General features: G+C 31.5%; 6 protein-coding genes and 1 pseudogene across 14 annotated transcripts; 4 read left to right on the forward strand and 3 right to left on the reverse strand.

Annotated features, from left to right (window-relative positions):
• Positions 1 to 6,300: 6,300 nt before the first annotated feature.
• LOC114371743 lies at positions 6,301 to 7,261 on the reverse strand. Its single transcript, XM_028329092.1, has 3 exons — positions 7,235 to 7,261; positions 6,558 to 7,154; positions 6,301 to 6,483 (listed from the first exon to the last, which is right to left on the reverse strand). Exons 1-3 carry the CDS (start codon positions 7,259 to 7,261, stop codon positions 6,301 to 6,303), a joined length of 807 nt encoding a protein of 268 aa, XP_028184893.1.
• A 10,196-nt stretch (positions 7,262 to 17,457) lies between these two features.
• Positions 17,458 to 22,163, forward strand: LOC114371210 (probable receptor-like protein kinase At5g18500). The gene is made up of 8 exons (XM_028328656.1): positions 17,458 to 17,942; positions 18,267 to 18,950; positions 19,065 to 19,169; positions 19,405 to 19,527; positions 19,620 to 19,790; positions 19,917 to 20,046; positions 21,348 to 21,560; positions 21,893 to 22,163. The coding sequence occupies exons 2-8, from the start codon at positions 18,286 to 18,288 to the stop codon at positions 22,004 to 22,006; spliced, it is 1,521 nt and encodes a 506-aa protein (XP_028184457.1). The 5' UTR covers positions 17,458 to 17,942; positions 18,267 to 18,285; the 3' UTR covers positions 22,007 to 22,163.
• A 599-nt stretch (positions 22,164 to 22,762) lies between these two features.
• LOC114371211 (S-adenosylmethionine synthase 1-like) lies at positions 22,763 to 25,342 on the reverse strand. The gene is made up of 2 exons (XM_028328658.1): positions 25,107 to 25,342; positions 22,763 to 24,167 (listed from the first exon to the last, which is right to left on the reverse strand). Exon 2 carries the CDS (start codon positions 24,148 to 24,150, stop codon positions 22,981 to 22,983), a length of 1,170 nt encoding a protein of 389 aa, XP_028184459.1. The 5' UTR covers positions 24,151 to 24,167; positions 25,107 to 25,342; the 3' UTR covers positions 22,763 to 22,980.
• Positions 25,343 to 35,317: 9,975 nt separating this feature from the next.
• Positions 35,318 to 44,948, forward strand: LOC114372078 (annotated as a pseudogene).
• Positions 44,949 to 53,594: 8,646 nt separating this feature from the next.
• On the forward strand, positions 53,595 to 58,008 carry LOC114371263 (glycogen synthase kinase-3 homolog MsK-1). 5 transcript variants are annotated; one of them, XM_028328732.1, is made up of 13 exons: positions 53,595 to 53,711; positions 54,388 to 54,559; positions 54,667 to 54,759; positions 55,482 to 55,541; positions 55,641 to 55,913; positions 55,988 to 56,062; positions 56,231 to 56,287; positions 56,413 to 56,553; positions 56,638 to 56,688; positions 56,892 to 56,987; positions 57,111 to 57,194; positions 57,391 to 57,493; positions 57,603 to 58,008. In XM_028328732.1, the coding sequence occupies exons 2-13, from the start codon at positions 54,443 to 54,445 to the stop codon at positions 57,683 to 57,685; spliced, it is 1,233 nt and encodes a 410-aa protein (XP_028184533.1). In that variant the 5' UTR covers positions 53,595 to 53,711; positions 54,388 to 54,442; the 3' UTR covers positions 57,686 to 58,008. The 5 variants fall into 5 exon arrangements, with proteins under 5 accessions (XP_028184533.1, XP_028184532.1, XP_028184535.1 ...); XM_028328731.1 differs by having other exon boundaries at positions 53,618 to 53,717; positions 54,377 to 54,559; XM_028328734.1 differs by having other exon boundaries at positions 53,626 to 53,717.
• A 984-nt stretch (positions 58,009 to 58,992) lies between these two features.
• LOC114369803 (zinc finger CCCH domain-containing protein 3) lies at positions 58,993 to 67,201 on the forward strand. Of its 2 annotated transcripts, none has more exons than XM_028327060.1 (3): positions 58,993 to 59,237; positions 59,325 to 59,424; positions 61,850 to 67,201. In XM_028327060.1, the coding sequence occupies exons 1-3, from the start codon at positions 59,052 to 59,054 to the stop codon at positions 61,999 to 62,001; spliced, it is 438 nt and encodes a 145-aa protein (XP_028182861.1). In that variant the 5' UTR covers positions 58,993 to 59,051; the 3' UTR covers positions 62,002 to 67,201. The 2 variants fall into 2 exon arrangements, with proteins under 2 accessions (XP_028182861.1, XP_028182862.1); XM_028327061.1 differs by lacking the exon at positions 61,850 to 67,201 and adding an exon at positions 59,519 to 59,894 and having other exon boundaries at positions 58,999 to 59,237.
• Positions 67,202 to 67,632: 431 nt separating this feature from the next.
• On the reverse strand, positions 67,633 to 72,702 carry LOC114369802 (pyrrolidone-carboxylate peptidase-like). 4 transcript variants are annotated; one of them, XR_003657720.1, is made up of 6 exons: positions 72,482 to 72,702; positions 71,525 to 71,855; positions 70,595 to 70,699; positions 70,443 to 70,490; positions 69,502 to 69,983; positions 67,633 to 67,893 (listed from the first exon to the last, which is right to left on the reverse strand). XR_003657720.1 is itself a non-coding variant. In XM_028327057.1 (5 exons), exons 2-5 carry the CDS (start codon positions 71,798 to 71,800, stop codon positions 69,738 to 69,740), a joined length of 675 nt encoding a protein of 224 aa, XP_028182858.1. In that variant the 5' UTR covers positions 71,801 to 71,855; positions 72,482 to 72,702; the 3' UTR covers positions 69,376 to 69,737. The 4 variants fall into 4 exon arrangements, 3 of the variants coding, with proteins under 3 accessions (XP_028182858.1, XP_028182860.1, XP_028182859.1); XM_028327057.1 differs by lacking the exon at positions 67,633 to 67,893 and having other exon boundaries at positions 69,376 to 69,983; XM_028327059.1 differs by lacking the exons at positions 67,633 to 67,893; positions 72,482 to 72,702 and adding an exon at positions 72,227 to 72,402 and having other exon boundaries at positions 69,376 to 69,983.
• Between the last annotated feature and the right edge of the window lie 28,412 nt (positions 72,703 to 101,114).

Below are 101,114 nucleotides of genomic sequence, written 5' to 3' on the forward strand. Positions count from 1 at the left end.
TACAATATATTTAGACAACATGGGTGGGACAACCCATGTGGCATAGGCTTAATCTTAATCTGCCTTCTCTCCTTTCAAGTTTCAAAATTAATCAAAAGCATTGTCTGACTAGGTCTCCAGCCAAAAGCAAAGCAGATTAGAGAGTGGTTGCACAGTCTCCGTTGATAAGGCTGATGCATTGTATACGCAAAAAGCGTCCCTTCTAAATCTCTAAACCAAAAAAAATATAAAATGGAAGAATACAAATGTTTGCTGAGCTTTGAACACTATTTGGGGAATGCATGTTCTATTTTTATTTTAACATATTACTGAGAATGTATGGAATATTTATTTGGGGAATGCATGAAATATTCATTTATTTTGTGAAATTTTTTCTTTGAGTTAGATTTCATTTATTCATAAAATTTGAATTGAGAACTTACTTAAAAGAATGAAGTCTAATTTCACTTGGACTAATATGTTATTCGTATGCATTTTCAATTGAACCCTTAATTGTTATATTTGAATAATTTAAATTGGTTTTGATGATTGTTAGATGATTTCGTTGTTTGCTTTGTAAAATAATTAAGAAATCTTAGGTGGGCGTGGGAGAGCTTTTTTGTGGTTCATGAATTAAGACGGTTGAGAAGTGAGAAGCTGCCTCCGGGGTGAAAGAAAGGTGAAGAAACAAAGAGTAGTGCTTTCTGTTTTTGTAAATAATGCAATAAAAAGTGTTGTCTGCTATTTACATGATTACGGAATCAAGGGAGTTTCGGGATCAGTTGTAACTTGTAAGTATACAAACGTCACCACACTGAAATTAACATATATGTACCTAATGAGATTTTTTCCTTTCCTAGTATGAGTCGTGGGAGAGAGGAGGTTACTAATTTTAATGCTACACACATGCAAAAGGATTTCCAAATTCCAATGGTACTTATAATGGCCTACACTTATCAAAATAATTACTGTAATAGGTAACTATTTTTGTGAATATTGTTCATTGTCGTAAATGTTTTAAGGAGATAAAAATGAAAAAATTGACTCTGTATTGCAAATTCTTTGATATTATCTAAGAGAATGAGTAAAATAAGATAATTTTTTTGGAGCTGAATAAAAATATAATATATTTTTTTATAGTAATTTTTTGCAATCCATTTTTTTATGACATTAAATATTTTATGAGATACTTCTCTTTCTTCTCTTCTTATCAATGTCCTACTTGCAGAAGATATTATAAAAAGAAAAAAAAACATGAACAAGAATAAAATTTCTCTTAAAAATTTGTAATACAAGTAACCTTTGTTGCTCATGGATGGAGGAGGGATAAAAGAGGTCAGGGTTGTGGGGGGTTTTAGGAGAGCAGATTGCAACCCTATCCATGATTTTTTTTTGTCAAATTCTTATGTATGAATATTATGTTTCAACCCATAAGACTTGGTTTGAATTATACTAGGTTTGATTTTCTCAAGAAAGGTCTTGAGTTTAGATTTTGTGAATAGAAAAATATGGTTAGAAAAACTAAAGATAATTAATTAGGTTTCTTGATGAATATTAATCATAAAAAATATTGGTGATATTATGCACCAATGTCACATTGACAAAAATATTATGTTTCAATAATTGTCACAACTAACTATCTAGACAAGGACATCAACACAAGGAGTGAAACTTTCCTGCACCTCCATGTGTTTGTGTTTGCTTCTTGTATCCATTGCATTACAAAAAACTCAATAGATAATGTAATTTTACATTGCAGATTGACCTTTCGTAATGTAATGAGGTGCAGGAAGCAAAATATAGAGACACGGGAAGCAACAATCCTATGCAAGTTAATGCCATAACACTTGGTATATAAATGGCCCAAAAATCTGAACTTGAATGTCCATAGAAGAGTGGGAGGATTTGCTAGGGACACCCAACAGCATTGCTGGTGCACCCAGCAAATTTCCAAAATGGCAAAAATGCCCTTCAGCCTTTTGCGAACTTTCTTCCGTTGACACTCGCGGAAGAAATGTTCCGCGAGCATCTGCGAAAGAACCTTCTTCCGCAGTTGACGGAAGAAGGTTCTTCCGTGGATGCCCGTGGAACATTTCTTCCGCGAGTGTCAATGGAAGAAGAACTGCGGAAGAACCATCTTCCGTAGAACTACGCGGAAGAACTTCTTCTGCCAGAGTCAACGGAAGAAGGTTCTTCCGTGAGTTACCACGAAAGAAGGTTCTTCCGTGGGCTAATTAGTTAAATTATTTTGTTAATTTTAAGATTATTTGGTATTAGTTAAATGATTTTTTCCTCTCACAAGTTGACCAATGGCCGATTCTTGTATGCACCGCATGATATGTATTGGTCACTTTTTTCCTCAAATTATTTACAGTAAAATTCATTTTGGACTCGTCGTTCTTCACAGTTACACACACTCTAGTCACGCACTTCTTCCTCTCTCCATTTCTCTAACTCTGACCATGCAATTGGCGTTGGTCTCATTGCATTCTCTGTAGAAATGACGAACAAGGCCAAAGGAAAAGACAAGGAGGTCGCCGGAAAAGGTTCTACCGGCAAGCCGCAAGGGCGCCTTCGACGATGACAAGACCGGTGGCGGCCAAAAGAGAAACAAGCGAGGTGTCCTTCCGTTATTTCTAACGACGAATTAAATGCCGTGCCAAGAAGGATGGACATGCCATATAAGGGCCAGAGTAGCAGGTCACGTGTCGTCCCTCAAGAGGAAATGTTGGCCCGAAACTAACTTTTTTGAGTTTTGGGCCTTCCGTTGCAGGCCTTGTTTGAATCAACCGGTGTCTTCTGTTATTTTTTTTGGATTCGTTGACGTGCAAACATGAGATAGGCCACCTTTGGAGAGTCTCATGGCTTTCCCAGATAATTTTTAAAAAACCCCGAACAGGGGTACTTAGGCAAGTTTACATGGCCCGAAACTAACTTTTTTGAGTTTTGGGCCATCCGTTGCAGGCCCTGTTTGAATGAACCGGTGTTTCCTGTTATTATTTTTGGATTCGTTGACGTGCAAACATGAGACATGCCACCTTTGGAGAGTCTCACGGCTATAATTTTAAAAAAAAAACCCGAACAGGAGTACTTAGGCAAGTTTACATGGCCCGAAACTAACTTTTTTGAGTTTTGGGCCTTCCGTTGCAGACCCTGTTTGAATGAACCGGTGTCTCCTATTATTTTTTTTGGATTCGTTGACGTGCAAACATGAGACAGGCCACCTTTGGAGAGTCTCACGGCTTTCCCAGATAATTTTAAAAAAATCCCGAACAAGGATACTTAGGCAAGTTTGCATGGCCCGAAACTAACTTTTTTGAGTTTTAGGCCTTCCGTTGCAGGCCCTGTTCGAATGAACCGGTGTCTCCTGTTATTTTTTTTGGATTCGTTGACATGCAAACATGAGGCAGGCCACCTTTGGAGAGTCTCACGGATTTCCCAGATAATTTAAAAAAAAAAAACCCGAACAGGGGTACTTAGGCAAGTTTACATGGCCCAAAACCAACCTTTTTTCTCAAACGACAATGACTGATGTGACCCGACAATGAACGATGTGACAGGAGGTTGCTTTAGTTTTACGCTTCACAATGTAAAATAGTCACGGGTCTGGTAAAAGGGAAGCCATGTGCCTGGCTGGGCCATTTATATAAATGATAGATGGGGATGTCCATGGTACTCAACAGCAACTAGTATTCAGAGTTTGTCAAATTAATTTTCAATAAACAATGACATTCTTAGGAGAGACTTCGTCCTAGACGATCGTGAACTCGAGGTTGACATTCATTTTTCGAAATGGAACCGTCATTCACAACGAGTGTGGGGTTTATTTTCAAAGTTCTGGTCCAGTGCCCATGCGAGTACCAAACCTATGCGATTTTTCAACTCTCAAAAGCAGAATACACAATAGTCTTCGGCTAAACAACAATGAAGTTGTGGATGAAATTCATTACCGGCGACCAGTGGAAGATACAGGTAACAACATTTACTTTGAAAGTATGTAATTGAAAAATGACATGGATGTGAACACCATGTTAATGTATAATGATCAATTTTCATTTGTTGGATCGATTGAGTTGTTATGTACCGTTGGTAGAACAACAGATGCAATTTTAAACTTACTTGAACGCCCCAGCATCCCTACACATGATGCGGTTCTGTATTACAACAGAAGGTGGAACATGCCACGCCAAAACAACTTTGTGGGTTACGCGTTCACCGGAATAAATCCAAAAAAAAATTGATATTCCAAAAAGATGTAGCATAGATCAACTGAAGGATTTGATCAAGCAAGTAGCACCTAAAGGAAATCCTCCTCATGGGATTCACAAATCCCAAGTTGTAAGGCGTTTGCTTTATCGATAACCTAGTCATTTGGAGTATTCTGAGAAAGTTTTAGAATTTAAAATTGTTGAGCTGAAATGTGACGACGATGTGCTGAAGGTGCTGGTAGAGTCTAATTATTGAAAACAATTTGTGCCAATAGAAATTTTGGTTTTCTTTAGTAAAGTGGTTATGGAAAATGAGGACGATGTGGTTACGTCCTTGCGTGATTGAATGCTAGTTAAATGTTAGGCTGTTTCGTGCAAATTAAATTTGTGTCCATGATGTTCTAGTCGATGTAATATGTCTTAGTGTGTCAATTTGTTATGTTTGTGATTCGTTTGTAATGTGTAGTATGTATGAAAAAGGAATAAAAATTTTATTATCAACTTTTACCAAAAAAATTTATAAGTAATAAATGTTTGTGACCCGTTCGTGCAAATTAAAATTTATAACTTATTTTGTCCAATCAATTACATTTAATTAAAATTTGTAACTTATTTGTTTCAATCAATTTAAATTTGTAACATATTTGTTTCAATCAATTAAAATTTGTAAATTATTTGTTTCAAAGACTAACTTATTTTTTTAAAAATTTCTAGCTTCTTTTTTAAAATTTCTAACTCATTTTTTTAAAAATTTCTAACTTATTTTTTTAAATGACTAACTTATTTTTTAAAAAATTTATGGCTTATTTTTTTAAATGTCTAACTTATTTTTTTAAATTTCTAACTTATTTTTTTGAAATTTGTAACTTGTTTTTGATTAAATTATATAATAATTTTAAGTAAAAATTAAAATTTGTAACTTATTTGTTTCAATGACTAACTTATTTTTTTAAAGTTTCTAGCTTAGTTTTTTTTTTAAAATTTCTAACTCATTTTTTTTTAAAATTTCTAACTTATTTTTTAAAATTTCTAAATTATTTTTTAAATGTCGAACTTATTTTTTTAAATTTCTAACTTATTTTTTTGAAATTTGTAACTTGTTTTTGATTAAATTATATAATAATTTCAAGTAAAAATTAAAATTTTTAACTTATTTGTTTCAATGACTAACTTATTTTTTTTAAAGTTTCTAGCTTTTTTTTTTAATTTCTAACTCATTTTTTTAAAAATTTCTAACTTATTTTTTTAAAATTTCTAACTTATTTTTTTAAAATTTATAACTTATTTTTTTAAATGTCTAACTTATTTTTCTAAATTTCTAACTTATATTTTTGAAATTTCTAACTTATTTTGTCCAATTAATTACATTCAATTAAAATTTCTAAGTTATTTGTTTCAGTCAATTAAAATTTGGAACTTATTTGTTTCAATCAATTAAAATTTGTAAGTTATTTGTTTCAATAAATTTCTAACTTATTATTTTAAATTTCTAATTTATTTATTTTAAATTTGTAACTTCTTTATTTGAAATTTCTAACTTATTGTTGTTTAAATTATATAATAATTTTGAGTATAACTTAAAATTTCTAACTTATTTTGTCCAATTAATTACATTCAATTAAAATTTCTATGTTATTTGTTTCAATCAATTAAAATTTGGAACTTATTTGTTTCAATCAATTAAAATTTGTAAGTAATTTGTTTCAATCAATTTCTAACTTATTATTTTAAATTTCTAACTTATTTATTTTAAATTTGTAACTTCTTTATTTGAAATTTCTAACTTATTGTTGTTTAAATTATATAATAATTTTCAGTATAACTTAAAATTTCTAACTTATTTTGTCCAATTAATTACATTCTAAAATTTCTAAGTTATTTGTTTCAATCAATTAAAATTTGTAACTTATTTTTTTAAAATTTCTAACTTATTTTTTAATATGTTCATAAAGAAATAGAGACATTATATTTAAGTAAAAACATACATAAAGACATAATTTAAGTAAAAACATAATTTAAATACATAAAGAAATATAGACATTATCTAAGTCAATGTGTTTTAACAAATACTAAAATTTAAATACATAAACAAATACAATAAAAAAGATAAATCTTAATCTATGCGGGGTCTCTGTCGCGGCTTAAGACTGTCATCTGGGTCGTCATCTCTAGCTATCCTCATGCAAAGATCCATGATATCATATAAGTCAGTCCCTGCAGTCACCATCCTGAGGTTGATGACGCGCTCCAAATGCTCAGCAATCCTTCCCATCCTGACACATGCTGTGCAATCAACCTGTCTCAGTGAAAATAACAAGTGAGCATGAATTTTTAAAAAATAATAAAGTTAAGAAAAAGTACACAGTTTACCACAAAATGCGCAGGGGGATCTGACGTGACTGGAACCTGGGCGACAGGTGGCTCCACGAAGTCATCATCATGAGTGGGAAGAGGAGGCGCAGGTTTGGGCTCAGCAGTGTCCTCCGTCGACGTCACAAAGGGGTGTGAAATCTGAAAAAACCACTCCATGTAGTTTGGGGCCACCTGCCCAGGAACTACACAGAGCTCCCCTGTAGGCACTACATGATCTAAAAACTGTACCCACCGGTCGTCTATATCAGTATCTGTCAATGAATCACGAACCGGTGGCGGAGGAACTGTCTGAATGTACCCCATCTGCCGAACCACCCTCTCTGGTCGAAGGTAGACGATGATCAGACCCCATCTGACTTGCCCCATGTACGAGGAGATCAAGTCATAGTCCCGAACTCCCCGATGCTCAGCATATGGCATGCAACAGACGTCAGTGACTGTCAGGGCATCAATACGTGCTCTGTAAGGGGCTCCCTTAATGCCGGTCATCTGGGCCTTACCCGTAAGCCATCTACAGGCACGTGGGCTAGCCTCAGCATAACCATCGTCAACAACAAACCTGTGGACTGATGGAAACTGCTCGTAAATCCAACACTGCAAACAGAAAGTCAACATCAGCAATCAAACATGGATTGAATTTTACTTTAATTTAAATTACAAGCAGCGATAGTCACCTGAAGTAGTGAAATGTAACCAGCCATCTGCCGTGTAGGGGCCTGCGACGCCTCGTTAAGCTGATCGTACAAGTGTACCAAAGTGGTCGCTCCCCAAGAGAATGTCCCTGCCTATGCCAGGTCTCTGAATGCCTGCAGGTGCACAACATGGACATGGGTTGCACTCTTGTTAGCAAAAAGAGTGCAACCAACCAAATGAAGTAGGTACGCCCGAGCTGCAGCAACCCACTGCCTGGCCCGACACCTACTCTGGTACATGTCCCGAAGCCAGGACAACCGAACATGAGGCCCACCTGCCTGGCGTGTCTCAACTGTAGCCTCGTCTGGGGTGACCTCAAGTAGCTCCGTCAATAGCGCAACTGCGTCAGATGTAGCCAGTGGCCCGAATGAATGCAGCGCGCCAGTAATCGGGATATGCAGGAGCGACGAAACGTCGTCTAGAGTGATCGTCACCTCCCCTACTGGGAGGTGGAAGCTGCTCGTCTCCCTATGCCACCTCTCAACAAAGGCGAATATGAGTCCAGGATCAGTGGTGATCACAGAACACCTGATCAATGGATCCAATCCGATGGCCGCAATCATACCTTCGATCTCAGCAGCCGGTCTCCCAAATTTATCTACTTTCCTACCATGGGAGACCAACTTGAGATCGGGTCGCTCCTAAATTGAATAACAATTTATAAATTTATGTATTTCAAAATAAAAGAAACTACTTTCTAATTACTAGAATAAAATATGTACGTACTTGTCCACGCCATATGCTGTGTGCCACATGATTAGCAAATCCTATCAAAACAGATGGATCGCGTAGCCCACCGGGGAACCCTCATCATCAACAGCTGTCTCATCACTAGCCACTCGATCAGACTCAGCACCATTGGCGGCTCCTGTCCTCTCTGGGCTACCATCAGACGCATTAGGCACATCCTCAGCCAACTGAGGAACATCCTCAGCTATCTGGGTAACCCGTTGCCTACGTGCTGAGGCAGTGGGCCTACGACGGCGAGGAACATCCTCAGCCACATCCTGACTAAGGTCTCTGCCTCTACCTGTGCCTACCGCATGACGTAGACCTCGTGTTCTAACCATGATCTGAAATCATGAAGAACACTCAAATAATTTGTGTAACAAAGCTTTGGAATTCTAACTAATCCACATAATTTATCCAAACCCACAAATTATATATTTAGTTCAACATAATTTATCCAAATAATTGACATACAAATGCATATATAACAAATGCATATATAAATCACACCAAATATAATTCAATTAATTAGTAGAACTCAAATCCTGTCATTGTGATTCTCTCAAGACACAATTCTAGTTATTAAACCAGAAGGTTTATTTTTCTTTCCTTTATACATTGCTATTACAATTAATTACTGTGGTATAAATTCCTTTAATTCATCTCTAAGTTCAAGTTAAATCAAAGAAATTATATGAACTGTCTAACTTAACATCATCACACGAATTTCATTAACTAAGCAATTTCTCACAGTGCAAATGGTTCTGACAAGCCTTGAACAGTGGTAACCCTGTGTCTCTTGAATAGGAGAGCCACTGCTATTCAAGTAGGCATGATGACGGGGTTTTTCCATCCCCGCCCTGAAACTCAAATTACTTAGGAGTGGATTTTTTGAATTACATTTATGTGGAGTGAAACACTTTGATTGATTGTGAATTGAGAATTTATAAAAATAGAGAGTATGGTCAAATATTCAAAAAGGGCACAAGGCTTGCGGATCCATGTGGGTGCTTGGATTTGTAATCACCAACTGCACATGAATCTTAGTTACAATGAAAGTGAACCATTACAATATTCTAGTTCATATGGTAAGGTATGGAGAAAAGAGTAAGCACCCGAACAAAGCATTTATTCTTACTAGGAAGGGCTAGATACATAGCTCACATGTGTCATTTAATTTGTCTTAGTTGTCTATTATTCTTTCAATTAGAGCTTTTCATCCTTGTCAAGGAAGGGATTCAATGGTCAGAAATAGACAGCTAAGCTTTATCACCAAATAAGGATATTTGGTTTGTATTGAGTATTAGTAATACTAATTACCCATATTATTCTAGCCTTATTTTTATTTTTTAAATTTTAATTAAGCTAATTATGTCAATGTATATGCTTTGTAAAGAAATTCCTACTAAACTTTTTCATACCATTTAGAGTGCATTTGGTTTGGAATGGCTTGGATTTGTAACGAATACAAATACATGTAACTAATACAAATGTGGGTGCTTGGATTTGTAATCACCAAGTGCATAATTTTGTATTCAAAATTCTCAACACATCATTTTGTATTCAAAATTCTTAATACATCAAATTAGAGGAATCAAGGTGCTCCATCATTTCGTGTTCAATTTGTTAACTAGCTATTTATGTTGTATTTTACAATATTATCTTCTACTAACACATGATGCTACTAGCTAGACTCGTCTCATGCTCGATCTTTGTCCCGTAACAGGCATAGCACAACATGTTCTTTTAAATTGTAGCTGAGGTTCCTCACCATAGTGTCATATTTCCTGTGAAAAGGAATTGGATAACCAATTTAATTTTGCTCTTTCATGTTGTGTTCCACATAACAATTCAATTTATGCAGTGTATACAGTCATTTACACATCCTAACCAAATGACAACAAATAACAGTTCAATTTAGACATCCTAATGCATAAGTCAATCACAGCAAATAACAATTCAATTTAGACATCCCAATAGCAACTAAAAAACACAAAATTAGGGAGTTTGTGTAACTTAAATACCATATACACTCTGTAACACCTAATAAATAAAAAAAACTAACTAATAATATCAATAAATTGCTGGTTCAGACATAATTTTCAAGAAAAATAACCAATATACAACAAAATGCATCCTGCGGAAGAAGTTTGGCAGGTTATTCCACGAGCAGAAAATGCACTCTGCGGAAGAAGGTGTTCTTCCGCGAGTGTGAAAGGACGAAAATGGAGCCAGCGGAAGAAGGTGTTCTTCCGCAGGCTCCTGCGGAAGAAACTAAAAAGGTTCTTCCGCGAATGCCAGCGGAAGAAGGTCAAGAAGGTTCTTCCGCTGGATCAAGCGGAAGAACCTTCTTGACATTCTTCCGCTGACACTCGCGGAAGAACCTTTCACCTTTCTTCCGCAGGAGCTCGCGGAAGAACACCTTCTTTCGCTGACTCCATTTTTGTCCCCTAACACACGCGCGGAAGAAGCTTCTTCTCGCAGAAGAACTTCGTCTTCAACCTCCAGCACCAAACAACAACAATGTCATCTATCCTAAGGCCATTAACGCGATTCTAACAGATATCCAAAGCCAATGGAGTTAGAACACTAACCTCGATGGCGGAAGAAATGCTCACAGAAAGCCAATGAAGAAGACAAAGGGAGGGAACCAAAATGGAGAACCAAAGCTTGTGCCGGCCAACGAGAAGACTGTTGGGAAGAAGACCAACAAAGAACACGAACTGCGGGAGGGAGAAGACTGCTGGGAAGAACAACAATGAAGAAGAAGGAGCGCGGAAGGGAGGGAGAAGACTGTTGGGTGCACAGAAGAAGAAGGAGCGCGGAAGAAGAAACGTTTTTTTTAAAAAATTTATTAACTTTTGATTTTTAAACGAAGGGAATTTTTGGAAGTTCATTGAATTGCTGGGTGCACCTAGCAACACCCAAGAGTGGGTATTAAAATGTTAGTCCATATAATGATCAACAGACCTTTAAATGTGAATAATAATAGAATGCGAATATAGCCTTTAAATGTGAATAATAATAGAATGCGAATATAGCTTTTTGATGATGGTTCATACATTAATATCCTGGTTACGCTAAGTTTTTCCAAGATGATTGGTATAAACTATAAAGAGGATGATGGAGTATTCTTCTATAAAAAAAAGGACGAGGGAGTATTTTCTAACACATTCTTTTTCAAAGTTAAAACATATTAAAAAAAGATAAATATGATTTTTATTACTCTAAAATTTCTGAATTCGGTTTTAATCTCTTTAAATTGTTTTAGCTAGTTTTAGTCTCTCTAATTTTAAAATAAATCACTTTGATCTTCAAGGTAACATTTAATAATTTAATAATCCTTATAAAACACTATCTAACTTTGAGGAATTAATCCATTAAAAAAACTTTGAGGAGTTAAGAGCAAATACTTTTAGATTTTGAGATACTAAAACAATTATTTTCTTTCCCGTGAATTTCTTAAATAACTAATATTCTTAATTCAATTAATTTTCATCTCAAAATATTTTAAATAAAAATAATCATGCATATTAGCTTTCATAATTTTAAAAGTATAGCCATTCACGGTTCACCAAAAATTTTGCCACTATTAAGGCCAACAAGTGTTGATGACTTGAGCGTCTAATGATTAGAGTTTCTGTTGTGAAGTATGGAATGCGGGTGGCAGGTTTATCCCGGCACATGACAATTGACGTCGATGGATCATTAATTATTTATTGACATAACTATGACCCATTGACCCCCTACCATATTTAGGTCATTTGTATAAGGCTGCTTTAATCCCCAAAACATTTGCTTAATATAAAGCAAATAAATTTGGTTTTGTTTTCTTGTAGAATAATTTTTGCAGTTTTTTGGTTTATGATTTTGGAATGAATTTGCTTAGTCTGGTCTAAATTTGCTAATAAACGGCCAAAATAGGGTGGTATCATATCAATCCAACCCATGCAATTTTGTAAGTGGAAATATTTAGATCATTCAAGTCGCATCGTTTTTGGCGTAGAGGACTCGAGATTTGATTATTCACAAGATAAAGTGTAGAATTAATACAGGTCAATTTACACAAAAATTAAATATAATCAATTGAGTAGTTTGTATTAGTTATCGACAACGATACTAGGGAAAGCGATGTGCAACTAACGTTCGAAAGCAAAAGCTATTAGGATCTCCTTAATTCATATGATTTCTTGTTTTCTGATGCGAACTTAGTTAGGATCTTAAGTTTTCAGAAATATGTTTCCATTGAGATTTAGTCATATTTAAAGTTTTTTCATCTCTTCTGAAGAATGTATTTTATGAAGATTAAACTTATATTTTTTCATAAACTTAATGTATGTTGTTAATTGAATTATATTTATTAGACACCTTAATTTATATGGTAAGATATATTATTGTTGCTCATGATTAGTTGATTTAATAATTTGCATGAGTTGTTGGTCATTGTATATTTCAATTAAAGTTTGTTAGGGTTTCTACTGCAATATAATTTTTAAATTACTATCTAGGTTATTGGCCATTATATTTTTTTCATAATTTTGTTTATATTAAATAGTTGAATTTTAAATATATAACGAGGATGTGATTTTTAAACGTGCATATAAGGAAGGTTTCATTAAAAAAGAGAAAATTTAGTTCAATTTCAATGTTTTCTATATCTCAAAAAATTAAATATTTATTTAGTGTGGGAATATCTTTGATTTAACCTAAAATAATATTTCACAGCTTTTTTAATTAGTTGTTATTTTTTGTTAGTTATAACAATTATAATGACATTTGAATCTAAAATTTCATGTAAACTAACCAAATATTTTATTGATAGATGTATTTAATTCTCTACCAAAAAAATAATAGATACATTTTATTGAATTCATTTTTCAATTTTCTTGCACAGTTGCGCGGTTGTTTCTAGTTATACTCCCCAAAAAATGTACAGTTTCACTTCTCTATCAATTTTTTTTGTTACTTATGTTCATTGACTTCATCTCTCTTAAAAGAATAATCCTATATCTTTTTATAAAATATTTTTTATTGAAAGTATTTTTTTTTTAGGGGATGATTGAAAGTATTAAATATATAGAAAATATTACTAACTCTTAACCTTATTTGGCGTATTTATATATTTCATCTATGTTGAATTCATTTAAACCTGCATAGTACTTGGTTTGCACCAATACATCAAATACCAGGCCCATTGATTTTATTTAACTAACATTAATTAATGTATTTGTAAAACATTTTAAAATAATCATTTAACTTAAAAGCACCAACTAGTTAAATATTCGGAGGAAATTTTTTTCCGATTATAGTAATTCAAACCAGCTCTGTTGTGCAAAAAAATAAAGTATTGTATGAGAATACATGCAATTTAGATTAAAAAAAACATTGTAATTTTAATTAAAAGCAGTGCCCTCCCCTCGTGTTGAATAGAATTTATGGGGATCTAATTACATCAAATCACTAAGCTTCACGAAATTGATTGAATATTAACCCTAGAAGATAGGCCTCACGAGCTCAATTTATAATGGCCATTTCATCACCGTTACAAAGGCATGCATTTGAAAACAAAGGATGTGTACTCACGTCCAAAAATGTGGGTCCAGAGAACATTATATATGGAACTGATATGATATGTAGGAGATGAGATCGACCAATAATTCCAAAATGCCAGCAAGCACTTATTTTTCTCCTGCTCATGTATCTCATTTACGAGAATACCATATAATCATACTTTATTGTAAAATACTCTAGTCTCACATTAATTGTCTCAATTCTTGAAGTGTAACTTATATATCTGTTTTCCAATTTCACTTAATGTCAATTAATTTTAAGATGAAATCTAATATATTTTTCCTTTATTTTGTATTTTTATTTCCATTTGTTGAAAATGATTGTAGCTCTTGGTTTGTCAAATATTGCATTGTTAGGGAAGTGTTATTATCATAGAGTATTTTTTATACTCTTTTTCACGTAATTTTCGCTCCAAATGCAACTAATTATTAAAAGTTTGGCATTATTGAATTGAAAAGAATGGCATAATCACGAGAATGACTTGTGAAAGAGACGAGCTTTGAGGGAAAGGATAAGTAGTGGCCTGTGTGTGAGTGAATTAATGACCAACTAATTTACGCAAGGAAGTATTGAATTCTTTACGATCCTTTTGTATCTACTAATATGGATCGATATTGATATTGATTATCCAAATTAACAAATGTAACATTAATTTCATATTTTATGGAACTGAAACAATGTCTCAACAAATTTCAGAAGGATTTGGCGAGGATTGATTAGGTACCGGAAATTGTCACATTTTGTTCTTATTTCTCCATCCCGCTCAACAATTTCGATATTGAAATATAAAAAAAAAAACATTATATCTGTCTTTTTTTAATCTTTTTTATATTTGAATAAATTGTATTTGTATTTAAAAAATATATTTCAAAATAAAAAATATTTTATTATGTATTTTTATTGTCTTAAAAACATTTCCCTTCCATAACAACAGGGCTAGACCTGATAATATATTGAACTGTAATTTTTTAAAATAGTCAAATAAAATAGTAACAATTACTCTTACCAAAAAAATAAAATACAAACTATTTTAACAGCACTTGGGATTCTAACTAGTAAATTATCGTGGGTTAGGCATCTGAAAATCTTTTGGTTTCGGAGTGTTACCGCAATTATGACTCCATGAGTAGTTATGCTCTTCCAACCAATATTAATTAGCATTAAATTAACGGAGTAATTACTTTATTAAAAGGGAGAAAAGCAACAAGAAGAATTACAGTATAATGAAAGAAAGAAAAGATAAAACTGACGACTTTAGTTAATATAATAAGTTAAAAATAACTTATGGTTACTAAACTTTTTTCAAACTTAATATAATTTATCAAAGTAATTTTTTCTTAACTTATTTTAATAATTTTTAGTCAAATTTATGATTTTATTCATCATGTAATAAATTTTTATTAAATAAATAAATATTCAATTATGTTATTAGTTATATAACCAAGTGCACTTTAAGTTTGATTTTTTTTAAAAAAAAGTGCACTTTAAGTTCATATTCAATCAGACAAGGCAATGTAAGAATATTGGTGGTAAAATTTGTGTCACGACCAAAGTTTTGAATGGGGTAATCAAGATGAGTTTTGCAAACCAGTCTTATTAGGATATTGGTTAGAGAATTAAAAATTTATTTATTAATTAAAGTGTAAAAAAATCATCAAAAATATAATTTTTTTATTTCTTAATAAAAAAAATTCTTTAGAACATTCATTAACATTTTTTAATCAAAAAATTAATTAAATTCTTCATATAAACTGGACCATAATGACATGCACTCATTTCATATATTGTTTTATAAAATTACGCGTACAAATGTACAATTATTACATACTTAACTCATTTTTAATTAAGTTTCTAAAGGGATAGATTTTTTTTTTACCGGAGAGATAGCTGTTAAAATTAATTAAATTAAATTATTTTTTATCCTTTATAAGTCTAACATATTTTTCTTAAAATTAATATTGTTATTGGTTTTTCCATAAATCAATAGATTTAAACCTTCTCTAAAAAATATTTAAACCTCTAAATATATATAATACTGAGATTGAGATGTTATACTAAAAATGCGATTAATAATAATAATAATAATAATTACATAACTTTAATGCATTTTGATCTAACTTATTTAATAATTAAGCTTAGATCAAAACAGATATATGCTGAGTCAATTTATAAGTTTTTTTAATAAGTTGTTTGATTTATTATTATACCTAATCATAATCATAATTATAAGAATCATATAAAATACGCGATAAAGATATTCATAAATAAAAATCAATCCAATAATTAATTAAGGATAAAATTCATATTCTTATATTATTTTTATATGAAATTTTAAATAAATGTATGATTGATTTTTAAAGTAAATTGATCCCGTGAAATTATATTAAATATTTTTAAAAAAAACTTTATGTGACATATACTTGTAATATTTAATTATTTAAATAAAATTTACCCACATGAAGTTGTGTTAAATATAAGATTGACTTTTAAAGTTAATTGATCCACATGAGGTTATATTAAATATTTTTAAAAAAAAAATTATTATCTCTAATTACAAGTATCTGTCACATAAATTTAAATTTTATGTAAAAGATACTTATAATCTCTAATTATTAAATATTTAGAAGAAAAAAATTATTTCACAGATTTTTAAAGTAAATTGACCCACATGAAATTGCATTAAATTTTGAAAGGCCTGTTTGATTTAAATAAAACTACATTATATCACAGATATTGTAATCTCTAATTAAGAAAATTTGTATAATGAAGCATTTTACAAAAATATGAATTTATAGATTTATGTATATAGAATAATATTATAATCATAAAAATATAGAATAATGTTTTCTTGAAGAGATTAATTTTTTTTAGTAAATCTTAATATTTTTAAGAGATTTTTTTTACTGTGCCTAAAAGTCCCCTAAATTCATCAAAATAAAAAACAAAGGAATAAATATATTACACAAATTCAACAATAATATTGTTAATAGTTTATAATATTATTTTTTACGGAAATAATTTATACTATTATAAAGGATTTACTTTAGTATCCAGTGTTTTATTCAATTTTTCAATTCTTTTAATGATTAAATAATCATAAAAATAAAATGATATATTATTAAATATTTAACAACTTTAAATAAGATAAACAAACATAATTGAAAATAAGAAGATAAATATTTTATTGTTGTTAGTTCTGAATGCTTCCATTTTATTATATTATATATTGTTATGATTATTTCACACTAAATTATTATTATTATTATTATTATTATTATTATTATAATATTGATATAAAGTATTTATTGGAGTAAGTAGTGACTAATTTTTATTGAAAATTATAAATACATAGTGTGAATATTTATTTTTTAATATAATTTATTTCTTGTGGTGACATGGTTTTTGGACAATTTCGTGTTAATATAATTATTAGAAAAAAATATAATAATAAGATAATAATCATTATAGGCCTAATAAGGAAGAATTTGGATGATTTATAGTTTATACCGGTCTTAATTCAAATTATTTATTTTTTGTCAAAAAAAATTATTTATTGTTTTCGTCCTATGTTAAAAAAAAGGCAAATGTTAATGAATTTGTTAAGGATACTATCCGGTATAAATTATTTTTAATGCAGGATTACATCAATAATGCTTATTATTATTATTTCACAGTAAATGGCCATTATTATGACGGTTTATTTTAAATTAAAAATGTCCATAAATGACATTTAAAGACAAGGTTTGTTAATATATAAAATATAATATAAATGATGCAACATTTATTTAGACAATAAAAATGTTTGAACAGTTGTCAAAGAGTAACGAGTATCTGTTACGCAGAAGAGTTGAAAGGAGAGGGAGAGTAAATAAACAGCTAAGCTAACTATGAAGTCAAATGAAAAAGTATGGAAGCGGTGAAATCAATTTCTGATATTTGTTAGTAGTAATGTTCATAACCGATTCGGAAAGAATATCCATTTCACAAGAGGACTAACTTTACAGATACATCACAATCACAATTGCATTGCATGCTTCTCTTCTCTTCACTTCTCTTTTACTGCACTGGAAATTTCGAATTGGATGTATTCTTTATTGCCTTGTAAAACATCTATTCCCTTCCACCCACACTCTTAACTCCACCCTTTCTTCTTATCATACTCCCATTCCCAACCCAACTTAGATTTACGCTCGCATTTCCCAAACCCACTAAGGATTTTCAACTTTCATCCATTTTTGACAACTGGGTTCTTAGTCTTCCATGTTCTTTCGGTTCCCTTCAGTCAAAGATCTAGCCTTTTTGGGTTTGGTGACCCTTTTTTGAGATGTGGCGATCTGGGATTTGTGCTGTTTAGTTGTTGTTGTTGTGAATCTCGCTTAGCATAGATAGGTAAATACTATGAAGTCTGTGCCTTTGATTTTAGGGTTCCTTTCATGTTGTCCTCTTTTTACTTCGTTTTGTATGTGTTGTGAATGCTTGGGTGCTGAAAGCCTGAAATGCTCATACTTTATGGTGTGTTGTTGAATATTCTATTTGTGCCTTTTGCTTCATAGTCTAGTTGTAACAGACTGTCTTCTGATGCTTGTTCATATTCCATAGTGTCAATTACACAATGAATAGTTGGACAATTTGAATGTTAATGTGATTTTATTTTTTTTTGTAATGCAGCTTATCTTTTTTTTTTTTCTTCTTTCTATTACATATATACTGTAGGCAACAAGGGTTCTACGAGATGGGTGCTGATCTTAAAGCTGAATTGTCCGGGAAAACTTTTGTTTTTGGTCTTAAGGTTTGGCAAATAATTGGAATTGCAGTTGGATTGTTTATTGTTGTCATCCTCTGTGTGCTCCCATTTTGCCTTAATTCAAGGAAGAAAACTAGAAGAGCCAGGAACAGGGTTCCTGCTACTCATATTCCTCCTGTCTCGAAGGAAATCACGGAAGTGCGGGTTGAGCAAGTGCCCGCGAATGGATTCGTTCCTCGCGAAGGAATACTTCTTACCATTCATGATAAGTCCAGTGACAAGGAATCAGACAAGGTTATGCTTCATTTAGGTGTTGGGAAGAAGAAGCATGGGGATAGTGGCAGTCATCACTCGGATTCGTTTCATTACTTGGATGGAGGTGGGTCACAATCAGGAGAAGAAATTAGCTCTGGCACGGTTGGAATTTACATGCCCTCTTCGTCACACCCTATAACAGCTCCTTCACCACTCTCAGGCCTTCCAGAATTCTCTCACTTGGGTTGGGGTCACTGGTTTACACTGAGGGATCTTGAACTTGCCACGAACCGTTTTTCAAAAGAAAATGTGATTGGTGAGGGTGGGTATGGAGTTGTTTACCGGGGACAGTTGATTAATGGGACTCCAGTGGCAGTTAAAAAGATACTCAATAACATGTGAGTTCCAGTATAATGCCTAAGGCTTTGAATTTGCTTTATTGTTTTGTTTTTATTTCTCTTACTTCTGCCAAACTTTGACTGGTTTTTATTTCCACCCCTCCTTTTCTGCAGTGGTCAAGCTGAGAAAGAATTTAGAGTGGAAGTTGAAGCTATTGGCCATGTCCGACATAAAAACTTGGTTCGACTTTTGGGTTACTGCATTGAGGGGACTCACAGGTATCCCCCTTGTCAATTACATTACAGTCTCAAGTCTCAACATGTATAATCTGAATAACTTTCTTAGAGGATTTGAATTATAATTGCCAGAATTATGAAAATCATAAAAATACCTTTATGAGTTGCATATTCATGAACCTACTACCTGGTGGTGAGGTCAGTTTCAAGTTCAACAGACAACAGTTTAAGTATGCTGCCTTAATTACATTTTCTCCTATGTGGGATAAATTTTCAGGATGTTGGTCTATGAGTATGTCAATAATGGAAACTTAGAGCAATGGCTTCATGGAGCTATGCGACATCATGGATATCTTACCTGGGAAGCACGTATCAAGATTCTCCTTGGCACAGCTAAGGGGTGAGTTGCTTTGTCTGTGCTCCTTCGGGCTTTTGTAGTCCTCATTCTTAGGGTTATCTTAGTGCTAATTTAAAGCAATATACTTGTTTCAGGCTTGCATATTTGCATGAAGCGATCGAGCCAAAGGTGGTACACCGAGATATCAAGTCAAGCAACATATTAATTGATGATGACTTCAATGCCAAGGTTTCTGATTTTGGCCTGGCCAAGTTACTGGGTTCTGGGAAGAGTCATGTTGCAACACGAGTTATGGGAACCTTTGGGTCCGTATTTTTGTGCTCTTCCCTATAGAGCTATGCTCTTTTTCTGCACTCAATATTGTTAAGAGGAACTTTGATGAGTTGGATCCTTACATTTATTCTTTCTTTCTTGCTCCATAAAATTGACAGATATGTGGCTCCTGAATATGCAAATACTGGTCTTCTAAATGAAAAAAGTGATGTTTATAGCTTTGGTGTTGTGCTATTGGAAGCAATAACTGGAAGAGATCCAGTTGACTATGGTCGTCCAGCACAGGAAGTGAGTAAACTTACTTATATGTTGGAAGAAAATCCATTTTGAAGAATGTGTTCTTGTTAACAATTCATTAAATTCACCGAATAATCATAAACCATTAGCTTTTGAGTATTCAACCAAAAACAAATTTAATGTGCTTGTCTTGAACATTGGTTGTTAATTGCAAGTTTTGCAACACATGATTCTTTTTTTTAGGCCTATTATCTTAACATATGATTTTAGACATGTAACATTACTACCTTATTGAAAAATGTTTGCAACCTACTCTTTTACTCATTTCTTAACAATATCTTTATTATTGGTCAAATTCTCATATATACCTCACCCAATAATAGATTGTCAAAGAGTATATTTCTAGCATTTTTCCTACCCTACTATAGCCAACTTAAGGATAAATTGTTCCAATTCCTAAATGCTTCCAGTTAGACACATTTAAAAATTGACCTATTTTCATCCACTCGGTTCTAAATTGTCCATATAATAATATAGCTTGTACTGTAAGAAAAGCATATCATGGGCCATTATGGTGAAAAATTCAGTGACTAGTTAAAATTTAAAACAGCTATAGGAGTTAATCATCACTTTGTAAGCTATCCCCTTGATCAATGAAAAATTCGAACATTCTCAAGAATGCCGCTAATGTTGTCTATTGCAACTATGGACCCATTCAGTCCTCTCTAGCAAACTTATTACCCTGCCCTTTATAACTCATTCTTAGCCTTGGAATGCTCTAAACATCATACTCAGTTGTCTAAAATTTAGAATATAAATTTGTTCTGTTCAGCTGTTCTCATTACTTGTTTCTCACTTGGAACTTGCAATCTTGGACCTAACTTTTGTAATATTGATGAATCAGTTCTTATTCATTCTTCTTTCTGTTTACATTTCTAGTAATTTTACAATCACAGTTGCTGCTGTACAGCTGTAGTATAGATTTCAACTATTATGCAGAATTTAGATGACTTGTTTATTTTGGGCTTCCATTTGTGAAATAGAGATTTAAAGTTAGTTAGGGATTTAATTAGGGGTTTTAGCAATATCATCTAGTGATTTATCGTTTGTTCAGATTGGGATCTCCTATCCCAGTTTTTTCTTGCTTAGTTATTACCTTTTTTTCAGTGATTTGTTTATGCAGAGGGAAGTGGATATCCCTCTTGAGGATCTTGTGCTTGATTTTTTTTTAAAATAATTCTGATATTCTGTGTTCTCCTCAGTTCTCAGTTGCTTACTTCTACATCACTGTTTGTTATGACAGCTTCTGATGATTTTTGACTAACATTTACAATGAACTACAATGCCCTCAGGTTAATATGGTTGATTGGCTGAAGACAATGGTTGGAAACAGGCGATCAGAAGAAGTGGTGGACCCAAACATTGAGGTGAAGCCATCTACCAGAGTTTTGAAAAGGACGCTCTTAACGGCTTTAAGATGTGTAGATCCAGATTCCGAGAAAAGACCCAAGATGGGCCAAGTTGTGCGTATACTTGAGTCAGAGGAGTACCCTTTAGCAAGAGAGGTTTGTTATACTTTGTTCTAATCTTTGTTTTCAAGCCATCTACCATAGCAGTACCCTTTAAAATGATCTTTTTTCAAAGCTTTTTGTTTATCAAAAGCCATTTATCTTAGGATGTTGATCAATAATCACTGAGCTCATTTCCTCTATCCATTTTCAGAGCATCTTTTCTAAAAAAATTATTGGTCTTTGTCTGTTCTGGGTTGGCCAGCATCCACCTTTCAGTTTCTTACTAGATCACAAATGGATACATATTCCCATACTTAAAGAGACGATTAGTTTTACTGGATCATTTTAGACTGACATTTGATTTATTTCATTGTCTGAATGCTCAGGACCGTAGGCACAGAAGAAATCGTGGGGTTAACTCAGAAATTGAATCCCATAAGGATAATTCTGACACAGATGGAAGTGACATTCAGGGCTCTAGATCAGAAAGCGGAAGGTAACAGCAGGCATGACCAAGAGAATGGGATTCTTTTCTAGGATCAGTGGGGTGTATAAAGTGAGTTTTTTTTTTTATCGTGTTAGATTCTTGGATTTGCCTACCCAAGATGGGCATGGCAGAGGCTCAGCAGGGGATAATATATATATATATATATATATATATATATATATATATATATATATATATATATATTTTATTTTTTTTTTATTTTTTTTTTGTGGTTTCTTTTCCTTTCTTTTGTTGTAGAAGGATAGGTATTTGTTTTAGAAGGATATATATTGTTTGTGTATGAAGGTGGGTGTTATTGATAAGAACCCAAAATATTTGGGGTATGTACAGAATCTAAAAGCTTTCCTAGATTTATTTGATAAATCTGTTGGCCTAGCCACTAGGGAAAAGTAAAATAATCAGTTTATGATCGTACCTTCTTAATACTTTTTATGCTTTAGATCATTCCGTTTCACACTGTTGTATTTAATTCCTTTTACAACAATCGTAAAAAAAAAAAAAAATCCCAATCCTCCATCATTTCAGTCCCTTTATTGAGTATTATATTATGAGTACACATCATGGATTTCAACCATGGTGCATGGTACTGCTATGTAAACAATTAAGCTAGTGGCCACATATGTGTGTATGCATTACTAATTGCAAATAACGTTTTAAACCAATAAAATGCAGGTCCAATTAGTTAATGAGGGGACTCAAGATTCTCTAAGACTCTCAGCAATTGAGAGGAAACATAATGGATAATGGATAGCGATCGTAACGGATATATCTCAAACATTAACTTCCAATAGTACATTGATGCTGCTATGCAGCTTCCTTTGTATGTTCATATACTCAACTCGACATATATATGTTTTATTTATTTATAAAGATACAAAAGCTAAGGCAAAATCATATCACGGATCTTAGGTATGAAAGCATATAAGATCAAACATAGTTTCTTGGCAATCAGCTTTATTCATGGCATTATTCCCACTTTAGAGGCTTGACCACCTCCCATGTGAAGTCTGGGTCATCTCTTCCAAAGTGGCCATAAGCAGCAGTCTTCAAGAACCTGCCACTTGCACCCCTCTTAAGGTCCAAGTTAATGGAAATTATCCCTGGCCTGAAATCAAATTTTTCCTTGACAAGCTTGAGAATGTCCTTGTCAGGAATCTTTCCAGTGCCAAAAGTGTCAACAAACACTGATAATGGCTCAGGAACACCAATTGCATATGATATCTGCACAATGCACCTTCTGGCAAGTCCATTGGCCACAATGCTCTTGGCAGCCTGTCTAGCAATGTAGGCTCCACTCCTGTCCACCTTGGTAGGGTCCTTCCCTGAGAAGGCCCCACCACCATGAGCTCCCCAACCACCATATGTGTCGACAATGATTTTGCGACCCGTGAGACCAGCATCGCCATGAGGACCACCAATCACAAAACGCCCAGATGGGTTGAGATGGAAAATTGTCTCCTCATCCAAGTACTTCTCAGGAATAACAGGCTTGATAACATGCTCTTTCAGGTCTGCTGCTATCTCATCATTGGTAACGGTTTCATCATGTTGAGTGGATATGAGAACAGTATGGACGCGCACCGGGACCATTGCACCATGATCATTAGCATACTCAACAGTGACTTGAGTTTTTCCATCAGGTCTTAACCAAGGACAGATCTCATTCTTGCGCACTTCAGTGAGCTGCATGCCAAGCTTGGTTGCAAGGACATGGCTGAGAGGCATAAGCTCAGGTGTTTCATCTGTGGCGTAGCCAAACATGTGACCCTGATCGCCAGCTCCTATGTCTTCTGGTCGCTTGGTGAGGTGGCCATGGACTCCTTGTGCTATGTCAGGACTTTGCTGCTCAAGGTACACCAATACCTTGCACTTGTCAGCATCAAGGCCAACATCACCAGACACAAATCCTATAGAACGGCACGTATCGCGCACAATCTTCTCATAGTCTATATTGGCTTTTGTGGTGATCTCTCCAAATACCATGACCAAGTTGGTCTTGGTGCATGTCTCACAGGCAACCTTGCTTTCAGGGTCTTGCTCCAGGCAGGCATCGAGCACTGCATCAGATATCTGATCACACAGCTTGTCGGGATGACCCTCGTTCACCGACTCAGAAGTGAACAGGAAGGTATCCATTCTCCTCAAGTCTCAAGCTACAAGAGGCAAACCAAGTGGTGGATTGAAGATATATGATTTAGATTGTTCATGCTGAAATGTCTGGTTGACTCAAATAAAACAAAGATAAAAATTGGGGACATCATGTTCAAGCTAGAATAATATGGACATTGAACAGCTTATGATACAACTTTGGAACATAATTCGCTGAGAATCATAGAGGGGACCGTATTTTTGTCATATGCTAACACGCAGAATAGAATCACACAACATGTATAAGTAAAAAAGTAAAGTTCCACTAGGAGAAGAATATTGAGAGTTGAGACAAATTGATTAGAAGAGAAAAGAAACTGATGTCACTGAACTTAAAATTAAGCATAAAGGGATTTTCAACAAAAGTAATACACTTAAAAGAGAAATGCTTGGCATTCAAGCAATCAAAAAGCTTACAAGTATCATCCGATAAGAGGCAAAAGATGTTGAGAACAAAAATATGATCAAGATATCATTCCAGAACACGCAAAAAAGCTGGAACGCAACAGTTTAACTGGCTGAAATTTTTCGCGTATGAAAAAAATTATTACAGACCTGTCAGTTTCAGTTGTAACTATAATTCAATATAATCGGAGACTAAATAACCATGCAGAAGTTTACCAGTTTGTTTAATTTCTTGCCAGAGAAACAAAACATAGGTATGCATGCCATAAACATAGTTTCATGCAGCTAAATAACAAAGGTCAAGGTGGATGTCTAATTCAAGTAAAACAGACTTTCAGTTCCAAAGCCAAAGAGATCAAGTTCAGCAAAAGAACCTAATGCATGCAAAGAAAATGAGATGACACATTTATACGAGTACTCTTTCATAACAAAGCATGAAATAAAACAACTTATTGCGGTTTCAGTTATCATTTATGCAAATAAAGTGGCAGAAAATTAATGAGGTGAGAACAGGAGTAGTGAGTAGTGACAACACAAACCTTGATTACAAGGTTTCAGAGGGTCTCCACTCTGAGCTGCTTTTCGGCTTTGCTAAATGCTTTGTGACTTGTGAGTCCTATGCAGAAGATTCAGGTTGGTATTTATAGACATGGGAAAATCAACTAGAAGGGAATAAAAACATAATAAGTTAAAAAACAATGGCAATTATATTTTGAATTATTTTACATATATTTTATGGAGAGAAAAAATTGATCTTGGGGGAAATATTTCATCTGTCCCTTGGCTTCTTGGGATTAGAAAGGTGATTTTAAAATTTAAAATTTTGTTTTCATAATGTTGTGCAGCCTACATATATAAACTAGCAAAGAAAGAAAAAAAAGCAAATGACATCATGCATAGACCATGTTTGGAAATTGAACAAGCACAAGCAGGCTATTTCCAAGCCACCGGCATGACATGATTTGGTGACTGTGTCAATGTCATCCTATTTAACCAAGAATTTCTTTTAGGATTATTCTTTATGTAGAGATTTTTTTTTCCTCCTTGATAACGGTTATCCATAGGTATATTTTTGTGATTAAGTCAATAAAAAATTGTAGGATTTTCTCACATTTATTGCTTTTTTTATGTGAATAATTATAATTTTAACATCATTCAATTTTTTATCAAGTAAGTGTTTAAACTGATGAATTTATAGTGTTTTGGTGTTACATTGACGGCAGAAATATAGAGTAAATCTTGAAAGAGAAGTTGAATATCTGAACACTCTTACTCAGCGCGTCATACATGCTCAGCGCTTAGCGGACATCACTCGCTTAGCGCAAAGAAGTCACGTGGAGAATCCCGATATGTGAAGGCCCACTTAGCACGAGTTGCATGCTAAGCACGTGACCTTCGACTCACTCGCTCAGCGTGGCATGCCACGCTTAGCGTGAGGTCGTGTAAAATTTACATACTTTGCGAGGAGGGAGGAAAGGAATAAGACACACATAATATCAACGAAATTAGAGCTTGAGCTTCCCATAGAGAGCAAAGGCTAGGATTAGTGCAGGAATAGGAGGAATCAATCATTAGGAGTCATTCCTTCCCATCTCAATTCTCCTTATCTTCCTATCAATCCCTTGTAATTGTAAAGTCTCTCATGACAATGAGAGGTTAAATTCTCCAATTGTTAGGAGCTTAACAACCAAAACTCTTAAATCTTTCCTATTATCTATTTAATGTTATTTTAATTTCCTTGTCTCTTTTTTGTGCTTAATTTTATTGATTGTGGTTTGATCACCCATATTCATGGTATGTTTTAGGATTTAGGTATTGAGAAATGTTTATCTCTTAAGAACTAGAAAAAGACATCTAAATGATTCATATCTAGGGATATAATGACATTGTTTAGCCTGTTTTATGCATATCTGTTTATAATGCAATTTAACTAGTTTATTCTCTTAAGGGGTTTGGAGTGAAATTAGGTAAATTAAGTTTTTTCATAGGAGGGATCATGATTAGAGTATATAAGTAAATGTAGGTGATAATTGAAATAATATTAAATAGAAAAAAAAATTTAACATTTTATCCAGAATAGTTTTGATAAGTTAAGTCCTAATACCTTCATAGTTTGAATCAACCTTTACTTCACCGTTCCAAGTGTTTATTTTTTCTTACCCTTACATGTTTTAGATAATTACTTTAATTTTATATTAATTTATTTTTAATTTTTTATCTCTCAAATCTTTAATTTCATTTATTAATTGCTTGAAAAATTAGATAAGTACAACCCTGATTACAAAAAAAATTCTCACGAACTAGACATTCAGACTTTTGTTTTATTTTAGTACTTTGAATAATTTAATACGTTTGGGAATGTGTTAAGACTCCTTGTGGTGGTATATAACAATATTCTAGTTTTTTGGTGGTTAGGTCCCTGATGAGTATATGTCTATGGGAGCAATAGTCTCCTCTACTTTGTTCATGTTGTTTGGGCATCTTGTGCCGTTTTAACGTGTGTTTGGATCACTGGTGGGACAATCCGAAATGGAGGTCGGAGAAACAACAATACTCATGCTTCTGCGACGAAGCAGTCTCAGACTTCGTTCTACTGCAATTCTACCGAAGAACCAGACACGCCCTTAGTAATATATTCGTTCTGCTTGTAACAAAAAATTCTTTATGAAAAGATTTTAGTTAAGTATGCAGCCATGAATATCTCTTGAGTTGGATGTCAATAACGAGTTTCCACTGCCAGAAATAGTAAGCATGACTTCATGGAAGAATCATTAAGAAAAACCATTGATTCATGAATAGGACGATGACAACCGCTAAACATCAAATCATGACAAGTTAACAGTTAGTTCATTATTTGAACATCGAATCAGGGTAGAAAATAATGAGTACACGCTCAAATTTTAGTAGATACATAAAAAGATGAATAAAAAAGAAATACCTAAAGAGATCACTACTAGAATTTTTCACGATGATAGTTGCCTTCCACGAAATTAAAAATAAAAATAAAAATAGTTGATTCGTGAATAGTAGGATGATGACAACCGCTAAACATCAAATCATGTCAAGTTAATAACATATTTGAACATCGAATCAGGGTAGAGAATAATGAGTACATGCACAAATTGAAGGGTGGAAATTTTCTTTAGTAGATAGAAATAATTTGTGGTGTTCGGTAGGTAAGATTTAAGGAGAATTAATTTTAAAATCGGTTGAAATCATTGCATTATTTCTCACTTATTTTTATGCAATTTTTTATTTTTATTTCTTCTTTATTTTTCTTCAACCAATTACATTTAATGTTCACTTTATTTTCATCTATTTCCATTCATAATTTTATCTATTAAATTTTTTCTCATCTTTACCAAATAGGACTTTCAAAGAGATGATAGAAATAAAGTACGTAAAAATAAAATAAATAATAAAATATGTGAGAAATAAAATAAAAATAAAAATTATTTAGTTGAAGAGAAATAAATAAAATATGAGAAAAGAGAGACGAGTGAAAATAAGTAAAAAATAATATAATAAGTCTCACGTATTTTAAATTTATTTTCACTCTAACCTATTCTACCAAATAAACTATATTCTTTTCCTTTCTGTTTCTTATTTAATAAATAGAGGCTTAATATGATATAATGTGATGACAAGATACATAAAATAAATAAATAATAGCGGCTAATAGGATATTTAGAATAACAAATATGTTTATATATCATGATTGGATCAGAACAAGTACAATTTCAGGGAGCAGGACTACTTGTGGTTAATAAAGAACTATAAGGTGATCGTGTTGTTTCAAATTCAATAGTGTAAAAGTTTTTAGGGTAAATGATTATTTTGATATTTTAATATATAAATTAGTGACAATTTAATTTTTGAAATAATAAAAATTTTAATTTAATTTTAAATGTGTAAAAAATATGATGATTATGTTAAATGTATAATTTAGTCATAAAATTATTCTTAAATTTTATCTTAATATTAAATTAATATTAAATTGATCTTCAAATATTATATGATAAAATAATTTTATAAAATTTAACACAGAACGTAAATGACACATTTAGAGATGAAAGCAAAATTTATCTTTTAAATTATCAAATGGTTTATATATTTTGGATCAAAATAGTTATTTATTCATTTTTTGAACTCTTGTTTCATTTTATAATATAACGTACAAATTTTAATTTTAATGTTTGGGTTCCTTCATTTGAAAATTCAACTGCGGAGAAAAGTAAGAAAACTCTGATCCGAGAGTCAAAGAGACTAAAGAGAGTGATGGGCTTTAAAAATAATAATAATAATAGGAAAAATAACTAATCATGATATTGTTAAATTTTTAAAATATCAAACATTATTAGTGGGGCTTTCTTTTTTGGGTCTTCACTGAAGAAGGATAAGGTATTAAAGTAGAAATACAAATGTTAAATTTGTACATGTCAAAGGGCAAGTTGACCATGAGCGTCAGACACTAGCCACACCCAATAGATTAATTTTTATTCTTGGGATGTTTTCAACCTACTTCATCTGAGAATAATTTTACTTGTAGAATGTGAATGTCATTGGTCCAAAAAAAATTTAGATATTAAAATAATCAAACATAAATTTTTTTTATAAATTATTCTATCACATGGAATCTTATGTCATTGCACTAATCTATTTTGTGGATTAGTCATGAATGAGTTGATACATTAATTTGAGATTTTAAAAATCTTTTATTAATCCCTAATTTCACAAAATTGATATTTTTTTATTTTTATGAAAAAAATAAACAAATAAAGAAAAGAAGAATAAAAGTAACTTTTTTTATAAAGTTAGAGATTAAAATATTTTTTAAAAAACCTAACACACTAAAATGTGTAGTCTTACAATTTTAAACAGTTTTTAATAGTAGAATTTTGAAAAACAGTTTTAGCATTTACACTTAAAGTAACAACATACAATATAGAAATTTCAACACTATGTATTGATCACAAAATCACTCAACTCTTTTGTAAGTTTAAGGTGTATTACAATTGGGTAAAATTACACCCCATAATAATGAGATATCACACATAAATAAATTAAAAAAAAAACAACATAAAGAAAAAGGAAAAACAACAAATTTATTTTAATGTGATTTAGTCCTTCATGTCTACATCTAAAACACATTTATTTAAAGTGATTTGGTGTGCATTGATCAAAGTTTAGCACTGTTGAACATGTGGAAAAAAAAGTGAAAAAGAGAAACTACATAGTGTGTGTTTAGGATCAATCCAACAATAATGGATATTTAAAGTAAATTTTAAAAGATTATTTTTATTTTAAATGTGTTGGGTCTTTTTATTAACATGTGATATTTTTATAAATATAAGATCCTTTTTTACTTTATAAAGACTAATAACAAATGTTTTTTTTTTATAATAAGTCTAATCTAAAGTTTAAGTTTTAGTTATTTTATTTTCGGGTCCAACACTTATAACACCTTTTATATACACACCTTAAGCCAAATTTTCATGTCATTGGACTTTTTCTGTTACATCTTCATCAGGACTTTGTCATAACGCATCTTATAGGCTCTTCACACCTCAGTATTGTGTAAGCAAGCATGAGTGACTTTGAATTTTGCTGAGGAACTTTGGTGCGTGTTTGTATTCAAAAAAAAATCATTCAAAATCATGTTAAAATATCATGTATCATAATTTTAGACAAGTTTTTACACATGTTTCAGAAGGAGAAATTGATTTTGAATTTAAAATTAATTTTAATTAAATTATAACAACTTTAAATTTTTGTATTAGATCAAATTATACTGAATTTTACTATAAACATATTTTTAAAATAAAAATCATTTAGGCATAAATTACTTTACTTTAAAATTTATTTTGGTCAAAATTAATTTCTTTTAAAATAAATTTCGCAAGACACACTTTGGGGGGAGGTCCGCATTGGGAATTAGCCTCACTTGAGGTATGCATACCTCATGAGAATTTTGGAGAGTTTAAAGTGTTGAAAGTACGTGATTATAATTCATAGTTAACATTTTTTTTCTAAGACTTGTGTTAATTTGTATACTAGCTATATACAAAACAAAAATTAAAATGATGTTGTCAAGATAGTGCAAAAAGAATAAAGGCATTGTGTCTGGTGGAAACAAAGTAAAAAAGATACTCATAACTATAATATAATATAAATAATTTAAAAAAAAAAACTGTAGCGTCCATGATAGAAGCTGACACTCTATTACAGTAATGACCAGTAAGATCGTAGCAGTGACCAACCAAATAGAAATCATATCACACCCAGCCATGAACCCAAAACAAAACCTAATAGACGCAAACATATGATTATAAAAGGCAAATTAAAGCTTAAACAAAGTTCTACAGTACTTAATTTACTACTTAGCATTAAGTAATAATAACATAGGTCTTCTACCAAAGCCATTTTCCTTATGCATGTGGTGGAACTGGTAGTGACACGCCAGCACCGGGAATAGTGGGCAAAGAAGGGGTACCGGTACAACCACCAGGGAAAGTGCAAAACCCAGATGGGCCAAAGCCCACACCGGTGAAGCTGAAACCTGGGCTTGGGCTTGGAAATATCCCACCAAGGAAGGTCTCGGGCTGATCCACATTCTCTTGCTTCAGTAATCGTCCCCCTTCAACATTTGAAGCAATTAGCACCAGCACCACCATGGCCAACATCACCACCACCTTTGCCACTCTCTCCATTTTTTGTAACTTTAAATATCTTGTTTCTCACTCACTCCTCTCTTTGTAAGAGCACTTAGCTAGGTTTGGATTATGAGAATGCTGACATTTCTTTCCCTTTTATAGTGCCTATACTTTTGCCACCATTTCTACCTAAACGCTTTACAATTAAATTTAAATGTTATTGTTATCTTTCAACTGGAAAAGAAAAATATTAAACTTATACTTTTCATACAAAGTATTTTTCTACAACATTGTTACTTTTATATATTTCTATCACTACTTTTTAGTTTCTTTTTACTGCAGTATATATCTTTTTTAATATAAAAATATAAAGAAATAATTATTTAGAGCTTAGTTTTATGTTAGTGTAAAACTTTTACACCATTATTATAAAAGCTAATAAATTTATCATGACAATTTATGATTAAATGATAGTTCCTTCCAATTGAATTCTTTAATTCAATAGCAAGTTCATGAAAAATTTAAAACTTATTTTACTAATAAAGTAATAATTAATTTAAGTAAAATGGTTAAAGAATTAATAAATAGAATTTATTATTATTAACCACAAGTACATCTGTCCGAAGATGTGAAAATCATTGTTCCTGCCCTTCCTGGTGAAGCACAACACACATAAGTAAATTTTAAGATCATTTATTATGATAGTTGTGAATTAATGAATTTGCCCAACTAACCAAAGTTAATTACATTGACAGAGTCCTTAAAAAGGGTCAGGGTCCTTAAAAATCTCTGGACATTGACAGAGGAGTTAATTACATTGCCAAGTTCTTGTACGGAGCCTTACCAACTTAACATCTGTCCGACTCAGAGTCCAATAGGTTGGAGACTGGAGAGAGCTAAGCAGTAATTAAAAGCATTTGTCACTCATGGTAAAAGTGACACCCTGTTTTTTTTTTTTCCCTAAGGAATGACGGGTGATTTATTAAAATGGGTTTAAAATTAAAACTAATTATTATAATAAATTGGTCAACAAAATATTTATCAAAATAAATGATTTTTTGTCTAGGAAGTATAATCTAAGATGTAATCTTAGTAAATTTCATTTTATTAGCGTCAATCAAGTCGACACTAAATATTCATTTTAATTACTAAAATCTTATAATATTTTTCATTCAATTTAAATTTAACCAAACCAATGCAACATATCAATCATGTTTATGTTATATTGATGAAATTATTTATAATAAATATTAATTAAAAAAGGTGTAAGTCCTATTAGTAACAAGAATGTAGTAACAGAAATATGTATTTTAATTTTTTTTATATCAAAGAATGAAGTAATACAAATATGTATTTTAGTATTGTTATAATATATTATAAATCATGATAGATAAAAATTATTATATTTTTTTCCTCTAACATCTCTTTGTATAGGTTATTATCGTCTAATATTGAAAAAAAGTTTTAGCTTTAAAAAACATCATTTTGAGCCAAAAAAAAATCGTTTAAACCTCAATTTTTTTATATAATATTTTTTAAAAATCCATTTGTACATAATTCTTTCAAGTATCCCAATAACATATTTTTTAGGTTTTGATTTATTTATATTATATATTTTTGGTATAATAAAAAATATTCATTTAGTCATAATATTACTTTATCTAAAATATCATTATTAATATTTTATATCTCTACGAATCACATCAAGAATTTTGCAACAACTCACATTTTATTCAACGAATTGAATTAGACTCTTATGATAAAATATATTATTTTATTAAATAAATATATTTATAAAAAAAGAAAATTAAAATTATAGTTGTAACAATATTTTGAATAATTGTCTAACATTTTATTATATAATTATATTTCATTGTAATCTTTATAATTATAATATACTCTTCATTTTTTTACTTATATTTATAATCTTAACTAAAAATTGAAATAAAGATTAACAAAGTACATAGGAATAAAAATAAAATATGAGTGAGTTTATTTAAATTTATTTTTTCAATAAAATAAGTGATTTTTCATTTGAAAAAAGATGTTTTGGGTTGGTTTAATCAACACTAAATTGAATGAAAATACATGGAACCACGTGTCAACAATTCCTTAATTATAATAATTATTTGTTTGGCATATTTTAGTAAGTTTTTTCTTTTTCAAAGCCAAGTTTTACAAGCTTTCACTGTATCGTACATAAAGAGATACACATGATTATCCCACAAACTTACGTTCTTTTATATAAGAGTGATGATATTTGTAAATTTCAGTCTCTTATAATTTATTTTCATCATATTTTCTCTATCTTTTCCTTCATATTTATTATTTTTTCTTTTTCTCCCTATCTCTCTCCATCTTAAAATAATTTCTTTTGTAAATATTGAACACTCATATTCGAGTAATCAAATTTGACACTTTCATTTTTTTAGTCACTAGTTTTTTTAGTGATATTAAACTCGATTCAAGTCATTCCAGTAATTGAAAATCTTTACGTGAATGATATAATAGTCTAGCCTCATATAATGAGTATATCGTCAATTCTAGTTACGATTGTCTATTGAACTCGAAGGTCCAAAATAAAGACAATGACCATTAGTAAAGGTTGCAAAAGATAGGAGTTGCTAAAAAAGTTTAGCATCTTATTATTTGGTTAATTAGTTTGTCATGAAGTCTTTCCTTATAAATCTTATTAGATACAATTGACCTTTATCTAATTCTATTATTTGCACTTGATCATATGCTGAAGAGAGTATCATTTTTATTAAGAATCTGCTCCAAGTCTAACAATGAGTTTGTATTCAATTTTACTTGAATCCTATTTTTTCAGTTTGGATAACTATAGCTAGATGTGTAAGTTTACTTATGGCCAATTTTGCACTTTTATTATTTCATCCTTTGGAGGTTGTGGATGTTTTTGAATATTGAAGTGTTGCCTAATAAAAGTCTTGGAATAAGCAGTGTTTTGATGAACAATCTAACAAGTAAACTGACTTGGTATTCGTTTTTTTTTATGTTTCTATTAAACATTAGATTACTGTGTGTGTTATCACTATGTGTTAAACAAAACTTCTCTTCTTCTTGGGCACTAGGGTTCCTAGTGTTGGTGTGATCGCCAGACGCCCAAGTAACAAAATAATTAGTTTTCTTTTTTGCCTTCACTGCAGTCGATGCTCCACAGTTATTCCTTGATGCCCTAGTGACAATGTTCACTATTCCTCTGTCTCATTTTTCATAGTTGCAAGTTACATTCCTAACTATGTCATTTACATATAAAAAAATACTTTAGGGCGCAAACAAAGTTAAAAAAGCAAAAACAAATTGTTAAACTCCGTTAAAAAGTGTAGGAAGAACAAATATTTCACATGATTATCATTTTTCTAGGTTTGGTGTGGTTATTCAAAATGATCTTTGTGGTTATGTTTTAAGTTTCTCGCATACTGGAATTAATCAATATCTATGTTGAATTTATGACTTTAAAATTGGTCTATCCTTAACTTTGAACGAAGAAATTTGTCATTTGAAAAAAAAAAGGATTTGTAGCTTTAGTGTGACGTTCTATTTTATCTTGATTCTTAACTAATCTCATTAAAGATGTTATGGTTCATATCAATAAGCTTGCTTGCATCATTTTAGAGAGTAGGAATCTAATTATTCCTTAATTGAGTGGTAGAGTTGGATCAACTTTTATAGAAAGGTAATTATATTATGCTAATTGTTTTGCTAAAATGGGAACAAAAATTAAAACTAATGTAAAAATTGGGGAACTCCTTTTTTGTGGTCTTTAGCTCCAGGCTTATATGATTGGAATAGAGTTTTGTGAAGGCTTATTTTGTTTTCATGAATGTTTTACTTCTATGTAGAAAAGCATAGTTTTATAAAATTTAATGACTGTTATTTTTTTTCTTTTATATATATATATATTGTTTTTTTTAAGAATATGAAAATTTATATTATACAATTATATTCAGAATAATGTATAGTTAACACAAGTGAGGAGGGATGAAATGAAATTATTTTATAAGTCTGTAATACAAAACGATAATGAAAAATAAAATAAAAAAGATTAAAAATATTTTGTTTGCAAATGCAACCACTAACACCCGTTTCTCCAGACCAACAACGTATCTGGAAATTTAGGTGAAGTCATTTTCCTTTTCCATTTTCCAGTTTCCACTAATTGGTGTCATATGAAACAAAAGTTGTAGTAATATTTTGGATTTTTGGTGTTGAGTGAATCAAATAAAAAAAAATGAAATACGATTATTGCGAGAGTATGAAGAAGAAGAAGGGCTTGTGATAGCAGCGAGAACTAGGACATGGTGTAACAAGCATTGAGCAAGTGATTCAATCGAATATCCCTATTCCGATTCACCACATGCCTCTCCGATCTAATTCCTATCCCATCAGCATCGGTAAGTCTTTCATTCTGTTCTGCCGCGATCTCCGATTCACTTTCACCTTTTTCGATCCGTCTCTTAGTTCATTGTGTTTTTTTTTTTTTTTCAGTTTCCTGAATTGAGTGAAATGCCTTTTGTACTGTGTTAGACACTTTGTGGCTTTTTCTGCATCGGTTGTATCGAATTGCTTTCTCTTGCAGGCTTGGTGATGGTTGAAGTGGAACCAAAGCTATGAATTAATTTAAAACCTAACAAGTGGTTCGGATTATTGTTATTGTTGTGTTGTGTAAACTATGGGGACTGAAAACCCTTGTCGTCCAACCTATCCTTCAAGGCCACCCTTTGCTGCTGCAGCACAGGGTGTGACACCTTTTGCACCAACTGGTGGTGCCATGGTTGGATTAGAGCCTCCTTCTTTTCGACCTACTCCTCCTGCTCCACCCTTGGCTTCCACACCATTTTCATCATCCGGGCCAGCAGTTCGACCCTGGGTGCCACATTTTAGACCCGTGCCACCGGGGCAGTTTAATGACCCTTCAGTGCCTCCTCCTCCTTCCAATTTCCCACCTGCTGGTGGACCTTTCCAGCATTTTCCAGGGCAACATTTTTCCTCAAATGCTCAAGCACCTTCCCCACATGTTCCGCCTATGGGACAACCGGCAATTCAACCTTCTGCTGGTCAAACACACCCTTTTCCACCTTCTCTTCAGCCGCAACCTTGGCCGCAGTCACAGACCCTTTTGTTTCAATGGGGTCTCCCTCTCCTGCACTTTCAGGTTCGAGTGCTCCTCCTCCTGTGTTTCAGCTATCTTTTCCTGGATATGCACAAAAACAGGCTGGTGCAGATATTCAAGCTCCACCTATGCATTCCTCTCACCCTTCCAATCAAGGAAATTATGGACCTATCCCACCTGCAGCATCTTTGCCTTTTCAACCTCATCAAGGAGGTTATGTTTCGCAGCCCCCAATGGCTGCTCCGTTAGGCATCCAGCCCATGCAACACCCAGGATCTGGACCGCCTATAGGTGATGTTCAGGGTTTGACAGAAGACTTCAATTCGCTATCAATTCAAGCTCGTCCTGGACTCGTGGAGTCGTCCATTGATGCTAACGAACTGCCTAGGCCATTGGATGGTGACGGGGAGCCAAAGTCTTTATCTGAGATGTATCCCATGAACTGCAATTCTAGATATCTACGTCTCACAACCAGTGCAATTCCTATCTCACAGTCCTTATGTTCGAGGTGGCCTCTTCCTCTTGGAGCAGTTGTATGTCCGCTTGCAGAATATCCTGATGGGGTTAGTGCCTCACTATTCTGTTTGATTGGCAGTTACTCATACTGGCCATGTTGTTTTTTTTCTTTGTGCATTACTGCTCTTATGTTTCTTTGATTTCAGGAAGAGGTACCCATAGTTAATTTTGCCGCATCTGCCGTTGTACGTTGTAGGAGATGCTGCACATATGTCAATCCATATGTGACATTTACTGAAGGTGGAAGAAAGTTCCGGTGCAACACCTGCTCCTTGCTTAATGAAGGTACTTTACATTCACGTACTTCACAATTTTAAGATAATAAAAGAAGAGAATTAAAGTAATTGAATCTCTATTGAGGAAAATGACCTAAACTTCAGTCCATCACATTTTGGAATAAGAACATGCTTAATGTTTCTTATTAAAATCAAAGTAATGTGCATATATAAAGAAGAAAATTGAAGTAATTAAGTCTCTGTCTAGGAGATATTGATATATGATTTGAAACAAGAACATACTTAGTGGTTCTGAAAATTCATTACTTTATGTATTTTTACCATTTTATTGAATATGTGCCCGTAGGGTCACTTGATTAAATCATGCATATACTTGGCTTGTTACCTTTACAAGGTGGATTGTAGTTTCAGTGACCACATGATTGGTTTAATATATTTTTCTTAAGAGCTAATATATTGAGTGTTATGGTGTCAATCCAGATTGGTAACATTTTTAATGAAGATCTTCTATAATGGAAGTTGTGTGTTTGCCTTGACTGTAACTTGCACATGTAATTGGTTTAATATTTCTTACTTAAGATGCTAATATATTGTACCTTATGTACAGTTCCTAGTGAATATTATGCACAATTAGATGCCACTGGCAGAAGAATTGATTTGAATCAACGACCTGAGCTTACAAAGGGTACTGTAGAATATGTTGCCCCAATAGATTATATGGTGCGGCCTCCTATGCCTCCAGTATATTTCTTCCTCATTGATGTTTCCATAACTGCATTTAGAAGTGGAATGATTGAGGTAAGCACTTCACTTTCTAGCTCTTTAATCTTTAATAAGTTTTGTTATGTAATGATTGATGATTCCATTTTTTTGAGTGGCAATTGTTTGGTTCATATGAAATTTAGCTTATGCACAACTGAAGCTTGGAAGCAGTGTATAATTTGTACTCCATTTCTTAACCAGATAATGGGGTTTTTAGGTCTGATTTAAGAAAATAATTATACTAATATGCAATATTTGTTTGTATTTTAGCATGAATTGAATAGTTGGAGCCCAGTTAGCCAGGTGCATGTGATCTATTTTGTCCGACCAGCCTGAACAAAAGATTGGGCTATAATGTATTGTCTTAAGATTAGTTTATTTAGAGTTTTAGACAATCAAGTGATCTGCTCACCAAAATCTGTTATTTTAGATTTTCACTAAACTTTTGATATTATGAACCCATTTGTACTGCTTTTTTCCCTGAAAAAATAACTTTTATTTTGAAAAAAAAATCACTTTTAAGATTGTTTAGTGTTTGTTCAAGTTTTTGAAGAAAAAAATGATTTATGATTATTTTGAAAAGTTCTTTTCAGTAGGTTGCAAAAAAAAACTGTATTTATAATTACCTTTCAAAATAAAAGTTTATAATTGTAACCAAACAAAAGAAATTTCTGCTTTTCATAAAATCTCAAAAGAACAAATCACTTTTTTTATCATTCTTAAAATCACTTTAAAAAGCTTAAATAAATAGGTCGTATATCTTGTAGATTATTTTTAGCATTATACAACTGGGCTGAACTGACTGTTTTGGCCACGAACCAGCTATGTCACCAACTGGATTAACCTGTAAAAATCGGCCTTTATGTTGAATTGGTAATAAAGCGTCCAGCTATTAAAACTGGATCAGTCTAGCAAAGTAGCAATCTGTTTGAGCTGAAACGGGTTTTGTATAAATGGCCAGTCTATACTTTGTCAGCCTGCAAACACTGAGAACAACAACTGATGTGTACCTGCAAATCAGTTCTTGCTTCCAAATGCTGCCATTATAGACCCACATGCACAACAGAAGAAAAAAAGAAGAGGTAGGATTGGACCAAGGGGGAAAGCACGCGCAGAAAGGGAGGAAAGAGAAAGAAGGGATTTATTTTGTGCTTTATGAGCACGTTTGAATTATTTGCGTAGAATTACTTGAGTAGAATGTATTTTAAAGAATTAATTTTTGGAAGAATAAGTTTTACTTTTGAAAATATTTGCTAAAAGCAACTTTGATAGATTGAGTTTTGCTTGAATATTGTTAGTAAAAATTACCTTTTTATTGTAAATACACTCATTTTGTTCTATCTGTGAAACTGTTTTTAGAATATTTATAATTTGTTATGGAAAAAATTGTCAAATTATACCAATAATGTCCAAAAAGGCATTTGCCCAAACGTAACAAAATGTTATGGCTTAGCTCTTTAACAAATGTTTTTTCTGGGCAACTTTGGTTTATAGATTGTATTTTACAATTCAGAGTTATTATGGAGGTGTCATCCAAACTCACTATTAATGATGATTGATGTTGTTCTTATTGCAGGTTGTGGCCCAAACAATCAGGTCATGCTTAGATGAGTTGCCTGGCTTTCCACGAACACAAATTGGGTTTGCAACTTTTGACAGCACAATACATTTTTATAACATGAAGGTTTGTAGTATTATAGTATTACCATTGTTAATATATGTCCGTATTTGCCTTATTAGTTGGTATACTTTATGCTAATTATTCTATATTACACTTTTCCAGTCATCCTTGGCTCAACCACAGATGTTGGTGGTCTCAGATCTGGATGACATATTTGTTCCCCTGCCGGATGATCTCCTTGTATCAGAATCAAGAAGTGTGGTCGAAACCTTTCTTGATAGTCTGCCATCCATGTTCCAGGACAACATGAATTTGGAATCTGCATTTGGTCCTGCTCTTAAGGCTGCCTTTATGATTATGGTATGCTAGTCCCTTTTTACCTATATTATTATTATGAGTTTTTTTCTGGCCATGACTCATAAGTAGTAGTGAGCTTTTTTTACACCAAATGCATTGGATATAGTTTTCTATTATTGAAACAATGCTACAGTATGATTTAAAAGATTAGTTTCCATGGTAAATTGCAAGAGGATAAATGAAATTGAGTGTTGTTGATGCAAACTTACTTTAGTTATAATTTTCTATTATATATATATATATATATATATATATATATATATATATATATTTCCTGGGATTATGGTAGAAAAATCTTAATGCAGTTCTAGAAAATCCATCAAACATGACAACTATTATTGGAATATCTTATTTAAATTTTAATATTCAAGACCTTGTTCAGTTGCAAGGATTTCAAGTCTTGCTAGGCACTCTAAACGACCAGAAAGTCATTGAATAAGTCTGATATATCATATTGAAGCAAGTTACATGCACAGGAATGGAATCCATGGTTTGCTAAATTTAAAGGACCATTCACTTAGAATGTGGAATTTCAGTGCATGTTTTCCACCCCAATCCCAATTTCTTATGCATTTCACTGTTGTGAACTTTCCCTGCCTCTTTATACAGAGTCAACTTGGAGGGAAATTGTTAATTTTTCAAAACACACTCCCATCTCTTGGTGTTGGTCGCTTGAAATTACGTGGAGATGATTCTAAAGTTTATGGCACAGATAAAGAACATGTGTTAAGATTGCCAGAAGATCCCTTTTACAAGCAAATGGCTGCTGAGTTTTCTAAATGCCAGATCTTAGTGAATATGTATGCATTCAGTGATAAGTACACTGACATAGCATCTCTAGTTAAATATTTACAATTCCTTCAACTTCTCCGTGGGATTGATATTTATGATGATTCTATGTTGACAGTGTTATTTTATGATGGTTTGCCACACTTTTTATGTTTTCTTTTTCTTTTTCAAAAACTAATTTTCATAAAATTTCCTTAGTTCTCATGATCTTCACTTCATTTGGACTTTTGAATCATAAACTTATTGAATGAGTACACCATAATTTTACTCAGCTGTGCTGTGTGATTAAGGATGGGTGGAATATGAACTAATAGGGCCACTCAAATACGAGTAAAGGGTTACCTCCCGTTCTTTAACTGCTTAGTTGGCATTGGCCAATTGTTTGATGATGCTTGCTATTTGGCTGTGAACAAATGCATGTATTTTCTTTCTTTGTAATTCTGTTAAATTTGCTTCCCTCAGTATAAGTGGTCTTATTCTAATCACATAGTCTTGCATGCTAACAATCTTATAGTTATACTTATAGGTGACGACTAACAAAGTGCACTATCTGCTTATAATTTACTATTTATAGGAACTCTGGCAAAATATACTGTTGGTCAAGTGTATTACTATCCAGCTTTCCAATCAGTCATTCATGGGGAGAAACTACAAAATGAGCTAAGGAGAGACCTTACCAGAGAAACTGGCTGGGAAGCTGTATTGCGAATTAGATGTGCAAAAGGTTTGTGTATTCATGAGAGTTTAACCTTGCTTGCCTTTTGTTTTTCTTGTCTTATGCAGCAAGTATGCAATTATATAAATTTATAAACAAATATATAGCTGATAATTGCTTTTATGCTTTTAGGTGTCTGATTCACAACTTATCATGGAAACTTTATGCTAAGGTCCACAGATTTGTTAGCACTTCCAGCTGTCGATTGTGATAAGGCATATGCCATGCAGCTATCTCTTGAAGAAACATTATTGACAACTCAGACAATGTATTTCCAAGTTGCATTGTTGTATCCTTTCTTCCATAATCCTTTAGATGAGTTATAATTATAGTGCATGCATATCTTCATCTTTTCTGGTGATTTTGAATAATTTGTTTTATGATACTGCCATTCGAGATAGATGTATAAGCTCATTCTTGCAGCATAATCATCCATGTTAATCACGAGGCTTGTCTCATCCATCACATTTTTGCATTAAGAGATTATCTTTTTGACTTTTTGAAGATTGTTGTTATTTTTTTAACAAGAATCAATGATATCCAATTAAATTTTGATCAAGTTAGCAGCAATATATAGTTGGGATCTATGATGATTCCTATACGAGGTGCTGTCATCTTGCAACTTTTCATAGTCCATCCTTCTCTTTTCTTTCTTGATTTTGGTGTGGCACTTGCACTTGGAATGAAAAAAATGAAATGAACTTATTTTATCTTTTTTCATTTTTGCTTCAGCACATTTTATCAATTTTTTTTTATTTCTTCTGTTTTACATCAATGTAGATGTCTGTCATGCTTGTTATTCAGTTGAGGTCATTATGGCAGTATGAATAGAATCTGAAACTTCTATAAAAAAGGGTTTCATCCCTAACAACTAAAATAGGTATACTGCATCTTGCGGAGAAAGGCGAATCAGAGTACACACAGCGGCAGTTCCAGTAGTTACAGACTAGGCAGATATGTATCGCCTGGCTAATACTGGTGCAATTTTATCTCTGTTTAGTAGGCTAGGTAGGGCAACATGACTTATATATTCTAGTGACATCATATGTTAGGATGATAGTTGCTTTCATCTTATTAAACAGTTCCTTCATATTTGCAGTAATTGAGAAAACATTGTCCCATAAACTGGAAGAAGCACGGAGTGTTGTACAACTAAGAATTGTGAAAGGCCTCCCAGAGTATCGAAATCTATATGCTGTGCAACATTGCTTGGTGAATAGGATGATATATCTTGAGTCATTAAAGTTCCTGCCCTTGTCTGGTTTAGCTCTTTGTAGATCAACACCTCTCCGTGGTGGGTATGGGGATGTTCCTCTAGATGAACAGTGTGCAGCAGGACACACAATGATGACCCTACCAATAAAAGTGTTGTTCAAACTTCTCTACCCCAGTTTGCTTCGAATTGATGAATATCTTCTAAAGGTATATATTTACTGCCTCTGAAAAGTCATCAATAAAAAGTTTAAATGTCTGCTCCTTAAATTGTTTCTGTTTCTGTGGTTTATGTCCAATGACTTCAGAAACATTGATAGAAGGTTACCTTTGACTGGGGAGAGCTTGGATTCTAGGGGCCTTTATATATATGACGATGGCTTGCAATTCATTATATGGTTTGGTAGACTGATTTCACCTGATATAGCTAAGAACTTACTTCGGTCGGACCTTGCAGAAGAGTTAGCAAAGGTATTGTATATTCAAGAAAGAGGAGAGAGGGAAAGAGAGTACAAGGGTTAATTATTTTTGTCATTTTAGGCAGTTCTGTATTCTAAAATTTTCATTTTTATCTCATCTTGTTCAAATTCTTCCAAAAGTGTTTGTTGGTTCTTCATTAAAACTTGTTATTGTTCAGTTCTTCTCTCTGCAATCTGCATGTCTGCACATGTATATGATTGTTGAATTATTAACAATTGTCATATTGACCTTGCTTGGCAAATTTAGGGAAATTGATATCATCAAGTATTTAAACAAATTGTTGATATTTTCTTGCATCAAGTATATTGAATACTAACCTTAAGATATATCACTGGAGTATTCAATAGGCTGATAAAAGAAACTGGAGTATTCAATAAATATATTTAGTATGCATTTCTCTGTGCTGCAGCTTCATGATAAAAAAAATGAATTCAACGATGGATTTTGTGTGAAATTTGTCGCTTAATTAGTTTATTCAATAAGATGAGATTGGTTTTGACTTACACCGGTTTTGATGGATATCTTAATCTATTAAATAACTTAGTAGATTTGTGATGTGTTCCTCCTCTGTCTGTCTTGTTGAATAACATTTGACCTCCATCTTGAACTGTGTATATGTTTTGTTTCCATAAACAGGTTACTCTTAAAGATAATGATAACGAAATGTCAAGGAAGCTGAAGAAGGTACTTAAGAAATTCAGAAGTACTGACCGTGCATATTACCAGTTGTGCCACGTTGTGAGGCAAGGCGAACACCCCAGAGAAGGATTCCTTCTTTCAAACCTATTTGAGGACCAAATGGGTGCTAATATTGGGTATGCTGATAGGATGCTACAGATTTCCCGACAAGTGCATCAAGCATAACATAGAGGTACAGATTGTAGTCTTTTATTAGGAGGTTTCAATTAAATCTGGTGGTTTGCATGCTGGCAATCAATAGACACCACCTTTTTTACCTGATGGATATCTTTTATCCTGTGGTAATTGTCCCTATTATATATGAGTGGCATTACAGTGCCCAGTCGTAATCAACATTACATATGGACTCTGAAGCAGTTTACATCCTTTAAATGAAATTTGGATCACCTAAAACTCTTCAAAATGAAAGCAAATTCTTGAGAAATACTGAGAATCCAGGACTCTTTGATGTTTTAAATAGGGGGAAACATTATGTAGACTAGTAAGAAAGTACTTTAGCGTGTGTAATATATATAAGATTAATCAAGTGAGAATCTGAGAGGTGAGAAGAGATTAATCTTAAAGTATTCAATCTTATATAAATGGTAAAGATTGCTTTTACTTAAATTCAATATTGATCATTCATTTGAGATCAAACAATCAAAGTTATCTCCTCTCATGCTCTCACTTGATATTTCCTCACTCCTCATGTATATTACGTAGTCTCTGCTTGAGATCAATACCTTTATTGATTTGAACATAATCATCTGTCTACTTTATGCGGTGGTTCTCTTTTTGATAGGGTTTTTTTGTCAGGTTTGTTACCTTTCTCGTAACTGATGGACCATTTCATTTCTACATTTGAGTTTATGCTTGGGGATGCATAGCAAGCGTGGATGCTTGACTTGGCTAATTGGTCGTGAGAAGGATGCTGTATGGAAACTGTAAGTTCGTCCCGGAATGTATCAATTAGGTGAACCAAAAATGCTAGGAATATATTCTATAGCACACTATTATGTATCTTAGATTCAAAGAGTTTTGCTGTCCTATAAATAGGAAATAAAACTTTTTTTTAGATAGGTTGCAATTTTCTGTGGTATATTTTCATTTTTGATAAGTTTTTTTTTTTTGTGGGGGCACAGAAAGAGAGGTATGTCAAAATGCTAATTCTTGAATTTTGTTTGGTGATACTTATTCCAAATCCAAATCATGACTACCTTGTCTGCAAGCTTCTTTTGATTTTGCACGATTTAGTTAGTTTTAATCTCTTATCTTTTTCGCTTAAAGATTAAATAGTGTAATATTAATGAAGGAAATATATGAAGAAAATTATTAAAGCATTGAGATAAAAAAATATTAAATTATAATTTATAAGTTCAAACGATACTAAAGTAAAATGTTTTTTTGTTGAGCAAAGGATTGAATAGACAAATTACAAAGGATGGGCTACTAAAGTAATGTTTTGAGGTAAGCTTATAAGTTAATGAGAGAAATTTAATTATTAAATATTTTTAGTTTGATATACAAATTTATAAAATAATTTGGCAAACACATTATTAATTATTTGTACGCGCACTGACAGTACATGTACTATCACTGATTATTATTAATGTTTCTTAAGAATAAAACTTTTGCATGTTGACTTTCTTAACTCCAAAATTGGATTAAATGGCAAGGATAGTTGATGTCATAAATATACAGTTATTAAAAATGTTTGTGTAATTAAAGTTGAATATTGGAAATAGAAGATAGATAATTAAAAAAAGAGTGAAAATAAAGTTGAATATTGAGTTGTTTATTTAAGAAAAATAGGTGAAAAATAGAGTAGAAATAAAATGAGTTGTTTAGTGTGAATGGAACGAGAGGAGAGAATTAAAATAAATGTATGAAAATTACTCTTATAACCTTATTAAAATAGGACGCACATTTGTGCCATAATTTAGTTTAGCTGATTAAATTTTTAATATAATCTATTAAATTGAAACATTTCAATTTATTATATTTTTCTCTCAATCGATTATTGATTGTTACAAGATTTGTAAATTGAATAATCAATTATATATATATATATATATATATATATATATATATATATATATATATATATATATATATATATATAATTGACTTGGAAATCAAAATTTAAGGATTGAATAGAAAAGAGAGGGAGAGACAGATTGTGGGTTGAAATTCTCCGCTAACATATTAACAAAAAAAAAATAATAACTAGCATTGACTTATAATTTATTATGAAGTGATAGCTGTGTATAAATTAGTTTCGTTTGTAGCCATTTAATAAATTTTTCTAAACTCTTAGAGTGTGTTTGGATGGAGAAATTTTAAATTCTTGAAAAATTTTAAATTTTAAGAATTTCAAATATTTCAATTGAAATTCTTTTATTTTCAAAATTTTGTATTTGGATAAAAAAATTAAAATTATGAGGATGAAAAAAAAAAAATATGATTGATGTGCTAGTGATACGTGTTCCTTTATGGTGTTTCTTAAAGAAGACTGGAAGAAGAGAATTTCAATTTCTCATCTTTTAGAAAAAAAATTGAAATTCTAGATTTTTAGTTGTTTAAAATTATGTTTTAAAATTTCAAAATTTTAAATTCTTCATGAAAAGCATCCAAACAATGAATTTTAAATTACAGAAATTCAAATTTTCTGATAAATTACTTTTCTTAGTTAAAATTCTCTATCCAAACACACTCTTAAAGTCTTAATCGATTAGATCGCAATTCTAGTAGCAATTTCGTTTGAAACCTAGTAGCAATTTAAAATACAACCTATGACTCTGTCTCTTTCTCTGTGTCAGGTGAAAAAATACCAAAAAATAAGGGTAGAAGTGACTTTTTACGCATAATTTAGAATGGTCCATCTTTTATTTGCAATTGAGTAAAATGAATTCCTCAATTCAAAATTATTTCTCACATGTATCAATTGTACCAAACAGGCCCACTCAATTCTATTTGCACCAAATTATTTATGTAGCCACAAACTAACAGAGCCTACGTAATGGTTTTATTTTTTACACAGTAAATAATGGTCAGTTACATAAATAAAGTTGACCAATTAAGTTTTCTAACAAATATTAATTATCACTAAAATTAAGGATATTCTACAATAATGTCATGGTGATAAAAAGAAAGTTATATAAATAAAGTTATTTCACTTATTTGTGCTGCTAGTCATCTATAAAGATTTGCAATTATAGACTTACCTATAATGGGAATGTTATTCACTTATTTGTGCTGCTAGTCGTCTACACTTTCTTTTTCATCCTCCTCTGGATATTGCCAAAAAGCAATTGCTCTAAGCTTGCTTAATCAATACTGTGACACATTGAAGATGGCTAATCAGACAATCCTACTATGCTAAATATATGCTTTTAACACACTGTTAAGAAATTCAGAACTGACCATGTGCTAGTGATGGACTAGAAAGAACTTTTGGAGCATTTCTTAAGTTTCCATTTGATTCATGCAGGTTGATAGGCAATTAGCCAAATAAGTTAGCTCATTTATTAGCTTCTTTGTCTTTTGATAAATGTTGGACAAACGACTGAAAGGAGGTACCTGATGAGGTTTTGACTCTTTGTATGTTTTGGTTCTTTTGATGTATTCTCTTTTGAAAATAATATTGTTTGAAGCACTATTCAATATTAAATGTGGGAGCAGGAGATTCAAAGTTCAAACCTTGCAGTATTTGATTTCTCATTAATTTTATTCTTCCTTTTTATATATTTTTTACAACATATTCTACCTTTCTTTTTTACAATAAAACATACAATAATGTATATCAAATCTTACTGTATATTTACTTATAAATGCATATAGTGTGTATAATTAATTTTATTTATTTCTAAACACTACATTTGATCCGTTTGTTAAGAATTTTTTAATGTTATAACACATCGATTAAAAAATATAGTTAATTAATATTCTTGTTTTTATAAAGTTATTAAATGATTTTTTAATATACCTCTTTCCCATCTTATTGATTGATTACTTTTTCTACCATATATTATTTTTCCTTTTTTCTTTTCAATTTCACGAAAAATGTGTAAAATAAAAAAGTAAAGATAAAATATAGTAATAACATAATAATTAATATAATCTTAAATTTTTAAAACGAAAAATAAAAATAGCATTTGTTTCTAAGATATGGACATTTAAAAAAAGGAGGAGAGACAGAAGTCACTTACACAGAGCTGGCGCTGATTTTTTGCAAGGTGAATTGCATTCAGTTTTGTGGAAAGTCTAGCTAAGTCCATTAATTATGTACTGTACTGTATATGACTATAACATGATGAGGAAAATTAGTTGTTGACTGTACTAAACAGAATGAGCTTTATTATTATAAAGAACAGTACTATAATTAATACATTATTTGACTATAACCGGCCAATAAGTGGTCATGATTCAGACATGCCGCAGCAGCACCACACCTATTATTTAGAATTTGGACCTAGAATACAACAACTAGGCAGCACTAGCCTATTTCCCTTTTAAAGTATTTATATACTATATGGTATTTGTATAAGTAATCATTAAGAGTAGGATTATATCTTTCACAAGCTTTCTTAATATCTTATGAAGAAAATTGTTCTGCTCTAATTGTCAAATGACACACTAACTAACTGAGGTTGGAAGGATGGTAGTATGAGTGCTCCAGATTTGTCATGGTTGAATATATGGGTGACAGCTACCTATAGACATAGGAATTCAAACATTCAAACAAGTGAAATAGCGACTAATATACCAGAATATAGTATATCCTAAGAAGTAGAATGAGAATCTAAGAGTAGAAGAAGTCGCGTATTAGATTTTCAAGTAACATCAATCTTACATATGTTTTTTCTTTAGAAGAATTGTCAAGGAGTTCAGGTATTTATATACAAGATTTATGACTCTTGGTAGAGGTACTATATATAGACAAACTGTGATGCTTCTGGGTGAGTGATTAGGTAATAAGGTAGCTAGGATTGTGGTAGCGGATCATCCCCATTATATGATTAGGAATGTACTGGGTTTAGCTTTCTTTAGTTTTTTTAATAAATCGAACTGAATAACTTTATAAAAACAGTTAGGTTTCGATTTTTTCTCAAATGATTTGGTTTTTCGTGGTTCAGTTTTGTTTTCTTTGCATAACTTGTGCATGGTTTCTGTATTAAACAAAACTGCATGGTTTGATTTTTATTTTTTAAAAAAACGAACCAAACCACTTTATAAAATAAATTTGTTTGAAGCAAAATGTTAATAAAAAAAGGGTTCGATTTTTTTTAGTAAACTATACAAGTTATTCCCTAGATTTTATAAAATTACATAAACATCCTCCGTTTTTTTTTTCTACTCCTACACCAATACCCCTTAATTTTTGAAAAATTGAAAATATAAACTAAAATGGAAGGTTATTGTAAATGTTAAAAAAGGATGAGGTATTTGTGTAATTTTACAAAATTTTAGGGATAATCAACGCAATTTACTCTATTTTTTTCTCAAACAAATTGGTTTTTTATGTTTTGGTTCGATTTTAGAGTAAATTTTAAAATTATTCAATCATCAATAATCCATAATCCGTTCGATAATTCTCTCATAATTGCTTAAAGGCCCATGCGATAGTATAGAATAGTAATCAAAGTTTTGTCCTGTTTATAGTTCTGTTTTAATTACAAAAGAGTTTAAAAAATATAGCCACGCGAAAAACAAATGAGCAATACTATATGGTACGTTCCTTCAAAAAAAAAAAATTCATATATGGTACCCAAAATTTGCATTTTGACGAATTGGCCGTGCCGTGCCTTCTTTGTTGGGTGAAAATGAGCAAGTCATAGCTTTTTTTAAAGACTCGGATTGATTTACATTTTTTAAAGACTCGGCTCGGCTTACATGAAAGTTTGGCTTGGCCTACAAACCTATTTAAAAGTCTGCTTAAAGACGTCTTTGACCAATTAATTATTTTAAAACATAGTAAAATACTAACTAAAAAAAAACTTATAAAATTTCGTATAAGTAATGCACAAATCCAAAAATAATTGATAAATAAAATCATATTGAATTCAAGTTGTTAAAACACAAAGTATATAAAAAGAAAATGAAAAAAAAGAGCATAATATTAAAAAATATATAGATTAAAGATGATTTATACTAATATAGCCAAATAAAAATATTTAAATTGTTTGAAAATGTCTTTACAAAACATTCTTTTCTTTGGACGTCTTAATCTGGTTGCTTTATCATTTTAACTTGAGTTTTTTTTTTTTTGAAAATTTTCCACATGCAAGTGAATTCTTCAAGCACTTTATGTCACTTCATCCTGTCATTCATGATGTCATAAAACTGGTATAGATAATAGTTATTATTATTATTATTATTATTATTACTTAAATAAGTTGGTTTGTCAAGCTTAACAAGCTTTTTTTATAGTTTGGCTTTGACCTTTTTATCTAAAAAAACTTTTAAAAAAGTTTGAGCTTGACCTTTATAATAAACAAGTCAAGCGGAGTCAAGCCTTAAATAGGCCGAGCCAAAGACTCTTTGTCTGTTAAATACAAGCGGCTCGATTCATTTCCATCCCTACTTCTTTGTCTGCTAAACAATAAATCAATAGAATGCTTGGTTTAACTTCACTTTCTATTCTCTCTCCAAAGAAAAAAAAAATTACACTTTCTATCAAAATCAATTTACATTTTTTACATTGAAGGGAAAATAATGTAGAATTGTTTCTAGTTTTTTTTTTTATGGCATTTGTAGTTTATAAATGGAAGTATTTTTAGGAGTTATTATTGACCAGAAGTGTTTTAAATGAAAGTGTCATTAGAAGTTATTTTTGCTTATATTTTTTTAATATGTAAGAATTAAATAAGATATCCCAAAAATTTATAATATTCACATATCCTTCTGAACTAATTAACACCTTCTCGATTTATTCACCTTATATTGAGTATATATCTATTCACAAAAAAAATGTAAAATACATACCTCTTTTTAGTCTTGTATATGTTGAGTATTTAATTGTAATGATCAATCAAATTGATCTTTGAAATTAATAAAAGGAAAAATTATTCATCAAAATATAAATCATCAATCATTTTAGTCTTTAAATATAAGATTTAGTTAAATTGAATTTTTTTTAAAATGACAAAATAATTTCTTAAATTATAAATTATCAACCAATTTTGTACATTCGAGACATTTTCAAGCCTTATAGAGAATGTAGCAATGGGTCTAACTTACTTGGATGGACAGTGTATATTTTATATATAGGTTTTGTTTGATAAAATTAACTGAAAAATTAGTTAAAAATTGAAAAATTAACTTACTTAATTATTAGTGTTTGATAAAATTAGTTGTGTGAAATTTCCCTTCCTTACATTGATAAATTAAATGCCTAAATAATAGCTAACTAGTTTAATAATGGAATTTTCCCTTCCTTACACCTTTGATATTCCTTCGTCCATCAATAGTTTTGCATTTCTAATATTCCCATTACTACTACAGTAATCCCTAAAAGTACACCCAAAAAGTATATTTAAGTTAAAAAAAAAGTAATTCCTAACATAAAGACGTGTGAAACACGTATATTAATCAAACGAAGAGATTCAACCTTTACCGTTACATTAAAAAATAAAATTGAATTTTTCCATTTAATTATGCATGTTTCACACAACTTGATTTCGTGAGTTAATTTGGTTACATTTTCGTAGCAGACATATTGAAATATTAATGCAAAATTAACAAGTAAAAAAAGAATGAAAACTGATTATCATTTTACTATTTTTTTGTCATTATATTCATATTATGTGAAAATCATGCATACGTGATTAGCTTATTATATCATATATACTTAACGTGTCAATTAAATGATAAAAATAAAGGGTGTAGTAATAAGAAGATTATGAATTTAAATCTCTCTACTAACATAATATAATAATTGCTAATATTTGTTGGTAGAAAATATGTCAATTAAACATTTTTTAACAATATTAGATAACACCAACTAATAACAAAGAACAAATTGATTGATGATTTATATTAAAGGTCATTTTTGCCATTTGTTTAATTTTAGTAACTAATTTCACAAACCACTTGCTTCTCAGAAAGAAAAAAAAATTGATTGATAAGTTATAATTTTGAAAACTATTTTGCTATTTTTTTTTGGGTGAATGCTATTTTATTATTTTTAAGAATCAATTTTGGTTATTGTAATTAGAGATGAATAAGAGAGATATAGGACAAATTTATCTTTGTCTCTACCAGACCCAAATTTTTAACCGGATTATTAATTAAACTCAAACCTGACTCCAGACTCGAAAATACGTGAGATGCGACCGGAGTCAACCTAGACTTTTAAATTTTAATACAATACATCAATATTTTTTTATAAGCCATAATATATTAATATTAAAAATATGTATAGTTAATTCGTATAATTAAAGAAGCATTAAATTAAATTAAGATATAGTTTACAATATATATTTTAGAATAAATAATATCATTATAAATATAATATTATGTTAGACAAAATGTTTTTTATTAAATATTTTATCATTATTAATACATAATTGTTAAAAAATATTATCAAAAGAATTTATTTAAGTTAGATAAGTACAACATGTGAGTTATTATAAATTTTTTAATATTTATTTTTTATTTATATGGATAAAAATATTGTTAAAAAATAATATTTTTTAAAACATGAAGAACATTAAATCAAGTTAGAATGACCCCATAATCCAAATTTATCTTTAAAAAAGTTATCAAATATATCTAAGAAATGTTAGAAATATATTTTCTAACATATTTCTTTAACACACTCAAATTTAACTAAAATTTATTAAAAATTATAAAATTAAGAGAAAAACATTAAATATAATATAAACTCCACAAAATTGAATTATTTTTAATAAATTTTAATCAATAAAAATAAGTTTAATAATTATATACTGACAAAAGATAAAATAATTTTGTTGTATCATTTAATTATAATTTATCTTAGTAAACTAATTATTATAAAAGTTAATAAAATTATTATTATATATGTATAGGGGGTGGGATGTAAGATGATATATCCTCAAAATGTGTTAGAGAACGTGCTAAATATTTTATTTTTTTTTAAGTTTCCCAGCATTTCTCGATCCATATTTAAAACCTAAAGTCATCCAGATAAACTCAAGTCGGATCACGCCGGGCATGTTATGCTTACCCCTAATTATAACAAATTTAAGTCAAATTTGAATTTACTCTGAATTGTTATCAATGTTAAAATCTTACACTACTAATACATAAAAATTAGTATTTTGTTATTTACTGAATGTATTTTACACAATGGTCAAAACGTTGTTTTTTTTTGTTTTGAATGCGGTCAAAACGGTTTTTAAAGCATCAAAATACATGCCATTGTCAGGTACGAAGGTTTTTTTTTTTTTTTTCCTTTCTATCGAGGGAGGGATAATAAGAATATAAAATCTCGTTAAATAACGAATAAAATAAATGATAAGAATTATGTTAATTGTCATTTTATACGCATAATTATTGAGCACACCGTTATCTTCTAGCTGTAACATGCTAAACTCGAGAACAAAAGAAAAAAAAAATGAAGTATATTTAGCTGTTGTCTATTCATTTGTTAGCCGTTGTAATTTTTTCACGTGTCATTGTAATTTTTTTATGAAAAAAAACGCCCATGAAAGAAGGCACAAGCCACTGTGGCCAATTAATAGCTGTTACCATTTTAATACACTGAGTTTTCAACTTTGAATGGTCAAAAGCTAAGGGACAAGAAAACCAGGTTACACTTGCTAGATTTTTCTATTTTTATTTATTTATTTTCCGAAAATACAGAATTATTGAAGAAAATAAATAAATAGTTAGAATGGGTTGGTTTTCTTCTTTGACTGTCACCAGCGCATTATAGCACACCACACAAAAAAGCAAAGCAGAAAACAACTGTTACTTACACACGCCATGGGTATGGGTATGGGTATGGGTATGGGTATGTATGCCATTATCATCATCGATCTAACTCTAACTCTCTCTTTCTCTTCCTTCTAACCGCCGCTTCCGCATCTCGCTTCCTTCTCTTCCTTCTCTAACTATATATATTTTCTTTTTCTCTCTGTTTCTTCCTTTTTATTTTATGCTTTTTTCTCCGATGTGACTGGCGTTTGTTTGGTGTGTTTTTCGTGTGCGTCGAACCCTCTGCGTTCGTTAATTTTGTTTTGTGTTTTCGGATCGACTTGTTTCGCGTTCGGTTGCGGGGATCTTCGGTTTAGGTTTGTTTAGGGATTTTTTGTTTTTTGTTTTTTTTTTCTGTTGTTCATGAGTTTTTCGTTGGATTTGTTGTGTTCTGTGAGATTGATGGGCTTTTTTTTTAAAATTTATATTCCTTCAATGTTTTTTCTTTTTTGGCAAAATGAATATTTATTTATGGGCGGAATGTATTTGCGATTTTTGTCTCTTAAATTCATGTTCGAACGGTGGTGTGACTTTCCTGTTTGGTTCTGTTTTTATGAAGCCTGTTGACTGCAATTTTGCTTCTGAAAAATTAAAAAGGAAATATGTTACTGTCATTTTTCTACGCATATCTAATATATCTTCTTTTTGTTTTTTATTTATTTATTTTAATTATGGTGGAATTGTTCATTCTGGCAGGTAAATGAGTGGTAAATGAGTGGTTTTTGAGCAGAAGCAGTTAAAAGAGAAAGGGATTCAGCGAAGATGACATCGGTTGGTGTGGCACCAACTTCGGGTTTGAGAGAAGCCAGTGGGCATGGAGCAGCAGGTGTTGATAGATTGCCAGAGGAGATGAACGATATGAAAATTAGGGATGATAGAGTATGTAATTTGTAACCCCGCTCTTTGATATTTTCGTTTTTTTCATGTTAGTTTTATTTTCTCTATGTCCATGTTGTTGGTTACTTACAGTTTGCTTCATTTTGTAGGAAATGGAAGCCACAGTTGTTGATGGCAATGGAACGGAGACAGGACATATCATTGTGACTACCATTGGGGGTAGAAATGGTCAGCCCAAGCAGGTATACCTTCCCCCCCTTTTTTCCTTTATCAATCATATACACACTCATTTATGCCGTTTGAAATGATTAACTCTTGCACTGTCTCACTTTCTGTGCTTACCTTGGAAGGCTGTAAACAATCAATGCTACAGCTTCATATTGTTATTTGTGTGCAAATGTTTTCCCCCACTCCCTATAGCTGCTGTGATTTTGAATATTGACGTTTGAATTGACAATGATTATCATTGTCCTTGAAGTCAATAACAGAAAAAGAAAATCCTCAATTTGGTTATGATATCAGCTCGCTGCTTGCTGACTAGAATCTTTTTACGATGACGCGCATAACTTCTTGCAGTGTGCAATGTGTTTTTGTCATTTCTTGTGATTGGCAATTCTCCTCACCGATTTTTTACTGATTGATGAACTTGTGATATTATTGGATAGGGTGAGAATGTCGTGATGTGGTTTTTGTCGTATCATCACTGTGATGAATCTTTTTACGGTGACTCACATAACCTCTTGCTGTGTGCAACTTGGTTTGTCGTGTCTTGTGATTGGCAATTATCCTCTCCGATTGGTTTCTGATTGATGAATCTTGTGATATTATTAGATAGGGTGATAATGTCGCAATGTGGTTTTTGTCATATTCTTGTTAACCGTCTATTTTAGTTCTTGTGGGTTTTTTTTTTATTCTATATGTTTATTGTTTTAAAATAATCTTATACTTTATGTTAATATTTTAGACTATAAGCTACATGGCAGAGCGTGTTGTAGGGCATGGATCATTTGGAGTTGTCTTCCAGGTAAAATTTCCAGTTGACTAAAAGAGATGCATTTCTTTAGCCTTTTCAACACAAGTGACATAATTATTGCCTTAGTTCTGACATTGGGTGTGATTGTAGGCTAAGTGCTTGGAAACTGGTGAAACTGTGGCTATCAAAAAGGTTCTTCAAGACAAGAGGTACAAGAACCGGGAGCTGCAAACAATGCGCCTTCTTGACCACCCAAATGTCGTTGCTTTGAAGCACTGTTTCTTTTCAACCACTGAAAAGGATGAACTATACCTTAATTTGGTTCTCGAGTATGTTCCTGAAACAGTTAATCGGGTGATAAAACATTACAACAAGTTGAACCAAAGGATGCCACTGATATATGTGAAACTCTATACATACCAGGTATGACTGTTGCCCTTCCTGTCTCCAGCTCTCATCGTTGTTCAGGCTGTAACAATATTTTTTTTATGTTGCAGATCTTTAGGGCATTATCTTATATTCATCGTTGTATTGGAGTCTGCCATCGGGATATCAAGCCTCAAAATCTATTGGTATGGACTTTGTTTTAATTTGCATAAATCATTGATAATTTATTCTGATTCTCTTGTTTCATAGTTATGGTTGTGTTTAGGGGAGCTAAAAGATGGGAAGCAACTAATTCAAACTCTGCAGACAGGGCTGTTGGGTGGAAAATACTAACTGAATGTTTTTCTGTGCAGGTCAATCCACACACTCACCAGGTTAAATTATGTGACTTTGGAAGTGCAAAGGTTTTGGTACGTTATATATGTCTGCATTTCAGCCCCTTCCTCCTTAAATTATTCCTCTTCATTCAACCTTTCTGTTTTCCTTGGTTAGATTGTAGTTTTACTTTTCCTTATTTGGTCTTGACCTTTGACAGGTAAAAGGTGAACCAAATATATCATACATATGTTCTAGATACTATAGAGCACCTGAGCTCATATTTGGCGCAACTGAATATACTACAGCCATTGACGTCTGGTCTGTTGGATGTGTTTTAGCTGAGCTGCTTCTTGGACAGGTTGGTGGCTGTTGATGTGATCTCTTTTTTTTTTTTTTTTTTGGTTTGGCTTACTTAATTAAAATTTGTATTTTCTTTTTACAGCCTTTGTTCCCTGGTGAGAGTGGAGTTGATCAACTTGTTGAGATTATCAAGGTAATCTTTGTGATTTCTAACTTTCTTTATTGTTGTTATATCTTATTTGCAAGTGTTTTGAACTGTTGATCTCATATTTTGCTTTAGCCTTTTAATATTGAATTGGCCTATTTGATGACTTGATCAATTATATAGGTTGCCTTGCTTACTTATGCAGTGCCAGTATTATAACATGTAAATGATCATTTGTTGTGTGTTAATAGGTTCTGGGCACTCCAACAAGGGAAGAGATTAAGTGCATGAACCCTAATTATACAGAATTTAAATTCCCACAGATTAAAGCACATCCATGGCACAAGGTATCACAAATAAATTTAATAGCATTTCATGCTTTCTTCTTAAGCTCATCATATTAACGCATTTAAAAATCCTTATTGAACACACTATACTAAAATATATTCACTGATTTTCTTCTCTACTAGATCTTCCATAAGCGCATGCCTCCAGAGGCTGTTGATTTGGTATCAAGACTACTACAATACTCCCCTAACTTGCGGTGCACAGCTGTGAGTATCGGACTTCTTATCAAACTTTTAGTATCCCACCTTAGGAAAAAAGATAATAATAGTGCTTCCTTGGTTTTGCAAGTTTGTGTTTCAGTGTTTGGCAATTTTATGTTTTCTAATCTAATTATTCAATGTTTGTGTCTCAACATCTGATTATGTATTGAGTATTTTGTGATTTTTGCTTTGTGTGGTGTAGTTAGATGCCTTGACGCATCCTTTCTTTGACGAACTTCGTGATCCAAATTCTCGCTTGCCAAATGGCCGATTCCTTCCACCACTATTTAATTTCAAATCCCATGGTATGTTGATTTTGGAATAGGCTATTGTGTTTATGTGACTTTGGTCTTTCTTTGTTTTCATTAAGAAATTATTGGCTGACTTTTTGTATGTTATTGGTGCTTGTACCAGAACTGAAAGGTGTCCCAGCTGAGATTTTGGTGAAATTGGTTCCAGAGCATGCAAGGAAGCAATGCCCGTTTCTTGGCTTGTGAAGTGTAACAGAACTGCAAGTGTTGTTTCCATATGAGAATGCCGCGCTTTCCTTCTATTTAAAATGATATTTGTTGGTATCTTTATTGTATTCGGTTGCCCTGTAAAATCAGATTTAGAGATACATGCTACTCATTATCATCCTACCCCCCGATGGGTATGTAGTAGAATACCCTGTTTCCTGTATCACAGCAGATTGTAACATACAATAGAAGACAAAATGTCTGCAATTATCTGAATGTTGCATCAATATTTGTATTTGTTGAGACACTGATGGGTTGTTATTTAATTTAGTTATGCTTAGCGTGGTGGTTGGAAGTTGTAATGGCCTTGTCTGTGCATTTGTTTATTTTCCACTCTTTAGGTAAAGCTCTGACCAAACGACTTGGGACGAAGTCTTGGTGCTTGTCTTGTATATATTGCTCGATTGATCGTGATCGATGTTAATTTAATCAAACAGTTAGGATGACTTACCCTTTTTTAGTTTCAGTATTATTTTCAATTTGAGGCTGAGGTGCTTGAGTGGACTTGTGCGAACACTTAAAAAATAATCTTTGATGGGTAAGAATGACTCTTGCCTACGGTACAAAGAATATATACAAGCGCGTTCGAATAAAATGACAAATTTCTTGGGCATATTTTTTCTCCCCTTTTCTTTACGGTAAGAAAATCTTCGTCAATGGAGACTAAATCCATGAGGCATTTTCAAGTTGAGAGCTATTCCTTAACTACTTTGAATTCCAATATTCAAGGTTGAGAGCTTAATTCTTTAACTACTTTGATTAAGGGGTCTAAGGTCAATTTGGTGGTTTCTGTCGTTGGATTCTTAGCATGAGGATGACTATTGACCCTTCATCACCACTATCTCTTTACATTGAACAAATTACAGTAATTCACGCTCCCTGTATTTTATGCAAATTATATAAGGTATCCCTACTTTTTTTTTTCTCTTTCTAAGTCACATGAATATCTTATTGGAAACAATTTTATTCGAATTGGATAGAATCATTATAGACGATAAATTTTTTCACTCAAGGTATTGTTAAGTATAAAAGCATTTATTTGACACTTCTCCTACAACATCATTAAGTTAATGATATATTTCAAGATATAATATTATCAATCATTAAGAATTATTATTATTAATATAAATATAAGGATCTATTTTTTTTGGTGATAATATAAGGATCTATTTACTTGTGTTTTTTTTTCTTTCTAATTTCACTGTTTATTTATGAAATTGACAATTTTATAATTTAAAAAAAAAACACACACACACACAAGTGTAAATCACTAAGATATCTCTGATATATATAGTTTCTGTGTCTGATCCCGTTTTTAATTCGGGTTAAGATTGAAAGCGTGAGAATGCCGGTGAAGAAGTATTACTGCGATTACTGCGACAAGCTATTCCAAGACACACCAGCAGATCGGAAACGACACGTTCAGGGCATTCAACACCACCAAGCCAAAGCTCGCTGGTACGATTCCTTCAAACAACAACAAATCCCTCCGATTCCCAATCGACCCCTTTGCTTTCACTTCGTCAACACGGTACCCACTCAATTTTCAACTTCCCCTTCAATTTTCATCAGAAGCAATCTTGTCTTGTCAATTCTCATTGACTCTCTCTATGTTTAGGGATTTTGCCGCTACGGCGACTCTTGCAAATATCTCCATCCCGTTCCCAACAACAATGTCCAGCAGCCGCCAATCGTAACCACACCGTCGCCTTCACCAGGTAATTTAATTAATTAATTAATTAATCACTTTTGTGTTAGTTAATGAGAAGCAATACAATTTATTAATTTGATTTGAACCATATTTATGTGCAGGGAGTGTGGTAGGAGTGTCATTCGGCAATCTTCCCCCCTCCCTGCAGCCTCCGCCTGACGGCGTATATCTCCACCTTCCCTTTCTCGACTGGGGATAGATTTGTAATTCTACCCACTTCTCATAACTGCATCTCCGTGTCTGTGTTCTGTTCAATCATTTCTTAATTTAACCTTTTAGTTCTTCTAATTTTCATTGTGTGGCTGGATTCTAGTGATTTCTTATGACCTAGCTCCACCGTATTATTTGGAGTTTTCTTATATCTACCCAACGCTTAACTTATGATTAAATCCAAAATCTATCTTATTGTAATACAGTATGATAATAGACTGCTGAGTTTGCTTTAACACATACATTTATAAGCATTTTTCACCTGAAGCAGCCTGGAGCCCTGGACAGTATTATCCACCAGTTTTCACTTCACGACGCTGTTATTGGCAGTGATGCCAATAACTTTAAAAAAAGATTCATTTTTACTATGTTTTCTGTATGCTTATAATTTATTTTATATTTTCTTCACAGGAAAAAAAAGTAATACTAAAATTAAAAAAAATGGTCCAATTCAATTTGCTTTAGATTAGATTGGATTAAATTTTAAATTTCAAACTAAACTGATCGAATGATGAATTTCAAAAATGAAATGATTGAATTAGATAATTTTTTTATCAACATTAAATTAATCCAATCTAATCTGCAAACATTCTTAGATAGAAAACTTGTTATAGATTTTCACATATTATTATATTCATAAAAAAAACTTAGTCATTCATTAAGTTAGAGAGAGAAAGTAAGAACAAAGATTAAGCAATGGGATCAAGAAAAAGAATGCTCAATCAAGACAGTGAAAAAGCCTAAGAGCAAGAATAGTTATTAGACGACACTTTTATCATCTTGCAAATTTTGGCTTTGGAAACCCTCAACCAAGGGAGAAAGAGATTATTTTGAGAGCTGTAACAAAAATGATGAGTTGCATGACTCTTGAGAGCATAGAGGAATTTGTGATTTAAGGAGATATTCCAGACCTTGATTCCTTGGTGGTTTATGAGAAAAAATTATATTCAGATTTTTTTAACAATGTTCTAGGCTTATGAGTTACGAGGAACCTCCTGATGAAGGAAGAAAAAAATTATTGCAAAAGTCATAACAAAAACGAGTCAGCTAATTCAACCAAGTGCATAGCTGATTTTGTGATTTCCCGGGATGTTCCAAACATTGATTGATTGGGTTGATGTTCTTGGAAAAAAAAGTTCAGATTTTTTTAAGGAATATACTGGTTTTCTAGACCCTTAGACCCTTTTTGTTTTCTTATGTTTGATTTGCTGTAAGCCTTCGTTCTCTTTTTTATGTTGCTTACATATATCGAAATCAATACATTGAACCCGAAACCTGCATATAAATTACAAAAGATGATATAAACAGTTAGATGGGTGCAAGTTTCACACGAATAGGGACGGTTTGAATCACTAACTGTTTTTCTGTTAACCCCCTTATTACTAATTTTTTGCCAAGTTTGAACCCATAGGCTAATTATGAGGGAGAATGTTAGTGTCAGGACTTGGATATTAGAAGTTTTGTTGTTGTCGACAATTCAGATGAAAGATGGATGGAGAATGTTGTTGTTGAAGGTTGAGTTCAATGAGGAAGATGAGGGCTTTTTTGTCCTAATGATTTCATTAAGTCAGCATGTGCCTAGCATGTGATAAGTTTGGCTTAACAGAGCTAACACTGTCACTGTTAATGAACTGCAAGGGTAGCAACTTACAAAACTTAAGGGGCTTTATGTAGGTGTCATAAATGAATTGGGTGTAAGTCCAAAGTATAGGGGTGCAAGTATAATTTGTTTTATATTTAATGGTTTTTGACAGCAAGGGAGTTGGGATTCATGGGGTTGGCCTGCGGCACCAACAAGTTAGAGAGTTTGTTCTTGGGGTCAACGGTAAAGGAACCTGTTGGAGGCAAAAGATTAATTTTTATACTTAAATATATTTAATAAATTTTACTTTTGTCCAAATAAAAAATTAGTGTTTTTCTCATAAGATAATTTTTTAAAATGAATTGATGTAATAAGTTTTAAGAGACAAAATAGAAAATAAATTGGTACTAATTTTATCACTTATGTTCTTAATTTTTTTATAGTATTAACAATAAAAAAAATCATACATTTTTAAAATAGAAAAATACGTAGAGGTTATTGTAACATGAAGGCTAAGTATTATTAATTTGTTTTTTATCATAATATTATGTATTTATAAAAATTTGTGATATTTTTTCTATAAATATACTAAATTTTTTTTTGTCCCACTAAAATTTTTTTTTGGATCTGTCAATTGGAGTTCATGGGTTTTCACAGCACCAAGAACGTGAATGGGTTTGTTATTGGGTTTCAGCAGCAAGGGGAGGCAAATGGAGTTTATGGACCTATTCATCGAAAGCACTCTTAGTTTTTGTCAACATCTTATCTTTTTCATCTTTATTTCTAAGTTGAATTTTAATATATTTTTGTAGAAAATATGTTTAATTAATCATGATACCCTTCGAGTGAATGACATCTTGTATTCAACTAAGTTTATAGCACATTTTCACTGTCAGGTTTTACGTTAGTAATCTAGAGAAGTTATCGAACATATTTACGTGGGTAAAACAAAATTCAGAAAACGTCTGTTTCTGAACTGGAACGTTTAACATCTCTAGAAGAATGTTGCATATAAAAGAAGAATCTTGTATACAATAAGGTATCAAGCAACCTACTTTGACACTACTACAATAATGCATTACTGAGAAAGTAAGATTCTGATAAGAAGCAATTCTGTGAATAAAGCTTCATAATCATGTAACTTTGAGCTTTATCCTTAGTAACAAATCATGTACTAACTTATAATTTGTTTGGCCACAAACATGGAAGAATTATATGTTTTTATGTCCAAATTAAGGTGAAAGTGAAAGATGTCTGGTAAAATGGGTTTACAAAAAGTTATCACTTGTTAGGATAAAGCCATTAATGAGGAATTTGAATAAATTGCATAAGCTAATGCCTGCATCAAGTAAAGGGTTTTAACAATGATTTTACCCTGCATCGCTGTTGGTTAAAAAAAATATTTAAATCAAGTTTTTAAAAATAATAGCAGACAACTATTATTTGAAGAGTAGAGAAGCTACTAGAAATTTTACTTTCAAAGATTTTTCTCTACCTGCCTAGAAAGAAACATGTAAAAACTACTAGTAGCTTCTTGTTGCACCGCTATTTGCTTGCCTATAAAAGGCCACCATCATGTAACACTTTGAGCATAAGTGAAATCAATTTTAGTTTGTAAAATTCTAGTCTCTTCCTCCCTTGTGCGTGAGTGAGTTTGTGTAGAATTTATTTGCTCTCTCATTTTATCTTCTGCTGTGTAAGTGAGTTTAATTTTGTGGCCAATTGTCTAGAATTGCTATCAGAGCTAGAAAGCTTTAGTAGTAGTGAGAGAGAAAAATAGTGAGTGTGTGAGGAACAAGAATGTGTGTTAAAAAATAGAGATTTGATACGGTTGAGAGAGAGATGACTACCAATTATAACATTGTTTGGTTTGGTCCCAAACTAGATGGAAAATTAGATTTTTACTACTGGGAGGCTTTGATGAGAACACATTTGAGAGCTCACAATCTTTGGAGTTTTGTTGAGATGGGACTAGCTAAAGGAACTGATGATATTGCTCGGAGGAAAGACCCGTTGGTGCTGCCGCAAATTCAACAAAGGGTAGATTTTTCAATTTTTGGAAAAATTGTAAATGCCAAAACAGCAAAAGAAGCGTGTGATATCTTGAAGCTGTCTTACAAGGGAGTGGAAAAGGCCCAGAAGTTGAAGCTGTAATCTCTGCGAAGAGAATATGAAAGGTACGAAATGTATGACTTTGAATCTGTAGAACAATATTTTTCATGTATTACAAATATTGTCAATAAGATGAGGGTGTATGGAGAGGACATCTTAGACAACAAGGTGCCAGATAAAATTCTACACACCATGCCAATGAAGTAAGATCATGTAGTGACTACGATAATCGAGTCCCACGACACAAATATCATGACTGTAGCAGAGTTGTAAGGTAGTATTGAAAGCCATGTGAGTAGAATTTTGGAGAAGACAGGAAAAGTAGGTGAAGCATTGAAGAGTCAAGTGAATGTAGCTGAATCCACTCAAGGAGCAAAAGCCAAAAGTCGAGGAAATTATAGAACCAGGATGCGGAAATTTCAATCAAGGAAGAAAGAATAATTTCAAAGCTTTTAATGAAGGAAGAGGTGTAGGTAATTTTGGTGCTGCAAACTAAGGACAAGGTTAAGGTAACAATTACCATGGTCAAGCGAATTTTAATTGCTTCAACTATGTAAAGTTTGGGCATAGAGTTGTGGATTGTAGACTCAAACAACAGGCAAACGTCGCAGAAAGTTAAAATCTGGGTGAGAATTCTAATGCCCAACAAAGTTTATTTTTAGCCAGTAATAATTTTCAGGAGGATGAAAATATCTGGTATTTAGATATTGGTTGTAGTAATCATATGTGTTGGAAGGAGTTATTTTCTTCTTTAGACGAAACGGTAAAATCTACCGTCAAATTTGGAAACAACGCAAATATTCCTATTTTGGGAAAAAGCCAAATCACGATCAAGGAGGATGGTTCACAAAATTTCATCTTTGATGTTTTCTTTGCTCCCAAGCTTCTTCACAACTTATTAAGTATGGGACAACTGTCAGCGAAAGGTTTTAACATGAAGATTCATTAAGGCTATTGCATGTTGATTGACAAAAATGGAAGACTCGTCGCTAAGGTGAAGATGACTCCTAACCGCCTATTCCCTTTAAAAATTCATCATGAAAAGCTTTCTTGCTTAAGTTCAGTTATTCCAAATGATGATTGGTTATGGCATATGCGCTTTGGCCATTTTCACTTTTTTGGATTAAATTATCTATCAAGAAAATAACTTGTTTCTAGTTTACCTATTGTGAATGTTCCTAATGGAGTGTACGAGACATGTGAAATTGGAAAGAAACACAAAGATTCATTTTCAACCGGAAAATCTTGGAGGGCAAGAAAGCTGCTCAAGATAGATCACTCAGATTTGTGCTTAGTTGAGATTCCAACACCTAGAGGTAGCAGGTACTTTATCACTTTCATCGTTGACTTTAGTAGAAAGACATGTGTATATTTCTTGAAGCAAAAATCTGAAGCTGGTGATGCTTTCAAGATGTTCACGGCGTTCGTAGAGAAGCAAAGTAGGTGCAGAATCAAAGTACTCCGAACTGACAAAGGACAAGAATATCTCGCCTGCAAAACTTTCTTTGATCAACATGGAATTTAGCATCAATTGACAACAAAATACATGCCTTAGCAGAATGGAGTAGCTGAAAGGAAAAATAGAACAATCATGGATATGGTGAGGTGCATGCTGAAGGCCAAGAAAATGCCTAAGGAGTTCTGGGCAGAAGCTGTTGCTACCGTTGTCTACATTTTGAATAGGTGCCTAACTAACAGTATTCGTGATAAGATGCTAGAAAAAGCCTGGAGTGGAAGGCGGCCATCAATCAAACATCTTAAAGTTTTTGGGTGCATAACATATGCATATGTTTTAGATCAGCTCAAGAAGAAATTGGACGATAAAGGAGAAAAGTGTATTTTCATTGGCTACAACACAGTCAAAAGCCTACAAGCTTTATAATCCACAAACAAAGAAGGTGATTATCAGTAGAGACATGATGTTTGACGAGAAAGACATGTGGGATTAGTCTTCAAAGTCTCAACAGGAGCCGGTGGTGATCGCTGACAACCATGAAGAAAATGATGAAAGGTTGTCAAATCCAACACCTGATGAGCCAAAATCATCCAGGAGGCCACAAAGGAATCATCAACTCCCAGCTAGATTGCAAGACTGTGTCATGTTTAATCACAATAATCCATCTGATGAAGAGATTATCAATTTTTCTTTATTTGCAAACTATGATCCAGTTACTTTTGAAGAAGCCTCAAGTGATGAGAATTGGAAAAAGGCGATGGATGATGAGATTCGTGCTATTGAGAAAAATGACACGTGGGAGTTGGTGGACTTGCCAACAAACAAAAGGCCAATTGAATTAAAGTGAATGTAGAAGACTAAGTACAACCTTAAAGGAGAAATTGATCGCTTCAAAGCAAGACTAGTTGCAAAAGGTTATAAACAAAAACCAGGTATCAATTACTTTGAAGTATTTGTTCTTGTTGCAAGTTTAGGTATTATTCGCATGATCATTTCTCTTTTGGCTCAAAATAGTTGGAAGATATATCAGATGGATGTAAAATTTGCATTTCGGAATGGTGTTCTGGAAGAAGTCTACGTTAAGCAACTTGCAGAATATGTTGTTGAAGGAAAGGAAGACAAAGTCTACAAGTTAAAAGAAGGCTTTGTATGGGTTGAAACAAGCACAAGAGCATGGTATAAAAAGACCGATTCCTGGTTTGTTCATAATGTCTTTGAAAGATGTCCTTGTGAGCACATATTATATGTCAAATCTATTGATCCTGGAGATATTCTCATTGTGTGTCTTTATGTTGATGATCTAATCTTCACTGGCATCAATTCAAAGTTGATTGTAGAATTCAGGGAGGCTATGATAAGTTGTTTTGAGATGACAGATTCAGGCCTGGTGTCCTATTTTCTTGGCATTGAGGTCAATAAGCAAGATGATGGGTTTTGCATCTCCTAGAGGAAGTATGCATGTGATATTCTGAAGAAATTCAAGTGAAAGAATTCAAAGCCTGTTTCTACACCAGTTGAAGAGATGTTGAAGGCAAAAGGGTGGATGTAACTCTAAATAAGAGTTTGATTGGAAGTTTGAGATATTTGGTTGCAACAAGACCATATATTGTCTTTGGAGTCAGTTTGCTTAGCAGATTCATGGAGGAGCCACGCGTTAGTCACGCGTTAGTCATTTGCAGGAGCTAAGAGAATTCTTAGATATATTAAAGGTACTCTGACTGATGAAATTTTTTATGCTAAGAATAATCATGTAAAGCTTGTCAGATATACAGACAGTGATTGGGCAGGTGCAGTATCATGGTCCTCAAAGAAACAACTAATAGTTGCACTTTCAACGGCAAAAGCAAAATATATTACAACAACTAGTTGTGCCACACAAAGTATGGCTTAGTAGAATTTTAGAAGAGATGCATCATCAGAGAATGCTCCTACAAAAATATTATGCAACAACAAGTCGGCTATTGCATTGAGCAAAAATCCGATCTTCCATGAGAGATCTAAGCACATTGATATTCGATTTCACAAGATACGAGAGTTGGTAGCAAATAAAGAAGTTGAGATTAATTGTTGCCCGATTGAGGAGCAAGTAGCAAATATTTTTTACGAAGTTGTTGAATACCGAGTTATTTTACAAGATAAAGAAAATGCTCGAAATGATACAAGCTTGATTTAAGGGAGGCAATGTCAATTAAAAAAATATATTTAAATCAAGCTTTTAAAAACAATAGCACCACTATTATTGGAAGAGTAGAGAAGCTGCTAGAAATTTCACTTTCAAGATTTTTCTCCACCTGCCTAGAAAGAAACATTTAGAAACTACTAGTAGCTTCTTGTTGTACCCCCATTTGCTTGCCTATAAAAGGCCACTTTCATGTAACATTTTGAACACGAGTGAAATCAATTTTAATTTGTAAAATTCAAGTCTCTTCCTCCCTTGTGTGAGTGAGTTTGTGTAGAATTGATTTGCTCTCTCATTTTATCTTCCGCTGCGTGAGTGTGTTTGTGGGTTTAATTTTGTGTCTAATTGTCTATAGTCACATTTTGGAGTTTCCTTTTCTTCATAAAAAATTTAAAAGGTGTCTCAGAATAACATGGATGTGTAATCATGTGAATACAAACTTTGTATTATATATCAAAACCAATTCTCTCATGCAACGTGTTAGTTCGGCTTGTATGCCTAGCTAGATATAGATGCGCTTTGAGTTGTCATTGAATCCTCTCATGCTGGCCATCAGGTTCTTCATGAGCTCTAATTTGAAAGTACAAGGACTCAAAACCAAGAACAGCTCTCAATTCCGGTTCCGATTTGATAGTTGTCAAAATGTCCAAATAGAAAAGTTTATAATAATTTCACCTGCTCAGAGTCCCAAAACTGGTGGAATTCACTTTGAAAACACAAATAATTCACTTAGAAAAGTTTACAATTCGGTCATTTCCAACGGTAATTCTATTAATTATCTTTTAATATTATACGTCTACCAGCACCAACAAGCTCTTGTAGTACTACAGGCGCGTAGATTGGAGCCGGTTGTTATGTGAACATATGGAATATAACTTGTGATCCAAGAACTGCATTGTCCAAGTTGTTCTAAACTCTTGGTACCTGAGTTGGATTCCTATGGATAAAAAAAAATGAAATATAAGTTGCGATCCAAGAACTGAATCTGCATGTCTGCATCAACCAGAGCACAGCTGACAGCAGTTTCAGTTTCCCATGTTTCAAACTCAAATATTAGAAGAACTTATGATGTGAAAAGCCCTTTGATATGTTTTGCTTGCAGGGATTGTGTTCCATGCATAAAGCTCATTTTGTCTTAAGTGGAATTGTTTCCTGCACAAGGTCATATTTTGGTCAACCCATTTTACTGGAATGCATATGGAACTATGCAGACACTTAAAATTCCACCGGTTTTATGCCCTTCTTGATGGGAATCCACTAACTCTGCCTCAATGATGTTGTTTGGTATTAGTCAAAAATGGCTGAGCAATGGGTATTTTTTTACAAGAGAAAAGGTGGCACTTATAACCAGAAACAGGAGCTAGCTATGGCATTATCAGGCAGGATTCTTATCCGAATACTTTTGTAAATATTCTCATTTTTCAACAGTGTGCGTTATCTTTAAAATGCATGTTTCAGGAAGCCAAAGACATTCGTTTTTTTTGCAAGTATCAGGTCTATGTCAAATACAAAACTATTTTGAAGCAGTAGTATTAGAATCCTTTTTAATCTCAACTTTTAAATAAATGATTGAAATCTTTAATAGCCTATGTGTGCAAATATTTGAGTTAAAGAACAATTTATCCCAACAAAATTTGTCCATTGCATATACTATAATTTGACCCTTTATATATAAAGAAAACTTATAAACACAACAAAAATTTGTAGAATCCATTAGATTTAGATCTGCATGTCATATGCACTTGCAGAGATCCCAATCTTTGCATTATCTAAGTTTTTGGGAGTATGACCAAAATGAAGAGGAGGCAATTAAAACGGGGAAAAGATGGCTGTAACTTGTAACCTAATGGATTGCATTAGCGATATCCATTGAACCTAAAGGATCTAGGGAGTGGCCTATGGATTCATTTAAGTTGTACTAGTAATTTCTGGTAGCGGTAAGTCCATGATCAGTCTAAAAAAGTAGTTTAATAACTTTAGGACGTAGTATTTGAATCGAAGTGGTGATCAGCATGTTGAGTGGATATAAAAGTTAAATTCATGGGACTAACGTACTGGCAAGTCCTTAACATATACTATGATTTAGAGACCAAATTGTGGATTGGGAAGAACTAAAATAAATTTCTGAAAAACTAAATTAGATTAGTCACTAAAATAATAAAAGACTAAATCACTTAACATGTATAATCTAATGGCCAACTTATACGATTAGTCAACATCCTAAGTTATATATAATTCCAATTTAATTATTTCACATAAACTCAACACCCTGTCTCAGCAAACCTACCCAACAAGAAGAACTGATAAAAAAAAAACTACCCAAGAACTTCCCCAAACGGCGAGGAAGTAGTTAGTAATCTGAGTGATAAAATTCAACTACCAGAACTGTGAATAGCTTCATCAGTCTATATTGAGAATCTAACTGAGAAAACACTTAGTGAATCATTAGCTTTCAATTTTACTCGGACACGTGTATCGTATTAATTCATTCATAACCAAGTTACAACGAAAAATAAGAACAGTCTTAAGGATAAGGAAAACTAACATTTATTCACAAGGTAACACTGAAGATGTCAACATGTCTTGACAATTTGCCGAAGCCTTTTAATCAGAAACATTGACTGATGAAAGCAAACGCCTCTGCTACACATGCCATTTGCAATATACCGTTTTCCATTTCCAAACAACATCTTGTAATCATAATTTATAGCATCTCATTCAAAGTACACTCATCCACTTTCATAAGCATGGCAACACCTGAACATTTGCATGAGCCGGATGTTACTGGCATGTCGAAGCAAGTACCTCTAGCAAGGAAGCAGCAAATTGCATCTGTGTCTCTTCATTGATTGTAGAGAAGAGTGGCACGTGCACAAAAAGGGATTTAGTCCCATTCTGCTCCGCAAAGCGAAGCGAATGATAGTAAACGTAGTTGCACACAAACCTTCCTGCATCATCAGATGTCATAACATCATAGCCCTTATTTGCCAAGGCCTTGGTGATCTCCTCCACAGGAAGAAGGGTAGTCTGCATAAAAGTGAGGACATAAGACACAAAATCATATTATAGAAGAAAACAACAGAGAATCATTATGCCAAAATTTTGATATAGCAATTATTCAGTAATTTGCATGATCATGTTGTCTATATGCAAGCCAATAACTTTGTACTAGGCACAGACCATTAAAACAAAATATTTCTCTATAACTCCTGATTCTTAACTTTAGACGAATGAATAACATAAAGACTCTAGATGCTATGGCCCCAAAAAAGACAATCGAAAAGCCTGCTAAATGATATTGAACATGGTGTAAGCTGCAGCTGCAGGGTCATCAAAACAATTAAAAAGAAAATAACACAGCACCTTAAATACATGCAAGGTATAAAGCAAAGCTTAACATTACTATATTAGGACTAACAGCTTAAAACCGGCCAAATAGTAAACATTGGGAATTGATGTGTAAGAAAAATCAGTGATCCAATTTACCTCCCGTATTCGTGTAATTGCACCATCTGAAGGAACAATAGGGACTTTCTGTAACATAAAATTTTGGAAACTATCAATAAAGGAGGACAGAGTTATTCAAGATCAGATTTGATGAAAGCAAGTTTCTAATTTATCTATTGATCCAATCTAACCTGGGGCTTCCATCCCATTTCATCAGGGCAGCGGAAGGTAGCCTCGTTGACAGCTTGACGCTCGATAGCAAACCTCGTTGCGGCACTGTTAACCCCAAAATGCAGCTAAACGAACATAATCAGAAACAACCAAAATGTTAGATTTATGGATGTAGAAATGAAACAAAGAATAAAGGTCTGAGATTTAAGATACTGAATCCAGCCAAGGAAAATTCCTTGCATGCTGGGCACTCTCACCATTCTGTCTGAGGGTATGCCTCAGAGATGATGTTAAGATTTAAGACCATCCCCCTTTCACTGTTATCCTTTTAGTAAATCCTTAGTGTTAGTGTTAAGGTACTAAGAAAAAAGTTCAAAGGAAGTTTCATTTAGTTCTATACTAAACTATTTACAAAATTGAAGTTTAGAGTCCAGTGATTTTTAATCACCATTAACCCTTGATTGTATGGATCATACTCCTCTAAAGTATGTTTCTCACTTCAGTGGATAACATAAGTAATCTCAATCTTTGATGAAAAATCAATGGTTGACATTAAGTGCATGCACATACGTGATAAATCATCAATGCATTGGAATCAACTGTTAAATCTTGGGACACTAATAATTGCATAATTGTTTTTAACAAAACTTTGATTGAGTAATATACAGACAGACAGTCCATGCCATGGTCTACATTCAACATTGCTCAAGTGATTAGAACAAATATTAGGTTTGTCCATCGTTATTGCAAACTGAAACTAGTGTAGGCAGGCGAACAAGGAATAAGACGGAATAGTCTTGGATTTAGCTTACTACCATCTTAATGATATTGTCTCATTTTTTTTTTAATTAGTAAGCAATTCACCTGGAATACGAGAACTTCATAAGGATTGACTAGAGACTAGATAGCACAAATTGTTAACCTACATATCAAGTATATGGGATACTCACCCAAATAATTTTATTGGAACTTGAAGATTCTGATTCCTTGGAAGTAATGGCAGACTTCAATGTCTGGTAGAGGGGAATGAGTGCTCCTTGACCTGCAGTCTCAAGAATGCTGCAACTCCCAATAACTAAGCCTTTTGGCAAACCCTTCTTCTTGTTCAAATATTCATTCAAATTATTGACAATTGTCTCCGTTGGATTCTCAGAAACTCCATGGAATTTCCTGAAACCTGTTACATGAACTGTTGCCACAGCTGCTGGAGGACCTTCAGACCCCATCTGTCGATGATGGTCTGTTATTCAGAGCTTCAGCGAAAAAGTATTTTCTCAATACCTGCATTAAATGATGAACGAAATTAAGTAAAAAAAGGCACAAAAGTTTAACTATTCTCCTATGAGGTGGATCACACACATAGAAATTATCTCATAATCCAAAATTATTTTGATGAATTGCATAGAGTAATAGAAATCAATAATATACTCCACAAATATCAAGGCTTTTTTTAAAAGGAAAACAAATTAGAGAAGGTCAAAAGAGCACCCCATGTAAGTAAACCCAAAAAACTTGCAAATTTGGGAAAGCCAATTATCCTAATGAGAGGAGGCAAGAAAGGGTCTTGACATAATCTTGCAAGCAAATCTAAGATATCAAGATTGACGCAAAAAGAAGGTTAATTGAGTGTCAAAACAAGGACAAAGACACACCACATCTATGGCTTTTTTAAAGAAAAATATGAGAACTGAGCACATGGGCATGTTATGGCTGAATTACAGTACACCCCCGAAATAAAGAAGCCTTAGACCAAAGCACGAGACCAGACAGACATCAAAATTCAAAACCATGCTGATTGATGATCAAACAGAAAACAGCATAATTAATTAAGATTAAGATTAAGATTAAGCATGTGTTGTGAGAATTAAGAAGGAAGTGAATTGAGAGAGAGAGAGTTTTTTCCTTACCGGGCAAGAATAATAACAATATTCAACGTTGAATAAAGGAGATGACACATCCACGAGTCTTATCTACTCAAAGCTCTGATTAACTGGTGAAGATTCCGATTAGATTTATTAAGAGAAAAAAGAGAGAGAGAGAGAGAAAGAATATAGAATAGAATGGAATAGAAGAGTAGGCTACGTGGGAGTCACTTTCAAAACAACAAAGCATAACGTCGTAAGTAATAATGTAATGAATAGATTGTTATAATGTTCATATCATGCCATCTGATACTCTATTAATTATTATTATAGGAAACGCAACTTCCTTCTAATAAAAGCTGGACCCCTCCCTCGACCTTGTATTACGACTTGCTACAGAGGTTCAATATCAACCAATCTAACAAAAGTTGAAAAAACTGAGCAAAAATATAAATAAATGGTTATGTTATATGATCCGATTTATTTAAATTCAAATATGAAATCAATACAAAATCAAAATTTTGTAACGTATGCTTTTAAAAAGCTTATATATATATTGTTTTTACTCATTTAAAAACTTTTTCATTGTACATAAAGCTAAACTTTATTTTATCCGTTTGAGAAATATATTATTGAATTACATTCAATTTGAAATTAAATTTAGAATTTAAAATTCATCTTTTAGTTTTATTATAAAATTTCTTTAATTGATATTCTACATATTTTAATTAAATTTGTATTTTATTTATTTTAATGAAATTAAACTTCTATAAAGATTATAACAAAGCAAAAGTTGAAAAATTAATCTAATTTAGATTTGATTGAATTGAGTAAAATCTTTTAGAGTCTTCTTACTTAAGGGTTATAAAAATAATGCGTGTATTTCTTACTTTTCCTAGTGTCTTTTTGAACGAACTTAGATATGAAATTTGAGATAAAAGGGGGAACTAAGATTTTTTTACGCAATTATTTAAATACATAACTTTAAATAAATAATTGTTTAATAAAAATTAGTTTAAAAACTAGAGATATGATCCATAAAATTTTTATTTATTATTGATTTATGGATAAAATTAGAAATATGATCCATAAAAATTTTAAGCAAATATCAACTCAAAAATTTATTTTTTATACATTTTTTATTAGTATTTTAATTTTTAATTTTTTTTACTCTCATATATACATAAAGGATACTAAGAGAGGAGAGATGAGGGAGAGGCCCTTACTATTAGGGATAGGTCCGGAAGTGTATTAAAGGGGATTGTTTTTTTTTTACATAATTATTTAAATATTTTAATTCTAATAAATAATTATTTAAATATTTTATGAATAAAATTGGAAATATAACCTAATAGAAAAATTTAAGCAAATATCAACTTAAAAATTTATTTTTCTCATATATTTTCTTATATTAATATTTTTTAAGTTTGGTTTTTCTTTTTTTTTTTCATATTTACATAAAGAAAGAGGATAAAATCCCTGCTTGAGCCCCTTAGATCATCCCTGACCTCTTATAATGTTGCCCCCTTATATCCATCAGTGTTCTTATTTCAATATCAATATCAATACTAATTATTAATATCTTATTATCACTACCATTTATCATTTATTGTTATTATTATATTCTCAAAACTACAATTGTCTTTATTAGAATTATCATCACCATTTATTCTCATTACTATTATTACCATGAGTTCACCATTATTATCATTATTATCTTTTTATCACCACCATTTATCATTTATTTATATCACCATATTCTCAAAACTATAGTTGTCTTTATTAGAATTATCATCACCATCTATTCTCATTAGTATTACTACCATGAGTCCACCACTATTATCATTATTATCTTATTATCACCACCATTTACCATTTATTATTATCACCATATTCTCAAAACTACAATTATCTTTACTAGAATTACCATCACCATCTATTCTCATTAGTATTAGAACCATCAATCGATCACTACTATCATTATTAATATTACTAGCATCATGGATTTTCACTAATTAATATTAGTGACACCAACATAAATTGTTATCATCACCATCGTTTAAACCCTCTTTACTACGGTTACTACCGTTCTTGTTGCCATAAATTATTTTTACTCTAAGCCAACTTAGTTCTACTCGTGACTAATTCTAATTAAGGCGTTTACATAAAATTGAAATTTACCTTAGAAAAAATCCTACGCTTTGATTCTTTTCACAGTCAAAACTTAAGAATTATAGTTCCAATAGAATCGGAATAGAAACTATAATTTTGAAATACAATTTCAATACCATGCTCTAAACTTAACAAATACTTATTTTAAATTTTGAATGAGAATTCCTTTGAAATAATTGTGCATATATTTTTTTATAAATTTAAATATCTATTAAAATTATAACTTAAAATTCTATTTTAATTAGTTACATATATCTTATTCATAATTTAAATATTTTGAATTTATATTTTTATATTTCACATAAACCTGACATCTGTTATATAATACAGAGAATAATGTCGCAGTAAAAAACAGTTGTAATCAGAATGACTAGCTCAAAAAAAAAGTTGTAATAAACTAATCAATCTAGAGCCAAGAGACGTTCATGATATAGATAAGCCATGTGGTGTTGTGTCGCCATTCACTTTTAAAACTTTTACTTCTTTAATTAATTATTTAATAAAATGGAATTCTTATCATCGACAATCATCATATCTTGTATTACACTTTTTATTTTGTTAAAATACATGATTCCACAATTGTTGAATAATAATCATACTTTTGGTCGTAATGATATTTATATATATATATTTAAAATTTTCACTGAAATTTTAAAATATATGTACAGTGTAAATATTGTATAATTACACAAAAAAAATATTAAATTATATGGTCTCTTTTTTTTTTTCAAAGCCCGATCCTCACATATGCCCAATAGCCATTCCGCCGTCCATTCTAGAATATATTTTTTTTTCTCATTCTCCTTTTATTTCTATTGAAGTATTAAAAAATGATAGCTAGAAAAATATATATAAAAAAGACAGTGAGACAAAGGAAAGCAAGTAAGGATTCTTTTATTCCTCGTGCTTTGTAGAATTTCAAAAGTAGACGCCATTTGGATCATTACACAAATAACTGATTAAGCATAAGAATATTAAAAGGACTTCACTTTAATTTCTTTTAAACCAATCACAAACTATCTTTTTTTTTTTAACTTTATCTTTTTCGTTTGAAAAAAAAAACATAAAAAGTAACTCTGTTTAGTGGTTTATACACCACCATAACATGAATTAATTGACGTGAAATTATTTTATCAGAAGTTTTAAGTTCTCATAAAAATTCTATTTAGTTTGAACATGAACAATACTTGTAATCTACAATGTGTATATTTATTGTTCCTTGTGTTATTTTTCTCTCTAACAATATTTCTAAGAAAGAAAAATAAAATAAGTTTTTCTATAAATTAAAATTAGTTTATATAAAAAATATTTGACTGAAAAATTAGTTTGTATAAATTAAAATTTATTTTTTAGAAAATTTATATGAAAGAATAGTTTATACAAATTAACTTATGTTTAAGTTAATTTTAATTTATAAAAAAAATAAATTATTCTTTTTTCTTTTAAAAGTGTTCCCGAAGAAGTTTATTGAAACATACCGTTAACATATTTTGGTTCAGCATGTAGTATATCCGATGCTTTCTTACGTTCGTTCAGCATTATTATGTCGCTTTATACTTTCTTTTTTACATGAAAGTTTATGCTAAGATAATTTTCTCTTTATTTTAAAGGCAAATAAAATAATAATTTTAATAAAAATATGAAAAAAATACATGTTATTTATTAATAAAAATCTAAAAATTTAATCTCAAACCACACTGTTAATTGTCATGAGTGGAACTTAAAGGTACAGTAAGTCAACACGGGGATGCCCTTGTAGGTCCTCTAGGCACATATTAATTTAATTTTACGTGTATGATTATACGTGTGTGTAAAAAATAAACTAAAACAAAATATAGACACAATGGCTTTAGTAAAAAAATAAAGATAAAAAAGAGAGAAAACGGAAGATGATAAAAGTATACAGACAAAGATAATTTTTATGGAGTAAATGCATTTTATTTTATTTGTTTTTCATGAGTATTGTTTAGCTCAATAAATCATAGACTAATTATATTTGTGATATTATGACCACAGTCAGCTTGACTAATTTTCGCAAACAAAAAATATCGAATATGGGATTCTCTTGCTAAATATATTATCTCAATTTTTTATTATTAATATTTGCCTAAATTACTAATTCAGTCTTTTTATTTATTTATTTAATCCTTCTTTTAATAAAATATTTAATTTAAATTCTTATTTTTAAAAAATATTTTAATATGACCATTTTTTTATTTAATTTAGTTTATAATTTTTTTTAAATGCTTCAATGCATCCGTCTAAATTAAACAAAATGACCACGTTGAAGATTTTTATTTAAAATAAGAGACTAAATTCGATCTCTTATTAAAAGAGTGACCAAATTGAATATAATTAATTAATTAATTAATTAATTAATTAATTAATAGATGAAGAAAATTTGTAATTTAAATTTATTATTATAATTACTGATCATTTCTGTTAGGATAATAGTTAACTAATAAATAGAGAAAATTTCTTATTAAAAATCAATATATTAAAAACATTAAATGTTTCCAAAACGTCAACAGAAATATAGAATTGATTTATATAAAGTGTTGTTTGAATTTTGGACCATCAGAACCAAAAAGATTTGGCCCACCTAGAAAGCCCAATCTCATTTGGTCATACCGGGAAATTGCCTAGAAAATGCAATACTTCAGATTATCATTTATTAGTCATTTTTTAAGTAACAGAAATCAGTTGATGGTCTCGTATCTCCAATGCTGCAAGGCCATTTTATATATATAAGAGCAGAAGTACTCTAAGATTAATCTTTTTAAAGGTAATATTTATTTTTATGATTCATCTTCTTCAGATTTAATAGTTAAGATGAGTTACTAAGTAAATTTTATTTCTCTCTTTATATATATATATATATATATATATATGATAATTATTATATTATTTTATAACTTTTATCAGAAAAAATATATTTTTTAAATTCATCGTTGGATTCAAAGTTTCTTTTACACAAATCATATATGCAAAATTTCATATTATTCAAAAATTATTTATTACCTCGTTTCATATAAACTAAAATCGACATAATATAAATATTTCAAAATACACTAAAATATGAATTATTTAAATATTTTCTTATTATTGTTCAATTTTGACAAAATTTAACACATGATCTTGATAATATGTAAATATAATTCAATGATTGAATTAATAAAAATTACATTTGATATCAAGTTATAAAAATAGTGTGTAATAATTATCAAAATTACATAGGTGTAATTTGATTCATCCTCCTTTCTCTCTCTATATATACATAGGAGAAGAAATTCTGATTAATTTAGAATTCGATCGAAAAATAAGTAAAGTCTGATCACCAATTATTTTCGTTAATAATACATTATTTGTTTAATTTTATTTATGAAATTATCCTTTCCATTAATAAAATTCTAAAAATTACTGAAAAAAATTCATATTATCTCACTTCTTTATACATCATATATTCATATCAACATTAATATCTTACCAAGTGGGCTCCAAAAACCTGATAAAAAAAAAACCACTGCTTTCATAAGCTATGCTGCTTATAAATCACTGCTTCCATAAGCTACGCTGCTTATATTTGGTTACCACATGCATCACCCATTTCCAATGACGCAATTGGTCCCCATATTTCTGTATCAAAGGTTTTATTTTATTTTATTTATATGTAAGAATCAAGTACAAGAGAATTTAACAAAAAGGCTAGAATATTCTAATTAGTAATTAATGACGTTAATAATTATTAATAAAGGTAAGTAATAATATTGATTAAGCACAGGACATAGTCACAGCTCACAACTGGGGACAAACAAATGCTTTCCTAGTAAAAGAGATATTTCATGAATGCAGGGGTATGATAACACAAATGGGATCAACACCCCACTCTGAATAATGAAATCCTTCATGAATGCAGCAAATTGATGTAATGTAATCTGGAACAAATCTCACTTGGGTATGTTTTTTTAACGGTAAATGTTAATGTTAATCATTAATTATTCACCTGTGTATGTGTTTGAAGGAATCCTCTTTTCTTTAAGCTTGCACTTTTTGGAATCATGTGTGTGGGAGAATTTAACAATTTATTTGAATTAATCTTTTGATACGAGTATTTTGGAAAACTTAAGAAGAAAATAACTTATTATATATTTATAAGTTGTTTTCAGCTGATTTCAATAATTTCTTTAAAATAACTTATGACCGATATATATCAACTGACTTAATTAAATGAATAGGATTTGGTTTTTTTTATTATATAAACAACTTATACAAAAACAAGCAGAAGATAAATACTCATTAGATAAGCATTTGATTAAATTATTTAGTCAAATGTACTGTGCAATTTTGAATATTACTTGTGTCTTGCTAGTGGTGCTACGTGCTCGTAATAATTGAGAGTGTATTTTACTAATGGCATACACAAAGAAAGACATACCATTTAATTAAGAGATACGATGAGTTTAATGTTTTGGAAAGATAGATCATCGAGAATTTTTTTATTTCCAATAAGCATTCTCTAATTTAATGAAATGAAAAAGATGAGCCCATAAGTAACTAATGTGAGAGAAAAAAAAAAGTATGTTAACCAGTGCTTTTAATGTCCTAAAAATACTTATTAATGAATACTTTTTTTTTGTGATCTTCACCATCAATATTTTCTCATTCTAATTTTTTAACTAATAAGAAGAAAAAAAAATAGAGTGAAAACAATATGAAAATATAGTCCCTTTTCCCGTACAGTTGCATATACCTTAGTGGTATTCAGCAAAATAAATAAATAAATACCTTGGTGGTAGTTAATGGGATTTCATGACATGACTATATACTAATAAAATGTGTGTCCCTCTGCAATTAATTGTCTATCATATGACATCAGTATAATCCATTTTTTCCGGTGCAGCTGCTGGTAATGTGATTATTCATGAATCATGACATTATTAATGGTTCCCACATTGGTGGTTGTGGGATTATCATGATGACATTGTTCACAGTCGTACTCCAAATATGTAATAGCATATTATTTGCCATATGATCAACCACTGGCACTGAGCCTTGATTCAGAAGATATTTAAATTGAAAAGATACATATATAGATCCTACTCCTATAGATTGATTACAACACCAAGTACCACTTATGATAACCCCCTTTGGAGCAATTATAGTAATTCACAAAACTTTGAATATAGTAGAATTTAAAGTTTCATGATAATTATACAGGTTGAATTTATTCCCTATTCCATTACAGCATTGTTATCGTCTTCACGTCACCTGAGTTAGGTGATAAATTCAAGATCCTAAATCAATGAATATAAATTATAAAAAATAAAATCAGTGAATTTAATTATATAAATATAAATGAAATAAAATATAAAAATAGAAGATTTTATTTATAAATTTAATAAATTTTAAAAAATAAAGAGATGTAAGTGTGTACCCTCACATAATTGTAGCTCCGCCAATATCCATGATATTGATGCCTACACATCTCTCATTGCATTTTTTTTTTAAATCATGCTGAATGTGTTTGATTTTTTCCATCTTCTCCTCCGTTAATTCTCTCCCAACCATACAATTACACTTCAAATGACGTTATTTTAATTATTTCACAACAAGGGCATGTTTCCATGCGATATACGTACGAACAATATAAATTAATTACGTGTGGATAGTAATATTTTCTATTATTTTAAAAAAATAAAAAATAATAATAGACAATTAGATTTTTATAAAAATTAATACGACATTGTAACAATAAGCAAAAGAGTGAACGAATAAATTTATCATTTAGTTATTTTACCAAATTTTTAATTAATATGATATCTCTAATTGTATTATTATCACAATATATTTCAAAATATTTTATTTGTAATTAAACAGTGCATGAAACATAACTAAATGATATTTTAATTGTATCTTTATTACTTGACATTATTGTTTTGATGCATTTAAAATTATCAAAAATGACCTCAAACTTTTGAAGGAAAAAATTGAGTATGTGTATATTATTTTATACAATAAAAATTTAAGGTAATATTTAAATAGACAATAGGTAATGACCGTGAAAATAATATATTATGCATTTTATTTAATGTAATATTTAAATAGACAATATATAATGACCGTAATACTTATATTTTTTTTTTTTGCATATGATATCTTTAATTACATTATTATCACAATATATTTTAAATTATTTTTTAAAAGAACATGAAACGTAATTAAATAATATTTTAATTACACCTTTTATTAATTATGAAGCATTATTATTTTAATGCCTTTAATATTATCAAAATAACTTCAAATTTTTGAAAAAAAAAATTGAACTTGTACATATTACTTTATACAACAAAGATAATGAATCAATCACGAACATAATTGGTTCTTTCCTTTTCGCTAAAATCCAAGTTACTTCGACTATAAGTCTTTTTTTTTTTTAAATGAATTCATACAGCACTACTATTAATAGAAATATTTTGTTAACCCGCACATGTAATGATGCTTTACAAATAAAAAAGTAAATCATATCATTTCAGTGTGATGAAGACAGAGACGTGCTATCTCCTTATTTGGCCATACGCTATTCTAGCGAAGTGGCTCCTTGTCTAAATTAAAATTAATTGGGACTCTAATGATAATTAGGCCTCTAATTTACCTTATGATATTTTTATTATTGTGATGATGACCCACATAAAATTATTATTCCTCTTATGAATTGATCTTCCCAAGAGTTGCCGCATCCGTTGTCGTAATAAAGCAACCATGACGGCATCATAATATATTAATACATACCAATGTAAGGTAGGAATTAAAGTTATGGGACATAACATAATCTTGTGCTCCAGATAATTACCACGTTACCCCCGTGCGTCATCAAGTTAAATTCATGTTTAGTTTTCGGCAACATGGTCATTCTTGTCAATCCACAAATCTAGCGAGCAAACTAATAAAACCACGCGGTCCTTAATGCAAAGGGTGGTTGGAAACCAACGTGTAATGGAAATAACAAGAAACCAAGCCATGATTTAGACCTAGCGCTTTCTTTATTATTAACAATAAATACCGTGTAATGTATCGAGAATATGTTTGATATTTTAAATTTCGAAAAAATAATTTAATTTATCTTTTAAGAATTTGTTATTTGTTCTAAAATTTTAAGATATTATTTAGGTTTTAAAATATTATGATTTTGTTTAGAAAAAATATAAGGACATGATGTCATCTTTTAGGTTAGGAGATTGACAATTTCATTTTAAGATTAAAATATTTGAATTTTGTTACACTTTTGATATATATATATATATATAAGGTCTATGAATAACCTATTGATGTATCTCTTTTACACAATAGTTATATTTAATAAGGTATTTCAATTAGTTTATAACTTTTTTTTACTAATTGAAAAACTTGTTTAATTGTTCTATAGACAAGTTTTTTAGTAGTTTTTAGTGTTTTTGAAATGCTTCTCGAAGTAGTGTTTTTTTAAAATGTTAATTTCTAATTTTTTATATTTTTTTTTCATTTTTATCCTTAATATATTTATTCATTGTCCGTGTTACATTTTTTTAATAAATAATGATTTTATTATTTTTCTATCATTTTACAATTTTCAGTTACTTTAACAACTAATTTTATCAAATATTTATAATTTAATAAGTTACTTTTTCAGCTTTCAACTACCTTTTCAGTTTCCAATTAGTTTTTCAATTAGTTTTTGTCAAACATAACCAATATATCTTCCTTTTATAATTGTATTTCTACAAGCAAAAATAAGTTAAGATTCTTATCGATGTATAAAGATGGAAGTAGAAGTAGGTTTTTCACAAATTTCTTCGCCTAACTTTGACGGAGAAAGTTATGACCTTTGGATTGTGAGAATGAAATCTTACATGGAGACTTTAAATGTTTCAAAAATCATATAATTTTAAGGTGTTTCTTTGTTGTCCGACAATCTCATCACGACCCAAATAAAAAATCACAAAAAAATAAAATTAACAAAACAAAAGTATGAGTATTTTTAACTCAGGTCTGATTACAACTCATAATATCTTTCTCTCAACCTTAATTAAAATAATTTCAAGTCAATCTTGATTAGGATAACTTCACTTCAACCTTGATCGAAATATTTTTCACCTTGATCTCAATCACAGATCTTAATGTAAAGTTATATAAAGTTGTAATTAACCTTAATTAACACTTTGTTGTCGTCATAGAAAGTTATATCAAGTAAAAATCCAACTAATATTGACGCTAAGGCAACTTAATCACATCACACACTTTTTTTTTGTCAGCAACTTAATCACTCTTATTGAATAGTCATTTTTTAATGTCAATCATAGGTGATGTGAATCCTAAAACTGCCCAAATACAAGGACCCATGACCAGGAGTAGGACCAAACAGTCAGAGGATATCCTCCAACAAATGGTATCAGTCATACTTAACAAGGCCCAAGTGGAGAATGATGAAGGCTCAGAGGCACTACCAAGAATCTTGACTGTTGCTGAAGACCCAAACTAATTTGAAGGCCTATGCCATTTTTTTCTATTTTCATTTTAATTTTAAATTAAATAAAATTGGTGTATTTCCAGCTACACCTTAGATACACTATATGTATTGAACTCATTTTCAATAGAAGGGACTGTGAATGTATGAATACAAGGTTTTGATGATGTCAAAGTAGAATCAAACAAGGTTGCTTCAACAAACATTCAAAGGTTAAGCATTGCTTCAAGATTAATTCAAGGTCAAGCAAACAAGATCAAGAAAAAGATAAGGCCTCAAACAATCTCACTGTTTGATTGGTTTTTGCCTCAAAACAAATTGTTTCCAAGAGATCAAAGGCACTAGTAATCGATTACCAGGCAGTGTAACCAATTACCAGAGATAAATTTGGAAAGAAGCTTTTCAAAAGGGTTTTGAAATTTGAATTTTGAATCTTGTAATCGATTACCAAATGTTTTTAATTGATTACCAGTAACGACACTTTAGAAAACACTTTGAGAAGTCATGATCCTTCAAAATATAACTGTGTAATTGATTACTAGAAACTTGTAATCGATTACCAATGAGAAAATTTTAGAAATGCTTTTTGAAAAGACACATATTTTCAAACCATTTTGAAAAGGCACAATGGGCCTATATATGTGTGTGTCTGACTTCGAAAAGCATGAGAGAGTTTTCAAAGAGAACTTAATTGTCAAATGCTCTCTAAACAACTCTTGGTCAAACACTTGCAAATCTATTAAGAATTCATCTAGGAACTTCAATTTGTATTATCATCTCTAAAAGAGAGAAATTCTTCTAGAATCTTCAATTTGTATCATCTACTTTAAAGGAGAGAAATCTTTCCGTTCATCTCTTGAAATCAGTTGTAATCAAGAGATGTTATGTCTCTTAGAGTGTGAGAATCTTGAACACAAGGGTGAAGGATCCCAAGGTGTATTCAAAGTCTGTAAAGGATTTACAGAGATAGTGAAAAATCTCAAGTGGGTTGCTTGAGGACTGGATGTAGGCACGGGAAGTGGTCGAACCAGTATAAATTGAGTTTGCAATTTTCTCTTCCCTTATCTTATTTATTTTATTGCAATCAATTTTATCTTGCACGTTTAAAGAACATTATTAAATTGATTATTGCTTCTTCTTCTGTATTTTGAGCCTATCATTTAAAAGGGGGTTAAAAGTTTGTTAGTGGAAAATTTTGTAAAACTTAATTCACCCTCCTCTTAAGTTATTGAGGTCACTTGTCCAATAGGGACTTTTGGCATTTTGTGAATATTTTGTGAGAGCTTCTCTCTGGGTTCCTTGTTGAATCAATCTTAGACTTATCAAGATAATCCTTGTGGCGTCTACCCTGACTTATCTTCCCTCTCTAGAAGTGGCGTCATCCAAACTCTGTGACCTATATCAAGCAATTCGTCCTAGTAAGGATCACATCATCTGATATCAGAGCTTCGGCTCTTGATACAGGTTCTATCCTATCCAATTTTTTATTATTTTTTTCTTTTTAATTTGTCTCAGGTTCGTGTTTTGTTCTGTAATTTGCATTCTTGTTTGCGTTCTTGCTTTGCTCTTGTTCTTGCTTCGTTCTGTTTCAAAATTTTGTTTCACATTTTGTTTCGAAATCTGTTTGGGGACAATTTTGCTTGCTGGATGAATTTGGGGTTTAGGGTTTAGGAGGTCAAATTTCCTAATTGCCTATTGAACGAATTGCTTAAATTATCCTAGATGAATTTGAAAAGAAAGCATTATAAAAAAAAAGTTGCAGAAAGTTTGAAAAAAAAAAGTGGGTGTTTGATCTTTGAATGCGGATTTGAGGCAGTTAGAGGCGTTTTTCAGCAAAAATTATGGACCATATCTTTGGGATTTGCCAAGGGATTCTCCTCTCAATTTTGAGCATTTTGATGTATAGTGAGCCTCAAACGGACAATCGTAGCAAAAATTACGATCATTTGAAGTTTACATGTCATTGAAATCTGTTATTGAAATTTGTTATCTAAATTTGTTATCCAAATCTGTTATTCAAATCTGTTATCCAAATTTGTTATTCAAATTTGTTATTGAGTCCATGATAATTAAGTTGTCTTTCCTGTTCTATTACCTTGTGCGTCCAATTTGATTCATCCAGAAACTTAAGAAGGAGTGAGTGGTAAAAGGAAAGAGTAAAAACATCACACAAAAGCCTATATTGAGAGCATCAAATACGAGTGTGCTTCCATCAAAGAGAGAAACACGTGAGTAGAGTGTGGTGAGGTCTTGAAACCTTTGTTTAAATTACTGCAAATTTTTCTGTTCCTTAATTATGGCAAGAACTAGTGACGGTGGTGTTGAATATCATCAACTGGACGGATCTTAGCGTTTGTTATTGGATGTGATGACTACACAAATACAATGTTTGTTGAACCATAACAATGAAGAACTCTATGGACAAATTGAAAGATTGGAGAACCAACTGAATCAAAATGCTAGAAGACATTATGATGGGAATAGAGGTGGCAATGATGGACCTAGGCAAAACAAAATGGAGGGAATAAAACTCAATATACCTCCTTTCAAAGTCAGGAGTGACCTAGATGCCTACCTTGACTGGGAGATGAAGATTGAGCATGTATTCTTCTACAATGATTATATTGAAGAGCAGAAGGTGAAGTTAGCAGCAGCTGAATTCTCAGACTATACCCTTGTTTGGTGGAATAAAAATCAAAGAGAGATGATGAGAGAGGAAGAGAGGGAGATAGATACATGGACTGAGATGAAAAGGGTTATGCGAAATGAGTATGTTCCAACTAGTTACAGTAGAACCATGCAATAGAAACTCCAGAGGCTGTCCCAGGGAAGTCTGACGGTGGAGGAGTACTACAAAGATATAGAGATGGCATTAGTGAGGGCCAACATTGAAGAAGAAACTGAGGACACAATGACTCATTTTCTAAGTGGCCTAAATCCTGACATTAGAGATGTTGTTGAATTATAGGAGTATGCGAAATTGGATGATTTGTTGCATAAGGTAGTTCGGGTTGAATAACAACTGAAGAGGAAAAGCGCAGCTAGAAGGAACTCATCCAACACCTTCAACCAGAACTAGACCAAGAAATCTAAGAAGGAGAGAGGCAACTCGTCCAGCCCATCAACACAGTCTCCACATGGAAAGTCAGCAACGCCAGTGCTAGAACCAAGCATAATTCTACCTCATCATCCAACACCGGCACCAGAAACATAAAATTCTTCAAATGCTTAGGCAGAGGACATATTGCTTCTAACTGTCCGACTAGGAGGACTATGATCATGAAGGCAAATGGAGAAATCACCAGTGAATCTGAAATCAGTGAAGAAGAAGAGGTGGAAGAAGAGCTTGAGGAGGAAGCTATGCAGGGTGATATGCTAATGGTGAGAAGGCTTTTAGGAAGTCAGATGCAGCCACTGGACGACACCCAAAGAGAAAATATTTTCCACACCAGATGTACAATTAATGGTAAGTTTTGCTCTTTAATTATTGATGGAGGAAGTTGTACCAATGTTGCAAGTTCCAGGTTAGTGTCCAAACTGAATTTGGATACTAAGCCCCATCCTAGGTTATACAGACTTCAGTGACTTAGTGAAGATGAAGAGGTAAAAGTGACTTAGCAGGTTGAGGTGTGTCTCACCATTGGAAGATACAATGATAGGGTGTTGTGTGATGTGATTCCAATGGAGGCAACTCATATATTGTTAGGAAGACCATGGTAGTATGACACCAAAGCAATGCATAATGGCTTCACCAACAAGATTTCTTTCCAGCACCATGACCAGAAAATTATTCTTAAACCTCTATCCCCTAGAGAAGTGTGTGATGACCAAATCAGAATGAGAGAAAAGATAGAACAAGAGAAAGAAAAGAGTGAAACACCAAATAGGAATAGGAAAAAGAAGAGTGATACACGTGAGGAAAAGAGTGATACACATGAGAGAAATAGTGATACACATGAGAGAAAATTTAATTATTTAGCAAAGGTAAGTGAAGTGAGAAAAATGTTACTTGCTCGTGAGCCGCTCTATCTATTGTACTGCAAAGACAGTAAAGTTTCTGTTGATAATTCTAATGAATTAACTATTTCTTCTTCTCCTAGTGTTGAACTCTTATTGCAGGAATTTAAAGATATATTTCCCAAGGAGATTCCTCATGGACTGCCACCTTCAAGAGGCATAGAACATCAAATTGACCTCCTTCCAAGAGCTTCATTGCCTAACAAGCTAGCTTACAAAAGCAATCCCCAAGAGATTGAGGAGATTAAGAAGCAAGTGCAAGACCTCATGCAGAAGGGGTGAGTGAAAGAAAGCTTGAGTCCATGTGTTGTCCTAGTTATTCTAGTGCTGAAGAAAGACATAACTTGGAGGATGTGCACAGACTGCAGAGCCATCAACAACATCATGGTAAAGTATAGACATCCCATTCCTAGGCTAGGCGATATGTTGGATGAATTGCATGGAGCTTGTGTTTTCTCTAAAATTGATTTGAAAAGTAAGTACCATCAAATTAGGATTAGAGAGGGGGAAGAATGTCTGCCTCATGTTAAATTTGCATACAATAGGGTTGTACATAGCACTACACAACACTCTCCATTTGAAGTAGTGTATGGTTTTAATCCCTTAACTCCTCTTGATTTGTTATCATTTCCTAACATTTCTGATTTTAAGCATAAGGATACACAGGCTAAAGTTGAGTATGTGAAAAGAGTGCATGAGCAAGTGAAGGCCCAAATTGCGAAGAAGAATGAAAGCTATGCCAAACAAGCCAACAAGAACAGGAAGAAAGTGGTACTTGAACTAGGTGATTGGGTTTGGGTACACATGAGGAATGAAAGGTTTCCTAAATAAAGGAAGTCCAAACTTCAACCTAAAGGAGACGAACCTTTCCAAGTACTAGAGAGGATCAATGACAATGTTTACAAGATTGATATTCCAGGTGAGTATGGAGTAAGTTCTTCATTTAATGTTGTTGACTTGACTCCATTTGTTACAGGTGATGATTCTGAAGATTTCAGGGCAAATGCTTTCCAAGAAGGAGGGAATGATGAGAATCCTAAAACTGTCCAAATACAGGGACCCATGACCAGGAGTAAGATCAAACATTCAAATGATATCCTCCAACAAATGGTATCAGCCATACTTAACAAGGCCCAAGTGGAGAATGATGAAGGCCCAGAGGCACTATCAAGAATCTTGATTGTTGCTGAAGGCCCATGTCATTTTTTCTTCTATTTTTTGTTTTAATTTTAAATTAAATAAAATTGGTGTCTTTCCAGCTGCACCTCAGATACACTATATGTATTGAACTCGTTTTCAATATAAGGTACTTTTGGCATTTTGCGAATATTATATGAGAGCATTTCTCTGGGTTCCTTATTGAACCAATCTTAGACTTATCAAGGTAATCCTTGTGGCGTCTACCCTGACTTATCTTCCCTCTCTAGAAGTGCCGTCATCCAAACTCTGTGACCTATATCAAGCAATCCTCTCCTATTAAGGATCACATCAATAGGGAACAAGAAGAATTCTTTTGTTGGTCCTCCATGCCCTCTGTCCTTGTCTTTATAAAGTTGTTTCTATCATTTTTTCTTTATTGTTTAATTTTACAAAAGTAATGTTGAAGTATTAATCAACAATTAAAAATAAAATATATCCTACTATTAAAACAAATTTGAGGTACCGATGCCATCCAAAATCCAAATTCACATACATAGGAGAAATCACTTTATTTTTTTCATTTTGCTTCAAATTTTAATGATGTGTTATTTCATTATTGATTGTGTCCAATAACAATATTCTAAGTGAATGTTTATTAAGTTTTATTTTTCATACACATGATAAAAAAATTGGACAATTACCAACATACCTAAAAGACTAATTATTTTTTATATATGAATATGAAAATGTTACATCAAAGTAGAGCTAGAACAAACCTAAATTAATAGAGAAAAAATTACAAGTGAGACTTATTTTAAGTTCTTAAAAATACTATATATATATATATATATATATATATATATGAGGAGAGATTCACTTACTCCAAAAATAACTTTAAAAGAGTTACTCTTTAAAAGAGTTACTCTTAAAGTAAGTGGATCCTTCCTCTCTCTATATATATTATATTTATTAAAGTTTTATTTTATGTTCTTAAGTGAGTTTACTATTGGAATAAAAAAAATTTAAATTTATTAAATGTAGTATTACAGTGTAAGATTTATTTTAAAAATTAAGAACTTGTGAATGAATCACCATTAGAGATATTATGATAAATAGAGTTGTATTAAGCGAAAATATAAGAAATGAAGTGATTTTTTTTCCTTAAATATCTTTAAGGTCTCTATAAATGATTGAATTTTGTTTTGGGTCCTAATAAGTATTTTTGTTGTTTTGATTCCTTTATATATTAAAATTTTTATTTTAAGTCCATGTCGTTAGTTAAGTAATGACGTGATACCATCACAACCATTGATAACATTAAGAACATCAATTTGTATGACGACACATCATTGCTATTGGAAACACAATTCAAATTTATAATTTCAAATCTCTAGGATATTGTTTAGATTTAAAAAAGGATATCGTCTTATTTCTAGGATGATGTTTAGAATTAAAGATGTATTCTCTAAATTAGAGATTTGTTTCCCCTTTTAAGATTATGATGCTAGGTCTAAATATATAGGTTCTTAAGATGAGAATTACTCAACTTGAAAAGGTGGTCACCACCATAAGTGAGAGGAGGGTCATGTTGAGGGAAGGTTTACAAGTTTGTCCATATTGTCCTAAAAACTTGTTCTAAGGAGATCCTGGATATATGAATGAGGGTCTGAATCACGTTAAACAAATTGAGATTGAGGTTGTGGATGTAGGGGTGAGGGCCTGAATCATTTTAAATAAAATTGTGATCTTTTTCTATTTCATTTAAGGTGTTGCCTTTTGTTCTTGGTTGTGTGATTTTTGAGTAATAAAGACATGAGTGCATTTTTTTCTCCCAACAATTGGTATCAGAGTTGAATGATTTTGCGGCCTAGTGACTAGAGAGAGAAGAGTATTGAAGAAGCTTGAGGAAGTTGATGATGAATTTGCGTGTGGTTCTTGTGCCAAAAGTCTAATTGGCGATGTGATAGTCAAGAGGCGTATTCCAATGGAGGTAGTTGGTGATACAAGTTCAGAAGTGTCACCATTCAGTACTTGTCGAGTATATTGTGAAACATACCAGATTTTGTGCAAGCAAAGTGAAAGCATGTCAGGCATCCAATAAGATTGGAGATGAAATTAAATTTTATTTGAGAGAAGGATTGTTGGGAAACAATTCAATTTTGTAATTTCAAATTTCTAGGATATTGTTTAGATTTAAAAAAAGATATTGTCTTATTTATAGGATGATGTTTAGAATTAAAGATATATTCTCTAAATTAAAGACTTGTTTTTCCTTTTAAGATTATGATACTAGATCTATATAAAGGTTAATCATCGCTTTTTGTGAGAAAAATACTTATCTTTGTGTGTTGATAGTCCTTGATGAAGGTTAGTCATCACTTTCGGTAGGGACTATTTCGTACTAATATAATAATAATAATAATAATATAAAAGTTATATATTATCAATATATTTTAATAATAATAATAATAATAATATAAAAGTTATATATTATCAATATATTTTAATTTTTTTGTTTAAAATAATTTCATTGTTGTATGAAAGTCTCATTGTAATGATTGAGCAGACGATAAGCAGCAGTGAGAATGATGCATTATTAGCTTGACATCAGACAACAGCCTCAATTTGCATTAAGCATGTTCGAAAAATGATTAACCGAGTCATATTATAAAACGCCGTTAGTCCTTAGTGGACCAATTTTGGAAGCCCAGAACTCACAAGTCACAACCACAAGGGAGATAATAACTAATAAGTAGTAAGAGAGGAAAGAGAAAAAAATAATCAGAAAAGAGTAGTGTGGAAGAAAAGTAAATTGGAAAAATGAATTAATCAGGTGCTGTTTTGTTCACAACAATCAAGCTACAGTTTACGCTTGCGATGTTAACATTATAAGGACAATAATGCATTGCATTGATATCCCATATATTATTTGGCACTTAAAATGAAAAGGAAATAAATGAGAAAAAAAAGTTAAATATAATAGACGGTATAATATAATAAGAAAAGAGAGATGAAGATAAATAAAAGATATGAAATGAATGCATGTAGTATTGACATCTTCATATATCAGTTTTTTAAGTTCTAACATAAAAAAGCACTTTCTATGATGGAGGCAACGTTGACCATCTCTTTATGTGGTAAAAAACAAGGAAAAGAAGAGGAAACATTACCTTTAGGCTTTAGCTTTAGGAGAGACCCAGTTTGCCTGGTCTTTTATGGGTGCTTATAGGTTCAACTTGTAAGGGAAAAAATGATTCATACAGATGATTGCGTGTGTGGAAGAGTTATATTGGGGACGTGAAAGTTCTATTTATTAGTTTTTGAAAATCACATTCAAATTAAAACGTAAAATTAAATACTTTAGAAGGGAAAAATGCCGATCGCTCTCATGAAATGAATCAGAAACCAGATAGAAAATTTTTGTAGATTATCACACCCTTCTCTATTTCAATGGAAATGAAAGATAAATAAATAGAATAAAAGTTTTAAAAATTTATAATTAAGTCTCTTCATTGTCAATTTGAACTAATAATGTCTTTTCCTTACACAAGCAATTACATACAATTTACACGACTGGTACACATGGAGTTAGCATGTTCGTATATATAATGTTAATATGGAAAATCAAAAGTGCAATTAAGTTAATATTTGTTTGCACAATATTCAACACATGTATTTGCTTGTATTAAATAAAAATATAATATTATACGTTGATTATTTATATCTTAACTATAACTTAATATCTAAGTTTTTTTTAAGAAAAATGTTTTTTTTATTTCTTTTATTTGGATACTTTAGCGAATTGAGCAACATTTTTTTTTTTTGAATAGCCAAAAAGAATACTATTATAGATCAAACGGGTACCAGAGGTACCAAAAGAAAAACAGAAGATCCTGTTTGCACATGCGACAGAGGTTCCATGTTATATTAATGGGCACCACATAAGTCTCGATCCCTTCAATAATAATAAATCCCTACAAAGCTTTCCCTAACCCGAAATAAGCCCATTAAAATAAAGTGTCTACCTTACTACGAGTGCCTGTGGGAAAAAAGAAAACACCCCTCTTACTACGAGTGATCTGAGCAACATTGTTGGGGTTTGATGATGGTCATGAGCGTATTATTAATTAGACATGCAATTAGTAATAAAGTTTACAAAATGCAAGCTACATTGTTTTTTTTTTTTATATATAGAAATGCGAGCTACATTGTTATATGGAGCTACGTATGAAATAACATATTGTGAAACAAAATGAACAAATGAAGTTCAATTTGATAAAACCTAAAATGTTTTTAACACAATATGGACTTCTTTTATAAGTAGTGTAGTAGATTAAATGAGTTAATGGACAAGAAAATGAACTCGGTTTTCATCCTGGCTAGTCTCACACTAATATACTATTAGTATTAGTGTGTTTGAATTAGATCCATGGTGAGAAAAATAATTAATTTTTTTCCATGATGAAGGCAAAACAAAAAATAATTATTTTTACTTTAAACCATGATTTTGAGAAGTAGAATTGAATCTTGGTGTTACAACACTTATATATATCCAATCCTTAACAACACTTAATAATTTCAGTAAAAAGCAAAGTTTTACACATGAATCACGTTTCAAAATGCACACAAGTATTTCTTTCTCACTTGTACCTTTAAACAATATATTCAAGAGTATTCATTCTTTTGTCTTTCTAAGCACAATTTCAAATATTCTTTTATATATCAAACTTCTTTAGACTCATACTAATTCAAAGGTTTTGAGAACAACTCAAACCTTAACGTATGGTCGTCGGTGAGCACGTTTAGAACAAGATAGTCTCACGTTTAGAGTATTTATTTTAACATAGTTACAACGAAATGTAACTCCAAAGAGATATGTACCAACAAATTTTAGTTTTTGCTTGAGATGATCCTGCTTAATTGTAGTTTTTGCTGCTTAATTGAGATGATCCTGCTTAATTGTAGTTTTTGCTGACGTGAGCATGGCCGGAAATTAACAAATTTGGATGATACAAGCCTACATACAAGACTTTGAATGTAGCCAAAGCTTTCGAGACTATGACAAAAAACCTAAAATGTAATGAGCCCAAATATAGAACATCAAATACGTAAAAGAAAGATTGCATGTGTTAAAATAAAAGTAGTAAAAGTAGAATCGCGCATAGTTCAAATATGTATGAAGTAGTTGAATTAGTTACAGTTCAATTTTACAAGCACACGCACCCCAAATTTAAAACGATGTGGTCACGTGTTTCAAAGAGTCAATGATTTCTCATAATTTTAGTTATCTTATAGTAAAGTTAGGACAAAGAGATGAATGGATGAAAATATTTTGATTAAATTGCATTATCCCAGAGGTTTTTTATGGGTATCAACATATAACTATTTATTAACTGATTTTCAAGCAATTAAAAAACTAATAGTTTATAAATATTAATTTACTTTTTTATGGAAAAGCGGTAGAAAAAGCACACTAATCCCTCAATATAGAAAAATTATATTGGCTATTCAACACTCCTAAAAAAATCTTATTTCATTCCATAGAAAAATTAGCTATTGACCTCTCCTAAAAATCTTATTTCATTGCATATATAGCATGAATTTGGAACGAGTCTTTCACAACATTTTTTTCTGACAGATGTTTTCCTTTAAAAATAATCCTATTCGAGTTATGATTGACAATAAATATAAACACATTTTTTAATAAAAATTCAAATCTTAATTTAACATGTTAAAAGAGATTAATTTTTTCCATTAGATCCAATTCATATTTGACAACATAATATTTATTAGACAAGTTATTTGTCAAGAAACATCATAATAAGACATAACTTTAATATTGTGACATGAGAATTCAGAATTGATGTGGGTCCTCTTTATTCACTTTATTGTTTTTGCTGACATGGACCTGGTTAGAAGTATAACATTCTATTGCTCCAAAATTCTGAATTCAGCAAAAGCTTTCCAGCCCGAGACAAAAAACCATAAACAGAATGACATCTGCTATGCGGGAGAGTTTGTTCAATATGTGCTATTACGGACTATATATATTATAAATAATTATAATCTTGATGTAACATGCATGTACCGTGTAAATAATAATTAAATAAAAAAATATTTCAAAATAAAATAATAAATTTAAAACTTTCGTAATCATACTAAAAGGTCATTATATACCTAACTCAAATAAATACTAAAATTGACAATAAAATATATTGACTCAAATTTGATGTTACAATTCCTTAAAACATAATCAAATTTAAGAAATAAAAATCATTAATTTAATTTTAAAAAAATAGACATAAAATAATAAATTAATCTCTGATATCACAATCCGTTAGAACCTTACTGTCCCAAAATAAACTAAAAATAAAAGACAATAAATAAAGGTCTAAGTCTCTCTTCCAACATCATCATCATAATCTAGTGGAGTTTTACCTCCAAGAAAGACATTCAACCCAAACACAAACAAGACAAACAAATGGAAAATGAGATATATCTTACAAACATTTAAAATTTAAGAAAGACATAAGAAAAAAGATATATTATAAATAATTGTATCACACAAACACACAACATTCACTTCAAATCACTACTAGAAAATATTGGATTTACGACGCGATATTTATGACAGTTCTGGAGAACCGATTTAAAATATAGCACGGTGGCAATTTTGTAATTAAAAAAACAAAAAATTATTTTTACATCGTATATTCTAAGGCGGTTATAAATAACCGTCTTAGAATGTGACAAGGTGACATTTATATAATTATCAAAAACTTAAACAACGACGTTTTTAAAACAAAACCGCCTTTGTATTCCTTCACGCAGCTTTCTCTCTCTTTTTTATTTCTTTCCCCTCTTCATATTCCTTCTCCATTGCAAGCTAGGGTTTCTGCGCTCCACATTGCTCCTGATGCTCCCAATGCCTTCGTTCAGGGCGTTTCAGCGCTTCGCAACTTCCTCGCCGACACGCATAAGGACGCCGCCACCGTTTAGGTCCCCGTCCCCAAGGTTTTGCCTTCGTTCAGGGCGTTTCAGCGCTCCGCGACTTCCCCGCTTCCACCGCACATGGAATCGCGCTCCAATCCATACTTTTCCACTTCTTCTTCCTACCTCCCAAAATGTTCATGGGTCAGTATTTTTATTTTTTAAAATTTGTTATTTTGTATATCGTGTTTTGCTTTCCCTTTGCATGCGCGTGGATGCATATTTTCGTTTTGGTTGTGACCGAGACAGTGGTGACCGTTCGCAATGTGCTGGGAAGATGGGGCAAGAAGGCTAAGAGTCTCGCTGGAAACACGTGGCAGCACTGTAATTTTTTTGTTTAATTTTTTTATTTTTAATTTTGTCAGTTTTATTTGTTTTTATTGTGCTCTCTTCAGACATTCAATTTTGCCTTGGAAACACTAGACTATGAATTTGGAAGATTTTGAACTGAACTTGAGCAATTGTTTTGTAGGAAAGAGTTGAACTGCGGGAGTTTTTACTAGGATCGTGCCCTCCTAGCTTGGCTTTGCAAGGGATGTGGTGGTCAACTATTGGTGATCAGGTTTTAGTTTTCTTCACTTTCAAATCTTTCAGCTTTTTTATATATTGAATTTTCCAATAATTTTTATACTTTTGAAGTGATATTCGTTGGGAGAGAAAATAAAATGTGGGGGAGAGGGAGTAGTGGTAGCATTTGTATAATCATCTGTTTTTGTGAGTAATGTGCGAAACATATTCTAGTCCAAATCTGTATTTTTTTTCCTTCATGTGATTTTACAGTGCCACTACAATCACTGGGAGCACTGCTTTTGTGATCTATAGGAGCAAGTGGCCAGGGAATTTTTAATATTCATAGTTTGGAAACTAAAGCTTTACTTACAAATTAAACATTAAAGATCATAATTAATGAATCTATGAACCTGTTTTACAACTTACCTAATGCCACCTAAATGATTATATTTGACTTTCCTACTTCTCTTACCATTGCTTTCTAAGGTAGTTTGCTTCTTCGCCCTTCATTTTTCTTGAGGTCTATAACTCTATGCTCTATCCTTTAAATTATTAGATATCCATGATTTTGATCAACCATTCTGTTGACCTTTTACAGAGATTTATGCAACTAGGTTTCGACTGGGATACCAATGAAATGAGCATTTTGTTGCTTGCAAAGCCATTGATTGGAACTGCTTGAATAGTGATTAACAGTCTTCATATCAAGGGTGATGTATGTAAAGCAATGTCCTTTGCATTTTTGCTTCTCTAATGTAAACAAAAGCTACGTAAAGTAAAGTAAAGGACATATAAACAATTTGATTTGATTTTTTAAGCATGTAATTAACACTTGTTGCTTTGAGAATTATCAACCTTGATTACCAGCTTATTGCTACTTTTTATTTTGAAGTTTCCATTTGACTTTTTCATCTTTAATTCATCGGCTTGGCCACTGATTTTCCTGCATTACTAAGAAACTGGTTTAATCCCTTTTCTTTTTATTATAAAATTATTTTATCAATAACTTGTATTATAATTACTTTAAAAATACTTTTAATATGATTTATAAATATTTTATAGTATAAATTATTTTACATTATGTTCTTAAATGATTAGTACATGTTTTGATTTTATTTGGTTCTATAAAATTTCAGTTCCACGAAGTTCTTAAATCTTTTGATATGTTTTAATTTAATCCTGGTGTAAATTCTTTATATACTATTATGAATTTTTTTAATACTTTTAACGATTAGAAATTATTATAATTGTGATTTTTAAAATAATTATCATAAAACTCAACAATTTATCAGGCATGAATTTGTACGATTAACTAGCCCTGAAAGAAACATTATAAATTCAAATACCAAACTATTAAAACTACATTAAAAAATTTAGACCAGAGTAAAATAGTTAATTTTGACAAACTTGACTTTTTGGAAGGAAAATCAAATGCAATTATGTGATTTCCTAATAGTAAATTCAACTACATGGCTATTTCAGATGAAAGACAGAGAAGCATGCCAACAATGAGAGACAAAAACTGGCAAATCCTAGTTTACCCTGAAGCGGTTCTATTAACCAGACTAATCAACCCAGCATTCAGAGGAGAGGTATGCAATAATGCAATGCATAACTTTTATTATGTGTGATTTGTCTTAATCAGTCTTAACTCAATTTTACAAGGAAGATGTTTGTCCATACGTACTCTTTCGTAGTTCAATCCTTTAGATAATTAGACACAAACAAATTTTGAATGACTATGAAAGTCATATTAATTGTAAAATTAAAGGCTAAGGTAATTATTAATTAATTGGGTAGAAAGCCATATTAGCCATTCCATAAACTGTTTCAGCTATTTTTATTTGGTTCCTTACTAATGTATTTAGCTCTTCCATGATAGGTAAGTTGATAATGATAATGTTATAGCTGTGGGATCTTTACCATATACTCATTACTAAATAATTGTTCTTGAGCACCATGAATTTTATTCTCCTTTTCTCCTCACATTGGTGATTAAAATTTCTGGATTTGTCACCCTTTGGCTTCTTTTCTGCTTCAATGTGTTCAAATTTTGTTGTCAAGTAATCATTTCTCATAACTAATAAGCTTTAGTGTTTATGTGATATAAAACCAAATATCTATGTTCCAGGTATGTAGAAGAATTAGCTGCTAGTGTCGAGGCTGCTGTGGAGGAAGTTATCTAGTGTGGGGTAAGCTTTATTTTTACTGTATACAGAATATGAAGTCAAGGTGATGACAACATTTTGGTTTGTTTGTAGCAAGTAGGAGCTTCAATTTTCCTATTTTTCATTATCTCTTAGTCTTAGGATTGGTTTCAAGATGTTTCGTTGTCTAATATTTTGTTTCCCTGTTTAGTTAGGATTTACTATAAATAAAGGTTAATGATGTTTGTAGTTGGACTATATAAGAACTAGTGCTCTAAGTTTTATGCATAGAGATTAACATTGTATTACATCATATTCAACACAATATTATTCGAAGTCTCTTTCTGTCAATCTATCTCTTTACAATTGTTGAAAATGATGAGTAATATACTTTTGCTTCAAATCAATGTTTAATGTATTAAAGTTAAAAAAATTCAAAGAAATTACAAAAAATAAAATACAAGCAAAAAGATTTTAAAAAAAATCTAAACTAGACATACTAAGACAATTATGAGAAAAACCGACTTAGTAAAGTTTACTTTCTACGACGGTTATATGCGTAACCGTCTTAGAAAGTCGATTATACTAAGACGGTTATTCCAAAAACCGTCTTAGAAAATCTTAGATATACAAGTTATATTAAAACAATTTTTGGAATAATCGTATTAATATAGTCGACTTTAGTCGACTTTCTAAGACGATTACGTGTATAACCGTTGTAGAAAGTAAACTTTACTAAATCGAGTTAGACTTAAAACCGCCTTTGATAAATGATACATTTCAAGACGATTATTTGAATAATCGTCTTAGAAATTCTACTATACAAAGACGGTTTCAAGACCGTCATTGAACATGTTAGGTCATTTTACGACACCACATTGTACGACGGTTCAAAACCGTCATTAAATGTCCCAAAGAACCGACTTAAAAAATCCTTTTTGTAGTAGTGAATGTCTCACACACATAGATAAAGATTCAAGATGATTCACATAAATGTGGTATCATTTTGAAAACACTTTGTGAATATAATTTGAAAGTCCATGTAATTGACGAATTGTCACACAATGAACAACTCAACACTATCACTCTCACCGAGATGATATCACCGGTGGAACGTTAGGATGTTTTAACCTTGCAAGGATACTTCAACCCATATGATTAACATGAACTTAAAGGAGATTTTAAACCATTACATCCCCTAAGATCAGAGTTATACGTCAACTTATTCATAACCTCTTCGGTTAGGTTCATAAACGTCATTAACTTTAAAACACATATGCACAACATAATACATGATTCACAAATAATATACAAATATTTTAATTTTTAAATTCCTTGAGATTTTTATCCCATAAGTATTAAGTTCTCTTAAGATTTTTCACAACATATACTCATACCATAACATATTGTTTACGCATTTATTCATAGATATTATACATTCAATCACAATCCCAATCATATGTATATATATCATGTGTCATGGCAATGTTCACGGAACAAAATATACACATGCATAGAATCAAATGATAATGTTCCCAGCTTTAACATCATAATAACTTTCAGAATCACACCTTAGCAACACTATGTGATAATAGAAATCAAATAATAATAATAATAAACATATCTACATATGAATATGAATATAATATATGCATATAATAATAGTATTACTTATAAATATATAATTATATATATGTACAACACAAGAAACCAACGTGATTTCATGACCTGTGATTCATGAATTAAGTATAAATGTATATGTAGCCATATTATATATATTAGAAAAAACTAACACAAAACTTACGAACAAAATCTCTCATAAAACATCAATTCACGTGAACATGTAATTCAAAGGCCTTAGGCCAATTTCAAAACAAGAAGAAACAATGGTGCAGTTTTCTTATCATTACAAATTATAGGCAAGGAAAGAAAGATCTCGTAACCCAATTCCCACACAAATGTACTCATTTTGTGGGCAAGAGTCTGTAACAACGGCGCAAAACAAGTGACAGGGGTTCAAATGAGACATTGTCACGTAATTGATTTTTGTAAAGAGTCTTCGTAATGGCCATCAATTAGTATATTCAGTTTACTCAGAAAAATTAATATAATTTAGCGATATTCATAGAATTCAATAGTCCCAAATTTCTTTATATCGACAACACAATCAGAAAAAAGAAAAAACATTTTTTGAACAATCCTTCAAATCCCATTAAAAATCCCTAAAACAATATGAAAGGAGAACACAAAATCTCAGCACATCCAGGAATTTAAACACACAAATAAATATAAACTTAGGATCATGAAATCTACCCGTGGTTTTGTCACTCATACAAGAGTAAAGAAGAGAAGAGTGAACCCACTCTGCCTTACCTCGATTATGCATTCCTCAAAACAAAATGGCAGAAACATTAGTCTCCAAAGAGAACGAAAAACAAGAAATAGTGTAAGAAACAAATTAGGCTTTTAGATAATCTGTCAGTTTTTATAGGTGAAGTGGACTTTTCAAGATTAAAGGTCCTAAAACATTTAACCCAACATAATTTAATTATTATTATAAAAAACCAAATAATATAAAATATTTGATAAAAACTAATATATTTTTATAAATATATAAAAAAGAAGAAATGTTACACACCCTAACTCTGGTGTTTATGGCACATATTCATTTTGTGTTTTGATCAAATAAGATCTATTCAATAATTAAATACACATTTTTTAAGATATAACTAACTTTTATTGTGTCATTCCTTGTAACTGAAGTGTAATAAGTTTTTGGTAAAGCGACAAATACTTTTTTATCATAAATGTTAATTTATTAAGGAGATTGAATCCGTGACATTTTTTTAAAATTATTCAACTCACCTTATAAAGTATTTAACTCACCTTATAAAGTGACATAAAAAATTGAATCTCATCAATCTAAAAATTACTTATATTTTAATATAAGTATTTAAATTATAAGAAATCTTTCGGTACGGTGCAGGTTTCTTATTTGAGGTTTTATAATAAATAACTGGTTTTTATTTTATTGTTGAGAGAAGTGATATGACTCCAGTACTGTATAATAGGTTCTTGAATAAAAACTACAAGAACCAAGTTCTTGTCAAATTTTTGCATCCGAACTAGGTTTAATCTTTAAACCTTAATTTTAAATCTCATTTTTAACCATTGACATAAATCCTGAAGAGTGAAATCTTTG

Source organism: Glycine soja, chromosome 10, assembly GCF_004193775.1.
Source record: "Glycine soja cultivar W05 chromosome 10, ASM419377v2, whole genome shotgun sequence".
In the NCBI taxonomy this organism is placed as follows: Eukaryota; Viridiplantae; Streptophyta; class Magnoliopsida; order Fabales; family Fabaceae; genus Glycine; species Glycine soja.

What these genes read in the sequence shown, in the direction of transcription:
- LOC114371743 (XM_028329092.1), bottom strand. Translation starts at nt 7,261, where the DNA reads ATGGCTGGTTACATTTCACTACTTCAG. An exon ending in GTTACATTTCACTACTTCAG is followed by an intron (nt 7,155 to 7,234) that starts GTGACTATCGCT and finishes TTCTGTTTGCAG; the next exon opens with TGTTGGATTTACGAGCAGTT. An exon ending in ATCCCCCTGCGCATTTTGTG is followed by an intron (nt 6,484 to 6,557) that starts GTAAACTGTGTA and finishes TCACTGAGACAG; the next exon opens with GTTGATTGCACAGCATGTGT.
- LOC114371210 (XM_028328656.1), top strand. Translation starts at nt 18,286, where the DNA reads ATGGGTGCTGATCTTAAAGCTGAATTGTCCGGGAAAACTTTTGTTTTT. An exon ending in AAAAAGATACTCAATAACAT is followed by an intron (nt 18,951 to 19,064) that starts GTGAGTTCCAGT and finishes CCTTTTCTGCAG; the next exon opens with TGGTCAAGCTGAGAAAGAAT. An exon ending in CTCCTTGGCACAGCTAAGGG is followed by an intron (nt 19,528 to 19,619) that starts GTGAGTTGCTTT and finishes TACTTGTTTCAG; the next exon opens with GCTTGCATATTTGCATGAAG.
- LOC114371211 (XM_028328658.1), bottom strand. Translation starts at nt 24,150, where the DNA reads ATGGATACCTTCCTGTTCACTTCTGAGTCGGTGAACGAGGGTCATCCC.
- LOC114371263 (XM_028328732.1), top strand. Translation starts at nt 54,443, where the DNA reads ATGACATCGGTTGGTGTGGCACCAACTTCGGGTTTGAGAGAAGCCAGT. An exon ending in TCAAGCCTCAAAATCTATTG is followed by an intron (nt 56,063 to 56,230) that starts GTATGGACTTTG and finishes TTTTCTGTGCAG; the next exon opens with GTCAATCCACACACTCACCA. An exon ending in CTAACTTGCGGTGCACAGCT is followed by an intron (nt 57,195 to 57,390) that starts GTGAGTATCGGA and finishes TGTGTGGTGTAG; the next exon opens with TTAGATGCCTTGACGCATCC.
- LOC114369803 (XM_028327060.1), top strand. Translation starts at nt 59,052, where the DNA reads ATGCCGGTGAAGAAGTATTACTGCGATTACTGCGACAAGCTATTCCAA. An exon ending in GCTTTCACTTCGTCAACACG is followed by an intron (nt 59,238 to 59,324) that starts GTACCCACTCAA and finishes CTCTATGTTTAG; the next exon opens with GGATTTTGCCGCTACGGCGA. An exon ending in CACACCGTCGCCTTCACCAG is followed by an intron (nt 59,425 to 61,849) that starts GTAATTTAATTA and finishes TGTCAATTGGAG; the next exon opens with TTCATGGGTTTTCACAGCAC.
- LOC114369802 (XM_028327057.1), bottom strand. Translation starts at nt 71,800, where the DNA reads ATGGGGTCTGAAGGTCCTCCAGCAGCTGTGGCAACAGTTCATGTAACA. An exon ending in GTTCCAATAAAATTATTTGG is followed by an intron (nt 70,700 to 71,524) that starts GTGAGTATCCCA and finishes ATGTTCGTTTAG; the next exon opens with CTGCATTTTGGGGTTAACAG. An exon ending in CAATTACACGAATACGGGAG is followed by an intron (nt 69,984 to 70,442) that starts GTAAATTGGATC and finishes ACTTTTATGCAG; the next exon opens with ACTACCCTTCTTCCTGTGGA.